Source organism: Solanum lycopersicum, chromosome 6 (genome assembly GCF_036512215.1).
Source record: "Solanum lycopersicum chromosome 6, SLM_r2.1".
Lineage (NCBI taxonomy): Eukaryota > Viridiplantae > Streptophyta > Magnoliopsida > Solanales > Solanaceae > Solanum > Solanum lycopersicum.
Window position 1 is genome coordinate 1,808,814 of NC_090805.1, and position 144,179 is coordinate 1,952,992.

General features: G+C 30.6%; 12 protein-coding genes, 4 long non-coding RNA genes and 2 other non-coding genes across 30 annotated transcripts; 10 read left to right on the forward strand and 8 right to left on the reverse strand.

Moving 5' to 3' along the window:
• Positions 1–1,188: 1,188 nt before the first annotated feature.
• Positions 1,189–2,587, reverse strand: LOC101256883 (uncharacterized). The gene is made up of 2 exons (XR_011221603.1): positions 2,321–2,587; positions 1,189–1,957 (listed from the first exon to the last, which is right to left on the reverse strand). It is a non-coding gene; the product is annotated as an uncharacterized protein (transcript).
• A 2,890-nt stretch (positions 2,588–5,477) lies between these two features.
• Positions 5,478–8,004, forward strand: LOC101257176 (uncharacterized). Its single transcript, XR_741793.4, has 3 exons — positions 5,478–5,632; positions 6,422–6,523; positions 7,744–8,004. It is a non-coding gene; the product is annotated as an uncharacterized lncRNA (long non-coding RNA).
• Positions 8,005–18,033: 10,029 nt separating this feature from the next.
• LOC101257474 (uncharacterized) lies at positions 18,034–19,588 on the forward strand. The gene is made up of 2 exons (XR_182803.5): positions 18,034–18,256; positions 18,977–19,588. It is a non-coding gene; the product is annotated as an uncharacterized lncRNA (long non-coding RNA).
• Positions 19,589–21,191: 1,603 nt separating this feature from the next.
• On the forward strand, positions 21,192–22,167 carry LOC138349092 (uncharacterized). Its single transcript, XR_011221613.1, has 2 exons — positions 21,192–21,373; positions 21,724–22,167. It is a non-coding gene; the product is annotated as an uncharacterized lncRNA (long non-coding RNA).
• A 196-nt stretch (positions 22,168–22,363) lies between these two features.
• LOC101257772 (cytochrome b5) lies at positions 22,364–28,610 on the forward strand. The gene is made up of 3 exons (XM_004240411.5): positions 22,364–25,950; positions 27,785–27,851; positions 28,011–28,610. Exons 1-3 carry the CDS (start codon positions 25,864–25,866, stop codon positions 28,262–28,264), a joined length of 408 nt encoding a protein of 135 aa, XP_004240459.1. The 5' UTR covers positions 22,364–25,863; the 3' UTR covers positions 28,265–28,610.
• Positions 28,611–28,831: 221 nt separating this feature from the next.
• Positions 28,832–32,811, reverse strand: LOC101263819 (BTB/POZ domain-containing protein At5g48800-like). The gene is made up of 4 exons (XM_004240584.5): positions 32,444–32,811; positions 32,050–32,116; positions 29,998–31,131; positions 28,832–29,782 (listed from the first exon to the last, which is right to left on the reverse strand). The coding sequence occupies exons 1-4, from the start codon at positions 32,515–32,517 to the stop codon at positions 29,258–29,260; spliced, it is 1,800 nt and encodes a 599-aa protein (XP_004240632.1). The 5' UTR covers positions 32,518–32,811; the 3' UTR covers positions 28,832–29,257.
• A 5,703-nt stretch (positions 32,812–38,514) lies between these two features.
• Positions 38,515–42,500, forward strand: LOC101258157 (myricetin 3-O-methyltransferase 3-like). Its single transcript, XM_004240412.5, has 4 exons — positions 38,515–39,211; positions 40,463–40,773; positions 41,397–41,461; positions 42,045–42,500. Exons 1-4 carry the CDS (start codon positions 38,802–38,804, stop codon positions 42,342–42,344), a joined length of 1,086 nt encoding a protein of 361 aa, XP_004240460.1. The 5' UTR covers positions 38,515–38,801; the 3' UTR covers positions 42,345–42,500.
• Positions 42,501–44,355: 1,855 nt separating this feature from the next.
• Positions 44,356–47,619, reverse strand: LOC101258461 (protein SULFUR DEFICIENCY-INDUCED 1). Its single transcript, XM_004240413.5, has 4 exons — positions 47,397–47,619; positions 46,236–46,448; positions 45,565–45,720; positions 44,356–44,964 (listed from the first exon to the last, which is right to left on the reverse strand). The coding sequence occupies exons 1-4, from the start codon at positions 47,481–47,483 to the stop codon at positions 44,557–44,559; spliced, it is 864 nt and encodes a 287-aa protein (XP_004240461.1). The 5' UTR covers positions 47,484–47,619; the 3' UTR covers positions 44,356–44,556.
• Positions 47,620–57,163: 9,544 nt separating this feature from the next.
• On the forward strand, positions 57,164–67,258 carry LOC101258756 (sterol 3-beta-glucosyltransferase UGT80A2). Of its 4 annotated transcripts, none has more exons than XM_069298991.1 (15): positions 57,164–57,596; positions 59,617–59,789; positions 60,238–60,480; positions 60,937–61,048; positions 61,719–61,889; positions 63,195–63,258; positions 63,392–63,449; positions 63,611–63,788; positions 63,987–64,117; positions 64,610–64,712; positions 64,860–64,936; positions 65,856–65,903; positions 65,988–66,137; positions 66,795–66,971; positions 67,068–67,258. In XM_069298991.1, exons 1-14 carry the CDS (start codon positions 57,395–57,397, stop codon positions 66,966–66,968), a joined length of 1,884 nt encoding a protein of 627 aa, XP_069155092.1. In that variant the 5' UTR covers positions 57,164–57,394; the 3' UTR covers positions 66,969–66,971; positions 67,068–67,258. The 4 variants fall into 4 exon arrangements, with proteins under 4 accessions (XP_069155092.1, XP_004240463.1, XP_010321803.1 ...); XM_010323501.4 differs by having other exon boundaries at positions 57,210–57,596; positions 59,575–59,789; XM_004240415.4 differs by having other exon boundaries at positions 66,795–67,258.
• A 986-nt stretch (positions 67,259–68,244) lies between these two features.
• On the reverse strand, positions 68,245–71,845 carry LOC101259250 (uncharacterized). The gene is made up of 4 exons (XM_004240416.5): positions 71,548–71,845; positions 69,581–69,642; positions 69,344–69,448; positions 68,245–68,589 (listed from the first exon to the last, which is right to left on the reverse strand). Exons 1-4 carry the CDS (start codon positions 71,726–71,728, stop codon positions 68,458–68,460), a joined length of 480 nt encoding a protein of 159 aa, XP_004240464.1. The 5' UTR covers positions 71,729–71,845; the 3' UTR covers positions 68,245–68,457.
• Positions 71,846–75,372: 3,527 nt separating this feature from the next.
• LOC104647805 (uncharacterized) lies at positions 75,373–75,846 on the forward strand. The gene has a single exon (XM_010323614.1). The coding sequence runs from the start codon at positions 75,373–75,375 to the stop codon at positions 75,844–75,846; it is 474 nt and encodes a 157-aa protein (XP_010321916.1).
• A 1,557-nt stretch (positions 75,847–77,403) lies between these two features.
• Positions 77,404–82,235, reverse strand: MED18 (mediator of RNA polymerase II transcription subunit 18). 3 transcript variants are annotated; one of them, XM_069298693.1, is made up of 8 exons: positions 82,157–82,179; positions 81,649–81,690; positions 81,395–81,468; positions 80,601–80,658; positions 80,335–80,434; positions 78,310–78,367; positions 77,872–78,228; positions 77,404–77,765 (listed from the first exon to the last, which is right to left on the reverse strand). In XM_069298693.1, the coding sequence occupies exons 4-8, from the start codon at positions 80,634–80,636 to the stop codon at positions 77,666–77,668; spliced, it is 651 nt and encodes a 216-aa protein (XP_069154794.1). In that variant the 5' UTR covers positions 80,637–80,658; positions 81,395–81,468; positions 81,649–81,690; positions 82,157–82,179; the 3' UTR covers positions 77,404–77,665. The 3 variants fall into 3 exon arrangements, with proteins under 3 accessions (XP_069154794.1, XP_010321804.1, NP_001352619.1); XM_010323502.4 differs by lacking the exon at positions 81,395–81,468 and having other exon boundaries at positions 82,157–82,235; NM_001365690.1 differs by lacking the exons at positions 81,395–81,468; positions 82,157–82,179 and having other exon boundaries at positions 81,649–82,042.
• A 542-nt stretch (positions 82,236–82,777) lies between these two features.
• On the forward strand, positions 82,778–86,910 carry ZNHIT (zinc finger HIT-type containing protein). The gene is made up of 7 exons (NM_001365691.1): positions 82,778–82,852; positions 83,860–83,891; positions 84,012–84,074; positions 85,264–85,350; positions 85,906–85,994; positions 86,442–86,492; positions 86,590–86,910. Exons 1-7 carry the CDS (start codon positions 82,779–82,781, stop codon positions 86,608–86,610), a joined length of 417 nt encoding a protein of 138 aa, NP_001352620.1. The 5' UTR covers position 82,778; the 3' UTR covers positions 86,611–86,910.
• Positions 86,911–87,126: 216 nt separating this feature from the next.
• Positions 87,127–92,244, reverse strand: LOC101260141 (transcription factor PIF1). 8 transcript variants are annotated; one of them, XR_002027936.3, is made up of 9 exons: positions 91,985–92,232; positions 90,710–91,463; positions 89,839–89,937; positions 89,692–89,757; positions 89,543–89,608; positions 88,195–88,569; positions 87,946–88,078; positions 87,667–87,742; positions 87,127–87,430 (listed from the first exon to the last, which is right to left on the reverse strand). XR_002027936.3 is itself a non-coding variant. In XM_004240419.5 (8 exons), the coding sequence occupies exons 1-8, from the start codon at positions 92,068–92,070 to the stop codon at positions 87,426–87,428; spliced, it is 1,527 nt and encodes a 508-aa protein (XP_004240467.1). In that variant the 5' UTR covers positions 92,071–92,244; the 3' UTR covers positions 87,127–87,425. The 8 variants fall into 8 exon arrangements, 2 of the variants coding, with proteins under 2 accessions (XP_004240467.1, XP_069155093.1); XR_011221615.1 differs by having other exon boundaries at positions 87,568–87,742; XR_011221614.1 differs by having other exon boundaries at positions 87,564–87,742.
• Positions 91,244–92,486, forward strand: LOC138349093 (uncharacterized). Its single transcript, XR_011221617.1, has 2 exons — positions 91,244–91,375; positions 92,316–92,486. It is a non-coding gene; the product is annotated as an uncharacterized lncRNA (long non-coding RNA).
• Positions 92,487–105,995: 13,509 nt separating this feature from the next.
• On the reverse strand, positions 105,996–122,938 carry LOC101260646 (CLIP-associated protein-like). Its single transcript, XM_004240421.5, has 21 exons — positions 122,230–122,938; positions 120,052–120,207; positions 119,853–119,915; positions 119,618–119,686; positions 119,285–119,450; positions 114,633–114,794; positions 114,371–114,468; positions 112,499–112,573; positions 112,316–112,384; positions 112,138–112,223; positions 111,930–112,047; positions 111,687–111,785; positions 111,235–111,568; positions 108,728–110,526; positions 108,461–108,562; positions 108,167–108,271; positions 107,973–108,047; positions 107,821–107,889; positions 107,672–107,740; positions 106,997–107,098; positions 105,996–106,389 (listed from the first exon to the last, which is right to left on the reverse strand). Exons 1-21 carry the CDS (start codon positions 122,560–122,562, stop codon positions 106,228–106,230), a joined length of 4,311 nt encoding a protein of 1,436 aa, XP_004240469.1. The 5' UTR covers positions 122,563–122,938; the 3' UTR covers positions 105,996–106,227.
• Positions 122,939–130,377: 7,439 nt separating this feature from the next.
• On the forward strand, positions 130,378–130,451 carry TRNAV-AAC (transfer RNA valine (anticodon AAC)). Its single transcript has one exon. It is a non-coding gene; the product is annotated as a tRNA-Val (tRNA).
• A 3,994-nt stretch (positions 130,452–134,445) lies between these two features.
• Positions 134,446–137,041, reverse strand: FZY4 (probable indole-3-pyruvate monooxygenase YUCCA8). Its single transcript, NM_001320500.1, has 3 exons — positions 136,135–137,041; positions 135,299–135,670; positions 134,446–135,028 (listed from the first exon to the last, which is right to left on the reverse strand). The coding sequence occupies exons 1-3, from the start codon at positions 136,789–136,791 to the stop codon at positions 134,822–134,824; spliced, it is 1,236 nt and encodes a 411-aa protein (NP_001307429.1). The 5' UTR covers positions 136,792–137,041; the 3' UTR covers positions 134,446–134,821.
• Positions 137,042–144,179: the final 7,138 nt, after the last annotated feature.

Here is a 144,179-nt window from a genome sequence, read left to right on the forward strand (position 1 = left end):
TTGTATCATTTATGTTTTAAAAAAGTATAATATATATATATATATATATATATATATATATATATATATATATATATATATTATAGTGTTTGCACAACTTCTAAGAAAGAGACAAATTATGTTTATTATAATAACCAAATTTTGCATGGAACTGTTGGGCTACTTACATTAGGCAAACAACAAACATAATAGATATAATAAAGTTTTATATTTATAGTTTTGGTTTTTATAAAGATTGCGATTTGTATATTCGCAATCAGATATACAAACGAGTAAGTATATATAAATTCTATATTTATAAATTTAGAATTTTTTCAGAATTTCATTTATATATTTCGCTTGTCAATATATAAATTTGATTATTTATTATGATTTTTTATGAATCGTATATAAATAGCTAGAATAACCATATATCAGACAAATCCCAGTTCATGTCGAACCCCATTATATGCTTTGATTTTTACTAGTTACACTTTTTGCTCTGATTAAAAAACAAGAAGAAATGCAAAATAATAATAATAATAATAATAAAAATAACAAAGTGATCTCCTTCTGGTGAGAACATCTTTAAATGCAATATTGATGCTTCGTGGGATCTTGATTCCGAAATAACTGAAATTGGCATGATAGTTCGGGATTCTCGTGAAAGCTTCATCAGAGGCCGCTCAAGTCGATCAGGAAGACAGCAGGACCACTTATGGACGAGGCTTTGGGTGTTCGAGAAGCATTAAGAAGGCTAAAGGTACACTTTGCAACAGCCCCGATAATTGCAGAGATAGACAAAATCTTTGTTAAACAAGCGCTAGAAAAGGCCTGCAAAAAATTACTCATACTTTGATGTTAATATTCATGATTGTAAAGCATTCATGTGTGGCTCCACTTCTATTTCTTTGTCTTTCATTAAAAGATCAGTGAACCAGTGTGCCCGCCAATTAACTTGGACTTCGAGTTTTATGTTTATGACTGATGCTATGGAATGTATTCCCCCATCTTTGATTCATGATGTACTCAAATTTAATTTGATTAATAATTAATCAAAATGCTCGATTCAAAAAGAATAATCCACTTGTCAATATATGATAATTATCATGATCTTTTCATATACAAATAGCTATAGTAATCATATACTAGACAAATTCCAATTTATGTCAAACCCCATTTTATGCTCATGCTATAAAAGTAAAAAAGTGCACTAATACTATGTATTCATTAACTTCAATTTTAACTAGTTACATTTTTTGCTCTAATTAACAAACAAAGAAGAAATGCAAAACAAACAAAAAAATATTAAATCTAAATGAAAATTTTGATGAATGTTGAAATGAAAAGTGATTAGAAAATGTCAAGAATTTCCAATATGAAATTGTTGCAAAGTGGGCAATTAGCTCCTTCAACCCAAAGTTCCCTTGAACATAACCTGCAAAATGAATGTCCACAAGGTACAAATGCTGCCCCTTTATGTCTAACTTGACAAACACAACAATTATTTAAATGATCACCACCACCGTCATCCTCATCCTCATCCTCGTCCTCGTCCTCTCCCATCATGTATGATGAACCTTCTGACTCCGCTAACAATGCCATCAATGACATTCTAACCGGTTCCTCTTCCTCTTCTTCTGACTCCTCGTCTTCACATTCACCATCCGTCCCCGATCTTCTCATTGACATTGAAGGGTCATATTTCGTGCTAGGGCTCCCTCTTTGAGCTCTACTAGCATTTCTATTCAATGATCTATTCGTTGACCCGAATTCATTAACTATGTCCTCAGGGTATGTGGCATCTTTCGATGAAGGAAATCGAGTTGAAAGCCTACGATTTATTGATCGATTATTACCTTGGTTAATTGGAATATCAGAAGCTGGAACAGGAGTTGTGCTAATCGAATCCATTTAGACTAAAGTATTCCTTAGATCAAATTCTTACGAGTACTCTTGCCAACAACAATAACACCTCCTGCAAGATACGAATAAGATTTGAGAAATTTCAAAAACCTAAATATTCTCAATTTTCTTAGGCATAATGGCAAATCTAGTGCGATGAACATATTGAAAAGGATAATGAGATTTGAAATTCATGTCACGAAAAAAAAAATCAACATTTTATCGAGATGGATCTATTAAATGATGGGAGTTCATACATAAAGTTTGAAGTAAAAAATTAAATTCATGCGAAGAAGAAGATATTATGTTTAAATAAAAAAAAAATCTAAAGATCTGAATCATAAAATTTCTCAATTTTATACATGTGATATTTGTAAACACAAGATCTCATGACAAATGTATACAAAAATGATTAGAGGGGTACAAGAAAGCATACCTGAGAAGGCATATCTCGTTGAATCAAACAAAGCTCATATCTAATAAATCAATCGAGAGAGGAAAAAAAAAGGTATAAAAGCGAAAAATACACATATTTCATAGTGAGGGAGAGAGAGGAGAGAGAAGAGGAGGAAGGAAAGTGAAACAAAAAAAAGGTTCGTTTCCCCGCTACTCTCTCTAGCTCTCTCTCTCTCATGTTTGTTTATTGTTCAATAAAATGGACAAGAAATCATATTTTATTTAATTTTACTAGAATATTCTCAAGTTTTTCTCAAATTTCATCATTTTTTACTTATTCGTTCGTTGATTGATAATTTTATAAATAAAATTAACGTGTATTTTGTCATCTAAATTATCAAACATTATTAGATTTTTTAATATCATCTTCCAAATCTCTCACACACCCCCCCCCCCCAAAAAAATAATAATCGTATCCGTTTATTATTTAATGAAGCGATTAAAAATCATATTTTTTAACTATTATAAGCTTTTCACAATCTCCATAGCCCTAGGTTCTAATTTCTCCATGAACAACTCCTATGAGCTTAATCTATTTAAAATTATATTAGTGATAATAATTATTTTCTTAACCAAAAAACAAAATCATATTTTTATTTAATTTTACGTGAATTGTCAAGTTTTTCTCAAACTTTCATGCATTTTTTAATTATTCGCTTGTTGACTGGTGATTTTTTTAAACTAAAATTAATGTGTATGTTGTTATTTATGTTTTTTAGAAAACAATAACTCTATGTTACTAAATGTATATGTGTTGAGGCTGAAGTTTGAAAATTTTAATTTACCACAAATTAACTTTATTTTGAGTGGTGATAACTCAAAATAACCTAAAAGCCCCTATTGAATTTTTGAATTTATAAATCAAATCAAACTAATAAATTTTGGATTTTTTCAAATCTTTTGGATATTTTTGGTATAAATCAAACCAAACTAATAAACTTTGGATTTTTCCAGATCTTTTGGATTTTTGTGGTAAAACTTGCATACAAACATATTATTAACTTGTGCTCCAAATATTTCTTTAGTCCAACCAAAATACAATTATCTAAGATGTTTCTTAAAAAAAATAAAACAAAATACTAGATGAGTATTGATGATACAAAAATATTCACTAAAAAATAATAATGAAATTAGCATATAAAATAAATATTGTAATGTCATAATGAAAATAATCATAATTTAAAAGTACTAATTATTATGTGAATCAATCATATTTGCATACAATATGTAATTATTAGTTGGTAATTTAATAATAAAAATTTCAGTCATTTAGGAGGAACATAATAAATGGTTAGTACTTGAAAGTTATGGTAACATATCATTCCTTATTTAGTGCATTGTATAAAAAATAATAATTTCAATAAAATAAAATAAAATTTAATACAAACATGCAGCTAGAAATTGACATAAAGTATAGTCATTTTTACTAAATAACATATTTATAGCTATTAAACTTCAATAACCCAATAAATGTAGTCATTTGTGGAAGTTGCTCTTATAAATTTTTGTAAGCCTATTCAAAAAAGGGCAACTTTCACATATAGCAAAATAAAAAAATCATATTTGTATGCTATAGCAAAGTTTACATAATTGCGCTCCATATCAAACGTAGAAATTGTATAATTCGCTATACATATACAGTTGAAGCAAATTGTATAAAACGAAGTGTATAAAACAATAAAGAGAAAGACACTTGGGCATAGAACTGTATTAAAATAAAGTGTATAAAACGAATTGTATTATTATAAGTGTATAGAACGATTATATACAATTTGAATTTGTATAAAATGAGAAAGAGAGAAATACAAAAGAGACTTGAAAAGGAATATACAATTGAATCGAATTGTATAAAACGAGAAAGAGAGAAATTAGATACAATTTGAAAATTGTATAAAACGAGAAAGAGAGAAATGCAAAAGAAAATGGGCAGGGGAATATTTTTATTGTATAATTATGAGTGTATAGAATGAAAATATATGTACTTGCATGTGTATATACAATTTTCTCACACTTTATACAAACAGAAGCGCAATTTATACATTTCGCTTCTGTTTGTATAAGTGAGAAAGGCGAGGATGGCGAGCGAGATTTGGGAGAGTGGCGAGCGAGATATGAAAGAGGGGAGAGAGGGGAACAAAAATATATGTATTTATACAATTTTCTCTGCTTTATACAATTAGAAACAATTTTTATACACTTGTGTTTGTATAAAAAGTGAGGAAGCGAGCGAGAGATTGGAGGAGAGTGGCAAGCGAGATATCTGGGAGAGAGGCGCCTGGCAATTTTTTGCAAGCGTTTGCTATGGAGCACAATTAAATCAAACTCTAGCTACTCTATTTATTTTAGGTTATTAATTTGCTATTACATACAATTTTCCTTTAAAAAAACCCAAAAATCTAGTAATTGAGCCAATATTAAATTTAAGCCGATGAGGGTGTAGTCAAGGAGAGAACTCCCGAGGAGAGTGATTTGGCTCATAGAAGCGAGGATCTGGAAGAGAGGGTCAACTATGGCAGTGACTGAGGGGGACTTGTTCTGTGATAAACAAATGACTTCAAACCTCAGGGCATCCAAAAGAGGTGAACCTGAGAAGAGCAGTGAGAGTAAGCGTTCAAGTACTGGTGTTATGACCTTAAAGGTGAAAGATCCTCCCCTGTTTCGAATCACCCTGAATGAAGAGTGGACGAACAAGATGCAAAACATATCATAAATGTTGAATTCTAAGAAAGAGGGGGGGGGGGGGGGGGGCCTTCCCGCGTATGCGCCTTTATTTATATTCTTTCTATTTTTGAATTAGGAGAATCTTTCTAAAAAAATCTCTCTGGCAAAACGCAATTCGTCGAGTTTAATTCAAGGTGCACCTTATTTTTTTTTCAGATAGCTTTTTCTTACGCCTATTTAGCTAGTAGGGCATTGGTCATAGCCGAAATTCATCGAAGGGATAAAACCAAAATAAAGAAGAGAAAGAAAGAAAGATTTTTTCTTTCTTTCAATCCAAATAAGAGAACAAAGAAAGCACTCAAACAATTTTTTCACACCAAATCTAACCCAAAATGCCTTATAACAAGGTCCAAAATATTAAAAACCATACCCATACCACTCATCAATCCTTGTCCTTCCATTTCCACCAATGAAATCACGACACGTCAACAATCCTTATCAAACAAGCACAACCTCACCTTTGTAATTTGTACTAACAAAATAAATACACTCCATCCTACTAAGTATAAATAATCTCAATTAATTGTCTTATCAACACTCCATTGGAAGGTTCAATTGGTGTAACACCTAGGTATGTATTCTACAATTTGTTTGTTGTTATTTGTTTGATGTCACAAAGGAGCTTTAAAACATGAGTCAAGATGTTATTACAACTAATATATTAGATGTAAGTCTCGTGTAAGCACGCATTTAATATATCTTATTTTGTCTGTCTTAATTTATATGGAACATAATAAAGTAGGAGAGTCCATATAAATAAAAAAAAAAATAGAAGCACAAAAATAAATTGATCAATTGATGGATTGACCTTAAGCTCCTCATTCACACATCTAATATACAAAATAAATTTCTTGCACTTTAATATGTAAGTAACTTCTTAAAAAAAATTAATAAGAATATTTTACTATGATGTAAATTTATATGTTTAAATTATTTTATTATTTTTCGTCAAAAATAACTTATATATAATTAAGTAGATGAAGTTTCATTTCTAAGATTCTCCTTATATAAAAGGTTTAAATGTTTTTAGAAATATATATATATATATATATATATAGAGAGAGAGAGAGAGAGAGAGAGAAAAGAAAAGAAAAAGGTGCAAGTGTATGATTTTCAATTTTTTTCTAATACAAGGATGTAAATGCTTAACTTTTAAAAAAATACAGAGTTTATTTGTAATGTAGTCATAAGAGTCTTTACTTTAATTAATTAACTCATTAATAAATGCAACCATGTAGATAAGTCTCAAGTAAATGCTATATTAGCAACATAGTTTACAATTAGTAGATTCATAGCAATCTTTTCCTCACAAAATAAAATTGAAATTGAAAACTAACATTAGTTTTTGAAGAAAAAATAGAGATGAGGCTTCTTCACATTTTTTTGGCTTTGCTCATTATGGCTTCAATGTCAAGAGCTCAACCTCCTGTTGGTCCAACAACTTGTCCTGTGCCTAAAGATAGTAAGTACCTCTTTTTATCATTTTGTGTTGTTTTTACATGTCCATCTTCTTATTGGAGGACATTGAGTTTGTTTGAAAAATAGGGTTTACTTCTGATGATGCGATTATCAAATCACAAATTTATATTAGAGTAAAAAAAATGGCAAAAAGACCATATCTATTATTTGCTTTCAGAAATAGTTTATATTTGAATTTTATTGTTTTTGCGAACAAAATTACACCTATCATCAAGAAAGTTTTACAAAATACAGTTGAAGCATTTTTAATTACTTTATTTATTGCATGGGTGTTTCTGTTTGAAAAGTATAACAGATATTAAATATAAACTAGTTTGACAATAAAAACATAACTCTTGTGGTTTTAATACTAAAAGAAGATGATTAATATTTACAAAAATAAATAAATCAGAATATCACATAGTTGTTTCCACCGATATACATCGATTATATACAAATTATACTTTATCATTTTTTTTAAATCTATAAATGTAACATTTTTGACAACTTTATTTACTCCACATGTAATTCTGTTTGAAAAGTATAACAGATATTAAATATAAACTATTTTGACAATAAAAACATAACTTTGTCCGTTTTAATACTAAAAGAAGATGATTAATATTTACAAAAATAAATAAATCAAAATATCACATAGTTGTTTTCACCGATATACATTGATTATATACAAATTATACTTTATCATTTTTTTAAAATCTATAAATGTAACATTTTTGACAACTTTATTTACCCAACATGTAATTCTGTTTGAAAAGTATAACGGATTTTAAATGTAAACTACTTTGAAAATAGACGTAAAATTGTCCTTTTTTTCTAAAAGAAGATGATTAATATTTACACAAATAATCCGTCAAAATATTACATAGTTATTTCCACCGATATACATTGATTATATACTAATTATACTTCAACATTTATTTATCTATAAATGAACATTTTTGACAACTTTATTTACTACGCATGTGTTTCTGTTTGAAAAGTATCACATATATTAAATGTAAAATATCTTGAAAGTAGAGAGGTAAAGTTGTTCCTTTTTTCCTAAAAGAATACAATTTATCTTTAGATAAATAGTCGATTGAGATATGACTTATAATTTTTCCAATCGATATACGTTGATTATATACAGATTATACATATATTATTTTCGTCGATTATTTAACTCTTTATTTTTTATTTTTACTCTTTTTTTTTGTTTTTTAGAATGTGAAGAGGCATGCAATGTGAGATGTTCACAAAAAGGTCACAAAAAAAGATGTTTGTTTTATTGCAACCATTGTTGTGGATGGTGTCAATGTGTTCCACCAGGTTATGTTGGTGAAAATAAAGATTGTTGTCCTTGCTATAGAGATTGGAAGAAACAGACAGGAGAACCAAAATGTCCATGAAATTAAAAATTAATTAAATTAATTTATCATGGATTAACAATATGGTTTTTATTGTATTAATACTTTATTTGATCTTCTTGAGAGTGTTGTTAATATATCTTTAACTTTTTTATGCATCATCACATTATCAATTTATCATCCAACGTTACAAATTTTCATGAACCAAAAAGAAACAATCTTTTTTATCGAGTATATAGTGAATCGAAACCTATCTATATATATGCAATATAAAAAAAACAAATTGTAGTAATATTGAATGAACTAGTTTAGGAGGCTATTTATGTAATATATATTTTTTTAATTGATCATTATCAAATATAAATATTACACAATATTTAACTAATTTAAGAAACTACGGGTCTATAGTAATTTTGTATATATACAGAGAAAATGTATATAAATTTATTATTTTTTTTCTTAAAGTAGCATTAAAGACGGATAATTTCATTAGTTTCAATAAATTTGTTGTGTCAATATTAACAACCAGCAAATTTTTTTGTTTGTTTATATTTTCACCATTTTAATCATTTTACAATGCTATTACTCTATTTTATCAATTTCAATTTTATTTCTTCAATTTTGAGCTATATACAAGTACATTATACAATAATTTTTATAATATTGTACAAATACATTTTAAAGAATTGCTTAACACAAAAGAAACGGGAAAATGCTAAAAAAAAAAAAACCTTAACCTATTAGAAAAGGTTCAAAAACGTCTTCCTTCCACCTATTGATGTAGAGATGCTTTTAACGTATTTTTTAGGTTCAATGCCCTTCGATTAACAGAATTATGTCATGGAATTTTACTAAACAAGTGTTCAATTTTCATTGGTCCACATAATTCATTTATCAATTAAAAAGACCCACCCAACCCACAGAATTCATTAACATAATTTTTTATCAAATAATTTAAAAAAAAAACAAATCCATTAATCTAAGGGCAACTTTCACATATAACAAATATAAAATTCATATTTACATGTTATAGCAAAGTTTGTATAATTGCACTCCATAGCAAACATATAAATGTATAATTCGCTATACATATACAATTGAAGCGAATTGTATAAAACAAAGTGTATAAAATAAGAAAGAGAAAGAGACTTGGCCAGAGCATTGTATAAAACGAAGTGTATAAAACAAATTGTATAATTCTAAGTGTATAGAACGAGACTTGGGCAGGAAATATAAAATTGAATCAAATTGTATAAAACGAGAAAGAGAGGAATTATATACAATTTGAATTTGTATAAAATGAGAAAGAGATAAATTATATACAATTTGAATTTGTATAAAACGAAAGAGAGAAAGTCAAAAGAAACTGGGCAAGAGAGTATTTTTATTGTATAATTATAAGTATATAGGACGAAAATATATGTATTTGCATGTGTATATACAATTTTCTCTCGCTTTATACAAACAGAAACGCAATTTATATATTTCATTTCTGTTTGTATAAGCGAGAGAGACGAGGGTGGCGAGCGAGATTAAGGAGAGTGGTGAGCAAGATCTGAGAGGGAGGAGAGATCAAAATAAAAATATATACATTTATACAATTTCCTCTCGCTTTATACAAACAGAAACAGATTTTATACACTTGCATTTGTATAAAAGTGAGAGGAAGCGAGCGAGAGATGGAGCGAGAAAAAAAAGTGGCGAGCGAGAGTTTGAGGGAGAGAGATGACTGACAAACAATTTACTACGGGACACAATTAAATTAAAAAATGATTATAACAATTAATTTAATTTATTAGTTTGCCATTATACAATTTTCCCTTAATCTAATCCTGCTTTTGCTTTTATATCTTTTATTCATTGAGTGACTGTGTTTTTTTTCTTCCGAAATTAGAGAATAAAGATTTATATAACATCGGAATGGAATGAAAGAGTGAATGAGGCAAGGATTGAGAGGATGGAGCAAAAGACAACTCAAAAGTCTAGTAGTTGGCCCAATTTCAAATATCTACGCGTAAATTAGATAAATCTCATAGTTCTTAACATAAAATTACAATCTATCTCAAAAAAGTTTCTAATTACATTAATCACTTAAAAATAAAAAAAATGAATACAATAATTGAAGCTCGAATACATTAAATATTATTTCGAATACACTAATTTGCTCGAATACATTAAAACTAGCTTGGATATATAATATATAGTTCAAATAGATTATATACTGAATTAGCTTGGATACATAATATGACTCAAATACATTATATACTGGCTCAGATACATTAATATGTAACTCGAAAATTGTCACGACCCAAAACGCGCCGCGAGTGGCACCCACACTTATCCTACTATGTGAGCAAACCAACCGATCTAACCCCAACATTTTCAAACATAGTAAACAGAATAAAATGTGGAAGACTTAAAACTCAATAATAACTTCTAAAACTCAAAACTTATCATTATCCCCAAAATCTGGAAGTCATCATCACAAGAACATCTATCCTCAAATTACTAATTCTAAAAGTATCTAGAAAGCTTAGAATAAATAAAAAGCTAGTCCATGCCGGAACTTCAAGGCATCAAGACATGAAGAAGAAGATCCAGTCCAAGCTAGAAGCGTTAGCTCACCCTGAAATCCAGTGTAATGAAGACTGGCTAGAGTTGCGATTGAATTGAAGACGATGGTACGTTTGCTGTACTCCACAATAACAAAGGAAGAAACATACAAGTAGGGGTCAGTACAAAACACAGGTACTGAGTAGATATCATCGGCCAACTCAAAATAGAAAACAGTATATATCAGATAATATCATAAAATCAACTACAATACTCAACATGCGGCATTTACAATTACCATAACCCTTGGTCACAACACCAAGCACATCAATGAGGACTCACGCCTCCCCATCATACTCATTTGGGAATTAGGTTCATTAAATTGAGTATATTAACATATTTCAAGATTCATTCTCTTTACTAATCCTGGTGCCGGAACGTGACACCCGATCCATATTCTATCCTGGTGTCAGAACGTGACACTCCGATCCTCATATACTATCCTGGTACCGGAACGTGGCACTCGATCCATATACTATCCTGTGTCGGAACGTGACACTCCGATCCTCATATACTATCCTGGTACCGGAACGTGACACCCGATCCATATATTATCCTGTGTCGGAACGTGACACTCCGATCCTTATATACTATCCTGGTACCGGAACGTGGCACCCGATCCATATACTATCCTGGTGTCGGAACGTGACACTCCGATCCTCATATACTATCCTGGTACCGGAACGTGGCACCCGATCCCCTAATCTCACTACTTTCGTTCATCAAGCCTTCTTTTATACCAAGGCATCATCATTAACAAAGTAGATTAGGGCTTTTCAAGATTTAGGATTCAATAGCTTCATCATGCTTATTTTATCACAATTATATAATCACATTCATGCAGCATACAATTAAGCATATAAAAGGGTTTACAACACTACTCAATACATATCATTCGCTATTAAGAGTTTACTACGAATAGCATAAAAACCATAACCTATCTCCACCGAAGATTCGTGATCAAGCAAGCAATTTTCCCAAAGCTTTGTTATCCTCTTCGTTCCTCTCTCTCTCTTGATCGGTTCTTCTCCCTCTCTTTGTTCTTTCCATTTTTCTTATTCAAACCCTCTTTCTTTAGTATAAAATATGATGAATTAACCCATTAATTAATTCAAGGTTATCTCATTTAACCCTCAAGTAGTTAAATTATTAACATTAACCCACTAAATTTATAATTATAGCAGGAATAGGCCAAAACACCCCTTAAAACATTTAACAGAAATCTGACCCATCCTGGGATTACGCAGTCTGTGACGGGCCGTCGTGTTTGCGACGGTCCGTCCTGCTGCTTCCGTCACAGAGTTCAGAGACTAGATTTTTACCAAGGGTCTGTGACGGCCCGTCATGCTTGTGACGGTCCGTCCTGCCACTTCGTCACGAAGTTCAGAGAGTCAATTTCAGTACCCAAATTTCAGAATTCTAAGTGTTTTGGAACGAGACCCCCTCGACGGTCCGTCGTGCCCATGACGGTCCGTCGTGGGATCCGTCGTCTCAGCCAGTTTTTCCAGAAATAAAATCTGCTGCTCAAAACGACTAAACAGGTCGTTACAAAAACATTAAAAGCTAGTTCGACTACATAATATTTAGCTCGAATACATAAAATATTGGCTCGAATACATTAATATGCAACTCAAACATTAAAGAAATAAGGGATTTTGGAGATTTTTAAAAGTAATAGAAAATAAGAAAAATAAGAAACAAAAATGTGTATATTTGTCTAATATTTATTTCTCCATAAATTATACATTTTATTCGTAAATAAAGCTACTCTTCTTTTAATTAGAAATCTCCTCACTTGTGTTCTAGCTCTCAATAAAAAAAATACTCTATCTGTTCCATTTTATATAACACTTTTGGTTTTTCATAGTTTAACTTTGACCAGACATTTGCTTATGGAATCTTAAATTTTTTTGCAATGAACTTTATATATTTTTAAATTAAGTAAAAAATATTATAAGTCACAATAATTAATAATTTCAAATATTAAAACGATATATGAAAAATTTACTGTCAAAAATAAATTTATTTAAATTTCGAAATGAAAAAAAATATCACGTAAAATAAGACTGAGGAAGTAATAATTATTAATAGTACATTGACAAAAACAAATAATCGTGAATCGAAAATATAAAAATTCACACAAATTGCGGCGTCTGTTTTGCCCATCTCAACTTTCGTCGCATTAAATGGGCCTTGAATTACGGCATTTAATTTCTTGTATTTAGTTGACTTTAATTTATTTTATTTTATTTTTCTCTTAATCTTAAATTTATGTTTATTTTCTTCCATTTTTTCTATGTTCTATTTTTGTATTATTTTCCTTTTATTTTTATGGATAAAAAATGCAATATATATATCAACTATTGAAAATAAATCCTCATAAAATATCAGGGAGTAATTTCTTTGACTTTTTTTTTTGTCTGATACCATATCAATATAATATTTAGGAAAAATGCATAAGTATTCTCTCAATCTATGTCCGAAATTTCATAGATACACTTATACAATACTAAGGTTCTATTACTCCTGAACTTATTTTATAAGTAATTTTCTAATTTTTTTCGACCTACGTGACACTAATTTGAAAGAAAAAATCAACTAGCATTGCGCCCACAAGATAGGGCCACGTAGGTCGAAAAGAGGTAAAAGATTATAAATAAAATAAGTTTAGAAAGGTAATATGACCTTAGTATAATATAAACGTGTCTATGAAATTTCAGACATAGATTTAGAAAATACTTATGCATTTTTCCAAAATATTATATTGATATGGTATCAGACAAAAAAAAAAGTCAAAAAATTTATCCCTAATATTTATAATATAAACATCACAGAGAACTGTGTTTTAAAAACATTAATCAGTTCTTTCTTATGATATCTAATAGAGGAATAAGTAGTACTTTTTTTTATTATTTGTTCAGTTTTGAATTTATTAAGAAAATATTAATTGATATAATAAATTTATTATTTTATCTTTGTTAATTATGACACAAATAAATTAAAAATTTAATTTAAAATTGTTTTCTCTTAATTTATTAAAATAATTAAAAATAAAAATAAATAAATAATTAAAGATCGAGCGAAAATTAAGAGAAAAAAAATTAAGCATATAATTGAGTGATAACGTATCTGTTCAGATGTGTACCTTATAATAATAATTACTTAACTTACTGGCTATAGCTTTTGATATTATAAATTTGATAACTATGTTACTTTATCACAAAGGATTAACTGTTTCTCTTGGAAGATATGAATGATTATTTTTTTATAATATACTTTCGGTTATATGATATGTATCATGTGCATATCATTGATATTCGTTTTAACTTTTTTATTAAAAAACAAATCAACATGTAATGACACTCTATTAATATATATAATACGTACTTTGAAGGTACATGAAGCGTAAAATCCTTCGGAATGGCCCAGTAATTCAGGTTTGAGACTTTCATATTCAAATTTGAATTTTTTTCCAGTAAAAGTAAAGGTTTACTTCTTAGTGGGGGGTGTATATCACCGGATTGGTTCAGATTTTTTAAATATCAAAGCAAATATAAAAATTTTAAATTTATAAATCAAATTTGAATTAATAAAATTTGGATTTTTCAACCTTTGATTGGTTTGAATTTTTCAAATACCAAATCAAATTATTGTGTCGAATTTTAAATTTATGAATCAAATCAAACTAATAAACTTCTAATTTTTCCAGATTTTTGGATTTTTTTGGTGAAATGTGCATAGAAAACATATAATTAACTTGTGCTTCAAATATTTCTTTAGTCCAACCTAAAGTGTTTCTTTAAAAAAATAACATCAAATATGAGATGAGTATTGATGACACAAAAATAGTCAATAACTTGTGATTTTTCCAGATTGTATTTTTTTTAGTTGAAACCAAACAAACTAAAATTTAGTCGGGTTTTTTTCAATACCAAACCAAGTCAAATCAAACCATTAAATTGAACTTTTTTTCAATTTGACTCAATTTGCAATTTGATTTAATTTTTCAAATACACCCCAACTTTCTAAATCAAACTCATTGCACCAAACTTACTAAGTACATATTACATCTTCTATGCAATTCACGAGCTATTATATAGAAACGAAGATTTTACGACAAATTTACCTTGTCATAAATATAAAGTACATGAAGTGCAATTTAATTTTTTCCTTTGGACCAAAATGCCCATACCCTAGCTCAAATATCCAAAACTCATCAATTATTTGTAATTCCCTTACCACCAATCAATTTACTCCACGTCATCAATCCATGTCAAACAAACACAACCCCACCACCTTCTCACTCTCAAAAGAAACACACTCCATCCTAGCCATTCCTTTAATTCATCCAACGGTTCACAATATTAACAGTATCAAATAATATATACATATATTTTTTTATTATAAATTAATCTAGCCGTTGATAAATGTAAATCCTATGGCTGAGATTAAATTAAGCATTAAAAGACTTCCCATGTGAAGTGTAGACACGATATGAAAAGTCCAAACATCAAATCATTACATATATTTTTTTATTTTTGACGTATTTATTCTATTTTAAATAATATTAAAAAATAGACTTGTAAAATACATATTTACAAATTTGATAATTAATCCGTGGTTATCTTTTATATTACTTCATTAATATTAACCTAACATATTTAATTTAATTAGAGGGTGTACTTTGTTAAATTAATTTTATTAATAGAAGTGATCTTTGAAATTATTATTTTTTAATTATTTATTAATAAACAGTAAAAGCACTATATAATAAAATTCTCCTAATTTTATAAATTGAAAAGTAAATTGAAATAACTAATTTTAGTTTCTTTCGAAATTTTTCTAGGATCGATTCCTCTTCAATGTCTTTTCTTCTAAGTCAAACTCATTGCATAAAACTTATCTAATGAAATTTATCATCGTAAAAATTTATCAGATGATCACCCAAAAGACAGAAATTGCAACAACAACGAGTTATACATATATTTTCTATATTGTCAACCAATATATCACATAAATAAACTATAACGTCAATCAATATACAACATAAAAATACATTTCGTATATTTGTTAAAATTCTATTTTCTATTTTGTCAACCAATATATTACGTAGATAATATATTTCTTTAAATTTATTAAAACTCTAATCCTAACCGTCCATTAATCTAATTGAACGGCTGTGATTAAATTAAGCATTAAAACACTCCACTAAGATATAGACACGATATGAAAGTCTTAAGTATCAATCATTACATAGACTATCCTTTTATTTTATCCATTCTATATAATTAAGAATTAATGTTTTATTATATTTATTTATATTAACAATCTAAAAGAATTTATTACCGTTTTATTTTTAATTTGTTGTGATTTACTTTTTATTTTTATTTTTGACCTTCACTCTATTTTCCCTTTAGCAATTTTCTAATTCTAGCTTTTTAAATGACATATTTAAAATTATAAAATTTAATAAATTTTTATTTATTTGATATATTTTTTAATTTAAAATCATAATATTTTATAAAAAACATTTAAATTTTATAGTAAATCAAAATAAACTAACTAAATAAATGGGAGGGATTCTTTTTTTTAATTATATTATCCTTATTATTAAATAACTACGTAAAATAATAATTATCAAATTTAAGATATTATTAACAAGATTAATTAAACAAATCTTTAAGCAAGTTAACAGCTTTGTTAGATCTAAACAAAATATGAAAAAAGTCCAAAGTAGCAATCATTAGTTATACATTTCTTTATTTAATTTCATATTAAATCCTAGCCGTTCATCATATTGATCCTACGGCTGTGGTTGATTGAGCATTGAATGACCCCCATGTGAGATCTAGTCAATAACAAGTACCGTACTTTCTCCCTTTTTTTAATTGTTGTAACAAAAGAATAATTGAAAGTCAAAAGTATATTATTTAATCATATTGTTATGATTTTAAAAAATTAATTTTAGATATTTACATAGCATATAAATATTTAAAAATTTATTTTAAAACATCAAAGTACTATAATTTAATTTTAAAAATTAATTAAATTAACTTTCGAATAAATATAATATAATTAAAAATAATGTAGAGAGAATAAATTTTTTTTAAGATTTTATCGAGGATAAATAATATATATACCCTTATTATCTTATTTTTATCTGATAAATGTAAAAAATACAATTTTAAAAGACTCTTTCACATATTAAACTATGTATTAAAAAATAAAAATAAAGTGAAAAAGTAAAGCAATTAACAACGAATGGCTTGATAAAATGCATTAAAAAAATAATGCATTTATGAATTTTATTTATTACTAGTATCTTATTTGATTTACCTTCTCAATCTACCTATAACTTACGTTATTATTAGTTACCTACTTTATTTGGTTTATGATATGTATAATTAATACACGAAAAATATAATAAAATATTAGTAACGTGTGAATGATTTTAATATACGTATTAGCTTAATAAAGAATATAATGATCTCTCAAATTTATTTCATATATTTACTGTCATATTTATAAAAGTTATTTTTGTAAATATATATTTTCTATCTCTAATTATTTATTTACTTTTCCTTTTACAGTTATTTCTAACTTTTGGTAATTTTGACAAATTAAAAAAATATTTTATTTATTTATTATACTCTCAATTAAATAACTAATTATTTTGAAAAATATAGAACATATTATTACTTCATGATTAATAAAGTTAAAATAATAAATTCATTGCGTCATTGATTATGTGAGTCATTTAAAAGTCGACAAATAATTAGAAACAAAGAATATTTTTGTTAAAAGTGGACAAGTAAATTACCCGATGGCCAGTGGTTTGAGCTTGGACTTTCATGTTGGAGGTCTCAAATTCGAAAACCCTTGCCTTCTGGGTCGAGCTCGTTACACCAGACTTTTCTTGTACGAGTTACCTCTTCTATAAAATTTATGAGCTATTGCATAGGAGTGTGATTTTACGCTGTGCGCACCTAAAGATTAGCGATTGCAAGTTTATCCTTATCATCAAAATAAAAAAAAATGAACAAGTAATTCATAAAATTCATAATTAGGAACAAGCATTTTCACGAGTCCTCGATTTTTCTTAAATTCAGTACCTAATTAAAATATCGCCTCTATCCTTTTTTAGTTATAATCTTTAACAAATCAAGGTAAAATAATATTTTATTTCTACCTATTATATTTTCAATTTATTTACGGAATTAATAATATTTTTCTAAAAATAATTAAAAATTAGATACTTTTTAATAAATAAATTAATTTAAAAATATTCTATCAATTAATAAAAATATAACAATTAACTTATCACATTAATTAATTTTTTAATAAATATATCAAATTAAAAAATTAACTTAAAAAAGTATCACATTAAATAAGACGAATAAAGCGAAAGCCCATGTGAGGTCCAGACATAATACGAAAAGTCCCATGTTAAATTAATCTTATCCGTCCATCAATCAAATCCAACGACGGTGATTAAATTAAACATTAAATGATTCCCCTGAGATCTAGACAGAATGTGAAAAGTTCAATACAAAAAACACACCCTTTTTATATCTTTAAAAGCCCATTTGAGTTTTGATAATTTTGGATATTTTCTTCTTCCATCTTCACAAAAAAAAAAAAAAAAAGTTGTTACAATATGAAAATTATTCTCATTTTTTTGGTTTTGCTTATCACAGTTTCTGTGATAAGTGCTAAACCTCTCATTGGTTCAACAACTTGTCCTGTACCTAGAAGTAGTAAGTATCTCCTATTATTTGTAAAAAATTTCATCTTTCCTACATTGCTACTAATTTTTTTTATAACTATAAATTTATCGAAAATAATTTATTCACTTTAAGTTAGAGATATGATGTTCTATTCTTTCTAAGCTCATTCTACGAGACTATACTGAATATGTTATTGTAGTACCGATCCACTATCAGAAAATGTGTTGAGATTTTCTTGAGGATTAATATGAAATTTATAAGAAAATGAATTTCATGCGAATTTTCATACTAATCTTTCACAGTTTTCTTGTAGTATTATTTAAAATGGTTTTAAATTGGGGGTTTTATGAACAGTATGGATCTGGAATTGCAAGGTTCTAAATGGTTAAATTGATTTACTTAATATCCACAAGTTGATGTTTGTATGCATTATTTTTCAACAAGTATGGATGGATCTACTTTTTTTTTTTTGCATCTCAATTTATATAGTATAGAAAATTTTGATAATTAAAAATTATTTTTAATTTTGATGGTAAATTGCTATATTTATAAATACATATCGTAAGTAGACAATTTAAGATCATTTTAAATATACATTAAAAAAAAAGAATGATTTGAATCAATGGGGTCAATGGTATCACTTGGTTCGATGTGTTATATTTAAGTTAGAGCAATGATATACATAGATTATACACATATTATACATATATGGTCGATTATTTTTGATTTTTAATTTTTTGTTTTCTTCAGAATGTGGACAGGCATGTATTAAGAGATGTTCACACAAAGGTCACAAAAAAAGATGTTTGTTTTATTGCAACCATTGTTGTGGATGGTGCCAATGTGTTCCACCAGGTTATGTTGGGCAAAATAAAGGATGTTGTTCTTGCTACAACAATTGGAAGACACAAATAGGAGGACCAAAGTGTCCATGATATTTATATATTAATCGTGGAAAAATAGTTTGTCGGAGAATCTTAGTAGTTCAGTTAGTTGTATTGGTTGACTGGTTTACTTGGATTTTCACTTTGTTGGTGATTGTTCGATTCTCCGCCTTGTAATTTTCTGTCTTCATTGTATACGTTTTATGTGTATTTTTCTTTTATTTGTTCTTCTCGAGGAAGTGTATTTTTTCCTATCGTAGCGTAGGAAGAGATATCTTTCTCTTTATTAGAGCCAAGATCGTACGAGGAGAAAATGAGGATTCTTTTTGCCTTTTCTCTCGCGGTACTTGTACGCTATCTGTCATTGTGAAGTTTTTCTTTTTGTGTTGTTAAAATCAAGAATTAATATTTCTTGATTATGTTCTGTTAGGTTCACATAATCTAACTATTATAAATGAACTCTCGTTGTTCCATTTTATTTGATCATTTACTTTTAAAATATTTTAATTTTTATTTCTTACTTTTAATATTAATATTAATAAAAGATCATAATATTTTTCCATGTATAATTTAGTATTTAATATTTATTTTTTAAGACATCATTAAATAGGAAATAGTTTAGTAAAATATTTACATCAATATTTATTTTTGTAATCGATGTGGCAAGTCAAGCAATGATAAATAAAGGTGAACGAAAAAAGTATATATAGCAAATTCAATGTTTGGTCTTTTTTTTTTCACTCTTGAATTTAGCAATAGTTTGAAATTTGAATTTTTCGTTGAACTATACGAAACGAATGATGAATATACTGATTTAACAATTAGTGTCAAATATGCCTTTGCTTGTACAAATATGAGCCATATTTGGCCTTGTTTTTCTATTTAAAATCTAACTTCAAATTAAATGAAATTTATATATTTTATTGAAATTAAATGAAATTTATATATTTTATGAAGTGGAGTTTAGTAAGGGTAATACGTATATAAAAAATGTGAAAGTGAATTAAATTTAAGAAAAGCATCGTATGGATAAAATTGAAACAAAATAAAAGTAGTGTAAAATTATATGAGGGTTTAAATTATGCCATGTGACATGTATGGAACACCCTTCGTTCTTATTTATGTAACTATTTTATATTGTACGATTTTTAAGAAATTAAATAAATTTATCATTGTATTTTTATTTAGTAATTATGTGTAGTTAATATTTTTATAAATAAATATAAATTAATTATATTGATCAATGAAAATAAATTAATTGAGACAGAAGAAATAACATATTTAAACTTCTTTATCTAATTAAAAATCATAAATTCACAATGTAGAATAATAGACTTCACCAATAATGTGAGGCATTTAATGTAAATTTCAAAATGGTATTATCTAGATACGAGTTTTTAATTTAATCATTTTATAAATGCGACTTTCAACTAAATTTAGTCCACTATTAGTTTTGATATTATTAATAGTATCATCTTAAAAACTTATCAATTTATAAAATTAACGTTGATTTACTATTTCCTTCATCTATTTTTACTTGTTTATTACGCTATAAAAAATGTCAACTTTATTTGTATAATTTTTAAAATCAAAATATACTTTATTTAAATTAATTCTTAATTTACTCTATAGTGATGAGATAAATTTTTTTATATGTTATTTGATTATCATATTTGAAATAACTTGTTATCAATCACACGACCTCTGATAAATAACAGGAGTCATTACTCATCTCCCGGTGCGTTATTCAAATAATTGAATTTTTATATTAAAAAAGTAATATAATAATTATTTTTGAGAGTAAACAATATTGCTTACACAAAAAGAATAAAGACTAAATTAGTAAAAAAAAATACTTTTTATTTATGATTTTTTAAATGAGGTGTGAAAACTAAAATGGACGGTTGGAGTATTAATTATATCTTTATATGCACTTCATAATTAGATAAATGTTAAGTAAATGTTATAATACTAGCAATATCTACAATGAATAAAAAATTTAATATTATGGTTATAACATAATTAATCTTCCCTATAAATAATGCACACATTGAAGGATTCATCACAAATCATTTTCTCACAAACAAAATTAAAATTGAAAACTAACATTAGTTTTTCAAGAATTAAAAAAAATAAATATACATTATGAAGTTTTTTCACATTTTTTTGGGTTTACTTATCATAGCTTTAATGTCTAATGCACAAATAATCAATGTTGACAAGCCCCCTACTGGTCCATCAACTTGTCCTGTGCCTGCAGATAGTGAGTATACCTTTTTTTTTATTAGTTCAAAACAATAACGTTGAAACTGTTCGATAAATATGAATCTCAAATCATAAATTAATATAGTAACCTTATGCATAGTTGCATTGATAATAAAACAACATCACTTGTTACACATATATTATACATATATAATGCATCCTAAAAGACTATTAGATACATTTTTCTTTACTTCTAACATGAATCACGAACCAATAGTTGCATTGACAAAGGATTTCAAAACATTATACATGGATTATACATATATTATACATTTTTTGACTATTTTTAATTTAAGCAATTCGATAAATGATTATATATATATATATTTTTTTGTGTGTGTTTTTCAGAATGTGGAGATGCATGCAATCAAAGATGTTCAGCTACATCTCACAAAAAACCTTGTTTATTTTATTGCAACAAATGTTGTGAATGGTGTCAATGTGTTCCACCAGGAACAAGTGGGGGTAAAGAGTGTTGTGATTGCTATAATAATTGGAAAACAAAAAGAGGAGGACCAAAATGTCCATAAGTTTTTTTTTTTTATTGGGTAATTTAGTTTTATGTTTAAGTTTCTTTATTAAAATAATATTTTTCTGAGAAGTATTTCCCATGTATTGTTAAGAAATACAAGAATTTATATTTCTTGATTTTGTTGTCTTTGTTTGGTCATTTGATCAAAACTATTATCAATATTATAAATTTTCATGGACTAAAAAGAAATTGAATTTCTTTTATTTAAGTATATAATTATAGTTGGTGGCCGGGGTGTGTGTGGAGGGATTAAATACACATTCTGAATCGAATAATTAAGCACATCAAAATGAGCTAAGTAAATAAAATAAATTTGATTCGATAAATGATAAAACTCGAAAAATTAATTTAAACTTAAAAAATCAGGTTCTTTCAAAGTCTCAAGATTCTTTATCATTTCCATTAATTCTTTATGATTTAAATTGTAACTTTTTTCTTCGTATGTGTAGATTTTTTTATTTTTTTGGTTAGGTAGCTGGGTTATACGTGTGATAGATTTTGCTATAAATTCAAATTAATTGTTGAGCTAAAGATGAAAAAACGTATCATATAAATATAAAATTATTTTAATCAAAAGGTATATTAACTCTAAATTGTATAGTACAAAATTGTATAATACACATACGATGATGAAGTATCCTCAAGAATTGTACGATAAACACACATCGAACTAGAAGATTTTTTCGTGATTTTAAATATTTTTTAAAGCATCAATAAATCATTAGATAATTAAAATTCAGAAAAACCGTTTAAGCTATTTTTTAGAAGGTAAACTAAAACAAATACTTCAAAAAAATACTTTTAAAACCTTAGCAAACAACAAAATTACATGTTTTATTCTTCAAATGGGTCGATGTTTTATTTTTTTTATCTTCAAATGAATTGTTAAAAAATAGATCTTCAAATGAGTTGATATTTTTAATTTTTGCTCTTTAGCAATTAAATTTATGCCTAGTAAACTATAATAAGTTCTTTAGAAATTAAAATCATGTATATATATAAAACTTATAAGATATAACAGTATGAAAATATAAATTTTTTCTCCACAAAAAGTTACTTATTACTACAGATAGAAATTTAAAACCAACACCACATTGAAGCAAATATTATATTTGAAAGGTGGATTTTAAATTGATCATACTAATTCCTAACACAAGTTTTTTTTTTCTATAAAAGTATTATTTTGAAAAAACATTGTGATAAGAAAATATTATATTTAATTTGAAGGAGAAATTGACAAGTATTAAAGTGGGTCGTGACCAGTGACTTTCATTTTTTTTAATACATATTAATATTTTGTTTTTACATTAGAAATTATATTTTTGATATATTAAGATGGGTATTAAATATTAGGTTTATCTAATTGTTTAAATTTTATGGGATAATGCATAAGTACCCCCTCAACCTATGTCCGAAATTCCAGAGACACACTTATACTATACTAAGGTTCTATTACCCCCCTGAACTTATTTTATAAGTAATTTTCTACCCCTTTTTAGCCTACGTGGCACTGGTTTAAAAAAAAAGTCAACCATCGTTGGGGCCACAAGATAGTGCCACGTAGGCCGAAAAGGGGTAAAAAATTATTAATAAAATAAGTTCAGGGGGTAATAGGACCTTAGTATAGTATAAGTGTGTCTCTGAGATTTCGGGCATAGGTTGAGGGGGTACTTGGACATTATCCCAAATTTTATTAAAGTTATGTCAATCGGAGGAATTAAGACTTGCCTTAGGTTTGAACTTTAGGAAATTGATTATAAAATTAGGTGAGTTTTTGGGTCTAGGCTAGACATAAAATTATATGAGTGCTTATAAACTCGTCTAACATAAAAATTATGCATATATATTTGATAGATTGAAAAGGTCCGGAAGCATTGAGGAAAGAAAAAACATGTGAGAAGTTGATTGCTTAACTTCGGTTCTTCGGTGGAGGTAGGTTATAGTTTATGTTATTTGATAGTAAACTCTTAATTGTGATTGATATTCATTGAACGATGTAATGAAGTTTTCTTTGTACTTGATTTTGTGATTGTGTGGCTTTCTTTTGTGTTTTGTGATTGGTCTGAAATACTGAGACCATAAAATTTATATTCTTAAACCCTCTTTATCGAAGTGGTGCCTTGAATAAAGAAGGCTTGATGAAATAATATAACAATGAATTGAAAATGGTGATAATAAAGGATAAATTAACGGTATCCTTGGATCGGAGTGTCACGTTACGTTTTGACACAGTATTCTTGGATCGGAATGTCACGTTTCGACACGGTATTCTTGGATCGGAGTGTCACATTTCGACACAGTATAATTGGATCAAAAAGTCACGTTCCGACATGGTAAACATTAAAGGAGAATAATATTAAATTAATTTAATGTACTCGATCTCAAAGAACTCATTTCCCAACGAACGTGGTGTGGAGCCATGAGTCCTCGTGTGTGCTTGATATTGTGATTGATTACGTACTTGTTTCAGTTGTCACTTGTTCATGTTGTTTGTTGTTTCTCACCTATTAAGTACTATAGTTGATTTTATACTATTATTCTTTGTATATTAGTTACTACTTTGAGTGGACCGATGATACTTACTCAGTACATGTTGCCTCGTCCTGAGCCCTACTTGTATTTTTCTTTGTTTTTCTTATATGGAGTGCAGCAAGTGTACGTACGAATTTGAATCGCCCTTAGCTCTGTCAAGTCCCGACATATCAGATTCAAGGGTGAGTTATTCATTTGAGCTTGTGGATTCTCTCAGTCATTACCTGATGTCCTTAGTTTTCGAACACGAATTACTTTATTTCATTTATTTTGGTGTCTTTGATACTCTTAAACTTAGTAATTGGAGATTAGATGTCCTTGTTGTGATAACTTCCAGGTTTTGGAAAAAGATATCCAGTAAGTTTTTGAGCTTCCGCATTATGATTGTAGTTTGTAAGTTGGAGTTAAATTCGTTGGTTCTCCCACCTAGTTAGTTAAGTGTAGGTGCCACTCACGACTCATTCTAAGTCGTGACATAATATTTCTTCTTTCATGATAAAAATTTCAAATTTGAGTCGTATATAAGAAATAACTTTCTTTCGAACATAATTTTACGCAATGTAGATATAAAGTAATCAAGTTCTAATACAAATATTGAACTAACACATTAAAGGTGATTAAACCTATATGCTTTATGTACTTACCAAATAAAGTGTCTATTTAAGAATCCATTAAGTTAAGAGATTAGCGGTTGGCATTAGGGGTAGGCATGGTAGGCTAGATATTCAATTATTATATCAAAATGAATTTCTTATGATATTGGAGTTTCAATATTAAGATACTTGATATGTATTTTTAAAAATTTATATATATATAGAAATATTATTAAATATATAAATCAGTATGGTATAAAATTAACTGATTAGATATTGAAATTTTGACTAAATATTATTTTCGTGTAGTTGATTAATGAAACAAATTATTTATACTTTCTTTTGAATACTTTTATAAAATAAAAATTGGATATAATCAAGATTTTTTTTAATAAAAGTTATAATATTTTTTATATAATTATATATAATTTAAATTTTAAATAAAATGTGATTATCAATTTATAAATATGAAAATCCAAGCATCTAAAAGTGTGATCTAATTGGTTAATAACTTCATGTTCAAATTTCAAATTAAAAACCTACATAATTAATTCAATATTTTAAATTTTAGTATTGAAAAACTATATAATAAATTGTAATTTATTAATATGATAATTTTTTTTTAGATGAACTAATGTCACATCTTTATTCTCACCAACCTCCACATCAAATTGACCCACCCACCACTCTTTGATTTTTCCAATAGTTTACCAAACTATAGTAAAGAATAATAAAGCCCTCAATTTTGAACACCCAAATCAAGATTCATCACATTTTTTGTTTCTCTACTCCAATTGGGTGTTTTTTGTTTTTCTTTTTGTGTATCCATAAATGGGTAGTGAAACAAAGGTTTATACTTTGCAAGAAGTAGCTCCTCACAACAATGCCAAAGATTGTTGGCTTGTTATTAGTGGCAAGGTATTTTGTTTCTCTGATCTCTATATATACTTTTATCCCTTCACTCCTTTTTGATTTAAATTTAATGGGGTTGCTGTTTCTTGTACTTTTTTGTTCAATTATATGCTAAAGATTCCATTTTTTGGTCTAACAGGGGATCTTATAGTTTTCTGATCTATGTAATTGCCTTTAGTTTACTGGGGTTGCTGTTTGTTGTACAATTTTGTTCAGATATATGCTAAAGATTCAATTTTTGGGTATATTAGGAATCGTATAGTCTTTGTGATCTATATAATTGCCTTTTTGATTTTAATTTGCTGGGGTTGCTGTTTCTTGTGCTTTTTGGTTCAAATATATGTTAAAGATCCAATTTTGGGTCTTTATTATTGGGAACTTATAGTCTTTGTGATCTATGTAATTACCTTTTTGCCTTTGATTTAATGATGTTGCTGTATTTTTATGCTTTTTTGTTCATATATATTAAAGATTCATTTTTTGGCTCTTTATCAGGGGCAACTTATAGTCTTTGTGATTTCTGTATTTACCATAGTGCCTACCCCTTTTGGTTTATTATACTGGGGTTGCTGTTTCTTGTTCTTTTTTGTTCAAATATATGTTTTAAGATTCAATTTTTGGCTCTTTATTAGGGGAAACTTATAGTCTGTGATTTCTGTATTAACTTTTTGCCTTTGATTTAATGGGGTTGCTGTTTCTTGTGCTGCTTGTTCAAATATATGTTAAAGATTCAACTTTTTTGGTCTTTATTAGGGGCAACTTATTGTCATTGTAATATCTGTAATTTCCCTTTTGCCTCCACCCCTTTTGATGTGCCTTACTGGATTCAACTTTTGGCTCTTTAATCTTTATTAGTGGCAACTTTGCCTCTCTACCTTCACAAGGTACGCTAAGGTGTACACACTACCCTCCCTAGATCCAACTTGTAGGATTACATTAGGTATGTTATTGTTGTGGCAACAATGTCGGATGTAGAGCATAGTTTATTGGGTCACGAGAATCAGTACCTTTCCCGTAAAACCTTGTATTTCTATTAAGAAATTCGTAAAATATGTATAAGTATGCGATTGTGAACCCTATAGATTTTGTTAACTCGAGGTTGTTATAGGAACCATAAACTTCAAATCATAATCATGAATCCGCCTATGAGTGACAATATATAAAAGGCCTTGTGATCTCTGTAATAACCTTTTTGCTTCCACAACTTTTTAACGTAGTTATCTGGGGCTGATGTTTTCGTGTGCTTTTCTTTACAAGTATCTGTTAAAGATTCAATCTTTGGGTATTTATTAGTGGCAATGTATAGTCTTTGTGATATCTGTAGTTACCTTTTCGCCTCCAGTCCTTTTGATGTAATTATTGACCTTTTGAAGTGCTGATTTTGGTGGTTTCCATTTTGTTGACATTTGGTTGATGGGTCATCGTTGTCTGTGGGTTGTGTCCACGTCTTAAATTCAACTTGTTTTAACATGAATTTGATGTGATCGTGAAAAACCCTCCCATGTTAATTCATGCCTATCGCCATTGGGCTTTTCCTTGTAAAAGCAAGTATCAAAGAATCTTATACTTTGTACCTTTGAAACTTTTCTCAAGAAAGTTATAATCTTGTAGTGCCCTTAATTCATGGTAGCAAAACTTGGTAAATTGCTGTCAACCTTCCGTCGTGCCTTCCCTAGTACCTAGGAGAGATGCATAAAAATTTCGTTCTAGTTTTGTTAGTACACTTTGTATTTCAGTTTCTAAGTTGACGATATTTATAGAAGACGGCAATTTTTCTTGTGCTATACCAGAGAAGTGTGTATTGAGGTTCATTGTCTGATATCGATCTTTTATTTGATAGGTGTACGATGTGACAAAGTTCTTGGACGATCACCCTGGTGGCGATGAGGTTTTATTAGCTGCTACTGGTAATATACGTTGACCAACTTTTTCCTACCAAAACCACACATTGTAACTTACGTCTAGCTCACTGACTCTAAATTCTGAATTCCCAGTAGTGTTGTTATCTGTGAAAAATTGATGATTCTTTTGAAGACGATGTTTTATGGGATGGTAATTTGGTGCAGGAAAGGATGCAACCGATGATTTTGAGGATGTTGGTCACAGCAGCAGTGCTCGAGCCATGTTGGACGAGTACTACGTAGGGGATATTGATTCAGCAACCATCCCGACTAAAAAGGCGTACACTCCTCCCAATCAGCCTCATTACAATCAGGACAACACATCCGAATTCATAATCAAGCTACTCCAGTTCTTAGTTCCCCTGATCATTTTGGGCGTAGCAGTTGGCATCCGCTTCTACACCAAACAATCCTCTTGAAGATTGAATGCAACGGTAAATAAATTCATAATAAGAGTTCGAATTTGCAAGATGTCACCCTCGATTCAAAAAAAATATATATCGAATTTTACTTCTTAGACTTCATATAGTCGTATGTTCTTGTTGTAATAGATTGTTGAGTCATCCTATAGAGTGTGGATTCGAGATTTTAATCTCGAGACGTTTCAACATTTTTAAGCTTTTTAGTATTGAATTCGACGTAGCTTTGAAATTATGGGTTCAAAACTTGATATTTGTTGAAACTATTGAGTTCAGTCAAACCTATTAGTCAAAAGTTGTTAATGTACTCTCATATTTATGTCATGTTAGAATTACGTTGCTTCAATTCTTCAAAATTGTTGATGTACGTGTGTCAAATCCTCCAACGGGGGATTCAACATGGGTTGGAGAGTCCGAGCAACATAGATGCTGAATCACGTGGAAATTCATAAAGGGCTTATTATTGCTGCAAAATGCCTAAAGAATGTAACTTAGGCCCATCATCTTCGAGTTTCGAAAGGGTTGGCTCCGGACAGATTTCTCGATCATCAAAATACCTCGAAAAGGTTTAAAGATAATGACCTACTTTTCTATTGAATGAAATTAAAAACTTGAATCCCCGTTAACTTCACCAGTGAAACTAGGAGAAAAATTAGGCCTATTACAACATCTGAACTCGAAGCAATAACTAGATACATTTGGATCTGGTCCTATCCAACCCAACCCTGGAACATAGAACGATCGACCTCTTGGGAAGTTCATAATGAGACTACAAACTTGTAAGTTGTGACCTTAGCCCGCCCTTTCAGTCTGGAGATGGATCTAGGGCGGGTTGTGTGGGTTCAACTGAATCCATTGCTTATACATATGCAAAAAATGAAAGTTTAAGTGTATACATCTAACAAGATCACATCCTTCAACACGCCTTTCACACATCTGTAGCCTTATCTATACAAAAATTCGTGTAACTCGATGTACCTGGATAATGGATAGTCATGTTCTATCAGTTATCTTAGAATCAGTTCTTTCCGAGTGCCTCGAGGGAGAATTAGTAGACTCCCTCGAGGAACTATGTCCGAAAATGTTGAACTTCTTCCCAATCCTTTTGGAGAAAGATTTCATGAATCTTCGCGAGCTGGATTTCTGCATATCTCTCTTCATACAAACATGATCTTTCTCCAAGTCATTCAATCTCATCCTCATTCGCGCTAGCTCAAGTTTTAGCTCTCTGTTTTCTCGTCTCAACGAAGCATAATTGTCCTTAGGAGACATTGCTGCACTAAGAGCACCACTGTTTATCCTCCAAGATTGATGCATTGGCTTAATGTCATCATCAGGATACGAGCAAAACAAGGCGTTTCTTAGCCTTAATTGCTCGAAATAGAGAACTTGAACGATTGATTGTAGGGGAAGACGTTCATTTTGTGCAGCGTGTGCACCAGCGTCTTGTGAGAGTTTTTGGAAATCGATTGATTTACATAGTCTCCTCTTATCTGGATCTGACAAAGTTAGATGAGCCTGGAAATATAAATCCATGAAGAGTCTTTTAGTAATTATGAAGACTATGTTGCTCGGACTCTCCAAAAATATCATCAGGTAAGTGTCGGATCATCCAAAAGTAGTTCGTTTTTGGATGAACCAACACAGATGCAATAACATTCTGGGAGAGTCCGATCAACGTATTGTATGAAAGATTTAGGTCTCTCATTTCGAATAAGTTGAGGAATACATACTTTGAGGTAAACGTCTATGGCTCGATAAAGGCCATCGTGTACAGTTCGCGCATGTGCTGGTAATGTTTCTGCAATAGCAATGAACTTGTTCAGCTTCAGATTTGCATCTGGTGCAATTTCAGCTAGGTAGTTGTCAACCAGTTTTGATACTTTGAACAATGCAGTTTGTGATGGTGTAGCAGTAGGGCTATCGGATTCAAAAACCGATACATCTTCCATCTCATCATCGCTATCGCCTTCCTGTTGTGAAAAATTAACCAAGATCCTATGCACTGTGTCAACATCAAACATAGTATCACCAGCATGACGGAACGAAGGAATTAGTATGTCATCCAGAGTTGCGATATCCAGCTGAGATCCTATCCGTCTCTCGAGATCAAGTCTACAAGCAGCATTGCAGTCAAGCATCACAGCACTTCGCAACAATCCAAACAGAAAGCTCAAAGGAACGACGAATTTCTCAACAGGCATCAGGCTAACAATCGTCTCAACCACGAGTTTTTCTTTTGAACCAGAAATAGACTTTTGTATTAACTCCTTCTGTGCATAGCTTACTAATGATGCTGCAATGCTTTCAGGTCTAACACCGCGGAATTTCATTGCAGTTATGACACGTTGGTACAAGTCGATACGAAGAACAGAAAGATCCTCAATCCACCAATCCCCTTCACAATTGGCTTGTTTACTCATATGCAACCTCCCTGAGCTACTATACTCCAAACGCGAGAAACTTGAAGCGATCTGCTCAACACAAGCTTTTGAGGCTACAGCATCGATACATCTGGTAATGATTTTCAACTCATCAGCAAGGGGGAGTAAGTTTTCGGATTGTCTCAAGACTTCAACACACATTTCAAGATTCTTGCAGACAATGCTGTCGAGATACTCTTCAGCTCGAGAACCAAGATTGTTTTTCGAGTGATCCTCTGACATCTCGAGGTAATCGGATACACAACAGAGTTGAGCAACATTTGATGATGTGATCTCAAAGTTGACACCATAACAGAATTTGGCTGCTAACTCAAATGATTCAGATCCACCTGGTAGACTAACAAGCTCAATTCTTGATATATCAGAATCTCTGTGCTCAGCTACAAGCCTCCGAATTCGTCCACTTCTCGACACAAGGGGAAACTGAAATCATAATTCTCATATTGTTAGGGAATTTCTACTACACTATGGTATCTGAAATAGCTCATATGCATGAAAAACTGGAAAAAAAAATGAATATTGATATTATTGGAGACTCTGTATCAGATTGAATGTGTTTTGTTTGATAAAAATCTACAACAACATATTCAGTGTAATCGGACAAGTTATGGTTGAAGAGGATATAGTGTAGACAGACCTAATCCCTATCTCGTAGAGAAAGAGAGGGTGTTTCCGAAAGACCCTCGGCTTGAAAAAAAAGGCATTTTAAAGCAAGGAACGCGAAATGGAAAACGGTACACAACATATGGAAGGAAAAACACTAACAACAATGAAATAATGTGATAATCAAAGCACCAACAAATACAGGTAATTATCGAAATCGAAGAACAAAAAACTACGAGATAATATTGCTAATACTTACTAGAAAGAAAGTAGGTACAAGTACAACCACCAAGCCTATCCAGCAGAAAAACAATAATTACCTACTAACTTTCTTTCCTAATCCGCGCCCTCCAAACCCTCCGACCTAACTAGCTAGACTTGGATTTTTGAAAGGGGGTTTGTTGAAAAATTACTTTGTAATGTACAAGATCAACGTTATTTGTTAACGTATATATAGTAGATGTTGAATTCCTTGGCATCTTCGTATGCCTACTTCTTTATATTTTGAATCCCCTCAGTGAAAATCCTGATCCCGCCACTACTGATGTTGAGAGTCAGGTTCAATTAAATCCATCACTTCTTCAACATATATCATTGATGTATACATGAAAACTTCGAAAAAATGTAGTATAAATATAAGTCTTGAACTCAATATTTCAAACAATTCAAAACCTCTAAATACGTCAAGTTTAAATACTGAATTTACCTCTGATTAAAAACGAGGATGAAGAATTTTACCTTGTGCAATGAAAATATGGCACCATCCACTTCTATTGTTATATCACTTGGAACATCTCTAAATACCCTATATAACAAGTAAAAATAACTAATTAGCCCAAAATAAATGAATTAAAACAATTTTTTTTTATTGTAAAAATATGAAATTTCACCTATGAGTCAACCAAGTTATAACTAATATACACTGACAATATAAAATCATGTTTTTTACATCATCAACTTACTTAAAACCCGATTAATGTAGATTTTGAATACAACATTCCGTCTCCTCCTCTTTATAGCAAAAATATAAATTCATATACATGCAAAAACACAATAAATCACCTATGACAACACGTAAAACTAGAGTTATATAGCGTTTTCTTTATACTGTCGGTGTATATATTATACGAACCATTCGTTGTATCTTTGCCTTGATGCTGACTTGGTTAGAGGCATTTGATGGTGGTGGTGCTTGTCCATTGCCATGGTGAAAGGGAAAAAAAGTTATATTTTGAATTTAGAGAAATTAAGAAGAAAGAAGAATGTGAAAAGTTGTTAAAACAAAATAAGAGACAAAAAACACAAGTAGGAGATTTTGTTGTTGTTGGTTGAGTAGTTTTTTGGCCATATTTTTGTCAAAAAGTTTGGCTTTTGTTTTCAAAAATCATAGATTGCATGTCTAAAACAATGGCCTCTCAAGTGGGACATGTTTTTATTAGTTGTAAAAATAAATAATAAGGACTTAATTTAAAGAATTACATTATATATATATATATATATATATATGTCAATGTAAAAACTTTCTTTTTATAAGTAAACCTTGTTAATATATGAAATTTGTACATTTGAAAATAGTTCTAAGTTACGTAGAAGAAATGTAAATCTTTTTTTTACGATACGAGGTCTATGTATTAGAGGATATCGTAAGCTTTCTTAAAATATCATGAGATTTATAATTTTTATAATAAGATAGATTATCTGATATAACAAATAAAATTAATTTGTTAGTGTAAAAATTTCTTATTGATAATGTATATAACTTAAACTCAGATAACAAGTTGCTCAAGGAAGTAAATATGACCTTAAACTCTTTGTTAATTTAATGTGGTATATTCTAGTGTAAATATTTTATACTATGAGCATGTTTGGTATAAAGGGAAATGTTTCTTTTGACATTATTTTCTTCTGTTCAACGAGGAAAATATATTATTTTTAAATTACTTATATATAATTTAAATAAATATTATAAAAATTGAGGATCAATTGTAAAAGTTGTTTTTCTGGCATCAATTAGAAAAACTATATATTTTGTTAAAAATAAAATAAATTGACATTACCAAATATGAAAAAAAAATTAAAAATACATTTTCCACCATTCCCAAAATCGCAAAATTTGGCTTTTGGAATTCAATCACCTTTTTCACATTGGCAATGTTTATTGAAAATGAAGAGGGGATCAAAATAGTCCCTTTTTTTTGGGTTAAGGTTCAAAGTGATCCTTGAGTTTTTATATAAAACATTAATAGTCCCTCATATTTGCAATATTAGTGCATTTTTGGTCCTGCTCTAAAATTTTACCTATTTTTTAGTATTAATTTTATCCACAACTTATGTATGGGATGTTCAATCGTTATTTTATATATTTAGTAGAAATAACAACTCCATATGAACGAATGTGAGAAGGAAAACACTTTATTTTGTTTAGTAGAAATTGTACTGCAGGTAAAGTCGAGAGGTTTATCATGATAATTTCACGTGCAATAGTATAATTTTTTCTTTTCCTGTAAAGTCACAAGTTAAGATGTTTTTAGTTTAACTGCAATAATATTTCTAGTGAACAGAACAAGGTGTTTTTCTTATCACCTTCACAGATAGAGTTATTATTTCTATTTATGTATATAAAAAGACGATTGGACATTCTTATATAATTTTTTGGACAAAATTAACGCTAAAAATAGATAAAATTTTACGGAAGGATCAAAAGTGCATCAATATTGCAAACATGAGGACTATTACTGCTCCATATAAAAACTCAAGAATCACTTTGAGCCTTAACCCAAAATTGAGGGACTATTTCGAGCCTTTTCTCAAAAATGAAAGGAAAAATTTGGGAAAAATTAAGGAAATAAAATCAAGAAAAAATGTATAAAGATAAAGTTGTGCACTTTTTAAAAATGATTTATCAAGATAATGATTATCCTTTACCCACCAAATTTATCAAAATCATACAACAAATTTTGATGGGAGGGCCCAAAGTGTTCCCATTAATTGGAATATAATCAAACTTTTGTTGACTTTAAAAAAACTATGAAAATTATGGAACATGGTAATAACAATTTTTATTTCATTTTTAAAATTTTAAAAAGCTTGTAAAAATTTCCCATCTTAATTTAACTTTTATTATTATTATTATTATTATTATTATTATCCTTGTGATATCTATCGAGGCACTTGGATTACTTAAAATATGCAATTTAATTTCTTTACTCGTGAATATTCACAATTTACAATGTTTCACTATTTAATTACACATATATTATATTAAACTTGTATCATTAAATCATATTTAGAGGTAATATACTTCTAAAAACAGTTCAATACACATATTTTAATTAATTAAAAATTAACTCTATTGACTTGAATCATATGTCACAAGCTAAGAGCCAAAAACAAAGTTCATCAATAATTAAAGGATCAAAAATAATATTATTCTAGTGCACTTTGATTTGATATATATATATTTTTTATTTTTTTTTAATTGTGCATAATTATTTTTCAAAATTCTACTTCTTTATTATAATAGAGGTCCACTTTTAATTTTCTTTTTTAGAATCGAACTACAAAAAATTTAAATAATATTTTATGATGTATTTTTTTCATCATATTTACATATAAAAGCTAAAATATATGGTATTTTTTCGTATTGTTTTTAAATGTCTAGATTTTTTAATTAAAAATATAGAATAAATATAATTTAATTTAACTTTAAAGTTAGTTAAACTGACTTTCAAAAAACTCAACGTAAAAAAAATAGACGGATTGAATAATAAAGTCAAAGTCAATGAATCACATTCAGACTTTATGAACACAAGCATGCTAAATAGCCACAAACATACCACCTAATTGTACTACACATGTTCACATGACATTTAATTAAAACCTAATACTCATATATTTTTTCCACTTGTATTTCGATATTTATTTCGAAACTCGACTAACACTAATTTCAATAAAAATTTCAATTAAAAACAAATTATATTAAGATCGAAATCTGAAAGAGAGGATTCAATTCCCAAAATTCAAAAAACTCATCATATAAAGAAAAAATGAATTTAATCAAAGAAAAACATCAACCCTAAAGAAGATATATATAATCATTTTACGCATGCACTCATAAAGTTATTTTGCTGGTCAATATTCCCCTAAAAGTTCAAAACCTTTTGAATTAGTCCTCATATTTATAGGAATATTTATAATATAAAATTTGGTGAATTTAATTTTAATATATTTATTACTAAATTCTATTATATATTAAAATTGAAGGGATTAAGTTATGACCTGGCATTTAATCCATTTTGAACTAATCTATTTCGATTTAAGTAATAATTGTATGTGTCATTAACTCAATCTATTTTGATCTGCTCAAATTCAATCTTATCCGTATAATTAACATTCGTAATCTCTATTTTAAACAATTTTCAGCTTTTTTTTGTATCTTTCAAATTGGTGGAGCCATGCAAATTATATCATTGTCTGAATTAATGGATAAAATCTTTTTACTATTATTTTAACTGATTGATGTTGTAGCATGCCTACTATCATTGTTCATATATTACATCAAATTAAAAAATTTTAAAAAATGAATATCATTATATATACATATAGGTATAGGGTACTCTATAGACTAGCTAATTATATTGTGTCATCATTAATTAGACTATAAACCTTATCATCAAGATTAATAATTTAAACTTAATTAATTGTTCATTAATCTTGGGAGAATTGATGTTTATGGCATATGCATCATCTATATTTGAAAATAATTTACAATTGATTTCTGAAATGATATCATTTTCAACCTCTTTCTTTTATTTTTTTCGTTTTCTTCCCGCTCCAACTCTCAAAAGATTCAATAGTAATATCACTTATCCTTCAGTGTATCTCGAGTCCTCGATGGAGGTGCTCGAACACCTCGAGCAAGCCTTGCGTATTAACATTTTAACCTTAATTGTGTGTGTGTGAAATTAATTTGCTTCAACAAATAATATATGTCAAACATTAAAGAATGTTTGTTAATGTTTTGCAACTTTAATGGTATATATACAAAACTAATATAAAGTGATTTTAACTTACAAAGTTTAATAATGTTGGCTATATCTTAAATATAGATCCTAAAATCAACTATATGTTCACTTGGCCCAACATGAAAAAAATGAAGATCCAGCAAAAGGGGTGGGAAAGCCCTCTAATTATTTTTTGGAAAATTTGCTAAAACACGTTTTATATTTTTCTTATTTTCAATATCTCCTTTTATTTCTAAAAACCTCTAAAATCTCTTGTTTCTTTAATATATACGGGATATATATTAATGTATTCGAGCCAGTATTTAATGTATCTAAGCTACATATTGTGTATCCAGTTTATTTTATAATGTATCCAAACTAGTTTATAATATATCCGAGCTACATATTATGTATTAAATATATGTTATAATGTATCCAAGATACTCTTTAATGTATGTAAGCTATATATTATGTATGCGGTTAGTGTTACTCTTTAGGGGATTAATGTAATTACAACTATGTGATTCCTAAAATTTTAGTTTGAGCTTATAATATATTTATTTTGGGATTAGATGTTAAAGTTCATATGTGCTATTGACATCCATATGCATTTTTTTTAGATAAAATTAATATATTTTTAATCAAATATTTATTTAGCAAACTAAACCTAAAACAAATATTGTAGTTGATTATCCACACAAAATAAAGTAAATATGATTTTTTTTTCCCACCTATCCTTCTTTATGTATATCATGCTTATTTTTTGTTGAATAACTGATATATGATAAGTTTTATAAGTCTTATAAGATATGTACATTATGATAAATCTCTCAATTCTTTTTCAAATTGTAAGAGTTAGATGTATACTTGAGTATTTTGTTCATTTTACCAGCACTAACTACCACAATATATGACATCATAATATTTTTTTTTTAATAAGGGACCCCAAATTGGGTAAATAATAATAAAATGAAATTTTGTACAATGTATTATGTCATTCATATTTGGGACCATGAATTATTGTGTTATTTACATAATCATGTGAGCTCACAAAAGGCCATAGACTAACATTTTAATTATGTCTTTAGCTAGTTAAGATATTGTTAGTTTTGATTCGATTTTTCTGAATTAATTTTTAGAAAATTTGAATATTATAAATTTATTTAAAATGAGTTTCATATTCACATTGACCCCATTGATGATCTCACCTCATTTCAAATTATTTTTCATTTTTTTATATGAAATTAATTATTTTTTTCCATTTCTCTCTTGTAATCGTTCTTGAAGACTACAAACACTTTGATTGTGGGGTGATGACACAAAAATAAAGTAAATATTCACTTAATAGAGATTATATCTTAGAAAATAAATAAAAGTAAATTAGTCAAAACTCCTCCTAAAGTCTTTTAAAAGGTGTGCAAAGAAAAACGCAACTGATTATTTGAGACGAAAAAAATAACTGTTATTATCAACTTAGAGTTTTCGACGGAGAAAACTTATCCGCATCGAGTGTTTATATCAACAAATTGTAAAATGATTATTATGTGATTTAATAAAGTAAAATGAACTATAAATTTAAACACATGACATTCATATATTGACTTAATATAGTATTCGATGCGAATAAATTTTCCCCGTCTTCGACACTTATATAATCAAACACATAAAATTAATTTCACGATCTGAAAATATATATGGGCTGAAAGATACCATAATCAGATTCATAGCATGTTCCAAAAAAAATTATTTGTTTGTTTGTTTCTTTTCAGAATCATTTCCACCTAATTATATATTTTTGTAAGAGTTTAATTTATATACACAAATAATATACATATACATATTTTATGCTATATAATTATTTAAAATTAATCACGAGTAACTTTTCCTTTTTTTAATAATAAATATGAATTTAATAACTTGTAAAACTCAAGTACGTAGAGTAATCATCCATAAAGGTGAAATCAACTAACATGAAAAACAAGGCATATATCATTTGGAGCAATGAGGTTTCAACTTCAAATCTAGCGCGCGAAAGTCTTTGAGTTATATGATATTTATGCTGATAATATAAAAAACAGATGAAATAGTCACTTGATAGCTAAGTTGATACAGAAGAATTATTGGGTTGCAAAAATCTTTCTCTATATAAATTCTTAAACAAAGTTTTTTGAACAGAACTTCAATAGGTAAGAAGTATGACGAAAAATTATTTTATAACATATATGTATATAATGGAAAAAATTTATCTGCACCGAGTGTTTACATCAAGCCAATGCAATTTTCATTATTAAGTAATTTAATGAAGTAAAATAAACTATAAATTTAAACACGACATACATATATTGGCTTGGTGTATACACTCGGTGCGATATAATTATGTTACACCATTAAATTAAATTAAATTTGCTTGCTACTATAAAAGGAACAAATCTTCTAATTTTCTCCTCAACAACTTCATCATCAATTATCAATCCCAAAATTTTGAAAATGGAAATATCACCAACAAATCAAAGTAAGAAAATGATTTCCAAAGAAGAAGAAGAAGATATGCTAAGTGTTATGCAATTGCCAATTAGTTTAGCCCTAAATATGGTCTTGAAAGTCACTATGGAACTTGGTATTTTTGATCTTTTGTCACTAAATTCACAATTATCCTCTTCTCAAATTGCATCCAAAATTCCAACAAAAAATCCTCAAGCTCCAATTATGATTGAAAAGATTTTGAGTTTTCTTGCTAACCAATCTTTGTTGAAATTTACTCTTTTCAAAGAGGATGATGAAAATGGACCCTTTTATAGTTTGACACCTTTGAGTAGAAATCTTGTCTCAAATAATGATGAAATGTCAATTGCTCCCACATTTCTCTTCATTAATGACCAAGCCATGGTTAATTCTTGGTATAAACCATCATTCTTTTATATTGGTTCTGTTTCAATTTATATATTCGTATTCAAATTTTTCAAAATATCATATGAATTTTTTTTAATCGTAATTTTTCATGTTTTTTAAATATTTTATATTATTAAGATTTATAATATTTTTTTATTTAAATATTAAATCTGTTAATTTAAAGATTGTGTTTCCAATTTTAGAGAACTAAAGATAAAATATTTGACTCTTAAAATATGAACCGTAATACATAAAATTGGGGCGGAAATTTTTTTGTATAGATAAACAAAGTTACTTTATTTTTTGTCTTACAATATTGTTCTCTCTCTAAGTATGTAAAAACTTATACATGTATATTCTTTTTTATATTAGTGTATAATATTTATATTTTATACATAATTAGTGTATATTTAGGAAAACTTTCCCTATTTTTTATTGAGTGGTTATGTATTTATGGTTAAATAAAGGGAAAAGGATCTGCTATATCCTTCAACTTTGTCATTTAGAGTTGATATACTCATTGTTATGAAAGTGACTCATATATACCCCTACTTATAAACAAATGACTCATATATACCCTTTTCCTCTACGGAAATGAAAAAAAAATTAAAAACTTTAATCTAATTTTTTATTATTTTTTTCTAAAAAATATAATCCCATATAAATAAATTGAATTTTCGTCAAACCTATTTTTTTTGTTTCAATGACTAATTTAGATTTATTATTTTAATATTCAAATTTATTTATTTTCACTAATATTCTTGTAAAACTTATTGTAGATGACCGAAAAAAATTCTTCGAACACAAAATCAAATTACAATATAGACAAAAAAAAGTTTAATTTTTTTTCTTTAAACTAAGGAATGAAAGAAAAAAAATAAGAATAAGAAACTCAAATAATTGTAATAAAAGAAGTCAAAAAAAAATTTATGTATGAAAAAAATTTAAATATAGCTTGATTTTGATAGAAGAATCATATATACCCCTAAATAATTTTTTAAAAAAAATTTAAAAGTAAAAAATATAAATTTTGAACTAACTTTAACTTCCACTAAATGAAGGGTATATGTGAGCTGATTTTGTAATGACAGGGGTACATGTGAGTTGTTTGTATAACGGTAAGGGTATATATGAGTCACTTTCATAACGAGAGATATATCAGCTCTAAATGACAAAGTTAAGGGGTATATCAAACCGTTTTCCCTTAAATAAATATCAAGTGAACAATTTAAACTTTTTTCTTTTTTCTGATTTGCAAGGTTTTGCTTGAAGGATGCAATTCTTGAAGGAGAAATACCATTTAACAAAGCAAATGGAATGGGTGTATTTGAATATCATGAAAAAAATAGTAGATATGCTGAGGTAACTAATAAATCTACACAAACATTGAACAAGATAACCATAACTAAAATTCTTGAGACCTATAATGGCTTTCAAGAAGTAAAACAATTGGTAGATGTTGGAGGTGCTCTTGGTTCAACTATGGCTTCTATAGTTTCAAAGTACCCTCATATTAAGGGTGTTAATTTTGATTTGCCACATGTCATCAAGGATGCTCCTGTTTATCCAGGTATACAATTTACGTTACGTTATATATACTAACAGTATGAATATGTTAAAAAAAATGGGGAAGACGGCTAAATGTCTATAATGTAAATATGACTTCTTTTCATCCGTTAAAGAAGAATCTTGGAGCAACAATATAGTTGTTTTTACGTCACCTATAAATCATGAGTTTGACACATGGAAGCAACCATTATTATTTACATTAGAATACATATTGTCTACATCATGCTTCTTGGGATGCGATCCTTCTCAAATTCTTACGTGAATACGGAATGATTTGTGCATCGAATCATACTGGTCTTTGATATGTTGGAACCCACTTGGCCTTAATGTTAGTTTTTGAATTAAAATACTCGTCCTTTCACATATTTTCGGACAATTATGATCCAATAGATGGGAGAAGGATATTTTTAACTTAGAAAATTAACAATAAGGACAGTTGGGGTCCAATTATATAGTAGAAGAAAGACAAGTTTAAGTCATTTTCAATATGTAAGGTGCATTTAAAAATGTTTTTCAAATATTTTATACTATTAACGTATTTTTTTTTTTTATAATAGCATATATTAATTATCATTTTTATTATATTATCAAAAATTGTTGTTAATTATATTTCCTTCTTGTTAGGGGTTGAGCATGTTTCAGGAGATATGTTTAAAAGTGTTCCTCAAGGAGATGTAATCTTCATGAAAGTTAGTATTATTCCTTTTCATTTTATGTGATATATATTTTTAGTTAGTCTCAAAATATGATCTATTACAATATTTATTAATAATTTAAATAATTTTTCTTCCTCTAATGACATGAATCATAACCACAAGAACATAAATGACCTGTTTTACAACACAAATTTCAAAATAGCATACCGAGATATGTCACGAGATTTTTAAAATTAACCAAATCATATTGAGATGTCTAAGCGAAAATTAAATGTTAACTTTAAATCACCACTAATAAATTCAGGTCTAAGTTAAAATTATTTCAAAGTTACTATATTAGTCTTGTCATGATCAACTTAATTTAATAGTGTAAAAAAGTATTTATATTATCTATGTACATAATATAAACTCATACTTCAAAAAAGATTCCTAGAAATTCAAGGAAGATTGAAAGTGTATACAAGATGACTAAAACATCACTATTATAAAGAAATTCAAACAAAAGAATATAAACAAGTTTTATTAAATAAATTTTATGTGGACCTCTTATTAATATTTGATTTTAAGTCATTAATTTTATCGAGCCGCCTAACACGTTAAAAATATTATAATGCAGCATGTAATTCATGATTGGGATGATGATGATTGCATAAAGATATTGAAGAATTGTTGGAAATCTTTACCTAATTTTGGTAAAGTGGTTTTAGTTGAACATATAAAGCCAAATAATCCACAAAAAAATGATTTCTTTTCCAAGAATGCATTTTTTCTTGATGTGCTTCTAATGGTTGTCACTCATGGAGGGAAAGAAAGAACAATGGAAGAAATTGAAATTTTAGCAAAAAAGTCTGGATTTTCTGGTTTTAAAGTCATAAATTCTGCATTTTTAATTTGGATTATGGAATTGTACAAGTAGTAACTTTGTTATATTTCATAAAATAAAGAAGTGTTTTACCTCCTCGCGTCATTTCATAATGTATAGTATTGTATTGTTATATTATATGTATTGTCTTATTTGAATAAATTCATGTATTGTATTGTTATATTATATGTATTGTCTTATTTGAATAAATTCATGTATTGTTTTTCATTGTCAAATGTAAGTAATTTGAAGAATACACTTACTATATTATATATACAATATAAGATATGGTATATATTGATGGTTTATAATATGTCCATTTTCCATTAATATACATAATCTTGATTCATATTAAGAATCTAAAAGTTAAATCGATAACATTTATATTTAAGATGTATTTTTTTTGTAATCGTGCATCATCATATCGAAATCTTGAATATGCCTCTACTTAACATATATTCTTTAAGAATATTATCTATAATAATTTTTCTTAAATGTAAGATTTATAATCTTAAAAATAATATTGATCGTGTGTTAATAGAAAATTGTATAGCAAAAATAGGAGATGATCAAATAGTTGTTATATGAATATCAGTTAAAATTCATATTTTTTTAATTCTTTTTGTTGTATATGCATGTATACATTATTCGAGCCGATAACACTCGATTCAATTGGAACACAGGTGACTATATGCTTTGCTATTTATTTTTCAATATAAACATCTAATTTGACTAAATATATTTTATATTGCGATAAAAGTATAATTATATTACGTTAATGTTAAGATAAGAATATATCACTTAATTAAGATCAATTAAGTGTTAACCTTGTGTATAAAAGACACATGTCTTACATTCATTGATTAGTATAAACACTCAGCGCGAATAAAGTCAATATTGGAACTTGGAATAGATAAGGTTGGCTTTTCTATGTTTTGAATTTGAATTTTATGGATTTTTTGAAGTTCAATATATGTACATATTCAGTGGATTTCTCAACAAAAATATAAAACTTGGCCAAACTAATTGGTTCTTCCGAATCCGTACTTTTCATATTAGCTTCATCCCTTAATGGTTTGGTCGATACTCAATCCCAACTATAAAATATGAGCTTAAGTTATATACACCTTTTATTCAACTCGAGATGAGTAGAATCATTCCACAAATATTATTGACAGGAAAATTATATATAATAGCAAATTAATAACCTAAATTAAATGGAATAGCTAGGATTTGATTTAATTGTGCTCCATAGCAAACATTAGCTAAAATTTGTCAGCGTCTCTCTCCCAAAAATCTCGTTTGCTACTCTCCATTCTCGCTCGCCTCTCTCGCTTTATACAGAGAAGTGTATAATTCTGTTTCTGTTTGTATAAAGCGAGAGAAAATTGTATATACACATGCAAAAATGTATATCTTCGTGTTATACACTTAATTATACAATTTACAAACATTTTACTTCAAATATTGCAGAGAAAAAGGCCAACGAATTATACAATTGTAGTGAAATACAATTTTCTCTAGCTTTATACAACAGAAGTGTATATATTGTGTTTCTGTTTTTGTATAAAGCGAGAAAAACGTATATCTTCTTGCTATACACTTATAATTATGCAATATACATACATTTTAATTCGATTCAACTGTATGCAAAGCAATTATACAATTGCAGCGAAATAGGCCAGCGAATTATACAATTTAGGCCAGCGAATAATATAATTTAGGCCAGCGAATTATACACTTGTATATGTATAGCGAATTATACAGTTTTTATGTTTGCTATGGAGCGCAATTATGCAAAGTTTGCTATAGCATACAAATATGAATTTTTTGTTTGCTATATGTGAAAGTTGTCCTATATTGGCAACCTTCTTAATTTGGGCTGGGCCCATTCATGAATCAATTGTTCAAAGCCCAATAAGAAAATAAATCATCCAAATCAAGGCCCGAAATATAGAGTAGTACATTGTGTTTGATCAATGTTCGAAAAATGCTTATCGAAAAAAATTTCTATTACAATTCAAAACACTTATTTTTCCTTAAAAAATTGATCAAACACCGCAACTTTTTAAAATAAGCACTTTTATCTTATAAAAACTTGATCAAACAGACAAAGGGTAACATTTCTCGAACTTTGACCCATGCTATGATTTACATTACAATTTTTACATATCACATGCCTCTTACTTTGTACATCTAATTTCATATAATTAACATCTAGACCTTACTAAACCATAAATCCCAAATTCTAAAAACATAAATCCATTCAACATGCCAATTGATCTCTAAATGTAGAGATCTCCTCAAATATTGGCAACCTTCTTGATTTGGGCTGGGCCCATTCATTTATCAAATGGTCAAGCCCATTTACAAAATCATCATCCAAATCGAGGCCCGGTATGTTTTGTAAGAAGGGTGGGGGTTGCTTCAAGTCCAATTCCAACAATAATTCTTCGACTCGATTCTTTGTTTTTGTATCATCAGAACCTAAATAGTTACCTCTCCAAACATCTTCGAGGATATAACGGGCCTCGTCATATCGGGCTTGCTTGATCAAACATTGGGCCAAGTTGCAGGCCTTATTACTGTCTGCATAAATCATTTGGGCTTTCTTGTACACCACTTCTGCAGCCATAAAACTTCCTTTTTGCATATAAGCCCAACCCAAATTACCCTACAAAAGCACAATTTATTTCAAAGTGTATCCGATTTTGACGTCGTCATTTAATTTGTGCTTGCTTTTTAAATTATTTAAATTGTGTATTCGCTTCATGATAACTTTAAACACCATGTGTCTAAAGTTAGTCTTAACAAAGTCTAACATCAGATATTAGGTCTAATATTTCATTTTTTGTCTCACTTCAGCTATGTATGCTTGAACTTCAGTCATTTTTTGTCCGACTTCAACTAATTTTGCTTGAAGTTCAGTCATATGTGCGATGTGCATGAACTTCGAACGAAGAAAAGACTGAAGACAAAAATGACTAAAATTCAACCATTTATATTTGAGCTTCAGATAAAAATATTTGAACGTCAACCTATAATATCTAAATCTTGGATCCGTCTCTGACTGAAACGTTACGTCATGAATACCATCAACAAAATTGATGAATGACAACAATGACTAAAATTCAACCATTTATATTTGAGCTTTAGATAAAAATATTTGAACGTCAACCTATAATATTTAAATCTTGAATCTGTCTCTGACTGAAACGTTACGTCATGAACACCATCAACAAAATTGATGAATGAGTAAAAGTATGATACTTACCAGAACTCTTGCAGTCTCTTGGGTGATAGTAACTTGAATCTTCTTTCCATGAGATCTAGCAATTTTAATAGGCTTCCCATTGAACAACTTCCCTTCATATATTTGTCTTAGCTTTTGCTTTAATAACACTATTTGTTCCTCCACTTTTCCACATTTCTACATCAACCAAAAATACACACACACACACAAAAAAAAAAAAAAATGCCATTAGGAGCCAAGTTAGGGTGAGCAATGTGTTTATCTGAATTTCTTTCGCTCGAAAAAATCATTGTATTTTAATTCTCTTACTGATAATCTTTCAATCCATCGATCACTAACTATATATACAGTCGTACCTCTTTATATTAACATTTCATTATATTGATTAAGTTTTTTTTTTAAAAAGATTGATTTTCATGTTCCGTTGTTGACAGTGATAGAGCCAGAATTTTAACTAAGGGGATCAAAATATAAATAAAAATAATACAAGAAGAAGTTTAAGGGGAATTCAACATTATTTACTATATATACGTAAAAGAAATTTAATCGTGGATAACTAATATGATTTTTCATGGTCAAGATGAAACTCTCTCAACCTTATCTAACTTTGTCGATGATGTTATACTATTTATATATTAATAATATTTTACTAAAACAATTAAAAAATATCTGAACAAACGACGTTATTATACCTTAAAGAGATCAAGGAGGACATTGTCTAGGGATTCTTGAGCTTGTTTAGAACAAAGGTATCTAAAAGATTTGATTGCTACAATTGCTTCTTCACTTCTATCCAATTGCTTCATCACTACTGCCATGTCTTTTAGTGCACTGTCCACTCTGTCCCCTTCATTTATTGCTTTCATAAACCATAGTATTGATCCTTCTGGATCCTTCATAATTAGCTGAAATAATATGATTAAAGTCGTTTTATACTATCAGTATATAATAGTTATATAAGTATGATTGCAAAGTATTTAGAGGATAAGTAAAAAATATCTCATTTTCTATATTTGATAATTATGCTAAAGTAGTGTGATAAAATTGTTTCGAAATTAGCTAACACTTCAAACTAACATAAAATAAAGTTAATCTTAATTTGTATAGTACGTGTCAAACGATCCCTTAGTGTGTTATTGTATATGACTATGTGACACTATTACAACAATAACCATATATTTAATTTAGTTCCATGTATAAGTGAAGTTCGAAAAAAGTGATGTATACACAATTGTAACCTTCCTTTATGGGATGGAAACATTCTTTATAAAAAATTATGTACTAAAAAACTTGTTTTTCTGAACAAATTTAAAAGGAGAGGTAGAAACAAGCATAGTTTAAGTTCTGTTTTATACATATGCATAAAAATAGTGTGAAAAATCTAGTTACACAATTAATAAAATACTAAGTACTAAAGATTGTCTAACTTAAATATACATTTGTTCACGGAGCTATTTCAGATATCTCGAGTAAAAAAATAAAATAATTTTAATGAAAAGAATTTTATTTTTACATAAAGGAAGAACAATCGGAAATTAAACTTGCTCCTTACAATACGATACTTGAAATAAAAGGTCATACGATAGAATTTTAATATTCCTCACGGATTAAACTACCAAGTACAAAAGAGATAGACCAAAAAAAAATTACATGTTAGTATATTTAATAGTTTAAAAAATTAATATTTTACAAAATCAACCAATATAGAACATTTATCAGTATGATTTTTTTTAATATTACCAGTGAATCTCTGTATAGTAATTTTATATGAATAATTATAAGTAAATCTATTTGATCTGATAGTGTAAAATAAAAATTATACGATCGAAGCAAAAAATAACCAAAATTGTTACCTGAGCATGTTTGGCTCTAACATAAGGTCCATCACCTGAAGGAACCTTATAAAATACATGAAATTGTTCTTCCTCTTTCTTATCCATCTTTATTTTTATAATATATAGTCTTTAATATATATTTCTTTCAATAAAAATGGGAGGATGTGTATAATATATAGTTCTATATATATTTTTTTAATAATAATATGCAAAAAGCTAAAGTGATAAGATCCATGAATCTGGTGTGAGATTCATTAATAAACATATATAGATGACAAATTTTTCCCCAATCTACACCAATAATTCATCATTGGGGGCTACAAGATTGAACCTAGATAACTATCCGTCTATATTAATTGGCTATTTTTTTTTTCAACGGCTTTAAATCGTAAAGTCGACGAATACATTAAATATTATATTTTAACTTAATTTTATTTCACATTTATGCTCTCAAACTTTAAGTGTGGATAAATAGATACTTAAACTTTTATGAAATTGAACAAGTTGATACATGAGTCTCGCATGACATAATACACGTTGGACACCACATAGGCAGCAGAGGAGCCACCTTACAAGTAGAGGGTTCATCCGAACCCTCCTTCAGCGGTAAATTATATGATTTATACATGGTTAAATAATTTTTAGGTATATATAGTAGATGTGAGCCCCATTTGACTACTTGTGTTTAATTTTTAGATTTTGAACCCCCTTATTGAATATTCTGGCTCCGCCATTGCTGGCGTAGGGTGCGAACTGCCATGTAAAATGTCACGTTGGAAACATGTATCTATTTATTCAACTTTATATAAGTTTAATAAGTCTCTATTTGTGCACAGTCAGAGTTAGAGAGCATAAATATGACTTGAACCAAAGTCAAATGACATATTTATGTGTGATGCATTTTTTAAAGGGTAAAGGACAGAATTCACATACTTTTAAGGTAAAATTACCATCTGATCCTTGTAAGTTTATAATTACAGAAATTCCTCTAACCGATACAATAATATAAGTGATGATACATCAATCTGATGCACGAGATACACTAATTGTTAAGTAATATACATAACATTTTATACATGATACACTAATCTGATGCGCGAGATACATAAATTTGATGTGATGATACATCAATCTGATGCGTGAAAATGAGGAATTTTGACGATTTATAAACTAGTGGGGAATAATGGTAATAAGAGAATTTAAATGTGAAATTTCTGTCATTTTTCCTTTTTTAAATGAGTTTAATTTTTGTACCTTTATAAATATGTTATCACATTATTTTATATACAAAAGTCATAATACATAATTGTGTCCTTTAACTTGGCTTCGACTCATCACGCCCTTCAACTTTGGGTGTGCACAAGTAGACACTTAAACTTGTATAAAGTTGAACAAATTTAACACACATGTCCTATATGCCATCCTACATGTCATTCTTTGTCCTACATGGTGTCCTACGTGTATTGTGCCATGTAGGACTTATGTGTTTATTTATTTAATAGTTGGATAGTTAAAGTGTCTGTTTGTGCATTATGAAAGTTGGAGGTCAAAGTTAAAATTTGAAGCCAAGTTTAGGGTCCAATATATGTATTATTTATGCCTATACTTAATTAGGTATTCGTTCGTTATTTGTGGAATTAATAACTTGAAAAAGGAACAAAAATAATATTTTACTATAGGTTAAATTGCACAATTATAAGTTAAATTTTTTAATTATTATTATTATTATTATTATTATAATAATAATATAATATTATAAATAAGATGATCTAATAATGAACCTGGACACTTTTTAGCAGTGAGTTAATATGAACCTACACAAAATGACGATTGTTTTTCCAACCCACCCTCAATTTTACAACATGAAGGCACATAGGCCCTTTATCTTTTCATATATTTTCATATTTGACACCCAAAGAGTCTAGATATGCAAATTAACCCTCATATTTTAGAAGGAAGAGCAAAGTCGTGTAATTTATTACCTATGATTAAATTGAGGGTTAACATAAACTCGATATATTTATGATATGTATATTGATAATATATTATTTTCTTAAATATTCTCCATATAGTTTAAAATTTGTATATAATATGATTCAAAATTTATCAATCTATAAATCTTGAATCTACATTTGATTAGTGTAACTATCATCGTGTTTTACTTTGTAATATTTTACAAGCAATTTGATTGTGAAAATTGAATGTGCTTAGTGTGTTACAATTATGAATTTCCCTAGTGGACGTTCATTTTTATTTTTGGATTTCACTATGGATGACTTCTTACCTACTATAGAATTGCACAGTGGAATCAATTGTTTATTGATAGATTATTTTTATTTCGAAGATAATGAAGTTGTTTTCGGTAGATGCGCTCTATTTAAATAACTAAACAACTACCTATGCATCATCCAAATATTCAAATATCATTCAATCAAGTCTAAAAACTCAAACATGATTTTTAAAAAAAGAACAGTTTGATGCACTAAGGCTCTCGTTATGTACAGAACACGGAGAAGGACCCCGACCACAAAGGTCTATTCTACGTAACAACTACCTCTACCAAGTCAAACACATATACATCTCCATGATAAATAACAACCGTAATAATCTACTCTGTAACAGATTTAGTTATATTATCCCAAACATTCCTATGAATTTGTGAAATATTCGAATAGATATAAGCCATAAGTTTAGGGCTAGAGTAGCATCCAAAAATTCTAACAAAAAATGAATAAATCTTGTAGAGTCACAACTAGAATTGAAAATGTGTTAGTAAAGTTTCATAAATTTTTTATGTCAACACATTAACTTGTATAATTTTACACAATTAGTTTCCACTTTAGTTTCACCATTGCATTGGTTCAATAAATTTTTTTCGCTTCACATCTATATATTTCTTCCTAATTTTGTGGAGTAGAAGCACCCAACAACATTTGTGATAGACAACACGAGGAACATTGTACTCCAGACTCGTAGCCTCTATCATTTTTTTTATACACATTAAATTTATATCATTAGGTGATGTGGTTGGGTTGTGCACGGTACCATGCATCCTCAAAAGCAGGATGACCTAGGATTAGTCAATTTTATTTTTCTATCGAGTGGAGAAGGGATATAACTCAACAGTCTCTTGAATTTTCACATATTGATTGATATGACAATTCGAGGAAGATTTCACATTAGATGTGGTCATAAAATTAAAAATAGGATATGTGTGTACGACATTACCACTTTTTCCCTTCAAAATGCATAAAGGGTCACTTAATTTTATTTTTATTTTAAAAAAAAATAAAATGGACAATTCGCTCCTGAGTCCTGAGGGAGCGAGATCCTTTATGGTTTTACCAGCCGCTAACAACGTTCAATTTTCTTTCTTTCTCACTACTCAATAAGTGAGAAATGTTAATTTCTTTTTATCTTACTTACAAATTTTATTTTTTAAAATAAAATCCTAAAAAATATTTAAAATTCGCTGCACCTACCAATAAAAAACATAAATCACTGTTAAAAGAACGTTTTATAACATTTTAATTTTAAAAATAATAGGCTACAGACAAATTTGTATTTTTTCTATGTCGATTTTTATAATATAAAAGAGAGATTATGCTTACATTGTGCAAACTCTAGCTTGGATAATGCCAAGTCAAATGTCATAAAGTGATCATGTTTGCTTTTTCAAGAATTAAATTGATTAATTTTGAAATTCAAATTAAAATAGATCAATTTAATTAATTATAAATTTGGTATTATTAATTCCCACTTGGATTTATTAAGAGTTGATAGCAAATGAGATTGTACTATTAATTAGTATAATATTCCAATGTATTTCCATTACATATTTTATATTCTAAATCAACATAGGGTCAATTTAATTAATTATAAATTTGGAATTATTAATTCCCACTTTGATTTTTTAAGAGTTGATAGCAGATGAGACGTATTATTAATTAGTATAATATTCCAATGTATTTCCATTACATATTTTTATATTCTAAATCAAAATAGGAAAATATAAAATTGCCTATAGGTTATTAGTTTTAATATTGTGTTTTTAAAAATGTTGCTGGAGCAATGATTTAAAAAAGATGGGTGACCCTTTACGTATTTTCGAGGAAAAGAGTGATTATTTTAGCTTCGAACTCATAATAATAGCGTATAGGCCTAATTTGTGGGTGAAACGTATGAATCAAACAACTTTCCAAAGACAATTTGATTTTATAGTCATTTTTTTAAATTCAAAAAATACATAATAAAAAAAATACTATTCAGAATAATTTCTCACCTACCTTGTAAATATCTACATGTTACTTGTCAAAATATAATTGAGGCCTATAATTAATTGTATGTGCATGTTACTTATCAAAATATAATTAATTATCCAATTCAACAATCAATAATTAATTAACACTTGTACAATTCAAAAATAAATATCTTATATTAACAAACAATAAGCAATATCTTAATATTGGCATCTAATTCTAAGTCATGTGCAACTAGACATACAAACAGAGTGAATCAAGATTTAGGGAATAACAGAATCCTTGTTACAACTTTGTAATTTCTATGTCGTTTGGATTTTTCAAAAATAAATAAATTATATTTATGTGCCAAACTTTTTATAAGTACATTATTCTTAGAATATTCAATGTGGAAGTATCGAGAATTTTAAAAAATTTGAACGATATAAAATTTTAACACAACAACTCAAAATGAAAGGATAAAGGTACCATCATCAAAGTCTCATTTTATGTAACGACCAATTTAATATGATTGCATCACTAACAATACAATCTATTTAAACATTATATATATTCATCAAAATAACACAACATGCCTTATCCCCGTGGCCCTATCTTTACATATTGTAAAAACGTTATTTTCAATAGACCTTTAACTTAAATGTAAAATATAGTAAAATAAAATGGAACAACCATCCAAACAAGATTTATAGCTACAAGCCTTGGATAGATTCAAGAACAGTAATAACATAGAAATACATGAACTATAAGGAATAAATTAAATTTAATGTAACATATATCACTCTATGTTTTGATACATGAAATAGATGAAATAAATAAATAAAAACATATTTTTGTTAAACTATAATATTTCACTAGAATAGTCCATATATGATTCATCTTTCGGAATCATATTATCACATCCTAAATATGTTATGACGATTAAAATTCTTTGTAAAATATATATAAAGTCTGTTGCGATATTAATCCAATAATAATTAATTAATATCACTAAATATTTTTTGTTAATATACATATTTATTATCATTAAAAGTTATTTTTATTAGTGTGTACACATTCTTATCCTTACTTCATGTCGATGAAAATACTATCCCCGTCTCTTTTTACTTGTCCATTTTTAAATTGACACACCTATTAAGAGAATAATTAATAGTGTAGTGAGTTTTCCATTTTACCCTAATAATTATGAAGTGGATGAAAAGTACTATATTTTTCAAAGTAATTAGTCATTTAATTGAGGATATAATAGGTAAAAAATATTATCCTTTCTTAATTTAATAAAATGGTCAAATAATTAGGGACTATAAAAGGAAAAATAGACAAGTTAAAAGAGGCAGAAAAAGTATTTTCGAAAAGATCCTCGAATCAAATAAATTATTTACATAGTGAAGGATATTTAATAATGAATTGATTATTATACTGTAATTAATAATAAATGAATTATTATGTAGTAATTAATAATGAATTTATCATACGAGAACTATTTATTTTAATTACGGGTATTTTTTCTCTTTAAATAATTTAAACTAATATCACTTTAGAGCAACACTTAGATTGCCAAACGTCATCTCAATTTTTTAATTTTTTTAATTTTTATTCTTCTTTATTAAATGGACCATACACTCGAAAAGATAAAATAAAAAAAAAGAAAAATGACATTAAAAGTTATAGCGAGATGATAAATGTTTATTTATCCTTAATAAAAAGTATTTGTATTTGAATAATGCATATGAAATCGTTTTAATATTATTGCTTTTGTCGTATATTTGATTTTTTCGTTACAATTACAAATTAATCAGTCTATTATAACATAAAAATTTAATTTTTGAACTTTTTCTCGAAATTATTTGTAATTATATTGTATTTGATAACTCACTAATTCATTGTTTGATAAAATTAACAATAATTTTTTCTATCATTAATTCTTGTTCTTTGTTAGTATAAAAAACAAGTAATAAAAGTATCAAACCTCCAAAAAAAAGAAGAAAAAAACACAAGTATTAGCCATCATGCAGGAAATAAAAAATAATAATAAGTTAATGAAGTATAATTTAAAGTTTTAAACATTCAAATTCGTAAAGATTTTTTTTTCCCAATATTTTATTCTACTAACAAAATTAATATTCCAACTCATGACAACAAAAATAAGGAAAACAATAATAATAAAATATGTATATAATGATTCGCCAACTGGAGAACTTGCAAATCCAGGAGATCTCATGTGCTGAAAATATTAAAATATTATTCGCTCCGTCACAATTTATGTTGAAATTTTGAAATTTAAATAAGTAATTATAAAATTTTCATATATTTTTTAATTATTTTGAATTGTTAATTATTGTGATTTATAATACTTTTTACGTAGTTTATAAATATATAAATTTTATTTGAAAAAATTAAAAATATCACAAACAAATTATCCATCAAACTTAATTGACTCTTAAAAAATAAAAAAAAATATTATGTAAACTAAAATAAAAAGAATACATATTTAATCATTATTTTGACTTTGAACAGCCTTTAATTAAATTTTTAATTTGCTTTACTCAAATCGAGAAGTCTTTTATAAATCTCCATTTAACAGCTCTACATTGGGGTTCAAAAGATTTGGCACATGCAATCTAATTTTAATTTCAAATAAAAACTTTGAAAGTTAGACATCAAATAAGTTAAATTTTAGGCAAATATATATATATAAAAATTATTGCCAAATTTCATACACGAATATTTTCAATATGAATTATATATATCAAAAATTGATTTGAAGCAAGTAAATTTGTAAATTTTAAGGTATTATAACTAAATTTAAATTATACAAACTTTTGATAACTTGAAGGTAATAAATTTTGCAAATATGGAAACTTAATTAAAATTTTGCATGGACCATGAACACAATAGCTACATTTCTTTTCTTTTTTTTTTTTAATAAAAAAAATTACTTTTGCTTTGTTAAAATGGCGATAATGAGATCAAGAATAATGACTACTAAAATAAATTAAAAAGAAAAGAGACCACAAGAATATTATAAACTTGTTTTTCAAAAGGATAAAGAAAAAGGAGTGTTCAAGAATCAATGGATTATTTTTTATTTTTATTTTAAAAAAAGAGATCGATGGTAATAGTTTAAATAAGAAAGAAAAATAATTGATAGTCAAAGTATATTTTTTAATATTCAAATTTTTTTTGGAGTAATATATAGTGTGAAACTTGATATTATTAATAATAGTTTAAATATCTTTGTTCAATTTTACTTTCTAGTATTTTAAAAATAATTTTATATTTTTTACTTATCGGTATCAAGAAAATAGTCAATTTTTTCATGATATATTCTCATCGTTAGTTACTTAAGTGCAAACCATTTCTTAAGATCTAAGGTTAACTATACGGTAAAATTTCACTAAACTAAATAAATGGAATAATAAAATATAATTATTTTGAGAGGTATTATTTAATCGATAAAATAATATTTATTATTATTTCAAAGAGTGTATCGACACGCAAAATTCATTCGAGATGAAATCTCGAATAATTGAATGAATCCATTAGTGAAAATGTCAGTTACGAACTTGAGGTTATGATTAATGATTTCAGTTACAGCAATAAAAATGAACGTTAATAATTTGTTGAATGAGTGAAAATTATACACGTTCATAGGATTAGAGCTCATAATAAATTGTGGATATCATTAAAAAAACAATGTTGATGATAAAATTGAAGATATACAATACCTTTGGAACCAAATCATGCATAAGAAAACACTTATCACATTTAAAACTTTTTATAATTTTATGGTGCAGTTTGAAAAGACAACTTGAATAAACAGTTATCGCTATTGAGTACAATCAAGATTCGATGAGAATTTGCGTAATTTCTAATTTTTGACATAAAAAAAGAAGAAGGTTGAAATGACGAAAGGGACATATGAGAAATTTCGTCTTAGCTAGTGGGAAAAAGGAAGGGCAATAACTATAAGGAACCAACGGTTCTCTCTTCTTAAATAATATATATCATCTACATTTAAATCGAAAATTTTGGATACAATAAGAAATTTATATATATGAGCTTTAACTGAATTTAATTTTTAATAAAAAATAAAAAAATAATATAATCATATTTCACTAAATTGTCTTAGATATATTTGTACTTTTAAAAAAATTATTAATTTATAATATTCATGTAGGGATTTTCTAAGAATATATTATCTTACGAAATGAGTAATGGAGAAAAATATTATCTTAAAAAAATTATTAATTTAATGAAATTCTACTATATGGTGTTAAGATATTTATATTAATTGTTCTCTCTTACAAGATGGATAATAATTAAGACGAATAAATAAAAATAAACTCAATTTTTTTTTTTGGATCATTAAAGAAAAATAAAAAAAAAAAAAACTTGCTCAGATAATAAACACTCCTCACTTTTAATTCGAAAATCGAAAGTTCGAGTTTCAAGGGAGCAAAAGGATGGCCCTCATATAGGAGGGGCTAAAAATAAAAGGAAATGTGCAAATATATTTATGTTTTTTTTTTTGGATTAATTACAACACAAATTCGTTGTCCTGCGTTGAATTCTTTTTATATTTATATATGTTTTTTTTGGGTTAATAATTATTGCCAGCACAAATTCACACACTGTTACGTCTTCCTCAATTTCAATAATATGTCGAGCTTTGAAAACAACTTATAATTAATGTATATATTCTAATGTTTTTTTTTATTTATGCGATATTTTTAATTTTTTAAAAGTTGAATAATTTAAGTTTTATTAAAAATTTGTGTGTGAAATTTTTATTTTTTATTCTTAATTTTGTAAATTAAAATAAAAATTATTATAAGTTACAATAATTGATAATTTATGATGTTCAAAAAATCTATAAAAAATACACGATCAAAGATAATTTCTAATCCTTGCCACATATAATGGACCGGAAGGAGTACATAGACACATGTAATATTTTAGAAAAATGAAATGATCGATAGTTAATATATAAAAATAGTTAAAAATTAATACTAGTTCAAATACTTTCTCCATTTAATTTTATATATTCATTTGCACTTTTATTCCTCTTTTTTAATTTATTAAGAAAATATTATAATAAATTTCATATTTTATCTTTAACATTAATTACTTAATCTCAAATTATTTCTTGAGATTTTAAGATTCAGAATATATAAAATCTACAACGAACAAATAACTATTTGACAATTAAATTTCGAAATTCAATTTGAAATCAAATTTTAAAATTTTCAAATATTTGAAAAATGATAAACAATTTGTATGCACCACAAAACACAACTCTCAAACAACAACATTAACCACATACCCAATAAACTTCTACTCCAACATTTGAAGAAGAAAAAATATACATGGATCTTATCACTCAATGCTAAAACTACTCCAACTTTCAAATATCAAAAAATAAAATTTACTTTTTTTTTTAAATTTTTTTTTTTTGAGCTTCCGATAATTTCTTTTTATTTCATGATAAATACAATATGGCCAAACGACAAAGAAAGAAAAATTATAAATTTTCATTATAAAATTAACTCATATATACTCTTACCGTTACGATTATACAAACCAATCATATATGACAAAATTGAAGGTATATCTTATCGTTTTCTCAAAAAAAATGAAATAAAATTGGTCCTCTATTGAATTCCTTTCCATTTATGTTGAGTTTTTATTTTTTTCTTTTGGGGTCCCCTCTCTCATAAATAAAAATATCTTGAGCTCTGACAATTTTTGGAGATTATGGATCAAACTTCGCCGGAGGTGTCGATGGCTGAACCGTCGACGAAATTCAACAAGCGGAGCTCTTCTTCTAGTTCCGGCGAATTATCCGTCACCGTTGTGAAGGAAGATGACATTAGTACTGCTGGTGCGGGTGCTGACGTGGGCAGTAGAGAGGAGGCAGTTGGTGGTTCAGCTTCCAATGGCGTTACTAATTCTTCAGGTTTGTTTAGTTTTGTAGATTTCAGTAGCCGAATCTATAAACAAGCAAGCGAACAAACAACAGCAATGCTTTAATTTCGAGCAAGTTGAGATATCGGCTATATATGAATTGGATCTGTACTGTTTATATTGCTTCATTTAAGCTTATCCTAGTCTGATATTTATACTACTAATAATATACATTAGGATTGACATTGTGGAAGCAATTTCGTAGCATTTTAGTTATCACACAACAACAATGCGTCAATTTGAAGCAAGTCGGGATCGGCTATATGAATTGGATCAGTACTGTTCATGTTGCTGTATTTAAGCTAATCGTAGTATGATATTTATAGTACTACTGCTACTATAGATTAGGATTGTCATTGTGGAAGCAATTTTGTAGCATTTTAGTTATCACACAACAACAATGCCTCCATTCCAAGCAAGGTGGGATCGGCTATATGAATTGGATCTGTACTGTCCATGTTGCTCCATTTAAACTTATCCTAGTTTGATATTATTATTTTTTTAGTCTCTTTAAAAAGATGCATTTTTCCTTTTCTTACAACTCTTTAATTCTAATTGTCCACAATATAAGACCACAAGATTCAAAAGTGTTCTCTACTTTATTGAATTCATGTCAAGTCAAAGCTAGACAAACATTTTTGAATGGAGGGAGTGGTATATTTTGTAGCATTTAATAGCTGGATCTATAAACAAGCAAGGGAACAAACAACAACTCTGCTTCAATTTCGACCAAGCTAGGGTTGGCTATGTGTATGGACCCGAATAAACCAGTGCTGTCCATGTTGTTCTATTTAAGCTTGTCCCGGTCTGATATCAATACTACTAGTATATTTTACATCTGTCATTGTGGAAGCTATTTTGTAAGTAGCATTTTAGTAGCGAAAACTCTAAACAAGCAAACAGACAGACAAGTATGCCTCAATTTCAAACAAGTTAGGTTCAGCTATATGAATGGACCACACTATCCATGTTACTGCATTTAAGCTTATTATTCTACTCTGATATTTTGTAAAATTATGTGAAAATAGAATTAACAAGCATTAGAAGTTATCTATATTATGTGGAGGTAAGGTTTGTGTACATTTTATCCCCTCTAGAATCCACTGGTAGGATTACATTGATAATGTTGTTGTAGAGGTTATTTATATTTGCTACTGGCTAGCGGAATCCTTGCAAGTTTAAATTCTTTCTATTCGTGATGGAGAATAAGTGGTGGATGTTATTCTGTGACAGTGCCCAACTGTCTCTCTGAACTTCAAGACATGGTACTCTCTACATCTCATTTGATATGATGTTTTTTATTACAGAAGAATTTCAGAGAAGAAGTAAAGGAAAGTCTTTTGATACATAAGCTAATGTATGCGAAGTACCAACATTGACCATACTAGCAATACAACAATTTAACTAGGAGGAATATAAGAGTTCGAGTGTTCAGTGGTGTTCTGATAAGTCATGTTAGTAAGAGCAAAATGGTGATATCAAGATAAAAAATGTTACCAATTATATTTTCGACAAACTTAAAAGGAAAGAAGATCACATAAAATGGAATGGAGAGTACTAATTTGGATATGCTAAGCTCTTGAAAGTTGACCTTTTTTTTCCTTGTCGCTCAAATCAAAGGTTTGTGTCACCTATATCTGTCAAAAGTTCTTTTTTTTTCTCCCTTCTTGTAGACAAAGTAGATGAACATTTACAGGGGTAAGCTTTTTCTTGCTTAATTTCTTTCAATGTTTGACGGTCAATGAGAAGAGAGGATTTTTTAATTTGCAGCAGCTTTTTTCCTTTTAAATTTGAAAAAAAAGAGAAGACAAAACATATCTTTCATCTGAAAAATACGACGGAATTTCTTCAGATGGGTCTCACCAACTATTACAATGCCAAATTCTAGTTCTATAAGAAATTTACTGTTCATGAGTCGTGCAACCGGAAATGCAGTTGATTAGTGTGACCTTTGAAGCTTTTTGAAACAGACCATCTGAAGCTGACTGCAAGCTTGCAATTTAATGTGCTAGGGACCTCCGGGATGGAACTTACGAGAGTAAGTACGTTGCCTTCAGAGAACCCACAATCACCTTCAGATCAACCTAAGTTGGGTAGATCAAAAACTGAGAAACCGACGCATAGTAGCGGATTTGCTCAAGAGGCAGCAAAAATTTTTGATGATAAAATTTCTGAACAGCAGAAGGTATAATGCATAATGATTTCATCACGTCACGTCAAGATTATTTTTTTTCTTTTATGATAAATATATCATGCCATAATTTTTTTGCGCTCTTATTATTCTCTATTTCTCTTCAGTCCCTTCTGTTGAACATAACTTGCATTTATTTTCCGTTGTTCCTTGCTTTCTTTCTTTAAGCCTACTATTGTAACTTTCTATCTAAACAATATGATTGCCAAGACTTTTCATCTGTTATCTAGCAATTCTATACCAAAGAATAACTTTCCTTAATTACATGTTTGTTGGTCAGCCAGGCTAAATCATGATGCCTCATTATATTGTTTGTTTTCTATCCTGTTGTTTGTGATTAATTTAATTGATTTTGTAATACCTTTTTTGTTATCTTATCAAAAGGATGGACAAAAAATTCAGTTACCTGTGAGATGTGTGTTAACCACTTAAAGTGCTGCAGCTCAAATTGTTGAAGAGAATAGCTACTGTCAAAGATGATGGTACTGTGGAATTTGAAATCCCGGGTGATGTTGAAACCACCGAAGTGCTTGGAACTGGATCTGAAAGTGTACATACTGCAGTTGAGGATGAACCTCTTGATGCAACAGAACTTCAATATTTTCCACCTATGCAGATTGTAGTGCTTATTGTAGGAACGCGTGGTGACGTGCAGCCCTTTACTGCAATTGGCAAGCGTCTACAGGTACTTCGATGTCATTTGGCGAAAAGATTGTAAATGTACAAGCTAAGGGTGTCCCTAGGTTGTCGATACATATATAAGTGCTCTTTGCATTTCAATTTGGTGAGAATGGGACAGGTGTGTGTGTTTCTCTATGTATTATGTTCTTCAATGGAAACATGGCCATTCCACATTTTCTTTTCCTGGTTTCCATCCTCTCATTTCGGCTGCGGTGCCAATATTTATAAAGACCCAGCCTTCTGAATGCTAGATCTTGATACTCAACATCCTGCACCCTCTCAACCCTGCCCAAATCTTGTTTCATTGCTGCTGGTTGTCTGACCCAAACTTTGTTGTAGAAATTGGAATTGAATTGATAACTTTTCCTGAAAAAAGAACTTGTAGTGATTTGTCAATCCTTGTCATAGTGGAAAGATTATGATGTGGTCTGTTAGTTTCTTGACAGAACTGTTGATGCAGGATTTTGGCCATCGAGTGAGGTTGGCGACCCATGCGAATTTCAAAGAGTTTGTCTTGAGTGCTGGATTGGAATTCTATCCCCTTGGGGGCGATCCAAAAGTTTTGGCTGGATGTATGTTCCTAAGTTCCTGTTTGTGCTGTAACTGATCTGGCAATATATTTTGGGTCTTCTGTCTTGCTTGTCCTTTGTGTTATTGCTGTTCATTTGTCAATGGCTATTTCCTATTTTTATAAAAAATTTGAACTACGTTCTCAGATTAAGTAGCTTGCTCATCATACTCCTTTTTCCACTGTGCTCATCCTGAAATAAATGGAGGAGAACCAGCTTTTTCTTAGTTTACATGCTTATGGAGAACCTTGACAGTAAATAATCACAAAGGAGAACTTAATGATAAGCATGCACTTGAACTTCTTATTATCTTTCTAATTAAGATAAGCATCTTAGTGCATTGCTTAGATGCACTTCATTTTTTTCTTTATTTACAGATGTGCTCTGTGAATGTTGTCACTTAATACACACTGCACTAAATGACTGCATCATTCGCCCATAGCTTTGCTTTGCCTGCAGATTTACTTTTTGTGATTTCACTGGGACATGAATTTGCTGAACAGTATATGATATATCTTCTTCTTACACATTATTTGTGAGATAAATTTCGTACCTGCATTTGTGCTGGTCTATCTGTCAATGTACATCTGGTGTAGTCATCCGTTATGCTTATAGTCATCAAATGTATAGATTCGACCACACGATGTCAATTTTCTTCTTCTTGCATCCACAGACATGGTAAAAAACAAAGGATTCTTACCTTCCGGACCTTCAGAAATCCCTGTTCAGAGAAATCAGATGAAGGAGATTATATACTCTCTACTTCCAGCCTGCAAAGAACCTGATATGGATACTGGAGTTCCCTTCAAAGCAGATGCAATTATTGCTAATCCCCCAGCATATGGTAAGATTAGTAGCTTATCTACATCTTCGATTCATTTCCCTGTTTATATACCCCTTTCTTTCCTATATTCGTCATAGTCAAACTCTCGTATATGCTGATTTTTTTGGAATCAAGTTGTTTTGAGAGGCTGAATCAATAGTTTTATAAGTAATAAGAAAGAATGGAAAGATTTTACTCCAGAAGGTTGATAAATATTTCAGGTACTGACTCAAAAGCACATAGAAGCTTCTTATCTTATTGGAATGGGCCGTAAAGTGAACAATACTTGGACAACATAAATTATATTACCCCGTGTAGTAGGGAAAGTTCTCCTTCTGTATATCAAGCCCTGTGGTGTATTATTTTCTTTGCAGCAGGCGGGAAAAGGTTTATAACATATCTCAGTTTTTGCTCCGTCAATTTGGTGGCTCATATGAGTTAAGACATTTGGCAATCAGAGAGACTAATCACCGAAAAGAAACTGTCTCTGAGAATATTATTAACTCGAACAGTTATTTGCATACAATGAAAAAAATTATTGCTTTATTGGAGATTTTGTTTAAATTCTTAAGTTGGATTGGTGCTCATGAACTCAGCAGTTAAATGTATAAAAGTAGTAGTCACATATTAGTCCAGCAAATATGTTCAGTTAATAATGTTGATGACTGACAAGGGTGTAGTCAAGGTGTGTATTTCGCTTTAAACTTGGAAGATGTGTCTTATGTGCATATCTGCCATTACTTCAGATATGTGAAATATCATCTTGATTTAGAGTTATGGCAAATAGTAGTTAATTTTGTTCATTGGTTTAGAAGCATTATTGTGGAGTGTAAATACACATGACTGGCCTGCAAGTTTTAATCCTTGTGGTTAAAGGCATGGAGTTGGATCTGAAGGGTGGTTGTGGGCGGGTTACAACTAATATATTGAATCTTTAGTTGATATTTATATGTTTGTGGCCATTGGGTTTGGCATATGAGGCAACAATATAACTTGTTCCAATATCCTTTGGGGTGGCCCAGTGGTTTGAGCTTGGGACTTCCATGATGGAGGTCTCAAGTTCGAAACCCCTTGCCAGCGAGAAGCGGGGGTTTTACCCTGTGCGTACCCAAAGGGTAGCGGCTGCGGGTTTCCCTTGTCATAAAAAAAAAACATGTTCCAATTTTATGTATGCTTGGCTTAGTTTTATTTTGTTCATAGAAGATCATTTCAACCTGTTGTGGGTTACATTGCAAAGCTGTTTTGCTGATTAAACATTTCCGATATATATAAATGTTCATGTGATGAAAGAGGAGTAAGTTCTACTAACATTGAATTCCATCTCAGGGCATGTACATGTTGCAGAAGCATTGCAAATCCCAATTCATATATTTTTCACAATGCCATGGACGTAAGTCTGCTTGGGTAAATAGAGGCTTCAGAAGCTATTTAATTTTCATTTTATTCACTTATTAAGATATCTTGCTGATAAGTTAGATCTTGGTCTTTACTTATCCCTAAGTATCATTCAATCTTTTTTACAGGCCAACTTCTGAATTTCCTCATCCTCTATCCCGTGTTAAGCAACCAGCTGGATATAGGGTAAGTTGGGTTTTGGCATCTGCATTTTGTGTCTCGTGTTTACCGTTTCTTTGGTGTTGCAATACAGTGCTGTTCTCTTTCTTTAACTCCCATTCCCATCTTTCTCACTTGAAAGAAAATGGTTGGTTTCTGTTCACGTTTGCTCTTTATGAACTTTGCAGCTATCATATCAGATTGTTGACTCCTTGATTTGGCTAGGAATACGTGACATGATAAATGATCTTAGAAAGAAAAAACTGAAACTACGACCAGTCACATACTTAAGTGGTTCACAAAGCTCTGAGTTGGATATCCCACATGCATATATTTGGAGTCCTCATCTTGTTCCTAAACCAAAAGGTATTCATTCTCCAGGTTTTCTGTTAATCTGATATACAAGTCGCTTTCTTTTCTCGACTTTCAACTTAGTTCTGAAGGTCTAATAGTTCATAGTTTTAATAATAGTAAATCCCTTTTCATATTCAGTTTCTCCTATGAGCTGCCATGATTTCTTCATTAAAGTTATAACTCTAGCTTTATACCGTCTGACTTTTGCAGATTGGGGACCTAAGATTGATGTGGTGGGATTTTGCTTCCTTGATCTTGCGACGGGTTATGAACCTCCAGAAGCACTTGTTAACTGGCTTAAAGCTGGTCCAAAGCCCATCTACATTGGGTTTGGTAGTCTTGTGAGTTTCCTGGAGCCATGTTGCTTTTCTTTATAATATTTTCTCTACCTATCCTCTTCTCCCCTTCCCTCGATCGAACAAAAATAAAAAGGAAAAACACAGAAAACGAATTCTCTCCTCATGTAACCATCAGCCGCTTTCTTGGTTCTGCTGAGTAAGGTTTCGAAAATGGGCTGTGGTGACTTCTTGTTGTTGTACCCCTGCAGTTGGACTCCGGTTCTTAGACATATGTGTAATTTGAACTGTGTTCAACACTCTATTCTTACACTTCAGACACTATTATCCACATTAAGTGCATATAAAACACAAAAATATATGCAGGCTCACCAGGAAAGGGTCTCCTATACTAACTGCCTTTGAAGCATTTTGAAGATGCAATTCAAATAATTCTAAATATCCTTCATACTAATTCGTCCTACAAAATCAAATTTCTGTTTGATATCCTGACTTCAGATCCATCTTCTACTTTTAACTTATTTCTTCAAATCTCAGCCTGTTCAAGATCCACAAGGAATGACTGACACAATTGTTAAAGCACTTGAAATCACTAATCAAAGGGGAATCATTAATAAAGGATGGGGTGGCCTTGGAAACTGTAAGTTCTCTCCTGCATTTACTTTATTCTGCTTATGAGAGTAACCTGTTCATTTTTTCTATAGCACTTGTGGATTTGATTATTTGTAGATCATCTCGTTGAAAGAATATTCTCAGCTTATTTACCTGCTTTTCTTTGTGTCCCCAGTGGCGGAACCAAAAGATTTTGTGTATTTGCTCGACAATGTTCCCCATGATTGGCTTTTCTTACAGTGTGCTGCTGTGGTGAGTCTTTACTACCTTGATTTTTGTTTTTTTATTCTTTTAGCTTAAGATATCCGTCACTCCATGTGTCCTAATATATATTACTCACTTTCCTTTTTAGTGGGTCCGAAAAAGAATGACGCATTTCTATATTAGTTAACAATTCAACTTTAAAATGTCTATTTTTACACTTGATGAAATGATTTATAGCCACAAACACCTATCACTTATTTTAGACCACAAGTGTCAGAAGTCTTTCTTTCTTTCTCAAATTCCGTGCCAAGTCAAATTAAGTCATATAAAGTAGGATGGAGGGAGTACTATTTTCTTTCTTCTTTAAGCTATTCGTAATAAAATAAAAGGTGGCTTAAGGAAACATTGCTGGAGACTAACAATCGGTTTGAGTTGGGACTTAGCAACTTGCCTGGGCTAGAGTCATAAGAGGCTGGAATCTAGATCTTAAGTTTGGGCTTGTGTATATGTTGGACTGTTTGGAAATGAAATGAGTGGAACATTTAGAGAGTTGAGAATCTTATTCATGATCAGGAGCTCTTTTTTTTTTCTTTGGATCTTTTATCAATTTATGATCAATGAAAGATTTCCCTTAGTATTTCTTACTAAGATTGTACTTCTCTTTCTTTGGCAGTGCATCATGCTTTCTTTAATATTGATTTCTTTAATAATGTCCAAATCCATTACTGGTGTATTTTGCTCATTAAAATAGATATTGATTTTTTTTGTAAAACAACATAACATGATGAAATTAAAGGACCTATATACATGATACCAACTAGTTAAAGTTAAAGGCTTAGTTATTGTTAAAACAGCAGTTTCTGGTTTAGTTAGAGACTTGTTTGTCAATGTTGTAGAGATAAGTGTGAGATTCAGGAACTCTAGCTTTTTTATAAACCTTTAATAACCCTGATACTTTTCCTTTCAGGTGCACCACGGGGGTGCTGGAACAACTGCTGCTGGTCTTAAAGCTGCGGTAGTGTTTCAAACTTTGTATGTTCATTTCACTGCTAATATCTTTTGGTTCTACTTTTAACCTATCACCTTTATTCGGTTGCAGTGTCCAACAACTATTGTCCCTTTCTTTGGTGATCAGCCATTTTGGGGGGAAAGGGTGCATGCCAGAGGTGTAGGCCCTCAACCCATAGAAGCTGATCAATTTACACTTGATAAGCTGGTCCACGCAATCAGGTTCATGCTTAATCCAGAGGTACTTTACTGAAATCTTTAGCACATATTTTGTAGTGTAATCTGATAAACTTGTGTCGCTAAGTGCTTGCTCAAGTCCTTACAATAGTCTACGGTTGTTGGAGACATATTTAAGTAAATGAAACTGTACTTTCATAATAGCTTCAAATTTTTTATGTGATGGTCACATTTCAACGTGGTAACAAAGCTGGCAGAGATCTTTGGTTCTAGTCTCGCCGCCACCTATTATCAAAATGTTTTCCATTTGCTTGGCTCATTGAAAAGAATCAAGTCCGCAAGTGGAAATTAGAAGTTTACTATCTTTTAGCGACTTAAGCTTTATATATGATATGGTCACACATTTCAACAGAGAACAAGCAACTTTGACTTTTGGTGAGATTATCATGTGTCATCTCGGCTCTGAAAACGTAATCCTCATATTTCATTAGCGGGCAATTTCGGATGTTTAAACCAATGAACAAAAGCTCAAAAGCTTTCTGATATAAACTAGTGAGACGGTCACACACTTGACACAACAACAAAAAACAACTTACTTTTTGTGATGTTATTGTGTGTTCAGCTGAAAATTATCCAGTTATTTCATTATTGAACTATTTCTGATGTTTAAATCACGAGCAAGCTCGATAATTGGTTTATTAACTAGTGAGATGGTGCACAGGTAAAGGAGCGAGCGATTGAGCTAGCCAAAGCTATGGAGAACGAAGATGGGGTCACTGGAGCAGTAAAAGCCTTCTTTAAGCAGCTATCACGCACCAAAAACGAGCCTCCACGATTGCCTAAACCAGCAAGTACGTTTTCACTAAGAAGCTGCTTTGGGTGTTCCTCGACCTGAGTGGTAAAGGATATTCTCTGTGCCTTTGTATTTGTGCATTCTTAGCTAGTAACTATTGTATTCCCATTGTTGTAATTATGTATAATTTATTCTTATTAGCGGTGCTCTTATGCCAGAAAGAAATAATTACCTGTTCCATGACGACCCCAACTTGCTTGAGATTGAGACGTTATTGTTGTAATCATCACTCTTCCATGTATTCACTTGTACTCACATTGCTTCCCCACAAATATTGTATTTCATCTAAGAAGAATCTGGGTTGTAATGACCAGTCCCAATTTTTACTAGAATTTATCCTCATTCATATTTTGTGATACAATGATGAGCTTAAATGGCAGAGATGAGAATTCGAAAAGCCAGTCCCTTATTTGAGATTGAGCCGTAGTTATTGTTGCTGTCATGTTTTAGAAAAAAAACCTAAATCTTACTATATATTTACAAGATATATATATCGTTGAAATATGTATGTGTCCGCTTATTGGAAAGGATATTAAAAACAAAAAAATGAGTGATAAAAGGCAACAAACAGACCTAAAATCTCTCATGATTAATGAGGATTTTGTCAAGAACTGAACACATAAAAGTAGCTAAGGGATACACATAGTTCGATTTGGTTCTGTTATTTTTTCATTCATCAAATCAAGTTAAATCGAATCTCTAATTGAGTTTTTTTTTTCGATTTAATTTGATATAATTTATCGATTTTCTTTGGACACCCTAAAATTGACCTTGAAAATAGTGAAATGAATACAAGATGATACGAATAGTTAATTACTTAATTTGGGGATTTCGTTTTGCTTGATGACCAACGCTGTTAATAATTTCTCTAATTTTTCTTACCTTACTTTCCATTACATTTCCTAAACGAAAAATATAAATCTCTTTCATATTCGATTAATCCAGAGTCAAAAGTTACTATCCTAAGAAATTACAATCAACGACGTTAAAAATAAGTGGTTTTAAATTTGACTCTCACTTGCTTGAGAAAAATCTTTAACGTCAAAAATTTAACGAGCGAGGTTAAAAGTTCAAAATCACCCATTTTCAAAGTTAATTCTCATAAAATATAAAGATTGTAAATCACTCTTTTGTACACTCGCACCAGTCAGCATATAAGCATGTCACGCGTTTTGTACACACACACTTTTAGAATCAATTTGGGGTAAATATCTGATGCAGATAAGTATTTACGCAAATCGACATATTAAGTATCATTGTGCCAGTATTGTCATTGACAATGGTAAGATCAACTGTTTCTTCATCACCATAAGAGCCATTAAACTGAAATAATGCAACTTTTCAGATCAAATTATGTGAAATATACAAAACTCAGAAAATTTACAATCAATTGCAAAACATTACCTTACAAACCAATACATTTAAGAATATAAAGGATTCCTTTTATGAAATGATTTGAAGGCCTACTACCTATTTTTAAAGAAGCCAGAGACGTCGATAGTTACCACTATGAGATCCATATCTGAATTTCTTACTTGTACTTCTCCATAATTCTCCTTGCTTCTTCTAGACTATCGTCAACAGAAGCATTGCCTCCACCGCCTTTTGGACCATCGTCCTTGTTCAAGGCTATGAATCCAAAGTAAATGACTCCCATCATTGCCTGTGGATTAACGAGGAAACTTTTTAGTCGTCAATGAATAAAAGGTTATATCAGCTTCTATCTGCTTAAGCCTTTTCCGAGCTGAATATATGGCCTTTTGAGCCAAAAGTCTATCGGAAACAAATCCTATAAAGGTAAGGGTAAGGTCCGCGACTCTGCATACATCATACCCTCCCCAGAACCCCATTTGTCGGATTACACTGAGTATCTTCTTGTTGTCAATGAACAAAAGTTAGTTTGAATATCTCTTTTGAAAAGCTAAGAAGGGAAACAATTAACAATGTCGAAAAGCAGGGATAGAGCATTGACTAACTTCTGAATGTTCCAACCACATTAGAGAAGGATCAAATTGAGGTTTTGGGGCTTTATCGTTTTACTAAGGAACAGTACACTAACCAATATCAGAAATTATATATATATTTTCTTGTTGATCCCCAAGGACGAGTAATGCAGGTTTGAAACTCGGTGTATAATGTCCCCTCCCCAACTCTTCTAATACCAGAAGTTTTTATTGCTGCAACCAGTAACGGAACCAAGATTTTCACCAAGGAAATTCAAAATATAAAGAAGTGTAAAACATCTACTATATATGGTGTAATTTATTGACAAAGGGAATTCAGATGAACCCCTTTCTAATACCATAGCTCCACCCATGGCTTCAACAATGATAAATTTCACCGAGAAAGTGACTTGTGATTCCGAATTAGTTGCCGCATTTTTCAATCAATGCAACAATGAAGGGCTGGAAACATACCAAAGCAAAGAAAACTGTCGACAGGAATGATTTGAGTGCAAAGAGAGCAAAAGCCGCTCCGACTACTGTCACACAAATCCTGGCTATTGGTCTTGGGATGGCATCCTAAAATCATCAACAACAACAACAATGCCTCAGTACCAAACAAGTTGGGGATGACATCTAACATTAAAAAAAATGAGTACATCCAATTCCATAAATGGATCGACATGTTCTCGTCTCATCATTACGACTTACAGGTACCATGTTGGTTCCAGCTTCAACTCCATCCTTTCCAACTCTCCATGCAGTTTGAAGAACTATTGAAATTTCAGCACACATTGGATTAATCATTAGACTACATGTCAATAAAAAAAGCAAAGAAACACATACTGTTCCTATACAGAGCTAGCTGAAATATGTTCTTTTCCCCAACTAAAACTTTCTATATTTCTCTCCCAAAACAGGACGTAAAAGGATGCAAATAGTATCTTGCTCTTTACTTCCAAATGCTTGGGGGGAAAAAGTCTTCTTTCATGGAGTACTATCTTCCAGTACAATTGCCCCAAAGACACTGTGCATTGACACTTCCTAAGGATAAGAATTGAAGTACAAAAAAATATGTAAAAGTTCTTTCTCCATTTTGAAGTTTGTCCCTCCTGAAGCATAAGAAGTATGTGTCTCAATGCAGAAAGCAGCAGCAACCATTATGGTCAAACGCTTCTGAATACAATTATGATTTTTAACGCACAAGTATGAACAACGCTATACAGCTAATGTTATAGCATCCATAACCAAAGCAAAAGACTTCCTCCAATACCACCGAGAAATACTGAACAAAAAGGTTGATACGCCCAGTGTTGTAAAAGGCACGCTAAGCGAGACTCAAAACATGTTGAACACTTCACCTCACCTAATACTTGCTTCAGTGTCGTCATAGCTCTAAGACATACAACCTTGCCAAGGAGCGTTTCTTGAAGAGGCGACACTAAAACAATTAATATTTAATTCACGCTTATAATTATTAGTCTTATTCTAACCATATATATTTATATTCTTCCTCCATTTGCGCCTTTTTCCATTTAAGTTCACGTTTTATTCCCGCTATTTCCACTTTGTGCTTAAAGCTCTGATGGACTTAGAGAGCTTTTTTGCACTTTCTGCTTTTGATAACACTAGACACGCCTAGTGATTTCAAAACTGGTTCAACTCCTTCCTAGTTCATACTAGTACTATCACATGATCCTCAAGTTGATAACTTAATAATCCAGCATGGTCTTTTAAGACAAACAAGGCGTTCTCTGCATGTAGGCGCTATCATCATTGAGTAAATATAATTTTCCTAACTACTTCTCATGCAATTTTAGCGAAGCTTCAGATAAATTTTCCAAGTTTCAAAGCTAACCCGTTATGGATGGCACTTCCCAATCATTTTTAAACGTTTAGTTATATGATTATACTACTTTTTGTTCAAGTATGCACATTCCACTTCAAAATTTTCTACGAATTAGTGTTTTAGCGCACACTAACATTAGGTGTGTTACCGACCCTTAGTCCTCTAATCCAAAACCTCACCATTTCTATTTTCTTTTCCACTAGTAAGGAGTATATGATACTGCATATAAAACCTTCAAGTCATATTTAGTCGAGGTACATGCAAGCTGGTCAAGCCAAATTATCAAAAAATGTATACTCTGAGCCGAGGGTATATCAGAAACAACCTTTGTACTTGTACACTCTACCCTCTCCATATCCCACTTTGTGTAACTACACTTATTTTTTTCGGTTTTGTACCCAGCCAAGGATATATAGGAAACAACCTTTGTACCTCTGAGGTAAGAATAAGGTCTGTGTACACTCTATCCTCCCCAGACCCCACTTTGTGTAACTACACTTTTTTTTGGATTTCCCACCCGATGTTCTGAGCCCACATTAGAATTCCGACTAAATTCGAATCGCGCAGTGCAGGGCTCATTCGGGGGTGGCGCTCCAACAGAATTTTCTCTATACCCGGACCTTTAGTCAAGGGTGACCCACAAGTGTACCACAACTCATGTTGGTTTGTGTGACTACACTTATTATGTTGCTATTGTAGCTTTCCAAAATCTACGGCCAAACACTAGCTAAAGAATACTCTAATGAACTTTAAATAAAGCAAAATAAACAATTCATATAGTCAAAATTCTTCATAATTGTTTCTATACTAAAAAATTTAAAGATTGTACCTTTTAAGAAATTGGATTGAGCTGCAAAAATTAAGGGTGTTGCTCTCACATTCTTGAGTTTTCTAGTAGACAAAGATGTTTGCTTTTTCAACTTTAAAAGGGAATTTGAAGAAAGAAATGACTGATTTATTCTGTAACATTTTGGGGATTTAACTGAAAGAAATGCAACTGTGGAAGCCATATATATATATATATACAAAAATTTATACCATAAATTTTACTAGCAGAAATCAGATATATTGTAATGAATTTTTTTTGTGAGGCTACAAAAATTGATTGTTGAAATTGAATTTTAGAGAATTAACAAGATTGAAAGAGATGGAAAGGAGACATGGGTTTTTCGGGTCGAGTCGGGTCGGAGGAGTCCATTTTGGTTAAAAGCCCATTATGGATGGGTTATAGGCCCAGTTGTATGGAAGGGCCCATTTTTAAAATCTTGGATAAAGAAGGAAAACTTATATACATATACTTTAATAAAAAATATTTACCATTTATAGCAATAACATTTTTTTTTTCACTTAATCACTTTTAATTTGTTTATAATACAAGTTTAATACATATTACAAAGAAAAATTTATTATTAACATATAATACAAGATTTAACTGTTGAATCCATCCCATTTTTTGGTCAACTTTAGCTATTCAATTAGTACAAGCAATTGTTAAAAAGGAATAACAATTGGAGTTGAAAAGAAAAGATTTGGTAGTTGGCAAATTGGTAAGATTTGCAACCATTTTTGACTTTGCTATATTTACCTATGTCATTAGTGACATAAGCATGAGAAAAACCATTTGAGAGCAAAGTGAGGTATTCCATAGACTATACAAGAAGATAGTCTGTGAAAAAAAATAGAGTGTGAGCGATATTTTAGTAAGACGGAAACCAAAAGAGTGTTGTTCCTTTTGAGTGGAGTATTGTATTCGTGACTACACAGTGTAAAATTCCTGACTATAGTAATATCAGTAGCTCCTCTTGGGCCGTGGTTTTTTCCCTTATTCAGAAGGGTTTCCACGTAAAATTCTTGGTGTCGTTATTTTTCCATTTTATTTCCATTACTTTTGCCATATATATTTTTGTGCTTGTCCGCGTTTTCCCAACATTAACGATGGATAGTACATTTATCACAAATTTTAATATACTTAAAACACAATGTGTCAAATTTTTACCAAACAAACATTAAATATTTCAAAAAATAATTATAATTCATATATATTACATACATAATTCACTTTTAATACGTATTGCAGATTTAACATAGTATTGCTATAAATGGTAATAAATATAAAATATTGCTAATATAAGTAATTATTTGTTCAAATGTACTAATTTATGTAATTTTTCCGATAAGGATTCTATTTTTAGGGGCTTTGTGGGGGCCTATTCTTCTTTGGGGAAAAAAATGAGAACTTGTATAAATACAGAAGATTTCAGAAAGAGCAAAAATAATAAACATAATAAGGCTCTATAGCTATAGTTTTGGTAGTTATGCTTCATGGCTATAGTTTATTTTGCTATAGAGGTTTCAGTTTGTATACTTTCTCGCCTGTTTGTACATTCTGTTTACAAAAAAGGTAATATACAAATGAAAGTTGTGATTTCTGTATTTTGATTGTCCGTTTGTATATTTCACTTGTGAATATACAATAAAGGTAAGTATATACTATCTTTGAATTTATACATTTAAGAATTTTTCAGAATTCCCTTTGAATGTTTCGCTTGCCAATATACAATTAGGAGTAATTTATTATGATTTTTCATAAAGCGTATAAAATAGCTAGGATAAACATATATAAAATTATGAATTTATACAAGTTAGAAAATCGCAGTACTGTAGCTATGGATTAAAAATAATTAAAACTATAACTATATTACATAATATACTCTAGATGTATGCCATTTCACGTAATTTTCCGTTATAAATAGCTATGCCCCTAAGAACAAGTTATGACCATATCTTTGAGCTTTCAAATCATAGCAATAATGTTGCATAATTCATAAATATGCTCTTTTAACTTCAATTTTAACGAATATCATGTACTCTAGCTTTGGATGTGCACAAGTAGACACTTGAATTTGTATTAAGTTGAACAAGTAAACACACATTCTACGTGATATAATACAAGAAGAACACCCACGTAGGAAGCGAATTGCCACGTAAAACGCGACGTATGACATGGATTTCTATTGCGTATCTAATATCTTCATGTATCCAATGCATATATGCTTAAACTTGTATGTGATATCAGTGGCGGATCCAGAATTTAAAGGTTGTGGGTGCTCACTTCCTTTAACATAAAATTCACTGGAAAAAATTTTAAAAAAGAAATGCTACTAGTGGGATTCAAATCCTCACCAGTGGTTTCGCGCGCCTCTTATTGCAGAGGTTTAGACCAACTCACCTACAACTGCTTTTGTTCTATGGGTGCTCATTTAAATTATAATAACATATATATATACAAAAATTTTTGAAAATCAATGGGTGCTCGAACACCCGCGTTTGGCTTACTGGGTCCGGCCCTGGTAATATACATGTGTAAATAAGTTCAAATCACCTCCAATATTCCTCAAATTTTAACTTAGGGTTTAAAAGCATAATCAATTTGATATAAGTTAAATAACTTACAAAAATAAAACATTACTACATATTATAATAAAATTCATATATATATATATATATATTTAAAAAAATAAAATTCATCAATGTTCAAAAATGAAAGAAATGAATGCTAACTTACAACCACCAGCAAATTGATATAGTACCAAAATGGGTTTCACATGGCTCCCTCAGTCCTTAGATCCATTTGCTGGCCAAAAAAAATCAAGAATCAAAAAGTATATTTTCCATAATATTAATTTTATATTTACATATAAGAGATCTGAAAAAAATATATTTTTATTTTATTTTATAAGTGATCAAGAAATCTTAATTTCTCGTCCGATACAAACAGGGCGGAGTACTTAACTACTCAAAGAATTTCCTAAGTCGAAATATTATATTTTGTGAAACAAAGCAAAGAATTATTATTTTTGCATATATTCATTTAATTTATTATCAGTTGAGCACCTGCGTAAATTAAATGCATATTGTTTTGGCCCATACTTCCCAGCTATGCTTATTAGTAAAATGATGAATTAAAGCTACCAGAGATTTCTTAAAAATAAATAAATTAGTGTTAGTAAATATTTGGAATGTATTTGATACAACGAAAGTCATTTCTAAAACATATTTTTTGAAAAATATTCATAAAATAATTATTTTGGTATTCAATTGAAAAGTGTAAAATATTTTCCAATTTTTTTTTTTAAAAGATTTATAATATATAGTTCTAGGAAGGAGAACATGATAGCAGCGATAAAGTTATCTTTATACAATCATTATTTCAACAGAATAGTATTGAATCCTACTTAAACATGAAAATCCTACGTAAGCATGAAATGCTTAGTGCATCAGATTATTTTTTCGTAGATAGTATTTTGATGGAATATTTCAATATCATAGATTGATAATAATGTCTTAAGGGTTGGTTAGAGTAAAGTTATGAGCTTATAAGAGTTTGAGATAGTTGTGAAGGAAAATGACTTACTTATTTTCAAATTAGAAGTACTTTTTTTTTGTTCAAAGAATGATCATTTATAAAAAGACCCATGCATGATATTATTATATATTGCATTGAATCCCATTTAATGTTTGTATCTCTTCTCCACCAAGATACCAATACATTTTTTTTACTTATAAAAGGATACTCTAGAAAACACACTAAGGTACCAAAATAGGAAAAGGCAAAAGATATTTAGGGTAAAAAAAAAAAAGTATATTAAAAAACATGGCTAATTATAAGTTGTCAATGGTTTTTATTTTTCTTGGTTTATTATCAATTGTTTGTACCACAAGAGCTAGAGAAGTGCCAAGTGAAAAAGGACTTGTTGATCAAAAGAATTTTGTGGGGTTTGGTGGTGTTGGAGGATATAGTGGTGTTGGGGGTGGGGTAGGTGGTGTTGGTGGACTTGGTGGGGTAGGAGGTCTTGGTGGGGTAGGGGGTGGTGGTGGACTTGGTGGATTAGGTGGTTTGGGGGGTGGGGGTGGTGGACTTGGTGGATTAGGTGGTTTGGGGGGTGGTGATGGTGGACTTGGTGGATTAGGTGGGTTGGGTGGTGGTGGACTTGGGGGACTAGGTGGGTTGGGTGGTGGTGTTGGGGGACTAGGTGGGTTGGGTGGTGGTGGTGGTGGACTTGGTAGTGGAGGGGGTTTGGGTGGTGGTTGTGGACCTTGTAGTGGTGCAAGTCTTCCAAAGCCATGAGATCATGAGAAGAATATTTTATGAGTTCATTTTTATAAGTGATTTAATGCAAGTTTGGGTATTGATTTTTTTTTTTTTGTAATTTTGGTTTGAGTTTGTGTGAACTTTTTGCAATGTATTAGTAGACATATTTTCCAATTATTCCTAATGGTGAATGTTGTGTTATTTATTGTTACATGGTATTAGTTTAATGATATATTTACCTTTCACACGTTGTTGACACTTTATTCTTAAAGAAAACTTTTACATATAGCCACTTAAAAATAATTAATTATACTCTATAGATATAATTTGATAATTACAATTTGTAGCTACATGTTATATGGAGGAGAGAGGCGAGAGAGAGGGGGAAAAGAGTGGGAGAAAGGTGAATTGTATATGTATATTGGTTAGATAATTGTATATTATATGTATGTATTTGTATATATGGCAAGAGAGATTGACAGAAAGGGGAGAAAGGCGAGCGAGACTGGGAGAGAGAGGAGAGAGACGATAGAGAGAGGAAAGAGAATGGGAGAGAAGTGAATTGTATATGTATATAATTGTATATAACTATATATTATATATATACATTTGTATAAATTGTCAAGCGAGATTGGGAAAGGGAGGACAGAGTCGAGCAAGATTGAGAGAGGGAATAGTGAGGCGAGCGAGAGAGGACAAAGAGTGGGAGAGAGGTGAATTATATAAGTATATAGGTTTAAAAATTGTATATTATACATATTATTTATATATCCTGGCGAATTATACATATACAGACATGACTAATTATACAAACTCGAAGTCAGCCCACATAATTAATGTATAATGTTAGTCGTGAGTGGTAATTATAGCAAACTATAGTTACAATGAGTAATTAAATAGTATAAGTTTGCTTAACTACACAATTTTTCCATATTCTTTTCTTATATTTTAATATTGATCGATTCAACTAAAATGATTTACGTAGTTCAGTATTATTTTTATTCTTCATTTTATCTCAACTAAAATTTTAATCGATTCAATTAAAATGATTTACATATCTTCTAAAAAATTTACTAAAATGAACTAAAAAAATGAGTCATAACTCAACTCGGTCAATTCTTGTTAAATTTGTTTATTTGTTCTATAATTTTTTAAGTACCTAAAATCAACTTTTTTTTTCTCTTTCTCGTGGCTATAAATGATAGTATCACTCAAAAATAATATTTTTACAAACTTCCTTACGAGTCAATTTGGACGATATATCAATTTAAGATCGAGATGAATTGAACGAGTCAATAATAAATGGATCATTCGAATTCGACGGATCACATCTACCACCGTTAGCCAAAACTCGTGACATTACCCTCAAAGATCGGAGAGACATGAGGTATGTCTACCACAAAAATTACTCTCTTCTTATTCCGAATATCCTCATTCCTAATCTTCAACATTCACATAAGACGTACAGTATTCGGAATAACCTCATTCCGAATCTTCAACATTGACATAAGACAGTACTTGAAACTGAAATCTTACCGCCCAAAGAACCAAATATAATCACTTAAACATCTCATGTGCTTTGAGCATAACACATAAACAAGAAAAGAGTCAAACAATTATAGATCAAAGAGAGCACTGCTGTGCTTTGTTTTTCGCAATTCAGTACAAAGGGTATTATAACTCTATTCTATGAATGAGCAACGTTGCATATCGATGATCAGGTATTTAACGTCAATTACAGAAGGACAAACATTGAAGTTATTGGGAAGGAGAATGGCGAAATACGTCTCATTCTTCAGCTATGATAACTGCAACAGAGATTTAAGACAGAAATGGTACTGAGTAATTTTTCCATTCACTTTGTGCCTCCACCATCAGACATCAGAGATGCAGCAGCTGCAGCTGCAGTAGGAACAACCCCTGTTGAGACACCGGGTTTTGACAAATGAAGGAGCCTGAAAACAAAAGAAACCATTTGTATGTTTTACTAGACCATCATATACAATACCAGGTACGACTAGCCAATTCTTATGGATAACAAACCAAGATAAAGATGCTTACGGTGCAAGATATTCACAGAAGGACGTTACAGATGCAACAACTTCATTGTAATTTTCAGATGAAGCTGGTGCAGTCACTTCAACTAGCTGTATGCCTGGAGTCACAGGCACTGCATCATCGATAGCATGAGGTTTCAACATCTTGTTGATGGATGAAACTGTTACAGTTATCTGGGCACCTCTTTGGAAATGAAATGCAAAACCAACTCTCAGCTGCTCATGGTCTAGCTTGTAGCCAAGTGAATAAAATAAGCGTAATGCATTCTTGCTTATTTTGCTTTCTTGCATTGGTCTCACCAACACTGAGATTTGTTCAGCACCAGCACCTCTCATTGGACCACCAACATGCCTAACAGTCCTATGTTTAATCACATAAAAAAAAAACTTAGGCTTCAAGTGTCCCAATAGATAGGGGCTCAGGACAAACCAGATCTCTTACCATGCAGGTTCTGGCTGCTCAAGATCACATAAGAGCCGTATTTCTGATGCTACTAAGCCTGAGAATGGTAAGCAACAGACCACACGGTTAAAATAACCCAAAGACAAAGAGCAGGAAAGGAGAAAAGAAAAAATCGTGAGAAGGCATAAATGATTTTTAGACAAGATATGATATGTGATTGGAGTATAAACAGTTGATCATGCACGCAATATTTGGTCCATTTTATATCTCTCAATTAGGTGAAAATCAGATATCAATTTGAGTCCACACTTTTGCTCATTTTGTTTAGGTGATGTCGCATGACATGCTAGAAAGCAGTTCGAGAGGATTTGGGCTGTAAACAACTCAAAGATTAGGTGCTCAGGCACCTCACGGTGTTGAAATAGCTCCGAAACAACTTGAAGTACACAATTGTGCAACCTGAGAACCAACATTTTGCAAACACAAGGGAGTGAGTGTGCCTTGCACGCCCTGCTGCTAATTGCACACTACCTAGTGAATGAGAACTGTAAGTGCACAATTTCGGAATTCCAAGTGGTTTGAACCCTAACCTCTCAAGTCCTAAATACTCGTCCTAAGCTAGGATACTTGAGTTTTTGCACGACCCGTGACAGCATAGAGGTGGGAAGAGAGATCCAACACTAGAATTAGAGCTCAAAGGAAGAGATTGACGGTTTGAGGAGTTTTTCTTCTCATATTTTACTCTCATTATAATTTTTGTGATTTTAATACTTCATTATTTGGATTGACCGCTATTATAAAGTAACTTTCTGCTAGTTAGATTTAGATGGATATCATAATTTAACTCTTATAAATTAATTCTCTAACTACAATTATTAATTTGATTCAAACCATTTGTTCTGCAATTCAAACTTCTGATCTAGAGAGGTCACTGGACTCCATTATTTTCCCAATTACGTTTGAATGATCATAGTTTGCTTTTTTTCCTTGTCTAACCAAGAGGAGAAATCAGTCTTCAACATACTTTATGAATTGTGATGATGATATGACAAATGCGTAGACAACCACAAGGGGTCAACATATATTTGTGGGAGCCAAGGTTAATTAATCAACCGTCTTCCATATTTAAGGTATAATAATACCTTGACTATTATAATAAAAAGAAATACACTTAGCCAAGAAGGTTATAGTAGTTAGATGTAATCGAGATATACACCAGTGATTTGGAAGGTGATTAGCTGAAGGTGCTCTGAATTTAAGGTTTTCTATTTCCTTAGATATTACTACAAGCGAGAGGAATAATCAATGTTGAGTGTAATAGAGAGAGGCACTTATAACTTAGAGATCAATATTGATTGGTGGACAGTGAACACCATACACTAATCATAAGTGAAGTCTAGATTCAACTCCTTCTGATTAGAACAAAAAAGTCTATATTCAACTCGTTTAATGAACTGATGGATACTCTTTCACCATCATTCATGTCATAGAACTCTTATTTATATTTCATTTTAGTCAAAAACATTCCGCCTGCTTATCTGATTACTCGAATAGTAATTGAGCAACACTAATTAGGATAGCAGAAACTCAATCCTTGTGGGATCAACATCTGCCATACTATCTTTAACAGGAAACAAGCATTGTTTTAATACTCCGACGTTACCCTCATCAACATGTCAAAGAATCACATGTACATCATCGCAGAGAATCACATCTGTATCATCGACAAAACCATGATAGGCAACACTTTGTTGAAAACAAGGCACTCAACAGTCAACAAGTGAATGAGCAAAAACCATGTGGTCTCGACCTATAAATTAGATGTACTGAAAGTGAATCATACTTGAACCTAATTCCATTCAATAATTGACATGCAGCACCACAGTACAACTAGAATAAGATGGACCATAAAAAAATTATCAGCTATGTACAAACTCAAAGGTGAGAAAACCTCCCTACGAATGCATAGATGGTTGTGAGCATTTGCCTCAGCCACATCAGTACATACATGACCATTGGGTTAGTTCCTAGTTCCATAATAGTTCAAAGAGAAAATACACTTACCTAGGTTAGGGACACTTTTAAGGCACAGTTCATGAATCCTTAAGCTTTGTTTATGTACACCACAAAGCCCTTGAAGCAGAATTTCCAGGGCCTCGACATGCTGCAAGTATGATTAGCACTGTCAAGATCTTTTCAATAATCAATTGCCAAAAACTGTTTCAGTAAATGCCGTAGTATACCTTTTACAAGTAGCATACCTTCTAAAAGATTGAATAAGAAAAAAACGAGAAATAGGGGGAGGTTTTATCATTACTCCAGGAACTTACTTGAGTCTCAATAATTCCCTGAACCACACACTCCATTCGCACTTCAATTTATTCAAACCTACATGCAAAGAACTCTTTAGAACATACCTATGAACCAAAAAGATATTAAGTTTAACAGAAGAGTAACAACGAAAAAGCTAACACCTAACCAAAATCATAACAAAGTTGACACTCTTTGTATGAGAAGTGCATTGCTTGAAGATTAATGGATCTTAATATGAATTTAGTTTTGGATTGAGGCTTAAAGTTTTTGCCCGGATTGCCCCTATTTTGGGGTGGTCTTCAATTATTGCCTTTTCCATCCATAATTAGAAATTTAAGCATTTGGTCATTACTTGTCTTTTGGTACACCCAAATTCTCACCAAGATTTTAAGCATGAAACTTCTAATGATCCAATATGCACCAAAAACTGTCAAACTTGCTCCTTTCATTAGGCTATGACCAAACAACCTTAAGTTTTACTAAGTTTCTTCAAAGAAATAGGTAGTAGTGCTGGAATGGTATCAAGTTTTATCAATGAAGTCACTCCACCATGGGTGATTCTTTTCATGTGGAAAATTAGTCACTTGGACACATAGCTTAACTCCTGTTTGGCAAATATTTTCTACATACGTACAACAACATATATACATTCTATCCTCCCCATAGTCCACTTGTGGGATTTCACAAGGTATGTTGTTGTCATTGTTATATGATGGAGCATGTGCTCAGCAAAAACAACGAATGACTACAAAAATGGAGGAAAGAAAGAGAAAATGGAAAAGGAGAAGAATGGGTGAAGAAAAGACAATACCTTGGACTATATGGTATATGTTGCCTTTGGTTTTTTTCGACTATTTTGGCATCAAAATATGATTTTTCTAGTGCCTGTACAATTTGATCTTTGTTTAACATATCTTTATTGTTATACATCTGTTTTTTCAAAGTTTCTACATCAAACTCCAAATTTTATCATCTATACACACTATTGTATGACATATAAAACACAATCATTTAGCATTGTAGAACTAAACATAAAACATCAGAGCAAAAAATTGAAAGAATTACCTTGAACAGTTGAAGCAATCTCACTTTTTCCCCCAATCTGAGCTGCAAAAATTCAATTAAAAAAAATAGTTCGAAAGCTTAAACAGGCAGACCTAAATTAATCACATAACAAAAAATCAACGATAACAACGAGCCAAAGAAAAAAAAATTCTAGCTAGAAATCTAGGTTTCTATATCAAACAAGGTCCAATTGTAACAAAAAATCCAGTTTTCTACATCAAACAAGGTCCAATTGTAACAAAAAAATCTAGGTTTCTACATCAAACAAGGTCCAATTAATCACATAACAAAAAATCAACAGTAAAAACGAGCCAAAGAGAGATTTTTTCTAGCAAGAAAAATATGTTTCTACGATCAATTGTAAAATTAAGGTTTAGTAATGCAAGCTATGGCTGAGAGAAACCAAAACAATTAGCAGTAACAGAGATAATATGGTGATTTAGTGCTCAATGAAGTGGTCGAAAATATCAAAAAAGTCGAAACTCAAGACATAGGGTTGGAATAATACCTATTGCGAAAAGTGACAAGTATCTCGTAGAATCAATTGAAAATATTAGCGGATTCTTTTCATACGAGTGGATAAATGTCTGTTACGAAAATTTGATTAGTATCTTATATAATTAATTAAAAAATATTAATGGATTCTTTCTATAGGAATGGATAAAATAATTTGATACCTTATACGAAAAATTGATTATTACGAAATTCTTTGATAAAATGATTTTGATACCTTTTACGAAAATTGATAACACGAAATTCTTTCTATATGAATGGATAAAATAATTTGATACTTTTTACGAAAATTAATTATTGCAAAATTCTTTCTATATAAATGAATAAAATGATTTGATTCCTTTTACGAAAAATGATTATTATAGAAAGTGACGAGTATCTCGTAGAATTATTAGAGAAAAGTGGTACTTAGCAGAAGAGAAAATGGTTTGAAAATTTTGGACCCGAATTCGAGTTTAGGCCCATAATTAATTAAGCGACTCAAAGTATAATTTGATAAAATTGTAAGAACCCGATTGAATCTAAACTCAAAATTCAGGGACCAATATTGCAATTTTACATTCCACCTCTTCCAGAAAAAACCCTAAAACCTCGATAACGAAGAAGAAGAAGAAATAATGGGATCGAAAAAATGTCAAGTATGTGATGAAGCACAGTCGAGATACAAGTGTCCCAATTGCTTCATCCCCTTGTAATTATATTTCCATCTTTTTTCATTCTTTGAAATTTATTTGAATTTTAATTCTGGGTTTTGAGTTTGTTTTTAGTTTAAACTGAAGGGGAATGGATATAGATTATTCATACAAAATTCAGAGTAAAAATTTTTATATGTAGAAAAACATCATAATTGTAGCAAATAGAGATATGAATTTGTTGATAAGAAACTTAGGTTTCGTTTGGTAACTAGTTAGAATTATGCAGTTATTTTTTATGTCCGGCATAAAATAATATATAAATTTCTTCGTAGCTTATATATGTATTAGTCATGTAGCTTTCTAAATTGCGGACTTTTATACATTGAAATCATTGCAAAGAACCTTAGGTGTCGTTTGGGAGCCGGTTAGAATTATGCAACTGTCAGTTATCTATCTTATGTCAGGCATAGAATAAATACACAAATTTTTCTCATAACTTATATTTGTATTAGTTATATGCGGATTTCTAAAGTGCATATTTTTATACATAAATTTGTCGCAAAGAACCTTAGGTGTGTTAGGTAGCTGGTTAGAATTATTAGCTGTTTGTTATCTATCTTATGCCTGGCATAAAATAATGCATAAATTTCTCATAACTAAGGTGAATTTCTAAATTGCAGACTTTTATACATGAATTCGTTGCAAAGAACTTTGAAGTGTCGTTTGGTAGCTGGTTAGGATTATGGAGTTGTTAGTTATCTATCTTATGCCTGCGGATTTCTAAATTGCAGACTTTCTTTACATGAATAATTTACTTCTTTAACTAAATACGAAGCGCTGTATAATTAAGTTGCCTCTGTACTAGCTATCAAACGATAGCTAAAGGTTGAACTCATAAAACTTAAGTATTGGATTCCCTGTGAATTCAGTGAACTCAATTTGTTTAGTATTGAGGGTGTAACAGTATTAGTATTTATTGGGTTGTAATTTATGGGTTATGTTACTGGAGATTTGAGTATTGATAAACCTAAAAGTTCTTTTTTTGGTTGTTTTGATCTTGCAGTTGTTCTTTGGTCTGTTTCAAGAAGCATAAAGGTATGTTCTTTATGAACATATTATGTGAATCTAACTATTCTTATGGGTTATACTTGTGGTTTGTGTATTTTATAGTGATAAAAATTGGTCTTTTCATGAGCTTATCTGTGGGTTATGCAGAAATTCCATGCGGGAAACCAGAACCGGAACCCGAATCAGAACCACTTTCTGAGGAAAAACTTGGTAAGGATGGCTTCTCTAATAAAACGGTTGAACTTTTTTTCTTGTTGTATTTTTGTATAACCATTATAAGAATGTGAATGATATGCTTATATTTTTTCTCACTAACTGTAGTTTAAGTTTATTGTCTTCGTTAGTATCTTTTGTTGTCACTTAGCTATCCTTTTTGTCGGTGATGGTACGTTATGTTCAATAACCATTTGCATTTATGGTGATAACTTTGATACCTGACAAGACGTCTCTTTGATGAATGAGTTTCCGGAGAAATCCAAAAGAAAAAAAAGAAGGCAGTCCAGTGCATGAAGCACCCCGTGTTCATGTAGGGTTCAAGGAAGGGCTGCACCCAAGGGGTTAAGTGTAGGCGGCCTAACTTGATGCGGGCATCATTGTTAATTTCATGACTCAAACCCATGACATATAGGTTACATAGAAACAACTTTACCACTGTTCCAAGGTTCCTGTTGTTTCCTAGGGCAATCAGACCTGCTATATGCGTGTAGTTGTAAATGTTGTGTTATTAGACTAGTGCCGCTTCCAACTTCTTCGATGTAGCATCCTCTATTGGGTTAGTTTGCTATCATAGTCCCGCATTTTATTTTTTTTTGAGGATAGTAACACAAATCATAGTCCCGCATTATACATCTTGCTATTGAACTATTTATCATCAGTATCTTGTACATCTTCCTTAGATAAATTAAGAGATCTATAAAAGGATGCAAGAAAGTGAAGATCCACTTTTTGGGTATTTCTTAAAAGCTGTTGGTTTAAATAATGGCTGCAAAAGGAGGAGGTTGCTGGGGTAGATGGGAGGAAACAATTGTGGAGGTTTCAGTGGAGGGTGCTATTTGGTTCGTGGAGGGTGCATAGGGTTTGTAATTGCTGGTTTTGGACGTAATGTAAATGTGGTCGAGTTCCATGAGCTAAAGAGATTCAGGCACTGTTTTGTTATTTTCTCCATTCAGCACTAGATATTTGTATTTGCACGAAATGCAAGCTATTGTCACTTGCCCTCTTGCCAATTGTTTCCCATTAAAAACTGACTTGTGTAAACAATTTACACTTCTGTTCCAACTTGTCTGCGTGAAAAGTGAGAATTCATCTGGTAGAATTTTGGCACTATTTATTGTTTTCATTTAATATGCATAATATGCTAATATTGAGAAAGTAACATGCATCACTCTATCTCTGTCAGCTCCTGCTCCAGCATTGCATGTGGAGAAGCCAATCTATGTTGATGAGCCAGGCGAAGCGGTCAATCAGTCGCAACTAGAGTCTATAGGTATGTCGCAAAATTGTGTTGTGAGAACATGAATGATTCAGGCTTCATTTTGCTTCCAATGTGATTATGATATGATTTTATGCAAAAGTCATGTTTGCTTCATTGCATTAGATGATTTTGAAATTATATGATTTCCTGATATAAAGCAAGTCTACGTCTTAAAGATTTAGACCAGAGACGAAATCAGGATGTATGGAATGCAGGGATGAGGCAACATCTATGTTTGACACATTGTTTTCACTTTTCACTTAAGAACCTCACCTTGATAAGAGACACTGATTTGGCTTTCTCGTATCTGTACTGGTGGGAGATAGCAATACCTCGTAATATTAGTCAAGTGCAAGCTAGCTCGGACACTGTGTTATAAAAAATTCTTTAATCAGATTTACAGCCCATTGATTGGCACGTTTATGCCCATCCTCCCAAGAGAAGTAGCGTTTTGTTATACTAGAAATTGCACTTTTGTAACATCGAAGGAACTTAATTGTGTGCCAAATTAATATTCTGTTTCTTGAATCGTTCTTTCCCCCATGACATTTTATAGCTTCGCTGCAGCTTCTTCTTCGGAAATTCTTGAGGCTATACGGAACAAAGATCTTCAAAAACTTATATACAACTTGGATTCTTCTTTGGATGCAGAGAATGTAAGTACCATGCGCCTACTTAATATCGGATTATGTGCAACACAATAAATTCACTGTAGGAAATCAAGTCAAAGTACAATATGTCTAGTTTTGTCGAAATACTAACAGAGAATAACTGAAACTAATACTTTGTTCTGATAGAACCTTCTCTTCTACAGGAGATTGAACGTAGATACACAAACCAAAACCATTGTTCTTTCTTATTCATTGTTCTTTTTATCTCCAAGTGATATCCATACCAAATGCAGATAGTGAAAGAGATAGATTTCATCGTTAGGAATCATTAAATCCTACGCATGATTATAATAGGTGTATTATGGAAATCTTTTGAAAGAAACAAGTTGTAATTTTTTCGTGGTGGAACAAAATATTTTTAGTCTCTTGCTCACGCTGATACCTTTTTCGTATGTTAATGGCTGCTTCAATATTTCTATTATCGTCTTTCAGGAACTTGATAAGGCAATGGAAAAGGAAGAATTTCGCATAATCAGTGAAAAAGTATGTAATATCCTTTTTTTTTTAGAAAAAACCATAATAGATCTTATAATTCAACCTTCTCTTTGTTACTTCCTGACTAACATCAATATGACTGCAGATTTTGTCCATCATTAGTTAATGGAGAAGTTCAACAGGATACGATGAGTAGTGCTGTAACGAAGGAAGATCTTTCCCTTGTTCAGAAGCGATAAATAAGTTGTTGGGGGTATCTACCAAGAAGATTTTGCTTGAATCTTACGTTTTACTTGATAATTTTAGCGATACAACTGCAGGCAGTTCTAATTCAGATATCCTTCGAGCTGTGTAAGGCGTGCTCTTCTGCCCTCTGCTTCTGCTTCCATTTATTTGTATTTGTAATCTAAACGAAGTGTATCGATATAGCTGTTCTTTTTCCTTTCAAAAAACAGTTGAAAGTCTAGATGAAATATTGTCCTGTATTCCAAGGGTGGTGGAGAATGGAAGCTAAGACTAGTACCACCTCTTATTGGTATGGTAGTTATCATGGATTCTATAGCCAGCTCCAATAGTATGGCAGGCTGTTTGTGCAAGGCCATGTTTTATGTTTGAGTAACGGTTACTAGTGATTCTGACTTCCTACAGATGAATTGCAGCTTGCAATCCGAACTGAATCATGTTTTGGGGTTAGCTCACCCTTGAAGGATAGTGACCCTTTCTTTATAATTAAGTGTTCTTCCCAACTGTACAAGCTTTTAGATGAGATGGTGACACGTTTCAACAGAATACCAGTTCTCTTAGGAGAGGATTATGAAGAGATATCAATACTAGTTCTATCATAATAGTTACAAATTAGTTATGTTATATACTGTAGTAGACTAGTAGTCAGCCAGTGTAGACTCCACTCTTGTTTCTTGTTTCTCTTACACTACCAAAATTTGATCGCGAGAAAGCTCTCGTAGTTGACCCACCTTGTAATCAACCTGCAAACACGAAGAAGCTGAGTAAAATCCCAACTTCATGTCGATATCTGGAAATTGGTACTAACAATCACAAATTCTTAGTCTAACTTGTGCAAGAGAGCTGAGAAAAAGAAGCTAACTCAAAGCATCGTACCCACGTTCTTGAAATCCTAGATCCGCTTCTGCCTCCAACAGTATTGAGAAAGAACCACAATAATGTGATGTGTAAAATGTGACCATCTAAATAGTATGCTCACCAGATTGATGATTCCCTCTACTTCCTTCTATGCAGCTGTTAAGTTTACTGCTGCTCAGCTGTTCCACTTCCTGATTCTGCATTTCAATATTATCTATTGTCAAAAGATTTCTCGGAAGAGCGCGCAATAAATTAAGGCATTTCTAGGTGAAAAATTCAGTAAGAACATAGGTATCATGACAATATAATAAATATGCGTAAATTTAAATTAGTCGGATTTCATCAGTACTGAATTCCAAATCATTTAGACTACAAGTATCAATCAGAGAAGATATTACACCTCTCCCTTCGAACAAAGGAGATCAGTGGGATATGACACCTCTCGCGGCATTTAGTGCTAGTTCCATTCTCCTCAATGGATAAGACACGAAAAAAGTCTAGAAGGAATGAACCTTTTTAACCTAAGCAATTATCTACATAAAAGCAAGCAGAGGAAGTGAAGAAGAGTTTAGTTTCCTTTGGACATTATATACCTAAAGTCAAAACAAAACATTATGCAAAAATGTAAGGATATAGAAGGAGGACTTGCCTGGGGTAACATCAGTTGTGCTTGCTGTAGACCAAAATATTGATAGTATGGGTCACTAAAATTGGGAAGTCTTGGCTGACTAATATTATGTCCAACATGTGAGTTTGGCTGGTTCGCAACTGGGATTCTGGATGGATCAGGTGCAGGAAATGGTGGCAAGTGATATGCCGGAAGAGGATATTGAGGAGCCATTTGTGCTGCTGCAGCTGCATTCTGCATTGCTGGACCTGGCATTAGCGGTGGATATGAAATTAATGGCCGGTTCCTGCCCATTTTCATATCCATCCCCATGCTCATATTCATTCCCATAGTTGGCATGTATTGCGGGATTCCAGGATACATCATAGGAACCATGCTGCATCCCGTGGCCATCATCTGCAGTAAAGGAGCTATGATCAAACTGTAGCCTAAACGGATGTTTTTCAAGGAGCTCAACTGAAGATGCAGCAAATGTCAACTTATAATTAGGATTTCGGTTGTGACATTATTACTAGTTTACTACTTCATAATGCAGTATCAAGACTAAGTGACAAATCTGAAATGAAGTATACTCCATGTATTTCATTTTGTATTGCGCTGTTCTTCGACTGACCATGTTGTTTAAGAATGAAAGATCTTTGACACAGAAAATATCTGTAACACTTGTTGTCTTACACATACCATGACATTTCTATATCTGTAAGCACATTTCATTGATTAACGATAAACTAAAAAGTTCTAAGTTAAAATTTCCACATATAGAGAAGTGTCATATTTTTCAAACAGACTATAATGGAATGAGTATCACAACAGAGGCAGTACTTGATCGAATTTCTTCAGTGTTGGACATATCATAACCATCTTGGACCAACAACTAGCTGAAAGAGAGTTAACGAGGTGAAGCTTAAACTCCAGTAGAGGTTGAAGGCAGAAAAAGTCGCAAGAGATTGTACATTCATCTATCATTATTTCCGTTAAGAGCAAGAGAGACAAACTTAATTGCTCATTCCAATATTGGTCCTTAACTATTAATTCAGGTCTAGCTATTATCTTACTTAGTAATCCTTCTTGATGCCCTGTTAGTGAAATGTGATTGGAGTAGTAGTTCCGCAACTGACTAACTTCTTTTGACCTCCAATGTACATGCTAGAATTTGAAGACACTCTGGTTCTGACAAAATGAAAACCTTTTAAGCACCAAACAAGATTGACGGGAGTTCTCTCCTCAGCAATAAACTATTTTACTTCTACAGGAGGTGAACCATCAAAATGAGAAGAAGAAATGAACAGAAACACGGCAATAAGTAAAGAGCTCGTCTCAATTAAAACATGCACTGACTAACAATATTGTTCAAACGAGAATAGTATACCTGTACTTGCAATTGCAATGATTTAAGGTACTCAATTGCTTCATCCAGCATTGAAGCTTTGTCTGACTGAAATTAGTTGATAAAAGAGATATGAAATCAACAACAAACTTTCTATGATGAACAAAACAATTCAAGGATGATGTTAAAACCTTATTGCAGCAAGGTATGAGTTCTTGTAGAGCCTTCATCTTCTCATTTATTCTGTCTCGGCGTTTCTACAATATTGCAAACACTCAAATACATTGAAATCACAATATTTAAACCATTAAAACCTTCAAACTGAGATTAGTATATACCCTTTCAGAAAGATTATGGACCTCTGCTGCGCGAGATTTCTTTGCCGATGTAGAACTTCTTACTTGCTTCCTTGCATCAGCAAACTCATATTCAACATCCTAGGATATTAGAGAGGCAAAACTTAACAACATAGTAAAGAAATATCTGAAATAGTGAGTACAACAACAATAACTAGTATTACTTCTAGTATGCTTCGATCCCAAGCAAATTAAGGTCAGCTATATGAACCCTCGATCTATGTCATGCCATTGAAGGTCGTCTCAATCCAATATAATAAATGAATTACCTTTACTAACACTATAAATTCTCTACATTTTCTAACAAGACTAAAAGATTCCTAGCAAACATTAGACCTAATTAAGTAAACTTACTAGTTACTAACACAACTAGAACTTATCTATCCTAAAAAAATGTATCAAACTTTTTGACATATAAACAAAAGAACAATTTTACTGATAATACTAGTAAAATAACACGTTTTACGTAATTCAGAATTAATATATTACTATTTAACTTGTCTTCAGATAATATCCCACCAACTTTGAGTGTGTACAAGTAAACATGTAAGCAAACACATTTGTCTTACATAGTGTCCTCCATCTTAATTTTTTTATCCTATTTATAAAAATTTCATCTAAAATTGGAGAATATAATACTATCCTTTAATACAATTAATTTATCTTGTTTGATTTTTTTCAGATATATTTACGTTCATAAAACCAAATTATACTTTCATATATTTGATATATTTTTTATTTGAAATTATAAAAATAAAAAATCCTATTTAGATTAAAAAAATTAATTAAAACAAAATAATATTAATTAATCCTTGTTTACGTAGTAGTAAACGGAAGCTAACTGCTTACTCACCTCACTCTGACCTTCATTGTCGTCCGATTCTCTACTTTTCCGTTTCCGATCATACGCCGCCGTATCCGCCTCCGTATGCGACGGCTGTGGCGGTCCTGCTCTGGCGCTTACACTACCTCCTGAACCACGTGTAGATGCTGTCAATGCCAACTCGCATGCCATCGTCACTTCCCTACCGCCGCTTGTTGTCGCCATCGACGTCGCCGTCAGTTCTCTTCCTCTGACATTCATGGCGGTAACTGGTGTTACATTTTCTGATACGCGTGCTGCTACCGGAGTCTCGTTTGAATCCACAATCGTCGATGCCCTAACTGAGTGACCAGAACTCGATGTAGTACCATTTCGTAAAACCGCTTCACCAGACAACCGTGAAAAATGCCCAAAATTCTGTAATCGATGTGGTAATTCACCCTCTGTACATCTAATCGGCCGCGAACACGGCGGAACCAGAGGCGGACGGATCTCCACCTTCGAAGTACCAATTTCTCCCGGCGGTGCTGCAGCGGCGGAGGTCACGGCGTCACAACTCGGTGTAGTATTTAGAAAATCATCGAAGGAGGAATCATCAAGTGGAGATTGAAGCCATGAGTTCATTTCATCCTCTTGCATATACAGTGGAGCTGAAACTGCTACCGTTTGTTCTACAGCTGATTGCTCGGGAAAAAGGTTAGATTTCCTTACAGATCTTTGATTTTGGCTTTGCATAATTACTCCACCATTTTGCCATACTAGCTCCATGATTTCTTCATCTGCTCTGCAATAATCCAAAAAAAAAAAAACTAAGCACAATAAACCGAAAACTACTTCCGTTCGAATTTCGAATCTCGAACATCCTGCTCTTAGTATTTCACGATCCGTATCGAAAAATCAAACAACAAAAGAAATTACACTATAAGCTTAGTATCCAGTTGCTCGATGATATTACGCGATCAGTATTGAAAACGAACTAAGAAAAATCAGTCAATAGATACAAATTAAACAAAAAAAACTGAACTTACACGGTGGGCTATAATTAGTATCAAAAAAATCAACATCAACAACAAAAATTACACTATGAGCTTAACATCCTGTTCATGATATTTCACTATCAGTATAGAAAATTTACAAAGAAAAATCAACTTACAGATACAAATTAAACAACAAAAATTGAACTTACACTATGGGCTTACTAATTCTGTTGCTCATGGTTGTTTCACGATCAGTATTGAAAATGAACGAAGAAAAATCAACTAAGTTTATACAAATTAAATAACAAAACATAGATGAAAAACTTACATTGTGGATTTCTTGTTGAAAATAGCAGAAGGAATATCATAATAATCATCATCCATTTTGAAATCAGGAACAACACAGTAATTCATCTTTGTGAGTTTAATTGAATTATATCATCAGAAACTCACTTGAGATTTATTCATGAACTCATTTTGAGTTTTGCTCTCCATGAGAACTGTTTTAGTAGTTTTTGACTTGTTATAAATATCTCTGTGTTTTAGTTTTCACTTGCTACCGACTTAGCTAGCCTCAAATATTTTTAATTTATTTATATTAATATAAAAACGCCAAATACATAAGCAGATTTCTAAATTTGTTGGGTTTTTTTCCTCAGGTACCTCAACTACGTCATTTTTCTATTGAATCGTTGAACCCTCATAATTTGGTGTTTAAACAAACACCGTTGTTTGATGTGGAATCGAATTTTTGAGGGGTATCGATAAAGGATACATACGTTGTTTCAAAATTCATTAGTTCAATTGATAGTGAAAATGTTCGAGAATAATTGTGTTTTACTTAAGTCATTTGAACACATTGGAAAACAAATGAGACTAACACGGTTTTTCTTCATTCCTTCAATCAAAATTATTACAATTCGAACACAATTGAAGGCATTTACAATAGAAAAGCCGATCAAAATCAACCAACAGTGTTTTAAAGTAATAAATTACGGATAATTCAATGATTCAATAGAAAAATGACATAGTTGAGGTACCTGAGGGAAAAAAGCCAACAAATTTAGGGATCTGTTTATGTATTTGGCCTTATAAAAATATTACTTTCTTCGTTTCAAACAGTATAACCTATTTTAATTTGGTATAAAATTTAAGAAAAAAAAAGAAAATTTTTTAATATTGTGGTTCTAAATTAAAATTATGTCAAATATATCATAATGTTCTCTAATATTGTGGTCTTAAACATGTCACGCGAAAAGTTAAAGTTAAATATTATCAAAAAAGAAAAGAAATTATTATTTTTTAAATATTAGAAAAATATAATCATTTCTTTTAAACAAAGAAAATAATAGTAAATAATTGAGAGTTGTGAGATTTTAGTCTTTAAATTTTAGTACAAATAAAAATATTAGGTAATTTTTTCTATCTATTCTAGTGTCTTGTGTGCGCAAAAAGATATCCTAGCTTGGTCATTTTGAATATTTACACTCATACTATAGTTCCCCTTTATATATTATATATTTTTTTTATTTTAATTTTTGTGATATTTTTTATTACTTTTTAAGTTAAGTATATTGGTTTTTTGAAATCAAATTAGGTTAGATTAAAAGATTTTATTAATTTAAATTTATAATTACAATTTTTTGGTTATAATTTGTTTTGTTTCTTGTTACTATTTTTTTCTAAATAATTTTTTATGAATTTTAAAGTTATTAATATCGTTTTTCTCGAATTTAAGATGATACGGAACATTTCGTGGTATATTTGATTGTTGAAATTATTAGGCAACGTATGCTCTGAAACAAAAATATTTGTCTTAATTTTTTTTAAGAGTATTGAGAATTATGAAGTATTCGAGATGTGTTGTCCTGATCTCGTTACAAAACTCAATATTTTATTATATATTTGAAATGCAATTTTAATTTTTTTATAAATATTTAAGATTTTATGAAATGTTATAAATTCATTGAATGAGTGGATAGTCCATAAGGTTGGTACATGAACAGCCATTCATATTCACTAGGTTACATGAACCTTTTTGGATAAGAATGTATCTATTTATTATGATACTTAATATGGTGACCTTGGAGTGATTTCTCACTCTATAAATAGGGTTGTTCATTCACTATTGTATGAGATACATATGAGACTTGAATACACTTGAATAATAAGAAAATTCCTCATTTCTATCTACATCTCTTCTCTTCTTCTCTTTATAATTATATCTCTTATGAGCTTGATTTTATAACACGTTATCAGCACGAGTCTCTAGCCAATTGAGATTGAGTTTTAGTTTTTCTTTAACTCATGTTTTGGTTGATCTCGTTATGAGAATCAAAATATTATATGCATAAAATCAGGTATGTATTTTCTAAAATATTTTTATGATTTAGAATACAATAGTATTCAATCACTAACAATTATCAGGAACCAAAGACATATACAATTATTGGTTGAATATGACATGCTATACAAAATTTCTTAAATAGAAGAAGGTATAAAATTTTAATAGCATGAGTTTGAATATTATTGTTTTGAAAGACTCAAAGAATAAATCATGTTGTACTTCGATTTATTATACCGTTGGTTAAGGATAAGACGATGGATTCAAGTTTCATCGCACCAAAAGGGTAAGACATTTGATTAAAGTCCGGATGCACTATAATGAAAAATATTTGAGGATAAGACGATAGATTCAAGTTCTATTGCACCAAAAGGATAAGACATCAATTTGAGTTTTGATGCACCGTGATTGGGTTCAAGTCCCATAGAATTATGGCGTAAAACGCCTTGTATGGATAAGATATTGAGTTTGAGTCAATGCACCATAGTGATGAAACAATGATGACTAAGGTTTTGATGAAAAGCCTTGAAATTTGTCATATTGAACTTGCTCCATTCCTTGAAAAGAATGTGGTAGCAACATATGATAACTTTGAAATCCGATGCTGACTTGCTCCATTCTATCGTATGAATGTGGTAGCAGTAAATAATTAGTCTGAAAGATGACAAATGATTAGCGATATGAAAAAGGGCATGAAGGGACGGAATTATAATAGTCATCATTGTGGTAATTATAAAAGGAAAAACACTATGGGTTCTCCAAATAGTCCTTCAAAATGTGAAGGCAGTTTTCATTATCAAAATGGTATGAAAGGACATTGAACTTGTGAATGTTGTCGACCCAATAATTTGACAAGTTTATAAATCCTCTATCATGATACAAGAAGATAAAGTGATGGTACACTTAATCTTTCAAAGTGATGTTGAGGTGTGTCATGGAAATATGATGAATTTTAAAGTCATGACAATGTGCTTATAATGCAAATTTATGAAATACAAATAAATAATTAGTCCATTCCTTGAAGATAATGTGACTTGTGATGAGTATGGTGAATGCTCGACCATTCTATATGAGAATGGGTCCAGATATGATAAAATCATTATGGGTTGGATATATGTTACAACTCACCTCTATGGAAGGTTTGAGAAAAAATGATACATGTCACTTCTCATCTCTACGGGAGATTTGAGAGGAAATAAATTTTATTTGGCAGAAATGGCTAATTGTATTGTACGTTTTATACGTCACTATGATATAAACTACCGAAAGGGCAAAAGAAAGAAATAGTTCTTGCCTATAAGGGTTGTGGTCAGTATTGTGTGGCAATACAAATTTGTCATTGGTTGTGCACCTATGGTACAACAAAAGTAAAGCAAGAAAGACGTCTTGCTCGTAATGATTTTGACCATGACAATAATAATATATTTCCTCCTTGAAGGAGATGCTCACAATAGGGATGGTGTCATGCAATATGTGATAGTACACAAAATTAATTGCAAGCTCGAACGAGTTGTGCTATTATTAGAGGAATAATATTGGGGTTGTAGTAAGTCTCAAAAGTAACTTTTTAAGTTTCGGATGAATGAAAATAAATATTGAGACTATAAATCACTACAACCGAAGAGGGTTATAATGTTTATGTAAAAGATTACCCCACTTTTCCTCTTGTTTGTTCCATACAAACATGTACATGCTGATGAAATCACGTGTAAAAGTAAATTATAAGTGTACTAAAATAAAGATCAGTTGGCATGACTGGTTGACCATTCCGATTAAATGTAATGCAAACGTGATTGAGAATTCAGGTGATTTATATGATGAAGAAATAAAGATTCTTCAAGAATTCTCTTGTGTTGCTTTTTCTCTTGATAAAATGATCATTGTACCAGCTAAGGTCGGGACTGTAATCCCCTAAAAATTTTTTGGAACATATAAAAGGGTGAATATGGGCCTGTTCACCTGTCATGTGGATCATTTGCAACTATATGATTAATGCATCTATGCGATGGTCACATGTATTTTGTTGTCAACTTACAAATTGGTTTTTGTAAGGTTGTTTGCTCGAATTGTTAAAATTAAGAGCATAGTTCCAAATTATGAAATTATATTGATAATGCTGGTTGATTTAGCAGAAATTGTATGCCTCCAATTATAGCTAAATCATGGTTATGAGAACAAAACTCCCAAATAAGATTTGTTATGAGATAATTTTGTTTAACATGTAGCAACACATGTATGCATCAAACCAACAAGGTTTCCCCATTAAAATTGGTTCAGGGTCAGGAACGATACAATATTCATCTAAAATGTTGTATGTGCGATTATGATTTTAATTGCTCCACCACGCACAAAGATGAACTTCCAAATAAGGTTGGAATGAATGTTAGATTTTCTAACATTAGGGGGAGAGATGATTGACAACTGAAAATTATGTGTGAGGTTAATTATGAATTATCTAGATCCTCGTTAAAATAAATATGTGAACTTAAAGTTCAAGGGATAATTCAGTTGCATAATGTTGCAAATCAGTTGCCAGATGAATGCACTGACCCTATGATATAATTCAGCTGCAAATGCTCCAATGTAAAGTCCTTGAAGGACAGAGTCTATGATACGCCGGAAGCGTAATAGACCAATCGATTCCAAATATAAAATTCCTTGAAGAAGGAAGGAGCAAATGATCAATATGGTCATGATAATGAGGCAAGCTCTATAAAGGAGCACATTGACATAACACTTCATACAATCTTGAAAAAGGTTCAGTTACCTGAAATAATGAAAAATGAAGAGATCTCGATAAGTTATGTCTTGTAGGAATCGACATCAAATAACCGTCGACGGTATCTTTGATATGAGGTAGCGCTCAATGATATAAATTGTGACAAGGATCTTGAATTCAAATCTGTCATATAATGTGGACAGATAAATGGTTGGCCAAGTAAAATACATAATTCAAGTATATTTTGTTTCACTTAGAAAAGTGACGTTTTAGACTGGTAGTTCATAAATCAAGGTATAACGTCAGTTGGGTACAAATAAATTATTATGCGATAGTATAACCGTAAGATATCAAATACGATTTGTGCCTTGGGGCATAAAGGTTTATCGCAAAAATCCTGACATTATTGGAGATGTTTTCTCCTTTGGTGGATGCAATGAGGTTTGTTTTGATCTGGCAACATATGAAAAACTTGAATGCATGTAATGAATAATTGTAATGTCTAGCTAGACAATGAAGGTTATATGAAAATCATTGAAACAATCGAGGTGTCTGAAGCATATAAGAGTTTGAAAGAAACTTTTCCAATAAAGCTTCAAGAATCCTTATATGGATTGAAAATAGTCAAGGAAGAAAAAGGGTACAAAAGAATGACCCTAATTGTCCTTGTATTTTTATGAAAAGGTCTTGGTAAGACAAAATTTTGTCTTGATCTACATATTGATAATTTGACAAATAAAATATTTGTCTAACAGTGCACATAAACTGAAATTTTTTGATGCAATTTTATGTGGATATATCGCATTCATTGAGTACCCCAATGATTATGAGATCACTTGACATAAATGATGATTCAGTTTGATCTCAAAAGAAGGACGAAGAGTTTCTTGGTGATGAAACTCTATCTTGGTGCAATCAGGGCACTAGTGCATCTTACTAACAATATTTGACCAGATATTTGTTTTGCAGTAAATTTACTGGCAAGATTCAGTTTCTCCCCGATAAAAGGACATTGAAATGGTGTTGAGCACATGATTGAATATCCTCGAAGGACCATAGTTATGGGTTTATTCTATCCCGAGGAATCCAAGACAAAATTGATTGATTACGCAGATGCAGAATATTTATCTGATCCGCATAAAGCTCTATCTCAAGTACGCTATGTGTTTGCATGTGGAGGCACAATAATATCCTGGGGATCAATGAAGCAAATGTTGCTCTGCAGAAATAAAAGTCCTCCATGAAGCAAGTCAAAAGTGCGTCTGGTTGAGATAAATGACACACCATATTCAAGAAATGTGTGGTTTTTCTTTAAAAAGGGAATATACCAACCACAATGTACGAAGATTGGAGACAGCATCACAAGAAATTAAGTGATATTTTAATCAGGGGGAGTACAATACGCGTTGCACTCTTTTTCCCTTGATCGAGGTTTTTTTCCCACTGGGTTTTTCTGGCAAGGTTTTTAATGAGGCAACAAATGGTGCGTATCAAAAGATATGTGTACTCTTTTTCCTTCACTAGAATTTTTTCGCACATGGTTTTTCCTAGTAAGGTTTTAACGAGGCACATTATCTATGGACATCCAAGGGGGGGTGTTATAAATTCATTGAATGAGTGGATAGTCCATAAGGTTGGTACATGAACAACCATTCATATTCACTAGGTTACATGAACCTTTTTGGATAAGAATGTATCTATTTATTATGATACTTAATATGGTGACCTTTGGAGTGATTTCTCACTCTATAAATAGGGTTGTTCATTCACTATTGTATGAGATAATATGAGACTTGAATACACTTGAATAATAAGAAAATTCCTCTTCTTCTATCTACATCTCTTCTCTTCTTCTCTTTATAATTATATCTCTTATGAGCTTGATTTTATAACATGAAATATTTAAAATATGTATCTTGATCTCTTTATAAATACCTTTGAGATATTTATGAAATATTTTATATGGCTCTTCAAAAAAATATCTCCGCTTTTGTAACATGAGCTAAGTATGATAAAATAGCCTTTAATTTTAGTTTTTTTAAGAAACCTTAAAAGTTTGGGGATGAATTGAACCATCTTATAAAATCTTATCTAAAATTAGATAAAATTTTGATATCTACACGTACTCAGTGAGATGGACGTTCCAAAATATAAATTTTAAATCTTTAAAAATTATATACTTTTATTATAATAATATGCTTTTCTTCTTGTCAGTACAATAAAAAAAATAAAATTTCTCCTAATTTATATGATTTGTTTTAGTCGATTTTAAAAAGTTGATATGTTTTTTTATTGAGTACTCTAATAATTTCACTTTAAAATTTTCCAAATATTATTTAGATTATGAATTTCAAAATATTTCTTTTATTATTCCTTAAATTTTAGGTCAATTAGTACTAACTCAAATAAAATAAAATGAAAAAATATATTTTAAAATATTAATAAAAAAGAGTGTGAGCTGAGCAATGATGAATGATTGGAAATAGGATCAAAGTGACTGTCAATGAGTAGATAGCGCCTAAAGCAGCGTTCAATATCTCGCGGTTCGATTAAATTCAGATTTACATTAAAAAGTTTTATATTTGAAATAATACGCTTCCTAATAATAACAACGTCGTAGCCAAGATGGCTCGAAATATATGATCAATTGTCTGTTGATTAAAATTAAAGAAATATTTATCACTCTATCATAATTCTCGTTGGTCGAGATTTCTTGTCTTTAATGTCTCTTTGCTGGCATTACCATTATAATAATATTATTTCGTTTCAAAATAATTATTATTTAAATATATGTGAAAGTTGTCCTTTTTCTTAATTATACTCTTATGTTCTCTCTTGTATAGTATTTAACTTTTAAGTGGTATTTCTTAAATATAAACAATTTAAATAAATTATATTGTATTTATTAATTTTTTAATAAATATACTTTTATTAAAATAATATTTTTTTTCTGAGACAGTATGAGCAATGAGACGAAGTTGATCATTGATGCAACAAAATATCTTTTTTCCTGTCATCAGCCCTTCAATCCAATCAAACGTCAACATATTTCTCCTAATAAATAATACATATCCTTATCGAGAGACAGATCTCAAATTTAAATTTGATATTTTAGACCTTTTAAAAGATTAAGACATTTAATTTGTTATATTCTTAAAAGTTGTAGACTGAATATCACAATACTATCTATGGATTGAAATGATAAATATTTCGTAAAATTAGTTAAGGTGATTTAAATTAACTTAAACATCATATTTTAATTAGAAGTTTCAAATGTTCAAATCTCAAAAGTGAATTATTTAGCTAGTAGTTTCTTTTTTATTGACATTTGTATAATGTATAAAATTAAAATAGGTAAAGTAGCTATGGTGGACAAGAAAAGGATAGCGAGATTTAGATGAATTGAACCTGTAAAGAAGAGATGTGTAGATGCCTCAATGAAGAGGTAGATTAAAAAAGTATTGGCGAGAGGTGATTAGATAGGACATGACACAATTTCATATTATCGAAGATATGGCTTTAGATAGGAAGGAGTGTATATCTCGTATTGGGATTGAACTTTAATAGGATTAGTGTGTTGTCTTACCTGCAAGGGTTTAAACTTGTTAATACCTATCGTACTACTAGTCCTATACTTGTAGTTCTTGCTTTTGGTGTCTATCGTCTTATGTTATTTATTCGTTTTTGATTACCCATACTAGTTTTATTGTTGTTATTCCTTCTTTTGTTGGTTGTATATTGTTTTTATTATTTCAGTGTTATGCTTTTTTTAATTATTTTCTCTTCTATTACTTGTTATTTATATACTTGAGTCGAGGGTCTCTTGAAAATAGTTTTTCTATCCTCATGGGATAGTAATAAGATCTATATACACTCTACAGATAAATACAACAAATACAAAAAACAATAATATTGATATAAAGCAAATCAATATACTTCCAAGCAAATAATTACAAACAAAATAAATAAAACTCAAAATCTTGTTATGTATTAATTTTTTTATAAACTTTCATTTTATATTAATACATAGTTCCTTAATAAATACATAACATATGTGTACTTGATTAGGTGATTTACCTTATTATTAAAACTTTAAAAGTCTTTGATTCACGTATGAATTTTTTTTTTATGCCATTTATAGTTAGGTCAAAAGTATTTTGTGTATACATGATAAGGTGCATATATAAATCATTTGCTTTATATCATATACAAAAAATTGTTTAAAATTCTTTTTGTAGGGCCTCAAGGAGACAAGAATATTGGTATCTATTTATCTACAAATATATCTGAATTATTATTCAGTATATATTCGTTTTGGAGTGATAAAATAATAATAACCCCATATCATACTTTATGTTACTAATGATTGAAGCAATATTGTATAATAGTATAACTATCAATAAACTAATTAGTAGTAAATAAAATTAACATATAAAATGCCAATTAGGACATTGTTAAGGATATCTTCGTAAGTAATTCTTATTATTTTAAATAAAAAGAAAATCTTAGTTAATTAGTTTAATATCTTAAAAAAATAGATCTAATGATTGTAATTTGTACATGTGATTAATATAATTAATTATTAGAACTAGTGGTAAGTAATCTTTTATATTTTATAATGATATGGGAAAGGTACACATTCAAATATTAGAATTTTGTTACTATTTGTTGTCCTTGGGATTATCGTATTGTTTCTTATTAATTTTGTTATTATTTATTATTTATTTTTTTTAGATTGCATTTGAATAATTTTATCTTGAATCGAAATCTATCAAAAATAATTTTTTAATTTTTTGAGATCGATATAGATTTACATACAGATGCACCACAGTACTTATATTTAACAAAACATAATCTCACATTAAAATTATTTTTCTATAAATTGATATACGCTCTTCGTCCACTTGTAATTGTCATGTTGCTCTTTTTAAAAGTTAATTTGACTAATTTTAAAAGTGAAATTAGATTACATTAATTCGATATTCTAAACAAAAAAAAATAGATATTTAAAAATGACAACTTTCACATATAGCAAACATAAAATTCATATTTGTATACTATACCAAAGTTTGCATAATTGTGCTCTGTAGCAAACATATATATGTATAATTCGCTATACATATACAATTGAAGTGAATTGTATAAAACGAAGTGTATAAAATGAGAAAGAGAAAAAAATGAGAAAGAGAAAGAGGATTGGGTAGAGAATTATATAAAACGAAGTGTATAAAATGAATTATATAATTACAAATGTATAGGACGATTATATACAATTTGAATTGTATAAAATGAGATAGAGAGAAAGACAAAAGAGACTTGGGCAGGGAATATACGATTGAATCGAATTGTATAAAACGAGAAAGAGAGAAATTATATGCAATTTGAATTTGTATAAGTCGAGAAAGAGAGAAAGACAAAAGAGACTTGGACAGGGAAGTACTTTATTGTATAATTATATGTGTATAGAACAAAAATATATGTATCATATTTCTATTTTGAATACGTTACTCAACGTTTCGATTTTAGATACATTCATTGGTGTTTCGATACATCACATAAAGTGATATATCCGAGAATAAGAGAGTAAGAATTTTTTATAATTAATGATAATAAATTTTAGATAATATAATAATATAAAGTGTGTATTTAGATGACTTTTTTAAATATTTATACTAAAGTTAAATTTCTATATACATCAATTCCAATCAATTAGGCCTCAAATCAAATATAGTACGTTGGGAAAAAAATTAAACTAAAAAAAAATATTTTATCTGAATATACTCACTAATACATACACAGATGTGCAGAAATGGAGTCCGAATTTTTAATTAGGAGTTCAACGAAGAAATAGACACACAAAATAGTCGAAGGAGATTCGACATTTATTATATATATCTAAAAAAATATTTTAACCATATAAAAATAATATAATGAATTGTATAAATATCAAATAGATAATCAAACAAAGATTATAATAAAAGTGATAAAAAAGTCATTCTATGAAATTTTTTGATACGAATTTGGACAACAAATAAAAAATAAAAATAAAATATCAAATAGACGACTTAATTTTATTATCTCTAAATACATGCACTTGACAAAGAAATTGACCTTATTTGATGGAGTGCACATATAATATTTATTTCTTTGTTTAAATTCTTTTTTTGGCAAAATGAAAATATAAATTAATTCATCTATTCCGTATTCACTAAACTTATGAGGTAATGCACGTTTCTTTAAAAAAAAAAAAGGGATTCAAAAATATAATTTAAATTATACTTGCACTAATATTTTTCGTAAAAACTATAGTGTAATTTAAATTTTTTTAAAAAAATCAAACTTTATTAAAGAAAAAGATAAATATATAAAAAAAAATAATCAAATATCTATCTCAAATTGTTGAACAGTTCATTTATTTTGAACAATAAAATGACTTTAAAAAATTTACTTAATATGAAATAATTCTTGAATGCTTTTGCTAATTATACCAATAATTAAAGTAAGCTACATGAATTTGATTTAAATATAAAATTTATAAAATTTTGAATTCAATGATTATTAATAGTGATAGATTTGACCACACTATAATATAGTATATTTTTGTCTATTTTAAGTGTAAAGAAGTTCAATTTATTAATAGGGTCCCATTTTCCATTTTGCATTTTTAATGAAAGGGGGGAAGTATTTGGCCAAATAAATTTGAAGTGGCAATGTAGGCACATGGGGGTGTTAATATTTTGTAGACCCAAGTGACAATTTGTTTATTTTTATTTATTTTATATTCATTTCATCATTTTGTGTTGGGAATATGGATATATATTAATAATTAATATAAATATATATATTACCACTATCAAACAACATAACACACATCACTCTCAAAATTTGCAAAGTCTTTGCTATTCAAGTTATATATCCTAATCTAGATATTTATATTCATAATTGTTTGGATTTTTCATTGAGAGTTTGTTTGGAAAGTTTTAGAAATTTAATTTGTTTGTATATTCTGTGGATTAATTTCATCAGTAGAGTATAAAGAGAATAAGATATACGTAAATTTATTTTTTTAAAAGCTTTCACCTCATGCGGTGGTGGAGGGTTGGCTTGGAGAGATTGTTGTTATAGTCCCTCGAATCAAAAAAGAAGTTATTGAATTATTGATGCCAAAAAATATCATTAATAAGATTATTAATTTAGTAAAATATACTAGTAAAAACTCTTTTTTTTTAAAAAAAAAATATGTTCAATTAACATGAATCAAATAATAGGAGATAGATAAGAGATTTTTGTTGCAATGAGACAAAATGATTAAATAATGAATACACTTGTATTCTCACACTGTCATACACATGAGCTCAATTTTAATTATTTTAGTTTAATCATTTTTTCTTACATTTATAATAAAGTTTTTCTTTGTATGGCATAAAAGTATCGATCCAAGTTGTGGAAGTAACTGTTACTGTTTATATTAAGATAAATTATCTACATCATATTTTTTGGGGTGCGGTTTTTCTTGGGACCCTGTATGAATGCTTAGATGTGTTATGCATTTGGCTACCATTTTGCTCATCACCCCTTTTTCCTGTTCAAATTCTCTCTTCTTCCAGTACTTTCACATATAGCCACTAAAAAATAGTCTAATTATTCTCCATAGCTATAGTTGATAATTATAATTTGTAGCTACATGGTATAGGGAGGAGAGAGGCGAGCGAGACTAGAAGAGAGAGGGCAAAAAGTAGGAGAGAGGTGAATTTTATGTATATATTGGTTAGATAATTGTATATTATAATATATATCACTATATATGGCAAGCGAGATTGGGAGAGAGAGGAGAGAGGCGAGCGAGATTGGGAGAGGAATGAGAGAGGCGGGCGAGATTGGAGAGAGGCGAGCGAGAGAGGGCAGAGAGTTGAAGAGAGGCGAATTGTATATGTATATTAGTTAGATAATTGTATATTGTACATTTGCATTTGTAGGGCGATTGGGAGAGAGGAGAGAGGCAAGCGAGATTGGGAGAGGGAGGAGAGACGGCAGAGAGTGGGCTAGAGGTGAATTGTATATGTATATTGATCCACATCCTTCTTATTTTGTGATTATTATTTAACCAAAAAATGAACCCTATGAATGAAATAGAATATGGAATATTTCTTCCCTTGAGCTAATTTTCCAGGTCCAATCGAATTAAGCATGTCAAATTTACAATATCCAATAAGAGTTGTTCGCCTGTTGAACCCAAGTATGTATGGAGAAAAACTTATTCATATTCAATATTTATGTCAAATCAATAATAGTGAGATATATTTTCTATAATATACTTTTATCAATTGAGCAAAGGTTGGTTAATGTATTTTCTCACCTCAATAGCTCTAAACTACTTAATAAATTCATATAATTTGATATTAATATTGTATATGAATAAACCATTTGCATATCTATCTAAATTTTGGTCCAAAGAAGTTATTCCAGATACTTTGAAATGTTGACATTCAAAAACACACTCACGGATCTATAGCCTCAATTAGGAATGTTCATAGTTTGGATGAAAATAGAGTCAGACTTTTTATTAACCATTAGATTACATTGTTAAATGTTTATCAATTAAAATTTAAACACTAGAGTCATTCCCATTTTATTCTGAATATCATGTATACATAATGAGCCTAGAATATTTTTCATTCATATCTCCTTCGTCTGGTCGAGAATAGAGAGAAACTGAAATCTTGCCTCTTATATTACGTTAAGGAGAAGTCCATTCTCGTCGTGATCGATCTACGTCCTAGCATAGTACCCGACTTGCTTATCAACCAACGCTACCTTACTAAGGTAGTTTACTTTTTAAGTTTGGACGCCTTCAGCATCCAGGGGTCACGAACCAACGTTAGGCAATCAGGATAGGAGAAGGGCAATGGTTGGTTCGTGACCCCTGGATGCCGAAGGCGTCCTTGGGACTATGAAATCCAAGTTTCAACTTGAACTTCACTCGCTTAAAGAATGAGCTCTACTGAGTGGGGTACAAGAAAGAAACGCCACTTCTTTATTGTCTTGAAACTCCGCTCAGAATATCAACCCTAATTGTCTAATAGGAACACTTTATCATGTATTCAAAAGCTCCAGTCTCAATTTGAGTAAATTTATTTAGTAGATATGGCTAATGATGTACTATACTCAACATAGCCTATTCATGCCATCACAAATATAATATAACATGAATGATCTTAAGCTATTAACAAACTAAATAAAAGCTGCAAAATTGTATTGTTACCTGTTAAAATGATGTAAATAATAGTCCAAAAACTGTAGATTTCACTATGAGCTCAAAGTTCACTGTGTACAATATCACATTTGTTCTCACTCCAAAACTACCAACCAATTAGCAGAAAAGGAAAAAAGAAAGAATACAACCTCACCCACCAAAAAAGAAATACACATTCACATAGATATACAAAACACATCAAATATTAAATCACAAATACACACATCTATACCTACAATGAATACCCAAAAAAAGCTAACTATGGCTTGCATCTACAGGAGCACCTGTTCTGGCCTGCGATATTCGATTTGCATAAATGGTCACCAATCGTAACTGTGTGCTGTTCAGCCCTTCCAAGTATGGCATAAATGCTTTGCCCAGCATGATGTATATGTCAACCAAACAGAATACAACAGTCTGCCAGCAAAGAAAAATTATGCATATTAAGATATGTAAAAATATAAACATGAAAATACATATGAACCACTATAATATCCAGCTTAGAGACTCGTAGGAACTTTTGCTCGTAAACAGTGACCACATTTTAAGTCCATAAACAGGAAACATCAAGTAAGGAAACACGACTCGATAGTTTGTCGGCTAACATTTTTGTCACTTGCATAAAAATAAAACAAATTTCAGAAGAAAAGCATTGTTGAAGTACTTCCTGAGGAACGCTTCATTCTAGTAATTTACTAGGTTTTGAATCCCTGATTCTAGTCCACATATGCAGGACAACCATGAACTAATAGCTTTTGTGTTTCTTTGCCGAACCCCAACCAGCAACCTATCATGCACACTGAGTAAAAACTGGCACATCTAGTTATCTCCACAAAATGTAAATAAAACAGCAAGATATGCACATCGAAGCATACTACAGAAGCTACATATCACTTCCTACTTCCCTTTCAAACTAAGATGTGAAGCAGATGAACAATTACTGATATCTTTAGTTCTGCTACTTCTTTAAGGGTTTTCTAACTAAACGCAACAGCTGAAAGAATAGGAAAACAGTGATATTCACCTTGCGGACATCAGCGCTCTGGTTTCCAAAAGCATCAAACAGGGAAGGCAAGAATGAAGGAAGCTGAGACATCAATTCCTCCTGAGAGAGCCTTCCAACAAGCTGAACAAAGAGATAACAAGTCCACATTAGAAACCAATTCAATGATAGCATTCCAAGCTTGGATATATTAGTGAATGACATAACTTCTTCTATGATACAATAAGACCCCAAGGTGTAACTATACCTTGACGCTGACAAACTCTTTACACCAATAATTTCACTACATGCTAGTAAAGAAATATTGTAAAATACCAATGGTACCACATGAATTGTCATGTGTGCCTAGAAATAACAGTTGCATATCAACATGACAACTTCAATAACATCTACCTTGACTCGAGAACAAGGACAAACTCATAACTGATGGGGACGAGATAAATGCTGAATGGCTTATGCAATGCACAGAACAAAACAAAGCTGAAATTCCCTCCTTTGACTGGATATCAACAAGATAGTATGCAGGCAACAAAACACAATCCTTGCCAACCAGCAGTCATGTACGGATGATTTCAACTCTAAGCACAGCATAGAAATATGGAAGAAAAGGAATAAAGAGTCCAAACTTAATGTAGCCAAGAAAGCACCAAATTAAGCAAGTTGGACAAATTGAAACAGAATTAATCGGCAAATTACCTTCGTCAAACAGTTTATACAAGTTACAAGAGTCTTCTCATCTTCAGTGACAAGCAAAGGAACAATAACCTGCAATGCCAGAAAATATTAGACAATGCAAAATGACTAGGCCATGATCAAAGGACAGAGGTAATCACGCTAGCACTTACACTTAGGCATCTGAATGGGTCGTACTGGGACAAAATTGTAGATAAACAATTCTCAGCTTCATTTGCAACCTGAACGATGTTGCAACACATTAAGCAAAGAGGGAAATGAAAAGGTAAAAAATACTTAATACTTTCGGGCAAGCGGAACTTACTTTTGCAACATCATCCTTGGTCACATGGAGCAGCTTTTCAATTATGATCTCAACTGAGTCCTCCATTGCATTTTTCTGAAACAACACAAGATTAAGCAAACAGATAATGGAAAACAACCCTTCTTCCTTATTTTAGAAAGGGGAAGATCATAGAGGACATCCACAAGTGATCACTGAAAATACAGCCTACAAACCTGATTCTTCAGCATTTCAAGAATCAGAGATAGGGCAAGTTCCCTTGTCCATGACTCAGAATCATCTAACACTTCAAGCACAGCAGTTAATATCTGATTGAAGTACTGCTCAAAACCAAAAAATGACACCTCATGAGATCCATATCCTTTTGATAGAAGAAATAATTCTCAGGGACAAAAATTAACGGATACTTAACAGAAAAACAGTTAAATCAGACTGATCCCGAGCCTCATGTTAAGAATCTAAAAAACATTTATTGACTAAATATCAGACAGATTTTGATGCCAATCTACCTTGCTCCAGATGGATTGATCATTAGCAACAGAAGCTTTGACCAATTGTTGAAGTGCATCACGCTTGTTAGCATCAGGACTACCATCATCACCATTGCAAATCTACTCAGAAGTGGAAGAAAGAGCAGGGTAAGAATACTGAAGGATTTTATGCTCAAATTCATACAAAATAACACTTGAATAATGATCTAGAAGATTCTTCATATTAAAATGAAATGTCTCAATATAGCACAACTTGAATGACACAGATGAACCACACAAACTCACCAAATGAAGAATCTGAGGGATGCTTGGTCCAGTTTCCAGAGTTGGATTTATCTGGAGATCAGAAAGTTTTATGTGATTAAGCCCCATGTCAGATGAAGACTCATTATCAGCTCCAGCATCAAGAGCAATCTGTAGATGGTCTGAATCAACTAGCCCATTTAGCCCATTGACATCCAGATGAGGAGCGGAGGTGTGTTCCATGTTTGAGCTGTTGTCCTTGCTTTCTAATGTTGTCCATAATCCATCATTCTCGCTTGTGGTTAGTGCCCCAAATTTCAACTCCTTGGCTTTTGTAACAGAAATATCAGTGTTGGGACCAGTTTCCACACCATGATAGAGGTCCTGAGTACCATCAGACAACTGGCCAATAGACCTAGTCATATAGGTTGGGTCTTGAAGAGAATTCCACTTTCTGATGCTATCAGTATCAACTGCACCAGCAGAGTACCTTCCAAATACATTACTCTTCTTTGAAATGCCAATATATCCCTCTTCAGATGATGTTCCAATAACATCAGATGGATCATACGAAGACTTGGATCGTAGTCTTTCTTTCTTGCTTTGCACGAAATTCATCAAATCCACTTCTATACGAGGCGTGCGCTGCTTAAGAGCCCGTCTCAAGTAATTTTGTTCTTCAACTGATAAGCTAAGAATAAAATTCAGAACTGCAATAGAGTCAAAGTGTGTGTACATTGATATAATGCACGAGATAGCTGCGTCTTTCAATTTGGTATTCTTATCATGGACCAATGGTGTCAACTTAGCAAGCCATAACTTGAGGATGCCAATGTTAGCAGCACCTTCTGAATTTGAAGGATGCTTGTTAAATGAGCCAATTGCAAACTCAATTACAGCAAGCTTGGCCTTTGGGGAACGCTGCTCATCTAATGAACGAAGTAAAGCTGGCAAAAGGGAATCTATACCATATGACTTGCTAACTATTTCTAGGGTAGTTGAGCAGGGCTGCCTCACCAATTCTTTGGGATCAATTAACCGCGAGAAAACATGTGGCAAGATTCTCTCTACGTAACTTTCAAATGGCTTTCTGCAAGCAGGAATAAGATCTGCAAGAGTTGAAAGTGCTGCCTGTGCAACTTTATGATGCGGATCATCAAGATGCTGGAAAAACAATCTCATAACCTTCTCAAAACTCTGAGTGATTTCTTGAATACCTCTAGGTCCCTGCTGTAGCAAAGACCGGAGATAGCTAAATGCAGCAACCCTGGCTTTCCAATCTGAAGTAGAATTGAGACCCTCACTTAATGCATCATTTAGTGAAGCAGGACCATCCACATAACTAGATAGATCTCCTAGAGGAAGTAGACTGTCATCAAAACTCCTCCTCCTGCTAGCTGACGTTCTTCCTGCTGTATTTTTTCTTAAGAGAGGACGTTGAAAATTGGGAACGTGATTAATGTGGGAGTCCCTAAAAGCATCTTTATAAGATGTCTCCAAGTATTGTCTGTCAACACGTGAGTTCATAAACCGCCTAATATCCCTCGGCTCAGTCTCTTCAACAAGTCCTCTATCTTGTAGTTTTTCAGAAGCTCTTCTTGCAGTGTAGGAGTTGAGTGCCGGAAAAGACTCACGATCCACACTACTTCGGTATGATGCTTTAGCTGAATCCTTTGAGGCCTGGATCTGAGTTATGATATCAGACAAAACCAACCCACCGTTGCGATTATTTCCTTTAGTCATAGCAGATGGTGCATCAACCACTAAAGCATTAGTAAGACTTGTTGATGCAGGAACAGCAAGAGGGAATGGTGGATCACGGGATGAAGGCGGGTCAACTCCTGCACTAGGGTAGAATATAAAAACATTTTATGATGTTCAATAATACTCAAAAGTTATGGCAGTAGTTGAAACATACTTTTTTCTAAATCATAAAACTGACAACCTTTCAAAATGTCAATAATTAATTAAACAAGTATTACAGAAGAAGGGTAGACAAATGGTTCTCAGATGCTTTTTGTGCATTTTGACAGGAGAAACAAACAATCACCTTTTCTTGCACTGTAACTTTACCCAGCAAGTCTGGAATTTATTTCTTAGCATTTCAAATCTGAACTGGACAATGCCAGAACATACATCAGAGTTGCTGAAGAGCTGGGTAAGGAGAGGAGGCTGCAAGAGCCAAAGGAGATGGTGGAGGTTAATACCATCATGTATATGGTGGTCAGTTTGGAAGGAAAGGAATGGTAGATGTTTTGAAAATAGATCCAATTCCATTCAAAAGGTCAAATGGAATTGTATAGTATCCTTATTTTTTTGGTGTAAACAGTTGTGTATAGTAGATACAGACCAGATTGTAGATTTAATAGGAAGCTTGTAACTGACACTTTTTGGTGGAGACCAGCATGCTTAATGCTGAAGAATACAATGTTACCAGTTTCAAAAAAAAAATTAATCTAACACATCAAGCTTTTCGTGATCAAATCTTTAACTACTTAAACACATCAAGTTTCAAGATGCAGAAGAATAATGGAAGAGGAAACAATCACCTAGATCCAAACTAGAGGAGCGACTTTTCTCAGATACATCTAGACCTTTGAGTAGGTTTTCTATAGCAAAAACTTTCTGTTTGCTGGCATGAAGTACACTCTCCAGACTACGTTCCACTCCCACAGGTTTTGCTTGTGGCAAAAGCAGTCCAGAGGACAGGGACGTTCCTGAAGATAAATTGGCATTTCTATCCATGGACACTATTGCAGATGTTCCATAACCAGGTAGATGTGAAGTAGATGTTTGAGACGCAAGTGAGAAGTGTGAACTCCTCTCTCGAACAGAGGGAGACGTGTGTCGTTTATGAATACCACCATCTTCCTCATTTATGATCTGCAAGATAGTCCCACTTTAGTCCACAACAGCAGAGCCTTAAAAGACTTGTAGAAAAGATGCCCATTATCTATTATGGAAAGATGCTGGAAGCAATTTATAAGACAAAAGAGAGTACCCTTTGAATAGCAGGATCCAAGGACGACAGCAAACGCCTAGAACGTTCTGGCCAGGTTCTTGCAAACATTCTGTACAAAGTTCTTGCAGTTGATCGTACCTGTTGTTGTAGCCAAGTAGTATGAATTACCAAAAACTGATCTTGAATCGGAAGAGGGGGGGGGGGGGGGGGAATGTTGCAAACGGCAAGTTATACATGCAAATAACCATGCAAAATATGATAGTCAGAGTTCAACAAGCATACCTCACCCATTGCATCAGATACACAACATTTTATAAGGTCTTCGTAGAGCTCTGCCGAACGTTGTACCTCAGATGCATCAGGCCAATGTTCAAGGATCAGAAGTGCGTATTCACAGCATCTGTCATCGAAAATAATCAGAAGAATAAACAGGCACTGTGTGGAACTAATCAAAATTAAGATCAGTAAATTAGAAGAGGCAGTAACATACCTTGCACGAAGTACTGCATTTTTGTCATTCTTTGCAGAGTCAGCTATACGAGGAAGTGCCCGACCAACTTTGCAGTTGCGCAACATCTGAAATAAATAAAAAACAGCAAGAAATGATTGACAGATACTGCAAGTACAGGCAAAGGAAAACCAGATTCAAACAGCACATAAAACATTACCGTCTTTATGCAGTTATCAGCAGATTCTGCAATCACAAGAACAGTTATCACAACAAGCTTGAAAAGAACCTGAAGTTCAATGAGGATGTCATAACCTCACGCATGTTAGAGAAAATGTAATCCTTTCTCCCTAATAAAATGATAGAAGTATAAGCATATGATAAGTAGATCACTTGTTCTCACCGGAATGAACATCTCAGCACATGCCTCAAAATCTCCCAACAGCTCTTTTGATAAGAAGTTTAGTAAATGACATGCCTACCATTCACATAAGACGGTGGATTAGCCTTCATGGATGTCGGAACTTCGAACATAATCTATTTAGTAAATGGTGATGCATAGAAATCCGGAAAAAAACAGAAGTCTAAACTGACCCATCAAAATACACAAAAGCACACAGCTAAACAAGCACTCTCCTTGCAAGGTAAGAACTTGCAGTTCATCATCTATATTAATGATATCCATTTGAGAAACTTGCACATACTGTCAGTTACTCTTCTTTTTCTACCTTTCTACTCAAATATCGACCAACGTACAATGTCTAGTTGTGTACACCGCTTTCCTTAGCAGATCATTTATCATATTTGACTATATTGGTTTCCCGAATCTAATAGAAGGTTTGCAGCTCTTTGTATCCATAGAGAACTACAGAGGATATGCATTAGGAATGTAAATTCTTCCACGTCTAGGTGTAGCCCTAGCACCTGAATAAATGCAACAGGAAAGAACAGGGAGACTTTATTTGATTCCTGCAGGACTTCTGTAGATGTGATTACTTCCTAGAACAGAAAGCCTAGATGGAACTGGATAGTAATCAGTGTTGGAAACATACAGCTGCACATGCTAAAAGAAACTTCAATGTGTCCAAGTTGACTTTACAGTGCTCATTTAAACAAATTAGGTGCCATGATCGGACTTGTTTGATCATAATTTAACTATAAAGAGTTGCTATTTCAAACTGAAAGGAGGAAAGGATGATATAAACCTAATGTTCAGTTTAGGTGCTCTCTGCATTTACATCAACTTGGAAGTGCTCTCTACACAATTGAGATGTCTGACATGTTACTTTAAACTAAGAATAAAGCTTTCGGGCTATGAAACAAGTATTTGCACAGATTTCCCTACTTTGGCATGGTTCTTAATTTTCCCTTGTTGCTCATTTAATGAAAAATTGGGGGTCAAAATATCCTTAATTATAACCTAATTTCGCAAGGCAAAAGTTTAATTTGCAAAATATAAGATAGAGAACTTTCTAAACTTTTGCCGGGCATGTTGTTGGATCACATTGGATATGCTGTTGTAGTTGTTGACGAAATAAGAATGGGCAAATTAGTCGGATCATAATCTTTTTTATCAATATAAATATGTTAAAAGAAAGTCAAAATAGAGGAGGTGAGGGTAATATTGTAAACCACAAGGGAGGTCGGTATTATGAAGCCAACCGTAAAGGAAGGTCTCGAAAAATATCCCTATAATATCAAATCACATTTTTGTTTGAATTCGTTTATTATGTTTAAAAACAAATAAATTTTACACATTTGAATATTAAGAAATCAAACAGTCTTTATCATTCTGTGTTTAGATCTAGTTTTCAGATTTAGAGACATCTGAAATTTTCAAATGTGTATTCACATTTGGACATATTTATCATAATAAAAACAAATGACCCCTTAAAACAAAAGAAGCAACTGCGATGATAAAATATCTGCGATATATATGACATTAGCAGGATATTTTTTTTACTTATTTTAACAAGCAAGTGACTAGGATATGGGAAGATGAATATAAAATCAACTTCTAACAGGTTTTAATTGTATCTGATTGGTCCATAAGGAGGTAAGCCTAAGAAGTAAGACATTTCATACAGGTGTGTCATGGTAAATGAAAGTAGGGCTAATAAAGGTAGTACAGCATAGTTCAAGAAACAAGAAAGAAAAATAAATTGTATCCAATAGAACATGTACTTCCCAGAAAAAAAGTATCTAACAGGCACAGAGGCAAAATTTATGACAACATAGAGAAGCGGGAGCTGTACCCAGTATAATGGGACCAAACCTGTTTGATTATACTGGATCGCCGATCAGCTAACTGTGTGCTCAAAGGGCCGACAAGTTGCTTTAGAAGTCCACGAAAACAAGGATAATCAGCAGCACCTAATGGAACAGAATAAAAGATAACACGCGTTACCAACTGCACTGTCTTAATTAGCAAGGACAAAACATAGGAAGATGCCACTATAAGACCATAAGGAGGAGTTGCACGACAATTCAATAAAGGAAGGGAAAGGTTATTTGAAGGTGCAAAGTTGGTAAAATACCTCCAATAACAAGTGCTTCAACTCTCTGCATAGCAGCTATACGGACAGACCAATCTTTTTCTGGTACAAGGGTAGAGCCAATATTCTCGAATTCCCTTATAAGTTCCTTTTCTGAATACACTTTAATTGGGTCGACAGGCTTTTCTGTAATATCACCATCCGCTGCACAAGAAGAGAGATCAAACTAAATTCATATTAACAAGTAAACATAGAACTATAATTTGATTGCATATTGGCTCTCTTTCTGTTCCGTTTCTTTGCTCAAATTATCATTGTTAGCAAAAATTTCTTAATAACTTTTTTCTTTTTTTTAATGAAGAGAAAATTCATTAAAAAGCATCTAGAAGATGCATGCAAAAGATTACAGGGAAGAGAGGCCTGCTCATATACAAAATTTAGTCTAAAACTAAGCAGCAAACACTATCCAAAAGTTGATTACAACTAGTTACAAGGGCATGGTTGAGCTAAATATATTAATACAGTAGACATTTTTCTTCGAGTACATGAGTAATAGTTGAGACCCCAACAGAACATCTATAATTCCTCTCATTCCAGATGCACCAATAAAATAATAAATTTGCAGCAGGTGCCATTACTCAAACCTTTTTGATGGATTTTCCAACTCACCAAACACCAGTTTTCATATACACATGATGTCCAAATATAGAAAAGAACATACTCCAAATATCATATGCTACTATACAACGCAAAAATAGGTGTCTGGACACTTCCAGAATTCAACCGGCACATGTAGCACCTATTCACTATTTGTGTACTTCTCCTGCTGGGATTGTCTTGGATGTGGCATGTGTTGGATGAAGTTATACATACAAAGCAAATCACTTTGGTACGCAGTTTACTTCTCCAATTGTTCATCGCCAATTGTCTATACATTCCTTGTTTGAAGTCTAAACAGAGATGAGCATATGATTTCTTCACAGTAAATAACCCATCCATAAAATCATCCTATTCCAACCTATCTTTCAGCTGATGTTTCCAGTAAGCTGTACAAGCTTAGAAAGCAATTACATCAAATCATTCATCTCTAGTCTTGAAAATTCCTCCAAAAATGTAGGGCTAATGAATTGTTCTGCCAGCACTATTCTACAAAGGAGTCCTGATAATTTGCCAGTTGATACAATTTTTGATATTCATCTTTTAGTGCCACAGTTCCCTGATGCTTGTCTTTCCAGAATTTAATGAATTTCACTCCCAAACATGACTTCTGTGTTAAGTTCTTCACCCCACAATCTGGAAATATCCTTCCAAAGGCATGTATCATAAGATGATGTGCTCTGCTTTGTGCACCACTTGTTCCTCACACCATACTGGCATTATTCACTGCTTTTTCACTTTTAACAACCAGGGGTTCTCCACATTATAACCCTAGGGCGTGACCTAGTGGTCAATGAAGTGGGTTAAGAACTATGAGGTCTCAAGTTCAAATTCCAGCAAAGACGAAAACACTAGGTGATTTATTCCAATCTGTCCTAGTCTTGGTGGACAGACATGTTATTGGTGGGAGGTGGCAAGTATCCTGTGGAATTAGTCGAGGTGTATGCAAGCCTGGCCCAGACACCACGGTTATTTAAAAAAAGGATTCTCCATATTATATTTCCAATGGCATTTCATTCTCATAATCTTACTATGTAATGCCTGATCTATTGCACTCAGTCCTATATGCTCCATTCATAAAATGACCCTTGGCCATTTGACCACCAAATAAAATTTGTGGTCTCTGATTGTTGTCTTTTTTTTTCTTTTTTTTTTTTTGAATTTGGTAAGATTGTATTCTTAAGCATTAAGGGCATCCTGGTCAGCACCAAAAAGTGTTAGTTACAAGCTTCCTGTCAAATCTACAATCTGGTCTTTGTCTACTATACACAACTGTTTACACCAAAAAAGGATACTATACAATTCCATTAGACCTTGTAAATGAATTGGACCTATTTTCAAAACATCTACCATTCTTTTCCTTCAAAACTCATCACATATACACGATGGTATTAACCTCCGCCATCTCCTCCGACTCTTACTGCCTCCTCTCCTTACGCAGCTCTTTAACAACTCTGATGTATGTTCTGGCATTGTCCAATTCAGATTTGAAATGCCAAGGAATAAATTCTAGACTTGCTTGGTAAAGTTACAGTGCAAGAAAAGGTGGTTGTTTCTCCTGTCAAATGTTCCCATTTGTCTACCCTTCTGTAATACTTCCTGTGTTAAACAAGCCCTCTTTATCACTAGCCAAGTGAAACATTTCACTTTAGTAGGAATGTCCCCCTTCCAAATATAGTTCCATTGATCTTCTTCTCATAAGCAAGATCTTCTTATTTGATCTAATCTTCTCAGCACTTTTAACTGGCATATGGTCCAGAAGTATGTAGGAATACAGTCCCATATACAGTTGAGGAGCTTTAATCTACCCCCTACAGGAAGGTACAGCTTTTACGAATACAATCCAGTACACTGTTGATGAGTGTTAACTAAAAACACAAACTATTTTTTTGGTTCGCAGTTTTCTTGAATAAAAGCAAACTAAAAATGAAATTGAACTTAATAAATTCAAATTGACTCTAGAATACATTTGAGCTCTAAAAAGGTGTAAAATTCAGGTTCGGACAAAAATTAGATGTTTACATTTGATATGGAGGTAAAGATTTTTAATTTTCACATGTTTGGTTGGTCAATATTTTTATGAACATTACATCTAGGAAAATAAATTCTTTAAATCAGGAAAATGACAAGTAACAGAACTCCTAAATTATTTTCACTAAGGTGATCCACTGCCATATTTCATGCATTAAATGTTGCCGAACTTGCCAAATTTTAATATTCCATTTACTTCAAATTTCAAAATCTCCAAAACCAATCAACTATTCTTTCATTCCTTTTGATGGGCAAATTTTAAACCAATAAGATTGAAAAAAGATGAGAAAATGCACGTCTTCTAGAAGTAAAAACTACAAACGATGAAGAAACAAGGGAAGTGGATAAGTGTTTAGCTCCCTAATTCACCGGGGTCGTTTGGTGGTAGAGCGTATTAGAAAAAGCAATGCATGCATTAGCTTTGTGTATTACTAGTAGCTTGCTTGGTAGCACTTTTTTAGCCTATGTATAACTACACTCTATCATGTATTAAGGTGTGTATTACTAATACCATAAATTTCCACATATTAGTAATACAAAGGTTTCAACACATGTATTAGATTGATTAATGACATAACTACCCCTCAAATCCCTCTCAAAACATTTCCCCATTTTGAAAGCTTAAAAGTGTGGAGGGTATTTTTGTAAACAAAACATTTTTTTATAGAACTTATGCAAGGCCTGTTATCTCTAATGCATCAAACTAAAGAGTATATACGAAATAATGTCAGCATAACTAATATCAGCATAACTAATCCACCATATTTAGTATTATTCTTATAGACTCTACCAAACGACCCCTTAAACCTTAAGAAATTAGGAGATATCAAAAGTTGCATAACATGTTGTTTCACCTCCAGTAATATCTGCCACAAATATGGGGTTTGATTCTAACCCCCCCCCCCCTCCCAAAAAAAGTTGTAATAGCACCAAGTTCATGCCAAAGTTCTTCCCTCTAAGTTAGTGTATCCAAATACCCCTATGAAACCCCACCTGAAATTGTCTAAAGAGTTATCAAATAGATACGATATACAGTAGGACTAGGACCCAACTAACTGTTAAAATAGTTCCAAGGTCTGTTGCCCCACAATTATTATTCCACCTTCAGCTTTGAGCTCAACCTAGCTAGCCCATCTATAGACCCAAATCTTCCTTGATAGTTGTTCAATTCACTCCTCAATTTCGATTCTTTTAGATACAGGCTATCACTTCCTGATTAATGATTTTATAGTACCAATTTCCCAGTTGTTCAAACCCCTAGTGTTACAAACCTATTATTATGACTTTCATCTTGAAAATGATTGGTATTTCCTACCCAGGCTTTCCCCTTCCCCTGTCATAATTGACCAAGCACACCAATCTTTTGACCTCAACATCCCTTTTCTTTCTTGATTTCTTCCCTCCACCATTTAATTTTTGCTTTTTTGTTGAACATGTCTCTTCTGCTCCATTCTTAAGCATTCTATCAAGGATTTGTATTCAAACCCATTTACACCAACTCCAAATGCCTTGATGGCCTTTCCCACACACTAATTTAATCCACTTGGATGTTTCAATACCAGTAAGATTTTGAAGCATCTGATTGCCTGAACCATACCAAGGGGGAGAGAGACAGTCACTGATTGGATGGGAGGAGAACTCCAAGTCTGAAGCACTTATCGGATATGAATATGTGTCATCAATTGGTCTTGGTGCGCGTGAGAGATGGCCTCTGTCTATAGACAAATAATTTTTTCAGATAAGGTGTTCTGAGACAAATAATACAGGGCAAGCATTATTCTATTCTCATATACCCCCTACACAACTATGGTTTACCCCCCCCCCCCCTTTCTGTTCAGTGATAACCCTTAAAAAGAACACGCACATAGGACATGTAAGCAACAAATAAAAATGAAGGCTCACTAAAGTAATCTTGAAATCATTTAGCTCAATACCATGGTAACTTGGTGCTAAATAAGCTTAACATAAAATAAAAGTTTAATTCACATAATGGTGCATGTACATACCTCCAAAGAGAGACACCTCTCTTGTTGAACGTTTTGCCTTAGGACTGCTTTTCTTAGAACTAAGGCTAGCAGATCTCACCTCACCAGTTGAATAATTATTTGAGTTTCCATCTATAGAGCAACTTTTGGGCTCAATCTTCTCAAGTCTCACATTAATATCTTTTAGCTGCAGTCAGTTAACATGTCAAAACAGACACTGAACAGAACTATTGTTCACTACATCACATTCTATTAATTAAGTAAAAATTGGAAGAAGACTCAAAATTGATCACACGGGATGTTCAAAAAAGAATTTATTTGCTAGAATGGAATCATTTAAAGCTAAAGACATACCAACATGGAAGGAAGATGATGGCGCTGAAGCTCATCGCGGAACTGGGGTCCAACCTCTGAATACATCACCTGCAAAGAGGAAAGATGGAGGAATATTTATCAAACAAAAGAAAATGGGAAGTGTAGTCCGTCTGAAAAGACACAAATGATTGGTTGGTCAAGGCACTGAAGACTAATTAGGAAAAGCAGTTTGACCAAACACGAGAAATTGTGAAAAAAATAGCAGTTTAGCTACCTCGATACATGATAAGGCTGCTTCCCTAACTCCATGATTAGGATCATTCAACATTTGCAAAATCTGATGATAGCAACAAGGAAAAAGTATGTTTACAACTTTTATCTTCTCAAAAAGAAAAATACAGGTTACTCTGTGTACGGTTTAGCTATATATGTGCTAATATATGAAATTCCAAACCAAATATATATTAACATACTGAAGGAAGGATAGCCCGTTGAAGGGGCAGCTCTGTCGATGCAAAAAGACCAATTGCTGATGTAACAGTACGAGCAAATTCTTCTCGAACTCTAAAGCTTTTGTGCATCCAAGCATAACACCCCGCCCTCTCAACTATGATTGTCGGTGAAGAAACCTGCACAGATAATAACAATCAATCAAATCATTTCTAGCTTTTTACCATATCCAAAAAAAAAAAAAGATTAGAAAAAGAGAGATATAATGATTTTTGTGATGCTTCCAATAATTGTTTGAATTTCTCATTACTAAGTATATTCCACAGCTAAATTTAAAACAAAAACAATAATTGAATGAACTAGAAAAACAAATATTCTGATTTGTGATGCTCATGTAATCAACATATGAGTGATAGATATCCAATAATTGTTTGAATTTCTCATTGCTAAGTATATTCCACAACTAAATTTAAAACAAAAACAATAATTGAATGAACTAGAAAAAAATATATTCTCTTGAACAGAGAAGTATTCTAGCTGCAAAAAAAAAACTGTATTTACACAACCACCATTAGTTTTACCATTACAAGGACATATACGATAACTTTGAAAGGGTTGGTTAGCATTACAGATCATTTAGAGTTGGTTAGCATTACAAACATTTAGAGTTGATTATACAATCAACAAGGTGATACGTATGATAGTAAAATTCCAAATTACAGATGAGTAAACTGTAGTTTGTGGCACGGTTCTCTCACTCTTCATCATGATGTGTTAGTGTGCTGCTGCCCGTGCATGTGAGGAATAAGAATCACAACATATATCTTGCATTTTTTACCCCAATCGTCTGAAATTAATTTTTCACGACTAAAAAATCAAATTATACAAATTTCTTTTTTATACACAGTTCTCGAGGACTAGGGAACAGTGTTTACTATACTGTGTGAAGTATCTTAGTTGCAAGAAGAAAAAGTATTTACACATACACCATTAGTTTTTCCATTACAAAAACATATACCATAATTTTAAAAGGGTTGGTTTGCAATAAAGATCATTTTGAGTTGGTCATATGATCAGCAAAGGTGGTGCGTCTCGAACCTGGTTATTACTATGATATTAACATTACAAATTATAGAAGAGTCTAACAGTAGTTTGGCATTGTTCTCTCTCTCCCTCTCTTATAATCACTGTCAGTTTGAGTGCGCATACGAGAGGAATATGAACACACAGCATATATCTAGCCCGTTTACCTAGATCACCTAAAAAAACTCTCACTACTAAAGAAATCAAGTCATACAATTTTTTGTTTTTTATTTTCTGCACGCAGTCCCAAGGACTAGGGACAGACCAACTGGGCCTTGAGGCTACTGAGATTGAACTGCCTTAATGCAGCTCGAATTGTGAGTCTTGAGAGTTGACAGCTCAAATTATGACTCTTGACCACTGCACTGTTCCTTTTGAACATTCAATTAGTTTTCTTGTTTTTGGTCATACAATCAGTTATCTTTATCCTTTTATCTTCATGTGTTTCAGCTCAACAACTCCACAACCACACCCAAATGTTTATTCCTCCAACACTATAAAAAATAAATTTGAAGCCAGCATTTGTACCAACCCCTATTAAATAAAGACTAAATTACTCTAAGCAAATTTTCGATGGGACTCAATTGCAAAATAGACCCCTGTATTTCAATACCATACACTTAATCCCCCCCCCCCTTCTCCTTACATAATACTTATAAACCTGCACAAATCTCAGCAAATAACAAAAGAAACTACACCTAAAATACAACCAGCATTTGATCCCACCCTTATGAATTACTACTCCATCCGTTTCAATTTGTTGTCTTACTTTTCTTTTTAGTCCATTTTAAAAAGAATATCTCTTTCCTCTTTTGACTACTCTTTAATTCTCACTTTCCACCTCGCATGTTTAAGCCACAAGATTGAAGGGCATTTAGGTACATTCCATATATCTTAACGTACGAGATTCAAAAGTATTCTTTACTTTAGACTTATTGCCACGTCAAAACAGAGGGAGTACAAGTAAATTACTTCAAACATCCCTATAATACATAATTGCATATACATGTCTTTACTTCAAGATCACTAACAAATTAACACCAATTCAGCAACCAAAAAATAAAACGATCAAATTCCAGTTAATAAACAGTCTATCTTCTGATCATGCAAATGCATACCTCCATTAATGTAAGCAACAACCTCCTAGCTGCATCTCTAACCGGCTGCTTCGCATCTCCTAATCGTTCAACAACAGCTGGCAAAAGCGCATTGAAGTGTAACTTCAAATGCTCACCGGATAAAACAGCAGCTGAAGCAAGTGACTGTAGAGCACCTTGAGTAACCCTAAAATTGTTATCTTTCAGAAGATCCAAGCATACATCAACAAGTGAAGTCACTTCGGAAGGCGATAAGGTTTTTCTCGAAGCTTCTAGAACTTGATGAAGATGCTCTACACCCGCCATTCTCTCCTTCGTATCCTTTGCACGCGCCAGCTCAAGCGCCGCCTCCATTGGAGATGGACGGTCGGGTTATCGGAGCTCCGATCTAGTAAAACGGGTCAGATCTGTGAGAAGAAGAAAAAAGTGCTTTGATGAAAATGGTGGATAGAGAGAAAGTGAAGTTTGAACTGTGGAGACTGAAGAAGAAAGTGAGAGAGAGAGAAAAAGGTGAAGAGTAAATAAAATTAGTAAGAAAATTTAATAATAATAAATAAAAAAAGAATTTAAAATTTTTTTTATTTTTTTGTTTCACGTCTAATATTCGATATTTATAAAATAGTCCAACTAATTTAAATTTACGTTTGATAAAATATATTTGAGAATAATAATACTCTTCAAGATTCAATGTTTAAAATCAAAAAAAAATAATTATGAGTAAAGTAATCTTATCAAAATTTTATGAAAGAATATATATATATATAAATTTAGAGTATAATATTTTTGGCTATGAGGAGAAAAAGGAATGCCATTTTTTAGGAAATTTGAGAAGTGGAAAACTAATCCATAAATATCTAGTATTTTTTATCAAGTTTGTAAGAAGTTAAAAATATCTTTTCATTTAACTTTGTAAATTGATTGGGTAAAGAATTATGTCACAAATATAGAATTTTTATGATCTTATAATTTATTTGATAAAGTATTATTTATATATGAGAGAATGGTCTAAAACCTTTTTAATCATTTTGAAATTTTAACTACACATTCTAATTTTATGGATATTTTGTTATCCCTGAATTTTATATTTTTCTATTCACTACACACTGAAACGTTGATCTCAATACATAAATCAAATAAATAGTTCATTAATTACACGCGTTGGGGCTCCACCTCCTTAACTCTCAATTTTTATTTTTTCTCCCATTTTCCTCCTAAAACGTAAAAGATTCGAAAAATATTTTTATTTCTTTTTATCTCATTCACCACTTGCTGTGCATTTTGAATTTGATGATCAAAGATTTTTGAATTTTTGTTGATGATCGAAGGATTTTATTGTGTATTTTGAATTTGATTTCGTAGTTTATCAACTAAACTCGAGTTTGATTCATCCATAAAAGCTTATTCAAGTTTTCATTTGTCATTTTTTATGAATTCGAGAAAATTCAAAATTCAAAATTCAAATTAGAAACCTAAATAAGAAATTAGAGCAGATTACAAACCCTAAATCAATAATTGAAATAGAAATGAACATAAACAACTAAATCATATTTATTTTTGAGAGAAAATAGTGATTTTTTTTTAAAAAAAAAAAAGGAAACAAGGGTTGATGGTGGGAAAGAAGAAACAATGACTTATTTAAGGGGTGGGGAAGATAACTGTTGGAGAAAGATGAAATTTTCGTTAAAATTCATCTTCTAACGCGCCTAGAGGAGGTGAGAACACCTCCTATGACATGTCAACATTTAAGTGTGTTATAAAATAAAAAAATTTGAAGATTAGGGATAATGGAATACCCGTAAAGTTAAAGTGTGTAGTTAGAATTCCATGTATAGATTGAAGGGTTTTAAATAATTTTCTCTTTATATATCAATCAATAGAATATAAAACATAAGTTCAAATTTTAATATATGGTTCACTCTAGGGCTGTTCAAAACCGAATCGAAACCGATAAAAAAGTTATTGGTTTATAGTATTGGGTTATTGGTTTAGTGGTTTTAATAACGGTTTTGATTTTTTTTGTTATTGGGTTATCGGTTCTTAACGGTTTGAAGTTTTTTCTTAACGGGTTAACCAATAACCCGATACTAAATTAAATAATTATATTTATACCAGTTTGTATAGAAAGTCCTCGACTTAGAGTTTGATTTCCTACTTTTATTTTTGGTTATTCAACAATGTAAAAGTGTTTGCTTTTGACCAAGACGTAACATGTGAACTCAATTGCATGGTTTCTTTGGTTTGTCACCTTGTTTCTAAGTGATTTTCAATGTTTTTTCTTTTGTGTCAAATCTTAACGGTTAAACCGATAACCGAACCGATAACGATGAAAAACCGATAAACCAATAACCGATAGTCAATATCTTAATGGTTCTATAACAGTTTAGCATCTCCACAAATCGATAACCAATAAGACAACCCGATAAACTTCAAAACAAAATCGAACCGACCGATGCGCAGCCCTGGTTCACTCTAGATTTCTAATTATTTTAAAATGCACTTGAAATATACAAGCATGTGCACGCGTATTTGAAGATGCACAATCAGATTACTTCTCAGCGTTTATCATATGTAAACTCTATTATAAGTGAATTCAATAACTATTTAATTTAATAGATTTTAAATCGCATATCTTATAGTAAATATACTTTTTTTACATACATAAAATCTCAACTAAAATATTCAGATAAACTCGCAATTTATATTTTACATCAACCTATATATCAATAAATCATATCAATTATAAACAATTACAAAAAAATTTTGTTATCTTTAAAATAATTTAATCATTTTCTTTACATAATTAGTAGTACATTAGAAGAGATAATTTAATTATAATATCCATAGGACCATAGTCTTTTGTTTGGGAGCTTGAAATTAAATGAGTACACATATATATCAAATATGAATATGAAAGCAACTGTCCAACTGTATAACACTGATTAATTATTTTACCAACAACTACTAAATAACAAATTGTGTATTAATTTGTCTCTTAATAGGAAAAAAATCTATTTTGCCGACAATGTCAAATAACCAACTTCTTTTAATTTTATATATATATATATATATTAAAGAATTTCTAAAATATATTTTATATAATTTTAATTGTACCTTTTATATTTTATTTTTATATAGAAATTTTTTTTTGAAAATTTTCAGTTTCAAAGCAAATCATGTTAAGATAATATCTTGTCCTATATGAATTTCGAGTAGTTAAAATAATAAATTTTGCCTTGAAGTGTATCTATATGAGCGAGTACGGTGACGAAATTAGAAATTTTACAAAGGGAGTTTAGAAGTGTATTTATATGAGTGAGTATAGTGACAGAGTTAGAAATTTTACGAAGAAAGTTCAGTAATTTCACGATAAAATACTTTTTAAAAAGGGGAAAAAGGTATTGTTGCTAGTAAGATTTGAACACGCAAGTACTAACTCATTCAAGGCTTCTGAAACCCATCTAAGAGTTTTAAAACTGTTGTGCTACGATAACTTATTGTGTTAAGGGTGCTCAAAATATGTTATTTAATCACTCGGTGTATCATTTTAAAATGATGATTTTTTTTAGGTATCTCTACATGAGTTTTTAATAGTCAAAAAGATGAACCAAGTTTAAGATGTCTTTACGTGATCTTCGAGTAGTCAAACAAAAACTAGTTGATTTGATATGATTTATAAAAAAAATTGTTACCACTAAATATATAATTAGTGAAATTTACATTCATTTATTTTTATTTAGAGAAAAATCAACAGAATAACAAATATAAAATCATACATAAGAAAAAAGTAATAACGAATACATTATTTTGATCTTTCTTTGAAGTCCATTTCCATAAATAATTATAAAGTTATGGATGATCCTAAAATGAAATTATTCAATTGTATTTAATCAAAACTTTACTAGATATAATTATTTCATTTTTAGAAAATTATATGTATTTTTTATGCAGCTAAGTTCTTAAACCTTTTAAATTAGTCTTTTACACTAAAGTGCTAATATAATTAAAACATCCATTAAAAGAGTATTTAATTATTAGTACCCATGTATTACTATGTGCATTCCCTATTAATCACTATCATAATTTGAAAATGAAGATTATTCTTGGAATAAAAAGAATATTTTCTTCATTTTGTACTACATATTTAGTATAAAATGGGGGAATAAAAGAAATCAATAAAGTTGTCAATTGTCATTTTTGTGTAATTATTTTATGTCCCCACTATATAAATTAATTTTGGAGTAATAATTATTACAAAATTAATTAGGTTGATCTTTACAGGTTGGCAAATTAGTTGGTGTTTGTCTCCAAAAGAGTTTGGCTTAAGCATCAATGAGCACAAGTGTCAATCTATCATTAATTAGTGATATCGAGTTTGAATTATGACTATAAAATCATTTTTAGTGAAGAGAATTGTGTTTTAAAGTATTATTTCAAAACGTGATTTTGATTTAAGAGATCAAGAAAATAAACATAAATTATTGACTACCATTAAAGATTTCGATTAATTAAAAATAATACATTTAATTTGTGTAAATTATTTTTTAATAAAAAAGTATTTTAGTTTCAAAGTAAATTTTTTAACGTAAAGTTTATCAAATTTCAAAATAATTAAACGCCGAATAAGATATTAAAAAATGAACAAGAGTGACAATGCTTCACTTCTTATGATTGTCATAAAATCAATATACTAAAGTCTAAACACTAATTAAAATAATAGTTTTTCAACTATAGAATATACTTTAAATTATATTTATATAGTGTAAAGTTTTAAATCATGTAACTTTTTTTTAACCAACTCCACCTAGCTAGTTGTGCATATTGAACGTGTGATAAATGAAAATAAGATAATTTATTTTGCAATTGGTTTAAATAAATAATATTTCTCTGAAATATTTTGTTGTTATTTGTTTTTTCTTGTATTATCGTGATTTTTTAAAAAAAAATTAAAAATAAATTGTTTTAAATTATTTTTCCCTTAAGTCAAATATCTATTGAAAACTACATTTCTATCATTAAGATGCGAATAAGATATGCATACACTCTATTCTCTCTTGTTTCTGTATTTAAATTTATGTGACCGAATATGTTATTGTTATTATTATAATACTGATTATCTTGTTATTATGAATCAATCAAAAGAATGAGTAGGGTCAGGCTTTTAGTCATCAAACATTGCAATTGCAATGATGAATTTGATTTAACAAACATATTGATGAACTACTCATATATGAACTTGGATCATAAGCAAAGGAGTGGATAAAATGGATCATCAATACAATAAAAAAACTAACAAGGAAAACTTCGATTTTCAGTGATTTAAACAGTTAAGAAACAATTAAAGGATGCAATATGCATAAGGTTTCATGTATCACATCTCATATAATGAATTAAGGTTATCAAATTATTGATTAGGCGGTTAATTTTATGATCATTATCTCTCGACCTCTATTCGCCTACTCCAATTGAAAGTCTAACTACATCGTTGAGCAGGAATAGACCGATTCAATTGGCGAGCATTTATATTTCATTCTATTTAGAAACCAAGATAAGTGTTTGTCCGCGTGTCAATCTTAAACACAAATTTGAGCAAGTTGATATGCAAGAGAGATTGAGCTTTTTATATTCTCTGGTCTATCTACGTTGCTCTCCATTTCTGAGTTCAAGAATAGACGACATGTTTATCTCAATGGTGGTCAATCATGAAATACTAAAACAAGAATATAAAAATAATTTAAGCGATAACTCAACATTAATTCAAAACAGTCAATGTTCAACAATTACCTGTATACTACATTCCCAGAACAAAGGCTTTTAGCCACTCATAATGTTATCATATACTCTCTCTGTCTAGTATTGTTTGTCATGATTTATTTTTAGAGTCTAGCTATAAAAACTTTGACTAACATTATAACATGTATTTTTTTTAATCATATTAATATGCAAAAAAAATGCATTTTATAGTATTTTTCATATAATTTTAGAATATATTTTTTTTGTTTAAAATATCGAATTAATGTGATCTAATTTAACTTTATAAATTAGTCAATTTGACTTTCGAAAAGCGTAACATGACAAACAATACCGGACGGAGGGAGTACCTCACAAAATATTTTTATGGATATACATAATTATACATGCTATACGTAAAATACACATATATACACTTGTATTATACATAGAAGATATACACAAGTATAAAAACAAATGATAGGTCATCAGAAAGCTCCATTTTTGGCAAATTGTTTTTAACTGTAAACAATGTATATCTCATATATATTCTTTTCAATATACTCAAAACAAATAAGGTTGGAGAAACACTGATATACAAAAACTTCAAAGTTCACACTAACTTCACAAATCTAATCCCAAAAACCCATATGGGATGACCCAATTCTTGTTTATAATTCATTCACATAAATAATTTTCGAAAATAATCAAAATTAAATAGAGATAAATCAAAAACCTTGGAAGATGAGTAAAAACTATATATATATATTGAAACAACATATTTGACCTAGCTTGAAATAATACACCTATGAGCTCTCTTTGTACATCTTAATTGGTTTGATCTTTCCTTCACCTCCTTTGGGACTTTGAGGAGTTACAAAGTCCTAAGTAGTTATTCACGTGAGATATATTCAAACTGATTTGGATTATATCATGTAAGACGTAAGTGTTTAATTACTTGTGTGTATGCAGTTAAAATTGAAGAACGTAAATGCTAGTTAGGGTCTATGAAAAAGTCATGAGTTCGTCCGAATGCACTGACCCCACCTAGCTCCACCTTTGATACTCAAACACGTGTTAAGAGAGCAAAATAGGATGACAAAGAGTACTAAGTGCCTCTACAAATACATATTTAGCAGTAATCAAACTATTGTAGTTAATTAATTGCTACTAAGAAGGAGGATGCTCGAAACATATTTTTAGATAATTCAATATTTTCAGTAATTGAGTTAATGTCATTGTATGCATTTAGAATTATTTAAGTATTTATCAATATTTATATATAGAGTATATGAAATCTATATTATGTTATTACCGCTAAATATAATATAGCGATAATTATATTACCGAACAAGAAAGTGTCAATTTTTGACTAGCCCATGTGTTGATTTCTGCCATTGTTGGTAAGTGATGTCTTACCTTTAAACAAAGAAGAAGCAAACAACTTTTAAAATCAAACAAAATCCCAAGTACATTACAATTGAGAGAATCATGTGGGCTGTTCTTTTGTGTTTTCTTATGTATTGAAAATGGGTTCAGAATGGATTTTATAAGTTCAATTAAATTCATTATTTTCGATTCATATCATGTATACACACGATTTTTTAAAATATAGTTATGTAAATCCATGGTAGAATTTTTTCCACTCTTTGGTAATTATTTAATAAATTGATAATTATTTCTTTCTATGTGTGATGTTTTTCCCATTTTTTCTACTTGCTACTTAAATAATAGTATGTGTTTTTAAGGCAATACGAATATACAAATGCAATTACACAAATAATATATTTGGTGTAATTCTACCGGTTGAGATTTGGAAGGATATAGTTTACACATATTTTACTTTTATTTTGGAGATAGATAAGTTATTTTCGATAGACTCTCGGCTCGATCAAGAAAAAAATAGTCCAGAGCAAAAAAAAAATGGTAATGAAGAAGTCGTGTCAATTAACACAAACCTTGATGATCAATGTGTCTCCTAACATAATTGCATTAATATATCTGTGGAGCTAGGATTTTAAGTTTATGGATGTAAAAGCATAGTAAAAATATAATTAAGACTACTGATAATTTAGGAGGGATTTAAATAAAGCACGTCAAGTTTATAGGGATATTTTATGTAGGTATTCTATCTAAAATTATTTGTACATATTAATTAACTTTAGATACAAATATATAATTCGAGCAAAAGCTACTGAGTTAAACTCGTAAACGACTCAATAACACTCAAGTTACAACTGAATAAACAACTTATTCTTGCATTTTCAGTTCGTTTTTAAAGTCACTTCCAGTGTAAATTAATATTTTGATTTGATTACGAGTTCAATTCAGTAATTTTGACTCGAATCTTATATTTATGTTAGAAAATTCATAAACATTTATAGACTCTTAAATATGAAAATTATATTATAAAATTGAAAATGTCAAAATTGTAGACAAGTTGGTGTCGTGGTGTAGTTGGTTATCACGTCAGTCTAACACACTGAAGGTCTCCGGTTCGAGTCCGGGCGACGCCATAGCTTTTTTTCCTTTTTTTTTTATCGTGAGTCAAGACGATTTCTTGATTCGAAATACTCAATTTTAAAAAAAATATTTTGAATTATCAATAACTGAGATTTTTATTAATTTTTTACATAGATTTTAAATATTAAAGGTTATTTCCGAAAATTTATAAATTTCAATTGAGGGTGTTGTTGTTTTTTATGTCATGATATAACAAGAAGATTCGATTGTAAAGTGTTTTCAAATTTAACAATTATCGAGGATATCGTAGTTGAGATTCCTCCTTCATTAATTAAAGGATACCGTTTCATTCTCTTGAAATGAACAACTTGTAGATATCGTTGGCATCCCTCTCCGACCCCTCAATGTGAGATTATGTGTTCACGTGTTCGAGCTTAAAAAATGATATACTTTTTATTAAGGAGTGTCTTATGTCCTGTTTATGAACTTAATTTCGCTTTCCACTCATCTAATGTAGGAAAAATAATGAATCTATTCATTTTTCTTCTCAGACTCGCCTAGTTGTCTTTTTCATCTTATAAATGTAGATGCTCAACTCTCTTTTATCATCTTTTCGAATTCCACTTCTTCCTAATGGACCATAAGGGCTCTAAAACTATTCAATGCAAATACAACTTTATCAAACTGATGAATTTCGAATATGAACGGTCAAAAGAGTTTCAAAAAAAGCAAGAGTCGGTACATGTGCGACAATATTATTATTTTTAGTATTATTATAATATTAATTAATAAGTCAAAATTTAGTAAATGAGATTGTGAAGTTTATAACAAAAAAAAAAAAAAAATTTAAAAAATAGTGTAGTATAGATCATCAGCTTCATGAAGAAACCCTATCCATCTATTTTTAAATGCATGTTTAATATATTTTTTCATATATTTTGCAAGTTGGTTTACCAATCAATATTTTTAGGACCACTTTCAATTATTTATTCTTAGCTAAGAATTAATTTATTTCTTCTTCAAAGGTCTTTATCTTTGGTTGCTTCATTGACATGCCACTCTCTTTGTCACAAATTATTCCTACTATATAGGTACAATTCGAAAAAATTGGAGAAATTTGATAAGCTTACTTTATTCTTTTCGAAGTAGTTTTGATTAAACACTTCTTTTATAAGTTCTTTTCACGATTTTGTCTATACTGAATTTTATCTATTGATAATGAAATAATTATGATTGTGTCATTTAATAACTATATAAATATATATTCCATGCCATTTTCTAATAATATGACAATATTATACAATGATTTTGATTATGATATGAACAATTCGAGAAAGTTGGAGAAATTTGATAAGCTTACTTTATTCTTTTTGAAGTAGTTCTGATTAAACACTCCTTTATAAGTTCTTTTCATGATTTTGTCTATACTGAATTTTATCTATTGATAATGTAATAATTATGATTGTGTCATTTAATAACTATATAAATATATATTCCATGCCATTTTCTAATAATATGACAATATTATACAGTGATTTTGATTATGATATGAACAATTCGAGAAATTTGATGAGCTTACTTCGAAGTAAATTTTAATCTAACTATCCCTTTATAAGTTATTTTCATGATTGTGTCTATTTTTATTTTTATTTTTTTGATATGGCATGATCCATATGAAATTAAACTTCAAAGAAAAAAAAAGTATATTAAGTTTTATCTATTGATGACAATATTATACGACTTTGACTATGGGTAAAATTCGAGAAAATTGGAGAAATTTGATTAGCTTACTGTTTTATTTTTCAAAGTAATGCTAATCAACTATCCCTTTGTAAGTTCTTCTCATGATTTTATCGTCTAATTATACAACAATATGATATGACTTTGACTATAGGTACAATTCAAGAAATTAAAATTGGAGAAATTTAATAAGCTTACTCTTTTCTTTTTAAAGTAATTCTGATTAATTATCTCCATATAAGTTCTTTTTCACGATTTTATCACAATATTTTGGATGTGATATATATAAAAGTAATTTAGAAAAAGAAAGAAGTATACTTAGCTTTGTTTATTGACTATGTAGAAAATATGATCATATAGTTAAATATTTATTTATCTATCTATATATATTTTCCATGATATTGTATAATAATACAAAAATATGATACAACTATTTTGACTATAGGTATGTTTCAAGAAAATTGGAGAAATTTAATGAGTTTATTCTTTTCTTTTTTAAGTAGTTTTGATCAAACTTTCTTCTTATAAGTTCTTTTAATTTCACAATTGTCACATCATTATGCCATGATGCATAAAGAAATAATTTTACAAAAAAAATTAAGTGTACTAATTAGTTTTGTCTATTAATGTTGTAGAAAATATAATCGCGTTACTTAAAATAGGGAAAATACATAAGTATCCTCTCAACCTATACTCGAAATCCCAGAAACACATATATACTATACTAATGTCCTATTATCTCCTAAACTTATTTTAGGCCTATGTGGCACTATCTTAAAATATAGGAAAAATACACAACTACCTCTTCAACCTATGTCCGAAATCTCAGAGACACACTTATACTATACTAAGGTCCTATTACCCTCCTGAACTTATTTTATAAGTAATTTTCTACCCTCTTTCGGCCTACGTGGCACTAGCTTGAAAAAAAAGTCAACCAGTGTTAGGCCCACAAGATAGTGACACATAGGTCGAAAAGGAGTAAAAAATTATTAATAAAATAAGTTAATGAGATAATAGGACCTTAGTATAATATAAATATGTGTCTGAGATTTCAGACATAGATTAAGAGGGTACTTGTGCATTATATATGAACTTTTTATGCCTATTGTCTGATAATACGCAATATGATATACCGTGATCTTTACTAAAGTAATTTTCAAAAAACACATAAGTTTTATTCATTGACGATGTAAAAAATATGATTATCGTAACACTTCATAATCATGATATGTGGGCGATATTGATCATTATGTGCAGCGACATACCTCTTTCTTTCTACTTAAATTATATATGCATTAAAAAATATTTTTAAAACATTATATTTTATTAAATCGACACTTATAATTACCTCAAATAATTAAATAATGTATTCGTATTATTTTACTAACCGATTTAAATTCTGAATTCACCTCGGAGGTATCCAACTAAATCTTCTTTTTGTAAATAATGATGACTGGTTGCTATCCAATAACTCCATAACTGTACTGAATATGACTAATTGGAAAGAACTTGAAATAGGACATTCTTTTTGTAGTGCAAATCATATTCTATTTATTGCATTGAAAATTGTGCATAGAAAGTGAGCAAATTGAAGAGTCATTTTCTTCATTCAAGTTAATTTCTAAATTTCATTCAAAGCTTCACCAATATGACTTGTGAATAATTTTTTTCATTTTATTTATTTTTATTTTTAAATATTTGAGACTTATATAATGTACTTCCCAATTTTTGTGGTCTACATCATTGCTAATTTAATTTCTTTTTGATAATTTGAGAAATTCTCAAGGTATTTTGAAATTAGGCGTGATAATTGTCATCACTTCTATTTTTCCTTACTTAAATATCAATTTTTGTTTGTGGTAGTATTCAGACATGCAACGTGTGTATAATCCACACATCAGGTGTACTCCTATCATTAGATTAAAGCTTTTTAGGCCCAGTGCTAATAAGTAATATGGATAAATATGAAACTCAGAACAATCAAATCATACAAGACTACTTTGAACAATAAATAATATCTTTGTCACTTTGATTAATCAACTAGCAATGTACAAATTATAACATAAAGCCTAAATAATCGAAAAATTTCTGAGGGCCAACGACATACATTTTGAAATGTGATGGATCCAACCTTCTACTCTTTTTCATTTAAATACAAAAAATTTATTTAAGACGTTAAAGTTTAGACATGTTGATATACGGTCAAATCCACATATCACGCACTACACTCCTATATATCATTAGACCAAAGTTAATTAAAAATAAACATAAAAATTCAGAACAATCAAATCGTACCAAAACTACTTTGAACAATAAAGGAATATCTTTGTCACTTTGATTAATATCAATAGTAATTGTACAAATATGTAGAAAATTATCAACATAAGTAAACACTAAAGTCAAAGTTGGAAAAAGGGGTAAAAGAGGTTAAAAAAACAAACAAACTAGACCACCTCATCATCCTCGAGAAACTCAACCAGACAACGCGTCTCCAAAAAAGAACTTATTTTCTTTTCTAGAGAATCTAACAACTTATGCAAGTACTTTTCACCTGACCTTCTTACAGAGATCTGAAAACTCGTAGTACAAAATTCCCAAAACTATACCAAAACTTGGGCTAATCTATCTATGCTACCTATTTTTTTTCACAAAATTAATCTCTACATATGATTACATCAAATCACAAGGTTGAAATTTTTTTTGCTTTTTTTTGCATAATATCTTCATTGTAAGCAATGGTAATATCTTGTGCAATTTTAATAGCATCAGCAGAAGCACCTGATAGCCCTCTTCTTGTGAAACCAACTGCATATAGCCCAGATTTTCCTTTCCAACTATTTGGAAATGGTGCTTTTGGGAATCCATTTTTGGAAAAGAATTCACTTTCCTATATAAAAAAAATATATATATATATATATTAGTCAACTATTCAAGAATCGAAAAATTCAGAGTTAATTCGATACTCGTCAATTTGACACTTGTACTTGCACCATTTTCTAGTGATGACCCCTTAACTTTATAGAAGATACTCAAACACACACTGTATAACTTGGTCTTTTTAATTTATGAAAAGACGTGTTTTTGACCAAGTGAAGGTGTCTGTTTAAGAACCGACACGTAAATTTAGGTATTAAGCCTAGATAGAACATTTTCTCACCTTTAGCCAAAAAGGAACATTGCTACAATAGCCAGTAGCAAGAAGAACAGAATCGATTTCGAGTTTTTCACCATTGACAAGCTCAACGGTGCCACATGAAAACCTCTTGATTCCTGGGACAACATTGATTTTTCTTGATCTAATTTTTTCCAATGCACCAATGTCCAAAACAGGAGTTTTCCCTTGTGTGTTCTTGAGTTCCAAAGGTCCAATTTTTGGCCTTTTTAGCCCATATTTCTCAATGTTACCAAGAATAAACCATGTCAAAATTAGTAAAATTTTGTCAACTAGCCACAATGGTAACCATTTCATCATCAACATAGCCAATTCAAATATTGATTTCCCAAATATTTCTCTTGGCAATACATGAACCTAAAGAAGAAGAAAAAAAGAACAAAATTCCATAAGAATCCAAAACAATCTTAAACATATTTTAACATGTTGTAACTTGTTATCTGTTTCGTCTCACTTTTTATTACTTGATAGTGTACAAATTCTTGTACTTTGTCAGTTATAAAAAAATACTGAAACTGTTAAAGAATTTTTACATTATCAAGTCACCTGAACCTAAAGAAGAAGAAGAAAAAAAAACAAAATTCCATAAGAATCCAAACCAATCTTAAACATATTTTAACATGTTGTAACATGTTATCTGTTTCGTCTCACTTTTTATGACATGATAGTTTACAAATTCTTGTACTCTGTCAGTTATAAAGAATACTGACACTGTAAAAGAATTTTTACATTATCAAGTCACTTGAAAGATATGAATCGTCCATATTAAGTGAAATTACTAATTTGAAATGCTGATACTACTGTTAGTGTATATGACTTACCGAGCTACGACAAACCAATGATGTTTGAGCATTATGATTGCAAAGATCAAGAGAAACTTCCATGCCAGAATTTCCACAACCAACAACAACAACTTTCTTCCCACTGAACTTTTCACCAGACTTATAATCACAAGCATGAATAACTTCACCTCCAAATTCTTTCAATCCTTCAATATTTGGCACAACTTTTTCAGCATTTTCCCCTGTTGCCACAACAAGCCATTGACAAATATACTCAACTTCTAATCCATTTGGTGAAATAGTTTTCACCCTCCACAATTTACAAATTTTGTCATATTTTGCAAGTTGAACACACTCATTGAACATTGGATTTATGTCAAATCTTTTAGCATATGATTCAAGATAATCAATGAATTGTTTCTTTGTAGGGTACTCAGGATAGTGTTGTGGAAATGGAAATTTGGGTAATTGACAAAATTGTTTAGGGAGGTGTAGTTTTAATCTATTGTAAGTTTTTTTTTGCCATAGAGATGCAATACAATCTGATTTCTCCAAGATTACAAAAGGGATACCTTGTTCTTTTAAACAAGCACCAACAGCTAGTCCTGATGGCCCTGCACCTACAATAACAGGACCATTTACCCATACACATCTACTAGTACTAGAAAATAAATCATGGTCATTGAAGCTAGCCATAATTCGACGACTGACTTTGAAAGCAGAACACGGGCTTGTTTTTGTTTCCAATATTGAGGACTAACTCTGTAAACAGAACATGAACGTATTTCTGTATTCAGAATTTGATTCAACAATGACGATAGATGAGTATTTAAACACGATATAGTAATATGAAGATCTGAATCTCGATGGATCGTGGTAGCAAGATCAACTATGTGAATGTAGTAAAGAGAGAGAAGAGTAGTTTGATTTTGAATGTAGTAAAGAGAGGGTGGAAGATGTTTAAATAGAAGTTTTGGTAGTGAGATATATGAAAGGGGCATATGATAGAAGGTGGGAAGTTAATGCCTTTTCAAATGGGGTCCATCTCAAATCATAAGCTAAACTCTGACAACTATTATTTTATTTCAAAAATTTAATATTAATTCAATAAACTATTTTTTTTTTATCAATATACTAAAAATATTAGTAGTACACTATACTACACTTTTTTTTAATATATATATATATATATATTCAAGATTCAAGAATAATGAAAAGTCTTTAGAAGGTCAAGTTGTCATAGAGGAAGCTGACTTGGACATAGCAAATATGTCCACGTGTATAAGTTGGATTAGGTTATATTTCTAATAAAAGTTAGCTCGATGAACAAAACATGACAAGCTCGTATAAAGTTCAAGGAAGAGTCGTATTTCAAAGGAATGTTATTGATGACCGAAATTCATAATTTATAAATTGCAAGGGACTTTATCATTACTCCAAGACTTTTTTCATAAACTTAAATTTTGATAGTATAAAATATAAATAACTTATATACTATCAATTAATTTTAACTTGTTATAACAAATTACCGGTAACATACTATATTTTACGTTGCATGCCTTATTTTCGAGGTAGCTAGTTCTATTTTATTATTAATAATTATCAGAAGCGGCTTAAACATGTTTGTGGTTTAAATTTAAAATCAAATGGGGTCTTAAACTTCAATTGTTAATAACTTTTATATAATTGATTTATTCTAGTTTTCGATTAATAATATAATCATTCTTATGTTAAATTATTTTTCATGAGACATAGTACTCTAAATATGTCAAATTTCTTCTAATAATTCCTTCATTTTCATGAAAAAAATTACTTTTTCTACAAATAGTATTCAATATTTGTTAAAAAATAATAACTTATAACCTATTATTGTTAAAACACGAGGTCCCTTAAATTTGAACGTCTTAAACACATGTCTTTTTTTTAACACTATCGAGCCATCCCTGATAATTATGAATAGTTATCAACTAGTCATGTTGCATCAATTAAAAACTGCTTTCACCGTTTGAACTCGTAACTTGTGAATCATAAAACACTTTACATCACTATTTCAAAACTTCTCTTTATTAACTTCAATTCCGACGATGTACTATCAAAATTTATTTTAACGTGTTATAACAAATAATTGATAATAAAATATATTTTATGTTGGACCCCATCCTAGGGCTATCTTAGGGTAGTAATAACTTGTGTTTTTAGCCACAAATATGCCCATACTTGCCAGCTGAAAACCCATGGCTTACACCACCTTGATTGCCAAGTATATTGACCCCACTTTATTTCTTTATCCATTCTACTTCCCTAGCATTTGCTTTAAACAAATACCAAAAATCTTTGCTAGCTTGACAAGTAAAGTTTGTGGACATATTATAATAATAATATATTTAGTATAATTTCGTCAGTAAAGTAAAATTTAAAAAGTTAAATGAGTTCTATTTAAATTTTATCTTTATTTTGTAAAGATAAAGATGTTATGATTAATACACCTTCGATCGAAGAAAACTTGTGTTTCAGAATATATTTGAAAAATGTGTGAATAAGTAGAGTTTGTTGGTGACTTGCATAAAAGAGATATTTTTGTACTCCCTTCGTCCGGTGTTGTTTCTCATAGTTTCTAGAGTCAAACTATAAAAACTTTGACTAATATTTGAAGATGAATTTTTTTAATCATATTAATATGCGAAAAATTGTAATTTATAGTACTTTTCATATATATAATTTTTTTTGTTTAAAATATCGAATTAATGTGATCTAATTTACCTTTAAAAATTAGTCGAATTGACTTTCGATAAGCGCAACATGACAAAGAATTCCGGCGGAGGGAGTATTGATAATTATGTGTTAATGGACTTTTCAAGTTTAATGAAAAAGTTTAGATTAAAAAATACTTTTTAATGTTTGGTAAGTCATGACAAATTTGTAGGACAACTCACAAAAATTCTATGAATTGACATGATTTTGTGTGTGTTTTCAATTGTTCACCAAATTTTGCTAGATTAATATAACTTTGTGTTATCTGCATTTGACCTATCTTGTAATATTATTCGAATACAATTGGATGGACATGATTTATATTTGTGTTGTTCAACATGATATTCTTTGAATATGTGATTTAATTTCGATTAAGCACATTAAATTGAAGAACCATGATATTCAAAAATCAACGTGACTCAAACCTTCAGCCTTGAGCAAGCCTTACTTGTCGGGATTCATTTAAGAGAAAATATTTTTTATATCGAGGGATTTTATCTTTTCAGAACTTGAAACTTGAGAGATATTGTGACACATTAAAATCTTTATTCTCATTTTATAATTAACATAATTTTATATAATCAAATCAAGTATCTTTATAAGTAGTCCTCTATGAGTTTAATTAATTTCATTATTTCGACATGAACTATTCATATACATGTTAGAAAATCACTAAAATTTCATCAAAAACAATTTATGAACCTACAATTTCATATTAAAATTGTAACAAGTTTCAAAAGTAACATATACAAATTGAAAATTTTAAACTTAGCATATTTGTATGATATTTTATCTATCTTCTCAAAATTCTGAATCGACGCGCCTATTACATGACCCCCACCACTTGTCCCTCTCAAGTGCAAATTCATTGGAAAGAACTAAGAAGAAGGGGTTGCATGTGCATGAGCTTTGTTTTATGGAGCTTTCTCTTCTTTTCATGGCAGGATTTGGGAGCTAGCTAGGGTTTTGGCCTTTCTTATTAGGTTTTATTAAACATTACAAAATAATACTAATGCCTTTGAAATGAGAAAGTACCCCATCATCACAAACCTGACATGGTGTAGCGGATAAGATTACTTTTTTTTTTATTCAAAAGTCTCGAGTTAGAGTCTTCTGTATCCAAAAAAATCTTGATAAGGAGCGCTTCTTCCGAAAGGGACGTGGTGTAGCGGATAAGACTACTTCTTTTCTAATCAAAAGTCTCGAGTTAGAGTCTTGTGTATCAAAAAAATCTTGATAAGGAGCGCTTCTCCCGAAAGGGACATGGTGTAGCGGATAAGACTACTTTTTTTTAATCAAAAGTCTCGAGTTAGAGTCTTGTGTATCAAAAAAATCTTGATAAGGAGCGCTTCTCCTGAAAGGGACGTGGTGTAGCGGATAAGACTACTTCTTTTTTAATCAAAAGTCTCGAGTTAGAGTCTTGTGTATCAAAAAAATCATAAGACTACTTCTTTTTTAATCAAAAGTCTCGAGTTAGAGTCTTGTGTATCAAAAAAATCATAAGACTACTTCTTTTTTAATCAAAAGTCTCGAGTTAGAGTCTTGTGTATCAAAAAAATCTTGATAAGAAGTGCTTCTCCCGAAAGGGACATGGTTTAGCGGATAAGACTACTCCTCTCTTAATCAAAAGTCTTGAGTTCGAGTCTTGTGTATCAAAAAATTCTTGATAGGAAACGCTTTTCTCGAATGGAGCCTACACAACGCAAATTCAAAATAGACAAGCTCTAATATGAATATCAAATACGGAATGAAAAATCCCGTAAAAGAGAAGAGAAAGTACCACATCAATTCATCATTCTTCCAACTTTGCTCTATACCCATTAGTGGCCAAACCCTAAAACCCAAAAAAAGTGATGAATAAAATAAAAAAGGACCCCAAAGAAATTATAGAAGATCAAAAAGAAGATCTGAGATAACATTATACTGATATTTATGTATGATTTGATGGGGATATGATTCATATGAAGAGACGGTATTCAGAATTTAAGCACGATCAATTTATTCAACTACCACAGTTTCTATCTACTATTGAATTCATTATATTTAAGACGTACGTACTATTTAATTATAATTCTAATATTTTTTATATGTAAAATTATTTTTATATTATATTAAATTCAGATAAACTCGATGTTAGGTTAATTATATATCTCTATTCTCGATCCCCACCAACCATCTTTGGCCAGCTTGGTAGTTGATCATTTGGAGGCCAGAGCTATTACTTTTTGCATTATTATTTTCTTCCCTCCTTTAAAAAAAAACAAATAAAAAATTATTATTCTATTCACTAATAAAAAAATATAGAGAATTTTATACTATCAAATTTTATATACACTGATTTTTTACACTGGGAATGTAACGTGTCATGTTATACATAATTACGTACCGTTTATTCTAGGCCACCAATCAATATAATGCAATATATTAACTAAACAGACGATTTGATTGTGTAAATATTTTTCAATTTCATAATTTTTTCGGAGTGGGCTATATGAAGCAAGTGCGTAATTAGGCAGATAATTTTAGTGGTTATTGTTAAGTTAAATATTTTAAGAAGCTAATAATATAATGAAAAAGGGATTAATAGTTAAATAGGAAAAAAGTTTTGTTTTTGATGAAATGTATAACGAATTTATTTGGAGAAATATAAAATTATATTTCTATGGTCACTTGTCTCAAAATACTTATCATCTTTAATACAATTTGTGATTGTATTTATTTTTTAAGATTATAAATTTATTAATTATGACACATAAAATAGAACAAAATTTTTTTAATTAAAAAGCCTCTTAAAACATAAATAATACTTAATAAAGTAATAATTAAACATCCTTCTTAATTAGTATCTTAAGAAGCATGTAAGCGAAAAACATTATATATTACAATAATAAATAACTTAAAATATTTAAAAGACGTATGAAAATTTAATTGGCTTTCAAAATTCTATTAATGTCATAAATTCAGAAGGAAGGAGTAGCATATATTATTTAAAAATTACTTTAAAACCCTACATTATTATAATAATTAACAATTTAAATATCTAAAAAATTATATAAACAATGGAAAATGTTAAATGGCCAGAAAATTTGGTCAACTAAATTTTTTTTTATTTTAAAATAAATTCATCTTTTTTTTTCATTTTTTAGTTAAAAAGTGTTAAAGTTCAAAGGATAAAAATGTTTTAAAATGTAAATTAACATAAAAAATAAATAGCATTCTGGCTAAATTTTCTGATCAATTTTTTTCCGTAACACAATTTGATTAACTCCTCAAATTTTATGTATAACACGAAAATTGAAATTAAAAAAATATATATTAGTCCCGTACTGACACGAACTTGTGTTTCTAATACTTCTTAGAAGCTTTAGGTGCCCTATTCTATCATCCTTTATTCAGCAGAAACTTTATAATTATTAATCAAATAAATACTATTTCTAGGTATCTAATAATTAGCTATAAGACCCAAAAACTTTTTGAAGTTCCACTTGATCATAGTACCATGTTCTATTTAAAGTACTACAAGTTTTTAATTTGGAATTTTGTACAACATACATTCCCTCACTAACTTCAAAAATTTCTATTTATATATATATATATATGTATATTTCCTCTTGTAGTTTTGTTGGTGTGAGGTTTCTCATTAAAACTTTATGGTAAAGATAAGAAACAAGTGGAATGAAATTCTTCTATTATAAAAAATATTAGTTGTTTTGACAAAGTTTTGAAATGTTTGATATTTTAGAAGAAAAAATAGTTGATCAATTTTTTCATCCTACCAAATGAAAAATCTAAGTTTGTCCACCATTATTATTGTTTATTTATTTTAGAGAAAATGGACAAAAAACGCATTTAAATTAGGGTAACTTTTACATAAAGCAAATAGAAAATTTATATTTGTATGCTATAACAAAGTTTACATAATTGCGCTCCATAGCAAACATGGAAACTGTATAATTCGCTATACATATACAGTTGAAGTAAATTGTATAAAACGAAGTGTATAAAATAAGAAAGAGAAAGACACTTGGGCAGAGAACTGTATAAAAACGAAGTGTGTAAAACGATTGTATTATTATAAGTGTATAGAACGATTATATACAATTTGAATTTGTATAAAATGAGAAAGAGAGAAAGACAAAAGAGACTTGACAAAGAATATATAATTGAATTGAATTGTATAAAACGAGAAAGAGAGAAATTAGATACAATTTGAAAATTGTATAAAACGAGAAAGAGAGAAAGGCAAAGGAAACTGGGCAGGGGAGTATTTTTATTGTATAATTATAAATGTATAGGACGAAAATATATGTACTTGCACGTGTATATACAATTTTCTCACGCTTTATACAAACAGAAACACCATTTCTACATTTCGCTTCTGTTTGTATAAGTGAGAAAGACGAGGGTGACGAGCGAGATTTGGGAGAGTGGCGAGCGAGATCTGGAAGAGGGGAGAGAAGGGAACAAAAATATATGTATTTATACAATTTTCTCTGCTTTACACATTTAGAAACAATTTTTATACACTTGTGTTTGTATAAAAAGTGAGAAAACGAGCGAGAGAGAGATTGGAGGAGAGTGGCGAGCGAGATATTTGGGAGAGAGGGCCCTGACAATTTTTTGCAAACGTTTGCTATCGAACACAATTAAATCAAACCCTAGCTACTCCATTTATTTTAGGTTATTAGTTTGTTATTATATACAATTTTTCCTTTAAATTATTTTATTATTATGAATTTTATATATAAATTATTGGGAGTATGAATTTCTTGGCTACTTGAATTATTACTTAATGATTAGAGAAATACATCTCGACTAATACTTGATCGTGTGTATACTACACTCTTGTCTCTTTATAGAAAAATTATTTCACGTAACACTACATTATGATAAAAATTAAATAAATTATCATTAGATTAAAAGTTGAAGTTAATTTTAACTTATAACTATGTAAATCAATTTAATTACTCTCCATCCCATTCGACATTTTCTTCTCCACCTTTTCAATCGTTAAAGATATTTCAATAAATAAAATTTATTCTATTTTTTTATTGAAAAAAGTTAAGTTTTTGCTGTGCTTTTGGAAAAGTGAATAATTTATAGCTTCTTCCAACAATAGAAAACTGTTTTTCAAAACATAACAAAATATTAGCCAAATACTTTAACTTTTTAAAAATAATTTTAAATAAGAAAAAGTACTTTTAGCTTTTTAAAAATTGTCCAAATAAATTCTAAGTATCCTAATTAATTAATCATTAAATTATCTTTTTTTAATTGCAAAAATAAAAGACTATATGATTAATTAATCATATAATTATTAAGTAGGCAACCCT

Coding starts and splice junctions, on each gene's coding strand:
- LOC101257772 (XM_004240411.5), top strand. CDS start 25,864: ATGGGTAGTGAAACAAAGGTTTATACTTTGCAAGAAGTAGCTCCTCAC. Junction 25,951..27,784: donor GGCTTGTTATTAGTGGCAAG/GTATTTTGTTTC, acceptor TTTATTTGATAG/GTGTACGATGTGACAAAGTT. Junction 27,852..28,010: donor GGTTTTATTAGCTGCTACTG/GTAATATACGTT, acceptor AATTTGGTGCAG/GAAAGGATGCAACCGATGAT.
- LOC101263819 (XM_004240584.5), bottom strand. CDS start 32,517: ATGGCAATGGACAAGCACCACCACCATCAAATGCCTCTAACCAAGTCA. Junction 32,117..32,443: donor AGGCAAAGATACAACGAATG/GTTCGTATAATA, acceptor CTTGTTATATAG/GGTATTTAGAGATGTTCCAA. Junction 31,132..32,049: donor CCATATTTTCATTGCACAAG/GTAAAATTCTTC, acceptor TTATGATTTCAG/TTTCCCCTTGTGTCGAGAAG.
- LOC101258157 (XM_004240412.5), top strand. CDS start 38,802: ATGGAAATATCACCAACAAATCAAAGTAAGAAAATGATTTCCAAAGAA. Junction 39,212..40,462: donor CAAGCCATGGTTAATTCTTG/GTATAAACCATC, acceptor CTGATTTGCAAG/GTTTTGCTTGAAGGATGCAA. Junction 40,774..41,396: donor GGATGCTCCTGTTTATCCAG/GTATACAATTTA, acceptor CCTTCTTGTTAG/GGGTTGAGCATGTTTCAGGA.
- LOC101258461 (XM_004240413.5), bottom strand. CDS start 47,483: ATGGATAAGAAAGAGGAAGAACAATTTCATGTATTTTATAAGGTTCCT. Junction 45,721..46,235: donor TCCTCCTTGATCTCTTTAAG/GTATAATAACGT, acceptor TGGTTGATGTAG/AAATGTGGAAAAGTGGAGGA. Junction 44,965..45,564: donor AAGAGACTGCAAGAGTTCTG/GTAAGTATCATA, acceptor GTGCTTTTGTAG/GGTAATTTGGGTTGGGCTTA.
- LOC101258756 (XM_004240414.5), top strand. CDS start 57,395: ATGGATCAAACTTCGCCGGAGGTGTCGATGGCTGAACCGTCGACGAAA. Junction 59,790..60,237: donor AAATTTCTGAACAGCAGAAG/GTATAATGCATA, acceptor AAAGTGCTGCAG/CTCAAATTGTTGAAGAGAAT. Junction 65,904..65,987: donor CTGCTGGTCTTAAAGCTGCG/GTAGTGTTTCAA, acceptor ATTCGGTTGCAG/TGTCCAACAACTATTGTCCC.
- LOC101259250 (XM_004240416.5), bottom strand. CDS start 71,728: ATGGCTTCCACAGTTGCATTTCTTTCAGTTAAATCCCCAAAATGTTAC. Junction 69,643..71,547: donor TCAATCCAATTTCTTAAAAG/GTACAATCTTTA, acceptor AAATTTCAATAG/TTCTTCAAACTGCATGGAGA. Junction 69,449..69,580: donor CTGGAACCAACATGGTACCT/GTAAGTCGTAAT, acceptor TGATGATTTTAG/GATGCCATCCCAAGACCAAT.
- LOC104647805 (XM_010323614.1), top strand. CDS start 75,373: ATGGCTAATTATAAGTTGTCAATGGTTTTTATTTTTCTTGGTTTATTA.
- MED18 (XM_010323502.4), bottom strand. CDS start 80,636: ATGGAGTGTGTGGTTCAGGGAATTATTGAGACTCAA. Junction 80,435..80,600: donor AGGGAATTATTGAGACTCAA/GTAAGTTCCTGG, acceptor TCATACTTGCAG/CATGTCGAGGCCCTGGAAAT. Junction 78,368..80,334: donor TAAAAGTGTCCCTAACCTAG/GTAAGTGTATTT, acceptor TACCATTCTCAG/GCTTAGTAGCATCAGAAATA.
- ZNHIT (NM_001365691.1), top strand. CDS start 82,779: ATGGGATCGAAAAAATGTCAAGTATGTGATGAAGCACAGTCGAGATAC. Junction 82,853..83,859: donor CCCAATTGCTTCATCCCCTT/GTAATTATATTT, acceptor TTGATCTTGCAG/TTGTTCTTTGGTCTGTTTCA. Junction 85,351..85,905: donor GTCGCAACTAGAGTCTATAG/GTATGTCGCAAA, acceptor GCTTCGCTGCAG/CTTCTTCTTCGGAAATTCTT.
- LOC101260141 (XM_004240419.5), bottom strand. CDS start 92,070: ATGAATTACTGTGTTGTTCCTGATTTCAAAATGGATGATGATTATTAT. Junction 89,758..89,838: donor TCCATAATCTTTCTGAAAGG/GTATATACTAAT, acceptor GCAATATTGTAG/AAACGCCGAGACAGAATAAA. Junction 87,743..88,194: donor CACAACTGATGTTACCCCAG/GCAAGTCCTCCT, acceptor ATTGAAATGCAG/AATCAGGAAGTGGAACAGCT.
- LOC101260646 (XM_004240421.5), bottom strand. CDS start 122,562: ATGGAGGCGGCGCTTGAGCTGGCGCGTGCAAAGGATACGAAGGAGAGA. Junction 112,385..112,498: donor GTGCTGAGATGTTCATTCCG/GTGAGAACAAGT, acceptor ATTGAACTTCAG/GTTCTTTTCAAGCTTGTTGT. Junction 107,890..107,972: donor CCAAGGATGATGTTGCAAAA/GTAAGTTCCGCT, acceptor AACATCGTTCAG/GTTGCAAATGAAGCTGAGAA.
- FZY4 (NM_001320500.1), bottom strand. CDS start 136,791: ATGGCTAGCTTCAATGACCATGATTTATTTTCTAGTACTAGTAGATGT. Junction 135,671..136,134: donor CATTGGTTTGTCGTAGCTCG/GTAAGTCATATA, acceptor CTTCTTCTTTAG/GTTCATGTATTGCCAAGAGA. Junction 135,029..135,298: donor ATGTTCCTTTTTGGCTAAAG/GTGAGAAAATGT, acceptor TTTTTTATATAG/GAAAGTGAATTCTTTTCCAA.